Genomic DNA, 130,443 nt, shown 5'->3' with positions numbered 1-130,443 from the left:
AAATGAGGCTTAAGGTGACTAAGTTTCTAACCCAGGTTACACAAGTAATTATGAGCAAAGCCAGGATATAAGCCTAGATTTGCCTATCCTGAGAGTTCATACTCTTTTTTTCTGCTTGTGTAGAAGGTACGAGACAGAACAATGTCATCAAACTTTGAAGAGACATTCCCTCCAAAATTAGAAGACATTTTATAATATGTGTGAGTATCCTGGTATCCTAAATGGAGCCTTGGATGAAAGGTCAGACATTATCTGTGCTTTTAAAAAACTTGGTTGAGATCAGATAATTTAATTTCAATTGAGTCTTTCTCAGTATTGAATGCCATTGGGGGGTTACGTCATTTTATTCCAGCCTTGGTCTCCTGAATTAGCATGATAATCATTAGGATATGGTCTTCTTGTCAACAGGGTCCAAATGGGGGCCCATATGCCACTGCTTAATGATGAAATTCTTGGCCAGAACACAGACCCTCTCTCCCACCCCACATTCTTTCTCCAAAGCCTTATAGCCATCTCTCTTTATCATCCTCAGGAACTTGCCTTGGAGGAGACTGTGAGTCATCCATTCCTAAGGCTTTGTGAAAGGGAAGGGAAGCCAGGGATTCATAATTTCAAGTGAAAAGCCCCTGGCTGACTGAGCCAAGGCACCATTTCTGGTGGACCTCTTGTACCAGCCAGCCAGAGAGTGGGCAGTTGGTCAAGGGGATGTGAGTCAGTGGAAGGAACCAGGAAAGAGTGGTTTTATCAGGGCTACCCTTATTACTGCATCTCCTCTCCTCAATGCAGAGCCTTCCGGAAACATTGAGCTTATAAAAGTAAAAACCAAAGTCATTCCAGAATTCTGTCTCATCTAATAGCAGCCCTCTCAGTGGAGAGCAGTCTCTATTTATTTTCTAATTTTCTGGCATTTATTTGCTGTTTAAACCTTCCTTTGCAACTGATGGTTTCACTTGTGATAGCTTGTATAATGGGGAAAAAAAAGCATGGATTCTGATTCCGCCTTGAGTCCCTCACCAGCTGGGTGACTTCTGGAAAGTCACTTCCCCTCTGGGTCTCAAATTTCTCATAAAACATATGCCCTAGCCCCCCTCACAGATACCAAACTTTATTCACTTGACAAAGGTTTTTGTGCTACTGGAGCAGAGATAAATCAAATTTTTTTCTTTGGCCTTTGATGGCTTCCACGTTAGTAGCCAGGAAAAGATACAGTCACAAAAACTAGAAAGCCAGGCAAAAAGTGGTAAGTCCAGTGAGGTTAATTAAGACACAGTATTCTAAAATGTATAGGAATGGGCAACAAATGCAAAGTATTATTATTATTATTCTAGTATTCCAGGTGGGAAGTCATCTCTGATTTCTTTACCTTTTATGCTTAAATTTAGTCTCCAAATTCTCTTCCTTTGAAAAGACTTAAATCTAGTCTTTTCTCCCAGTTTCACTGCCACCTCTTAGAGCTTGTTCCCCATCACCTTACACTAGATAACTACCTTTATCTTCTAATTCTTTTCCTTTTACATCTGTATAGGTTAGTCTAGTTTTTAAATCACACATATACACAAAACAACTAACGGAAAGAAAAACTAAATAACACCCCCCTAAAATGTTCTATACGCTGAAAACTTTCCATATTCAACAGCTCTACTCGAAAACTTAAAGTGAGTCCCAGTTGCTCATCCATATATTGTCCACACCCATAACACAATGCCCAACTCAGAGTGGAATGAGTAAAAATGAGCCAAGCAGCACTTCCTTTTACAGCTGTTAGGTCCATATGTGATTTCTCCCTGCTCTGCAGCAGCAGCCCACTGTGCTTCTCTCCCACCACTTGCCATTAAAAGCCAAGGCCTAGTTCATGGACTGCCTTGTCTGTGAAGCCTAATCCAGCCCACCCTGGTCTAGGCCCACAGAACCTAATTCCCTGGGGCAACAGCCATAATCTCCAAGGACGGTTGCTCTCAGGCTCACAAACAAAAGAGAAGCATCCAAACTCGCTATCTCAGCATAAAACTATCACCAACAATAAACAGTACAAAGTAAAAAAACACCCTCTAATTGACAAAGACAAATGAGTCCATATAGACTGTATACTTGAGAGTATCTTAAGAGATAATGGAATGACACAATCTTATTAAGCATACCAGGAATGTAAGGAATAATTTTTATCAATATCATTATTACCCTAATCTGCATTCAAATAAATTTGTATTAAACACCCATTATGTGCCAGGCATTGTGCTAGGTGCTAGTAATGAAAAACAAACAAAAAAAGCCTTGTTATGACAGTCTCTGTGGGCCTGATCTTGGGGGTAAAGATAAAACTGGAAAAGACCCTGTTGCTGCGTTTTGTAGCTGCTTTTACCCTTCTGGTTACCCTGAGTGTTTGTCACTGCACCCAGCTTAGACAGGTGATTAATCTGGTTGGATTTTAGACCAGACTCCTGTGCCAGTGGGGAACTGGTGAGCTGCTTTAGGATCCTAAGTGGGTATCTTGAGAGTATAGCAAAGCATCATACTGACAGGGGTATCTGGAAAACCTAGCACTGATCACTACACACTGGCACGTTTTATCTTTCCCTTTTCCTCATCAGGTGCAGACTACACTGCAGCAGTTTTATTGTAGTTCTAACATTTAGGGTATAATAAAACTCTTTGGGAGTCTGATAAAATCTGTGGCCTTCCCTCTAGAAATCTGGACAGAATTTTGAATACATTTCCAAGAAGTTCACTTATTCCCTGAAGTAAAAACCGAAGGTTAAAATAAAGATCCCTGCTTTATTATGAGATTGTATTGGTGGATACAACAATATTAACTTGATGAAGTCACAGACTTGTCCCTATTGTACTGTTTCTGGCTAGTGATGTATTTATTTCAAAGTCATAAATAAGTCTCCAAGTGCCATTGCTGTCAATAGAACAATTCATTGTGGAGATTATATTTCTTTACATAATATCTTTTCTCCAAATAGTTCTATGGAAATTATCTCATAAATTGTTATAGATTCCCTATGAGCTAGATAAAAGAATATGTCATTGCCTTCATTTACAGACTCAAACACAAGGTCTAGAGAGTTTGAGCAAATGGCTGAAATCTTGGTTAATCACTGAATCTAATCAGAAATCAGAATTATTTCACTCAATAGAGATATATGACATGCCTACTATGCATCAGGCACTGTACTAGGCATTGGGTCTGCTAAATCTCAGCTGTTATCTTGTCCCCAAGTCTGTTCGCATAAGAAAAACCTATTCTCTGGAAATTGACTGGGATGACTATAGCATCCCTAACTCAGTGGTAATATCTTACATTTTAACAACATACATGAAAGCAATAGAGTATGGGTTGATACATTTTCTGGAAGCAGACAAAACTGGATTAAAATCCTGATTTCAATTACTTAAGTACTTGAGCGTTAGTTTCCTTATCTGTAAAATTGAAATTATCTCTAGAGCAAGGGTCATTAAACTATGGTAGGCCACATCCAGCTCTCAGCCTATTTCTGTGTAACCCTTGAGATAAGAATGGTTTTTACATTTGTAAAGGGGTTTAAAAAATCAACAACAATGAGAACTAAACCAGCCGCCCCCCAAAAAACAAGAAGAATATGCAACAGAAATGGCATGTGGGCCCCAAATCTAAAATTCTTACATCTAGCCTTTTATAGAAAAAGTTTGCCAGCTTCTGTTCTAGAACCAGAATGCCTGTGTTTGAATCCTTGTGGCCTCTTACCACCAGCTTGATCTTGAGCAGATTACCCAACTGCTGTATCCAATTTTTCTCATATGTCAGTTAGAGATGATAATAGTACCTATTTCACATGATGTAATGATTACTTATGTTAACATGCATAAAATGCTGATGCTGGAGGCTGGTATATAGTAAACACTTAAGAAATGTTAGCTATTGTTATTAATATCATTATTACCATCATCACCAATTTTTCAAAAGATGTTTGTGGGTATTAAATGAGATTGTGTCTATTAAACACCCACTAGGGTGCATTTCTCATGATAGGCACTCAGTAAATGTCAGTTAACCTTGTTACTATTATCATCATCACCATAATCATTATAGTTTTCAAAGCTCTTTCATATACATCATCTCATTAAAAAGCTCCCAATAGCCCAGTGATTGGTGTTATGATCTCCCACTAATAAATGAGAAGCAGAAGCTCAAAGAAGTGAAGGGGTAGACACTGAGGCAGGAAGAGGCAGAATATAGAATAGTGTTAGATGTTGCGTCTGGACCAGTGCTTCCTCTTTCCGCACCATGCTGCCGCTCCATCAGAACATCTGGGGATCTGTTGTTTGTTTTCTCCAAATGATATACTTTGAGTCCTGGGAGCCTGACAAGGCAGGCAAACACGCCTGTGTTCTTCCCTGGCAGGGCTCTACAGACAGGAAGCTGGGATAATTGGATTCCAGCCATTCGATCTTAGGACTGCGTTTGTAACCAGCCAACTGCTGATGACAAAGCCTAATGGAAAAAGCCCTGACCAAACAAACACAACGCCCCTGCAGGACCTCATTGTTAATGCTGCAGAGAGTGAAATTCATCAACAGCAGCCAGATCCCTTCTAATAGTTCCTATCCAGGGCAGACAGAGATGGCTTCAGAATGTGCTAGACCTTAGCCTGCCACTAGGGACAAGCAGAGGTCCCTGGAGTAGGGAAGTGTGAGGTAAGGAGCCAGGACATTTTTGACAGCAGAGCTGATGTGGTCAGATCAGAGCTGTATTTTATTTGGTTTTGGCCAAAGGCTAAAGCACATTTGAACAAAGTGTGCACTAAGAGTCATGTTAAAGCAAGTTGTTAAGATCATAGTGGTACAACCTTAGAGTGGGTTGATGACTATAAAAATAGGTGATATTTCAAAGTTAGCTCGTAGAAGGAGTCCCAGTCATTTCTAATCAGCTTCAGCTTAGAACAACTTTAGGTCAGATTTTTTTTTAAGGTAGTAGATTCAAATAGATGCTGTTGGGCAGTATGTAAAGTTGTGTTTCCCCATATTGTTGCTGCAAAAATAATGAAAATTACCCTTAAGAAGTTTCATCATTGCCCCTGATGTATAAGGCAGAATAAATGGAAGAACACTTTGTAGATAGGGATTTGCCATGCTAGGGGAAGCTGCCTTTGGTTATGACATTAAGCTTTGCTTAGAAACAGCTCTGAGACTTGGTCCTCAACTGTTGTCCAGGAGACATAGAGCCCTCAGTCTGAGGAAGAGGATGATATGACCTCCCTACCCAGGGAGGACTCTGCTGTGGGTCCCTACCTTGGGTCAGATGTATGCTTCTCTTCTGCGCCTATGGCAAATGATTTTAAGGTATTAACTCAGAATTTGTGGATAAGACCCTTTCTAGTAGCAAAGACTTCCTCCAAGAGTAACAGGGGTTGACCTAATCAGGAAAGCCAGGGTTCTTAGTCAAAGCAGATGGCAGGAGCTGTCCAGGTGTTTGAAGCACTCTGAGCCGTTAACTAGGATCCCAGCTCTCTGCCTGACCTCTTCCCTCTATCTGCCACCAAGCCTTGTTTCTCTGGCTTTGAGTTTTCCTAACACCTGCTGCGAGGCAGTTGGCTAACGACCAACCAATCCCCAGCCTGTCACATCCCCATCCAAACAACAGCCAAGTCAGCCTGCACGGTGCTGTTTCCTGGGTCTGTGACCTACCTCAGCTGTGTCCCAAGCTGCCAGGCCAAGACTCTGCCTGGACCGTGTTTGAATTTAAGAAAGATAAAACAGATCAGTTAGCGTGGTCTTCTACATTGTCTGGGCAGGGGAAAGGATGTGTGACTTCTTTCCATTCAAACTTTCACAATACCAACCTCCTGGGTTTGTGGTGAGTAAAAAATAAAATGATTGTCAAAGGCATTGTAAGATCGTGGTCTGCAGTACAAATGTAAGGAACAATCTCTGTATATAAAAACATAGATTCCAACTAGGCGAGGTCTTACATGATCACTCCAGCCAGTAAAAATTCAAACAGCCAGAGGTCACAGGAAAACTATTCAGCAGGGTTGACACAGACGGGACAGACAGTGAGGTCTTAAATACAAATTATAAAATTTATGAAAATCTAAATTTTTATTTTATAGTAATATTTTAAATTTCATCTTGTTTCTTCAATGTGTAACTTTAATCTCATCTCCCATGTTTAAGTGTATTGCAGTGCAAAAAAAAAAGTGTTTGTAAGACTTATATCTTCTGAGATTTTCATAAGGAAAGGCTTTTATCCCCCCCAGAATTACTCACTATTTCAGACATGTCTATAGCTTACCTACACGTTGCACTCCCAAAAGTTTGCTCATTAAACTCGTTAAGGGTTATATCCAAGAAAAACAATGTTGTTACTTGCATTTAAAAGGAAATATATAAATATGTAAGAGTAGTTAAATTTTTAATTAAGTTATTATGAAGGTCTAACACATATGTGCCAAGTATTAGTTATTTGTAATAGTTTGTATTATCCTACATGTAATCCCAGCCCCCGCACAGATTCTGGAAACCACTGAACTGTGGAAGACCCAGAGCCAAGGAGTGGTCTCAGCTCCTCTTGCACTAGAATGCATCACAGCTCCTAGTGTTTGAGTGGCCAGATACCAATTGTCTGATTTCCAGGAGAGCATATCATGCAAACAGACACCCAGATATTTAAATCTGTGATTATTTATAGCCCACTGAAAGTTTCTGAGTTTCTTTCTTAAATTTTCATGCCAGCATATGAGTTATTGAAATTGAAACTTTTCATAGAATAGACATAGTGTTTGGATGAGTGTTTAGAGAGTCTTATTCGTGAAGGATATTAAGGCATGTCAGGCTAGTGAAGGGCTACAGAGAACCAGTTGAAGGAAGAAAAAGTTGTGGGTCCATATCACTATGTAATCATGTAGTTAACTTAATGTTTGACTAGCACAGTACTGGCTAATATTTCATGAGCACCGTGCCAGGCATAATGAGCACATACGATCATGCCTCACCATAACTGGCTGAGGGAGGTACTGCTTTTATCTCTATGTCAGAGGAGGAAACTGAGGCATAGGGAGGTCCAAGATTGGGAGGCTTCTAAGTAATGGAGCTGAGATGAGAATTTTGGACATTTGACTCTCAACCACCATTGCTTGGCTAATGGCCAATAAAATAATAACTGTGCTAGATGAATAAGTTATGGTTCTTTCCCACAAGAGGCTTGTAATTTATCTGGAAACATGCTACTTAAATGCATATACAGTTGTATTTAACAAGCCACAGTAAGGGCTGTCACAGGCAGTTTATGTCATCAAATAAATTATAGAAACAGGAAGTGCTGTGTTTGTTTAAAAGAGGGAAAGGGAATAACATTGAGATGGCCAGAGGTGGCTGTAAGGAGGAAGTGGCCAAACCCAACTACATTCTCAAAGATCCCTCAGCACAGACATATCATCGGAGGTTAGCTAAAGAAGAGGGAAGAAGGGCAAAGAGGGTATGGTCTGTGCTTTTTAATCTTTATGGTGAATTATTTTAATCAGATTGCCCTTAAGAATTCTAACTCCAGGTTCCTGGTTTTCTGTCTGGTCTCTTGCCTCATCTGAAGTAGAATTTGATGTTTTGATGAGAGAAGAAGTGGGCAGAGTAGGGAGAGCCTCTTAGAACCTGGGGCCCTGAATGTATGGAGAGGATATTTGGATGGGGTTTCCTAATACAATATCTCTGGGAAATATGAGGAAGCCATGCGTGGCTTTTCCTTCTTGGAATGGGACCCAGAGCTCGAGAAGAGCTTCGTTGCTTGCCTGGTCCAGAATCTGGGGGTGGGGAGGATGGGGGTGGTGAATAAGTTGCTCTAGCCTTTAAGAAGGGAGGCTCTGAGGTCACGATGCTCAGTTTAAAGGTGTGTGCTTCTGAGTCAGAGGACCTTGAGGTCGAGTCACGGTTTTCCCTCTTACTAACTAGATTATTTTGGTCACACTGCATTTACTAAGCCTCAGGTTCCACATTAGGAAATGAGGGTTAATAGTACCTACCTCACAAGGTTGGTGGAATATTATATATGGGGATATTGTATATGGGAATATTATATGGGATGATTCATGCAAGGATGGGGCCTGGCTAATGATGAGGAAGAGGAAGGGGAAGGAAAGAGGGTGGCTTTCTGTACATATCTTGGCCATGATACCATGAAAGGTAATTCAGAACACTTGGCTTTTGTTCTGCCTTAGATGCTAACTATTGGGTGCCCTTGGACAAATAACTTTCCTCTCTGTGCCTGTTTTATGACTTGGTAAATTAAGGTAGTAACCTGCACTGTAAACCTCCCAAGAGTTTGTGTGACTCAAATGAGATTCTGGCTATAAAAGTTCTTTCCAGAGGTACAGTGTGGCATAACCATGTTATGCTCCCCTCCTTATCCTCCCCTAGAGGCACGTTGAGCCTAGTAGAATGCTTGCTTGGGCTAAGATCACCAATCCACTAACCTCTGTGTTTTCTTTCTTTTCTTCTTTCCCAACTTCTGCTTGGCTCTTCCTCATCTGTGGCTGTTTTCTGTTTCAACTAAAAGTGGCTGTTCCTCTGTCTCCAGCTTCCTCCTACTTTTCTGCAATAGACCAGTTCCTGTCTAGCTCTGAACGTGCTCTGTAAGTCTGTCACTGTCTGTGTTGTGAGTCTGCCTGCATCTGTCCATTCACTTCTTCCTACAAAATGCCCTTGGTTTCTGCTTATTCTTCTGTCCTCACTGGACCAGGTTGAGTCCAGTGGACACATCATATATCCTAGAAATATCATGGTTGTTGGCAGAGGCCTGCCATGCCAAGAGAGTTCCTTCTGGACCTTGATTGCTGTTGATCTGAAGGCCAAAGATTTGCATGGTTTGAGAGCTTTGTTTTATTTTCTATTCCCTAATTTTAAATTTTGATTGGGGCTTCTTCCCTGTTCTGGGAGCATAGCCTTCCCAAGCCCTCTGGGAGATGAGCACTTGACTGAACTGAATTCAGCCAGTGTTATCGTGGTCCTCAGAGGCTCATCTGGGTTATCCCAGACCCCAATTCATCCTGCATCTCCTTGGCTATAAGTGGTGAACTCCAACTTTCTCAAACAAATGATTGTGACTAAACTGATTTTTTTCCATTTTTTAAGAAATCTTTTCCTTTGAAACACTTTTATATCTATAGAAAAATAATACAGAGATAGTACATAGCGTGCCTATGTACCTTTCACACAGCTTCCCCCAATGCTAACGTTTTACATAGCTGTGGAACATTTATCAAAAGCTAGAAAATTAACATTTATCCAATACTATTAAGTGAACTACAGACTTTATTTGGATTCCCCTAGTATCAAATCAGATTTTGAGTAACTTTGTTCAAAGTCATTATTTTGAATTTCCATTATTAAGTTATTTTACACTACAGTAATGGCCTTGAGGGATGTTTGAAATATTTTCCTCTGCCCTATATGGCCCTGGTTGGTTTTGCTATGTTGATTTTGTTGACCTTCTTATGTTTCTTTTTTCTTTGCACATGTCAGCTATCATTTTTCCTGCAATCAGTTTATCTACCACTAGCATTACGTATTTCCCTTCCCATCCTAGTTTCCAGTCTCTCCTCTGCTGTGTGTGGAAGAACCAAGCTTTCTAGAGTTGTATGCAAACTAAGTTTAAATATTCTCCGAGTGAAAAACGAGGAAGACTACAAGGAAAGTCCACACCTTTGGGACAACTACTCTGATTACTCAGAGACTTTAAAAAGAACAAACAAGCAAACAAACAAAAAACACCTCAGTGCAGGTTTCTGGATAGTTAAGGTCACTGGATACCTGACCTTTAGATAAATGCAGTGTTGCTAGTAAAAGATTCACAGAAACACGTACATGCACGTGCCCCTCTGCTAGTTCATTTTCTCTTGATGCCTTAGGTTTTCCTGAGTTAATGACTAACGGCAAAAAAGTCCTATCTCCACAATCTGTACTGTTGTTTCCTGCTCTCTCCATCCATATTCTTTCTTTGACTCCTTGAGATCTCCTGTATTAGTCTGCTCAGTCTGCTATAACAAAATACCATAGACCAAGTAGATTAAACATCAGAGATTTATTTCTCACAGTTTGGGAGGCTGGGGAATCCAAGATCAAGGTGGAGGCAGATTTGGTTCCCAGTGAGAATCCTCTTCCTGTCTGGCAGACAGATGCCTTGTCACTATCCTCACATGGCAGACAGAGAGACAGAGAGACAGAGACAGAGAGAGCATGGCAGTGAGGGTGGAGAAAGAGGACTCAGTTCTTTTTTCCTCTTCTTATAAGGGCACTAATCCTATCATGGATGCCCCACCCTTATGACCTCATCTAAACCTAATTACCTCCCAAAGGCCCCATCTCCAAATACCATCATATTTGGGTTTAGGACTTTAACATATGAATTTGGGGAGAGATTAAAAAAATTCAGTTTATAACACCTTCCCATCCTATACCAGTTGAAAAATATTCCTTTTGTATCCACAGACTCCTAGCTTCTTTGCCAGGGGTTTTCCATGGCAATGACCCAACCCATGATGTAAGTTTTGTGCTAGGATAGCTTTCTCAGTCTCCCTCTCATGGAAAGATTGAGAACCAGAAATACCCACAACAACAAAGACCCAACACAGCCAAGAATAAATAAATAAATTTATTTATTTATTTTTAAATTTATTTAGTTATTTATGGCTGTGTTGGATCTTCGTTTCTGTGAGAGGGCTTTCTCTAGTTGCAGCAAGTGGGGGCCACTCTTCATCGCGGTGCGCGGGCCTCTCACTATCGTGGCCTCTCTTCTTGTGGAACACAGGCTCCAGACGCGCAGGCTCAGTAATTGTGGCTCACGGGCCTAGTTGCTCCGCGGCATGTGGGATCTTCCCAGACCAGGGCTCGAACCTGTGTCCCCTGCATTGGCAGGCAGATTCTCAACCACTGCACCACCAGGTAAGCCCAATAAATTTATTTTTATAAATAAATAAATAAAAGTACAGGGCTGAAAGATTGTTTCTTCTTATCATATAATAAGATATGGGCTCTGCCTTCCAGGAGTGTCAGGAGGCCAGATATATGTCCAATCAGACACCTCACATTAGCAGATAATTTGTGTTCCTGTCAACACTAAATGCTCATGGATGGTGTAGAAGTCTTCTGGAATGGGTCTTAAAGGGTGGGTAGGATTTGGATGTAGCAGAATTTGGGAAGTCATAGTAGATGTGGAAGACAGGGATCATGGGCGTTATGTCATTTAGAATACTTTGGCCTATAAGCACTAGAATGCCTAAGTAAAATTAACTTTAAAAAATAAGATTATCCATTTACAAGATAGAAAGCTTGGTTTGGTAGAGTTTGGTAGTTTTAGTATTGGTTAATTCAGTAATTCAATAACACTGTGAAGAACCCAGATGCTTTTCCTCTGCTCTTTTCAGCCTATTAGTTTTCGTTCTGGATGATACTCTCATGGTCACAAACTAGTTGCAACAGCTCCAAACATTGTATCCTTCTCACATAACCACAACCAAATGCTAGAAGATAAGGCAGACTCTTATCATACTTGTCTTTTATTCAGGAGGGAAACATTTTCCATCAGATTCCCCTAGCAGACCTTCAAGTCATTGATCAGAAGATCAGAGGCCAAACCCTTAGCTGTCAAGCAGTGTTTTTGCCTGTACTAGGAGACAGGCTGTATTAGAAAGACAGAAGAGTGTGTGAGCACATACTTTTTTTTTTTTTTTTTTGCGGTACGCAGGCCTGTCACTGTTGTGGCCTCTCCCGTTGCGGAGCACAGGCTCCGGACGCGCAGGCTCAGCGGCCATGGCTCACGGGCCCAGCCACTCCGCGGCATGTGGGATCTTCCCGGACCGGGGCACGAACTCATGTCCCCTGCATCAGCAGGCGGACTCTCAACCACTGCGCCACCAGGGAAGCCCTGGGCACATGCTTTAAAGTAAATAACTCACAGTGCCTACCACAGGCTCTAAGCCCATTCATGCTTCCTGAAGAAAAACAAAGGGAGATTTATTGGAAAGATACAGAGGTATCTCATGGATCCCCAGAGCAGGAAATTTACTGGCTTTCATGGTGACAAATAAGGAATATGGGTGCTTTTAGGGATTAGTGTTCCTCTTTCCACCTCTCTGAGACCATAATCTCTTGTCTAGTTTTCACTGTACATCAACTTCATTCTTTTCTCTTTCTGGATCAACTTTCTCTGATTCTATGAACACATGGGTCAAACCTGGCTCCCCCAGGCAGCCCTTCCCATTCTCAGTTCAAGCACTAAGACCCTGATAATATCTCCAAGTCCCCAGTCACATATTTCCTGGAGGTAGAAGCAGAGTAACTTTGGACTCTGCTATGGCCAGTAGGTAGAGCCTCCTGCAGGGGTGGGGACTTGTCCTTAGATTATGGAAGACAAGGGCTGGGGAGCACCGCCACAGCTGTGTCCTATGGTGAAGAAGCACATGTAAGAGATTGTGAGCTCGTGATGGCATGGGGTGGGGAGGCCAAGAGAGGAACACAGTTAAAGGAAGCATTCCCTGTTTTGGAATCACTATAAATGTCTGTGTAAATACAAACAGCTGAATCATAGGTGTGGATTTTGATCCTGGCTCCACTGATAATCAAAGAGAGGACCTGAGGCCAGAATCCCTTAACTGTTAACAAGAATATCTGTTTTCTAATGACAGAGATAAGCTAGTCCAGAGCAGAACAACCAGGGAGCCGAGGGAGAATAGGAACCCTGGTCTATGAGGAATCCTGAAGGACTGGAGGTGTTTCTCCTGGAGAAGAAAAGTCTCAGGGGGGTTGAGGGCTCCATAATGAATGACATGAGCATCCACTTAGGTCTTCAGGCTAAACTCAGACTGGACACCCTTCACGGTCAGTGGAATCAGTGAGCATGTCCTGCCCATCACTGTCTGGAAGGTCCTTCTCTTTCCTCCTGCCCACTGCTCCTACTTGTGCTTTAGACCTGTCTTTTCTCTTCTGGAGGAACGAGGCTCCACACTGGTCTCAGTGTCCCAATCGTCCCAGTTATTCCCCACAGTGCAGCCAGTGTTCATTTCACTCTCCATTACCTAAGACTCAGCCCAACCTTCTGAGCCTAGCTTTTAAGACCCTCAGTCATGGGGCCTCTACCTCCTTTAAGCCTCATCTCCCAGCACCCCCATCCTCACCATGTAGGATACACTCTTAGAACATTCACCATTCCTCAAACATCACTCCAAGCTCTTTCCTGCCTCTGCACCTTGCCTAGCCCATGCTGTACCTTGAAAGCCCTCATTGCCCCCGTGTCCAATGCATCAGTGGGTCCTGTCAGCTCTGTTTTCAAGATATATCCTGAATCTGACTGTTTCTCAACACCTCCACTGCTACCATCCCACATCTGTGAGTCACTAACATCTCTAGACACCTTGAAAATCACCTGTGATGTATATGTGTAACTGATTCACTTTACTGTACACCTGAAATTAACACAACATTGTAAATTAACAATAAAAATTTTTAAAAATAAAAATAGAGCCAGTCCACACTGCCAAAAAAAAAATTACTCTAAGCATAATAACAATGTTAAATTAAAATGAGCATATTCCATCTAAAAAAAAGAAAAGGAAATCACCTGTGTCAGCCAAAATAATGTCCAAAGAGATCCACATCCTAATCCCCCAAATCTATGAATGTATTACCTTAGGTGGCAAAAGGTACTTTGTAGATGTGATTAAGCTACAAGTATTGAGATGGGGAGATTATCCTGGGTTATCTGGGTGGGCCCACTGTAATCGCAAGCATCCTTGTAATGAAGAAGCAGGAGGGTCAGAGTCAGAGAAGGAGATGTGGTGGTGGAAGCAGAGGTTAGAGCAATGAGACCACGAACAAAGGTATGTGGGCAGCCTCTAGAAGCTGGAAAAGGCAAGGAATGGCATTCTCCCCTAGAACTTCCAGAAAGAATGCAGCTCTGCCCAACGCCTTGATTTTAGCCCATTGAGACCAATTTTGACCTTCCGACCTCCAGAACTGTAAGATAATAAGTTTGCACTCTTTTAAGCTAATAAGTTTGTGGTAATTTGTTATAGAAGCAATAGGAAGCTGAGATGGCTCCTGATTTTCCTCTGGGCTCCCACTCCAACCTCACCTCTGCCCATTCTACACACCACAGCTAGAATGTTCTTCCAAAACATGAAGTCCTCATGAATCCATTCTCATTACCTTAGCCAGCTTCCTGCTGCTCTTACGATGAGCATAACAGCCCTTAGCAGGGTGAGTCTCTGAGTCTTCACTCTCCTCTTAAAGTGATGCTCGCCGTGTTCTACTCTCGCAAGGCACACCTACCCTCAGGACCGTGGTCTTTTACTCTTGCTGGCCCTTTTGCCAACATCTTCCTCCTCTTTACCCGTTTAACCCCTACCCATCTTTCAGTTCTCATCTCCCTCACTTCCTCAGTCACGCTACCCTGACACACTAACCTCGGCCACATCCCCTATGACATGTTCTCACAGCACCGCCAAATACCTCTCATCCCTAACACTTCTCAGGCCTGCGATTTTCCATCTCACTGTGGGTCTCCCGTACTACACTGTGAGCTCCTCGAAGACAGGGACTGTAGATTTTCCTCACCGCTCTGTTACCTCCAGGGCGTGACACAGTGGTAGGCACTCAAAATATATTTTTAAACAAATAAGTGGCTGAATGAATAAATGCCTAAGGTTTGAAAGTCTCACTTCTCCCTGAACATCAAAAAACACCCAAGATGAGATCTTTGTTTCCAGGTAATGGGGCTCCGGCTTTCGTGAAACTGTCTTAGGGTTGAATCTCTTTAAACTCATGCACCTTGCGTTTTAATAATTAAAACATCTTGCAGTCGCCTCCATATGAGCAATGCCATGCGGGGTAGGGCTGGGATGATGTGTAATAAAGTCTAATCATTTCCTTATAATACTAGGCTGCGCAGGCAGAGGGGGCTATTATTATGCGACTAATTACATCCAGGCTGCTCTAAGTGTGATGCTAATTGCTCAGTGAATGAATTGTAGCCTCAGGTAATTACCAAACCTAATGTGGCTTCAGTCATGCTTGAGTAAATTAATGTAAAGAGGGAAAGCAACCCAGCTTGAAGGGAGCTGCCTCCTGCCTTGCTGTTGCTTGGGAAACAGCAGTTGGGTTTTTTCATCTGGACTTGGAACTGCCCAGGTACACCCACATATCTGGGGTCTGCTTTCCCCAGCACAGCTGCAAGATTGCAAGTAAGATATTACACCAAACAGAGCTGAGAGACTTTTGCCACTCAGAACAGATGACTGTCTCTCTTTGGGGCTGTTTCTTTGTCTGTAAAGCCATCTTCAAGGTTTCTTTCAGCCCTGTGATCAATGACTAAGTGAACAAACACTTGATCAATTATTAAAGAATGGATTTCTGCACTGAATCAGCTATCAAGCATTGTGTTCAAGTCTTACCTCTGTCATCAAATAGGAACAGTTCTCATAAACATTTATGGAGTGCTTACTAGCTGGCTGTCACTGTTCTAATAAGCATTTTATGTGCGTTATTTCACTGAATACCCACAACAACCCAGAACATTTTGAATAATTCACAGAGCTAGTCGGTGCCAGAGGTAGGATTTAACCCGGGCATTCTGACTCAAGAGCCTATACTCTTAACCATTCCATACATAACTCCTTCTCTGACCCTGGGAAATTCACATTTTTTGCACCTTGGTTTCCTTACCAGTGAAGATTTCTGCACCCACTACATGTCCAGACCTTTGCTAAGCTCTTTATAGCTGTTCATTTTATCGTCCCAACAAAGCTGTGAGGTAGGTAGAACTAATCTACTTGATTAGGTCACACAACTAGTAAATGGTAGAGTCAGGATTTGAATGCTGTTCTGCAGTATCATGTACTTTCATGTACCCTTATTAGAGAAACACTGCACCGTCATTCGTTGTCACCACAACATCATGTGGACCTGAGTGCAATTCAAGCTCTGAATTCCCAAGGCAGTATGAGTTCATAAGGTGGCTTCTAGATCATCCCAAATCTGCTCAGATTGTTTATTTACTATCAAAGTGAAAATACCAAATTAAAAATATATCTCATGAGATTTGGGAAAACCTCTGCAGGCCAGACTCCATGTGAGACACACTGCCCTCTGCTAGAGTCCTGCCAAGGAAATCTCAGACTAGCTCCTCCTTTCTGGGTGCATCACCCACCACGGTGAGAGGACCAACCAAAGGTTGTAACAGAACACATGCCTGTCTGCTCAGCCTCACATGGAACGAGAGCTGCTGCCTTTCCACTGAACTCTGGAGAAGGGGAGTCTCCACTTGTTATTCTGAACAATTCACTTACTAGCACATGAGAAATAGATACTCAGGAAAGACGTGTTCAAGGCTTCTGTAGACGTGTGCGTGATTCCATGCAGTATATCTTCTTATATGATCAGAAATGCCAAAAGGTACCTCAACCAGGACACCCTCTTCATGTGGACTTGATTGATTGCCAGTGAACGTGGCTTATTGGCCATGAACAGGGCAAAGGTTCAGGAGTGTGTTTTGAGGTTAAGAGTGTGGGCATCGTGGACACTGTGACCTTACATAAATTGCTGCTTGATTTCTCTGAGCCTCAGTTTTCTCATCTGTAAGGTAGGTCCCAGTATAGTTGCTACCACTTAGGGTTGTGAAAAGTAAATGATACAAATGAAGTCATGTATGTAATTACCAAAAATCATGCCTGGCGTATATCCTAATTCCTTCATAAAATGAGCTGTGTATGATTTTCAGATACTGCAGTACAGCCCCATTTCCCAGGGGTGTTTGGTTCTGAGCCCTTGTTTGAAGACCTGTATTTAAGTCATTAAGCAATGCCATTCAGGGGCAAGAGCAACAGGCAAGCATCTGACTGTGGTCCTGGCCAGGCTTTGCCACTCACTTACCATGATGCTCAGTACTCACTTAACTGAGCTGAGTCTCAGTTTTCTCCTCTGTATAATATTGGTCTTATTGCCTACCTTGCCTGGCCTGAAGAGCTACTTATAAATAAAGTCATGGGTGGGAAAATCAGTTAGTGCTGTTTTGGTACACATGCTTGCCAAAAGAGCTCTTGTGATTCTGATAAGGGAGAAAGACAAGATATGGGAACCTTCTACATCTTGAGTTCTTTTAGGTTTTACCTATAAAGGAAAAAAAGGAGGAAAATATTTTTAAACAGTAAACTGCTGTGCATATATAATTCTTGTCATTATTATATACTCATAACTAAATGAGGTATTGAGGAAAAGAAGTAAACAGAATAATTTCAGTTTCAATATTTTGAGATTCTACTTTGTGCCAGACCCTGTGCTAGTGTTTTTCATACATGATGCAATTTGGTCCACACACCAGTACTGTGAGGTCGGTATCATCACTCTCAGTTACACTGGAGGAAAATGAGGCATAGAGAGATTGAATAACTTGCTAAATATCACAGAGCTGGTTAAGTGGTAGAGCCTGGTTTGAGAATGAGGTCTGTCTGACTCAAGTCATAGTTTTCATCACTATGCTGCATAACACAGCCTCCAGTTGGTGAGCCAAGGCAAGGGAGACACTGACACATGTGACAGCGTCTGAGAACAGTTGTAAAGGCTAAACCTTCTGGTATGAAGTATAACAGCAAACTACTCTGTCACCTGGATTATTGCTGTAACCTCCTAACTGGTCTCCCTGTGCTCACCCCACCTCCATTCCATCTACTCTCAGTAGAGCAACCAGAGAGAGCCTGCTAAGAAGTCATTTCAGATCATGTCAGGGCGCTGCTCAAACCTTTCACATGTGGGAAAAGTCAAAGCCTTATCGGGACCTGCCAGCCGTGGCTCCTCCACGCCAACCCTCTGGCCCCGGCTACCTTACTGACCTCAGCTCTCAACTCCTTCCATTCCGCCCCTCACTCCTTCTGCCTTGGCGCCCAGCATCCTTGCTTTTCTTCAGACGTTCCAGACAGGATCTAGCCTGAAGCCCTTTGCAGTTGCTGTTCCCTCCACCTAGAATGTTCTTCTCCCAGATATGCACATGCCTCCATTCTTCATTATATCTCACAGGATCCAGACAGAAGACAGAAACCACACCAGCTATTTAAACAATATTTTAATAGTGTATATGGAGGTAGCAACTGGAGGAAGCAACTGCTCCCTCTAGGGCTGAGGGAACAAAGGGAATAACCAAAAAAATGTAGAGACTTAGAGGGATCCCACAGAGCAGAAACTTGACCTCTGAGGAGGAGGCACTATCTCTGAGGGGCTGCCGTGAAGCTGGTTATGCAAGAGTTGGAAAGACTGTAAACAAGACTTTCCGCTGCTACTGCAAGGCAACTGCCAGGCATCGGCGCTGCTGGGTGGACGAAGCATGGCTGGGGTGATGCTCACGAGAAGCAGGAATAGGTAGCAGGCTCACAGGAGCAGCAAGGTCCTTCTCCTCCTTCCAGGGTTCCAGGCTCTGCCAGTTGGAGGAGCCTGATAGGAGCTAGCCGACAAGCCAACATTTGGTTTGTAGAAGCACAAAGCCAAGCTTAGAAGGGTGGTGCTGAGGCTGAAAGATTATGACTCAATAGCTGGAATGCTGACCTCCCTAAAGCCTCTACTCACATATCTCACTGGGACCTGCCCTGGCTGCCCTCATGAAGACTGTGTGATCCAACCCTTTCTATAACCCTTCCCACTTCATTCTTCTCCTCAACACTCACCTAGCAGGTGCTTGTGGTTCTTCAGGTCATATTCCGTCTGCTTACCTCTATCTTAGCAGCACCGCAGTGACAGTTCTGTGAGAGCAGACTCATGCCCTTCACTTTGTGTTCCTCAGCTAACACCTGCTTCTATCCAGCTAGGAGGACTTTTTATTCTAGATCAGGGCACTATGGACATCTGTGGCCAGATAATACTTTGTTGTGGGAGTCTGTGCTGTGTATTGAACAATGTTTAGCAGCATCCTCAGTCTCTACCCACTAGATATCTGCCAGTAGCATTGCCCCTGCCGTGACAACCAAAAGTGCCTCCAGATTGTTCCGATTAAGACTCACTGTTTTAAATTTATAGCTACTCCATGCCTTGTGTGAGAACCAGTTAAGCATGTGGGTGTTGGTATCAGATAGACCAGGTTTGATTGGCTGTATCTTCACATATTACCTGTACTCCTTTGGGCAAGTCACTGAAGCTATGTGTCATTTTGCTTAAATGAAAAATAAACATAATAACCATCTCATGGGGCTGTCGTGCAGATTACATAAGGTAATGCGTGGAGAGAGTTTAGTACCTGGTACCTTGTATATACCAACCAGCCAACATGAGTGAGCAATAAATTATTATAATTCAAAGGAAAGCATCAATATAATTCTTGAGAAACCACCCCCAAGTTGGTTGTCAACATATGATGCCAAGTAAGTGGTATGTGTTCTTTTATTTGTTTTACTGAATGGGCTTTACACTGGCCTTGGGAATGAGAGGTAATAGCGCTCCTAAACTGTATAATGTCATAAGAATAACTGCCAGGTGCTGGAAACTGGGTTACTGATGACAGGACCCACTTGCAGTTGAGGTTGATTTAAATGCAGTTAACATATTGAGTGTAACCGTGTGATACTGCAGAAAAATAATAAACCCTTGTCAAGTAGTAAATGTCACTCTGATGCTTAGAGTCAACTTGCTGTTGGATTCATCTAATCGGTTTACTATCCCAGATGTCACCAAAAGGAATCCAACTAACAAATAGAGCTACATTGTCTTTCAGGCTCTGAGTGGTTTATTAACCTCAGTCAGAACTTGGCTATTGCTGAACCCAGAGCCATCCCTTGGGAACTTAGCATATTTAGGTACTGCTTGAAGTGGTACATAGGGTCCATTTTGATGAGTAACATGAGAGCCCCAGGCTTTGTTATGGGGAAATAAATCTGGGTACCAATCCCAGCTCTGCCTCTCACTCTCCATGTACCCCTTTCCTCCAGGACTTCAGTTCCTCACCTTTAAAATAAACAGTTCAGATGCTGTTATTTGGGCTTCCCTCTTGATGAAGTACCAGCCCCTGCCTGGCCCCACCTCGCCATGCTCTCGGAAGTGTACAGCAGAAAGGAAGTCAAGAGTGGTGGGAGTGCTGTCTTCAGTGCATCTGAAGGATGCCTGTCAAATTCTCAAGCTTTCTTTCCATCCTTCCTAGGTACAGAGTTCTGCACAGTGGACATCATCAGGAATTTGAGAAACTGCCCATACACCATGACCCAGAATCCCTGGAATCATGCTTCTGATTGAGGACGTGGCTCACAACTAAGCCATTCATTCCCATTCATGTCTGCATGAACAGGATACCCTGGCATCTCTCCTGACCCTCATCACCACCAGTGAGGCATGGGGCAGTGGGACCAAGGGCCCAGGAAAGGTACATGGATGACAGGGTTGGACAGGATCCAAGGCCAGAGCATGGAGGATCTCAGAGTTGAGAAGGGACTTCAGGCACCATCAGATGCAGGCTCGCGGCCAACACAGAAGCAGAATCCTCCATAGCATCCCTGGAAGTTGGTCAGTCTTTGCTTGTACACCTCCAGGGATAGGAGCTCACTACCTCCTAATGCAGTTCCTTCTATTGTGGAGAAGCTTTAGTTATAAGGAAGGTCTTTCCTTTGTTGGAACACAAATTTGTCTCTGCTCTAGTTGCATCTGGGAACAAGCAGTTGGCCCCTTCTTCCACTGAGAGCCCTTAAATATTGGAAGACAATGATCTGCCGCCTACCCACCCTTTTAAGTCTTTTCTTTGAACTCAACAGCTCCTATTTCCTCTCCGTTCTGGCCATCGTCCTCTGGACTTTCATTGGTGGGTGAATTAATCAAGGCTTTTATAATGAAATTAGGTTGATAGTAGTGCCAAGTGTCTGTCCAGAAGAACTGAATTATGACAAGTGAAGCATCAGTGTTTTTTGGTTCATAGACCTGAATATTTTTCTTTTTTTCTTGGGGATAGACTTTGGAAACTCTGCTTAGGTTTTGGTTTGGATCCATTACCAGAAGGCATCTTTACAGCTGGTCTGGGGTGTGTGTGTGTGTGTGTGTGTGTGTGTGTGTGTGTGTGTGTGTGTGTGTGTGTGTGTGTGTGTGTGTGTGTGTGTGTGTGTGTGTGTGTGTGTGTGTGTGTGTGTGTGTGTGTGTGTGTGTGTGTGTGTGTGTGTGTTTAAAGATGACATTTTCTCATTGGCATACTGGCTGTGAGGTCATTTGAAGTAAATCTTGATTCACTCCCCTTCCATGACAATGGGGAAAGGACCTACATCTTTACCGAGAATGTCGATTGAGAATTGTCCTACAATTCAGATTTTGGGAGGGAAACTCAGTTGCTCCTATAAGACACCTTTTAGGGCCTTACTTTCTTGGGAAACTTCACTGGCCTCCTGCCTGTGAAGTTCCTGGGCTACCATTTTTCTACACCTTTTCCAGTATCTCATTTCCTCCAATCTCCTAAGGAGATGCTTCCCTAATGTCAAAGCTACCAACAAATGACTTTATGTTGGGGTGAATTATCCCCTCAGGTTGAGACTCTGAGGTTTTTCAGTTGCCTTTCTTTTGGCTGCTGATAAAAACCCTACTGAAGGGGTTAATTGCTGATCCTTATAGGGAAGCCTAGGGAACAGGCAATGTGGGGGATGGTTGGGAGCATACGTAACATGAACTACAAGATAAAGATGTGCCGTAAGTTTCTAACCTCACCAGTTCTCCTTGCCCTTCTACTTGGGCTGTTGGCCCCTCCTTCCTTCCCAAGTGATCTCAGAAGCGACAGTTGCCTCTTTCTCACTCATTTCATCCATGAGGGAAGAACTCATTAGCCCTCCCTCTTCTCTCTGTCCCCAGAAATGGTGAGAAGGATGGTCAGACTCCACATAGGATTAGGGTGACCAACACCCTGGTTTTAGCACCAAAAGTCCCACATTCTAGAAAACTTCTCAATCTCAGACAAACTAGGCTGGTTGCTCACCCCCTAGATGGAACCCTCCCTGTGCTGAGGGTTAAATAAGACTCCTCAGTGTTGCATTTCCTTTTTTTTCCCCACTTTTTCATGGAAAAGGCAGAGATGAGTGAATTTGGGGGTCCAGAGTTTTCCACATGCTGTCTTAATGTGGTCTCTCCTCTCATCAAAGCACAGAGAACTTCTTAGGGAAAGACTAAGACAGTCATAGAGCCAGCTCACAGTGAGGAGGAAAACGTTTAGTGCGTTGAGGCAGCTGGTAAACTTTAATACCTCCAAAGTCAATAATTTCTACTATTTAATACATACATGCATACACACATACATAAATACAGTAGGATTTCTTCCCTATGAAAAGTTTTTCTTCCCAGGAGCTTAGCAAGCATATCTGCTTATGCAAAATATTATTTCTCAGTGGCAGTCTCCCATATTAAATGGCAACTTGAACTTGACAGGGATCTATAGATTACAACATAGATGGGAAAATGAGACCTTACCATGTTACGGGTCCGTATCTTCTGGACTCTTTGGTCACGCTTGTATGGGCCAGCCTATGAATGGTATCTGTAGAGGTAACATGCACCCTGGTTCAGGGAAAGGACAGCAATTGCAGGAATAGGAGCCCTTGCCATTGTCAAGAAGAAGGACCCCTTTGCGGAGAGGGCCTCACAAGCAAATTCTGCTGTCTCTTTGGAGCAGAGCTGGGATGGTGCGGGTGATGCACCAAATGCTCACATTGGAGCTTCACAGAACAGAAGCAGGCTTGCTCTATCTGGACAGCTACTAGCCTGGCATTACTTAAATCTCTGGCTCCCGGGAATCTAGGTAATATGGCATGTGTGTGAAAGCCTCAGAAGGAGGAGACTTGGAGCTTGTCAAGGAAGGAAGTACTTTGCTGTCTTCTCTGAGGCCATCCTCTTTCAGAAAGCCTGCAGTGTCATGAAGGGATGCTCCCAGAGAGAAGGGCCCATGGCCCCAGCCACATCTGCCAGATTGGCCTTGACAGTCACTGGGGTGATGGATGCTGCAATTAGACTGCCCCATGCCCGGGATAAAGGGGGTTCACCTGTGCTGCTTTGCACCTTGACTCTCCAGCCTACAGGGCTGTCCAGGTAGAAGCCCTGAAACTCCCTATCCAGCTCATGATCAGCAGCTAGGAAGCAAAAGGGATAAAAACCAACTTCAACTAACACTCAAGTATATGTTTGCAGAAAAACTCGTTCTTTCTGAGACTTCACCTTTTCATCTCACCAACATTTCCACTTCATGCTGCTAACTTGCTCTGTCCTGAAGCAAATTTCTGTCTAGCTGGGGGATGGGGATGTGGGCATGGGGGTGGATGAGGGAGGGAAATGGGGTGGATTGCTGGGGAGTGGCTATCATTAAATAGACTTTGTTATTTTCTTCAAGTAAGGACAAAAGTAATGTCTTCTTGGTGCTGTGCTGTCTACCCGTTTTTCTCTTTGGTGTTATATCTCTCTTTGGTGAGAGAGCAATATTGCCTTTCTCTTTTTCTGTATTACTTTGCTTTACTCTAGTCAAAGTCCTTACTGTAATAGCTGCTCTAGAGGGGGGAAAAAAAAAGACTAATGCACTTACCTCTTCTAGTCATAATTTGCAATCTCTTTTCCATCTAGCCTAGAAAACTGAGGCCAAATATTTGGTTTGAATTTAAACAAATCAGGGATGGATTTGAAGGCTTGAGTTTGGGACACCATGTCACTTTGGGCCTTAACCAGCACTTGCTTCACTTATGTCATCTGCAAAATGGAGAAAATCTCTGAGCTGGTAGGATTGTTGAGTGTTCCAACATGTGTCACCCAAGTATTTTTACCAAACGTGTGTCCTGCCTATACTGTTATTTACTTAATATTTTTATTTAAGTCAATTCAAGTTTTCACTTACATAAATTTATCTTAGAAAGAAACACTGTATCAGTACCCCAAGTAGAAATTCAGAATTGCCATTAATAGAAAGCAGCCATAGAGAGGAATCAATGAAAGCAAAGCAAGATTATTAAGTTCTAACGGGAAGCCAACGCACAGAGCCTCCTCTCTGCTTCCGAGTTTGAAAGGGAGAGTGTCAGAGAGCTGTTAAGGCACCTGCCTCCCACGAGGGGTTCTTTAAGCCGAGAAGAGGTGAAAGGGAATTTACCAGAGAGAACTCCCAAACTTTATGAGCTAATGTGATTTCATGACAAGCTGCATTCCACATATTGTGGCAGCATAGAGAGAAAGGAAGTGAAACTGCTTATATTTTTAACTACTGTTATACTCGGTTCAGATTAGGTTTCTCCTTTCCTTTTCCTTCCTTTTTCAGCTCTCCCCAGAACATGTCTTAGGTAATAATAAAATGATAATAATAATGTAATAATGTAGCAATAATAAGAGAAGTAACATTTAATGAGCTCCTTTCTGCCAGGTACTATGTTAAGTGCTTTGTTTACATGGATCATCTCATTTAATCCTCATAAAACCCTTACAAGATAAGTACCAGAATTTACCCTGCTTTCCAGATGAGCATGCCTCCACTGAGAGATCTGGTGACTAGTCCAAGGTAATAGACCTGGGAAGTGTGGTTTGGAATGGGAACGTCGGCAGTCTGACTCTAAAGCCCATGGTCCTAGACGTGTGCAACACGGTTCCTTATTTGGACTGACTTACTCCACATCCACGTGGCAGACCCTGTTCCAGGAGGGAGCAGTGAACAAGCCAAGGCTGGCCCCTTTCCTCATGCTGCCTAAGAACTTCCCTTCCATGTCATCCTGGGACCTGGAAAGGAACTTGGGACATGCCTACTCCAGAGTGAAACTCTGCCACACACCCTCTGTATCTTCTTCTGCTCCCTTTCACTCTCTGAGCCTCAATTTCCATCTTCATACATTGCAGGGATTCAGGTAGATGATTGATCAGGAGGAAAGGCCCTTGCACACTGATCTTTCATAGTCTTCCCAGTATTCAGCAGCCTGGAGTCACTGAGTAACCAGCAAAGAACCCTGGGAATCAGGTGTGTGAGCCAAAGAGAGGATTAGTCTTTTGTGTTTCAGACCATCGCTGGGGCTGCCCACAGCAGGAGGGACCCCAGTGGAAGGCAGTTTGACTTCCTCACATTTCTAGTTGGAACTTGGAACACTACATGGAAATGTTCCCATACGTCCCATCAACTCAGCACTGCAGGCTTCTCAGCACTTTACAGCTTCTATGCGCTTTCACAGCAAGATCTTTGAGCCTCTCCCAGCAGCTTGCGGGGAGGGATTACTGACTTCATTTTATAGAAAAGGAAACAGACTTTGTCAGGGAAAGTGATTTGCTCAAGGACACAGAGCTTATACGGGGCAGAAATCAAGGCTGAAAACACTTAGGGTCACTCCATCCTCATGGAGTGATTTCTTCCTCCTCTTCTAAATATTTTATTAGTAAATATGCAAATTATATATTTTTAGACTATATAAATGACAGGTTATACAAATAATGTATTTATGCACTCCACCCCCATTATAAAGAGTTCTAATAATAAAGATACCACAAAATACCCCTTGACACCAACTCAGTTCCACTCCCCTCCCAAGAATTGTCCTCATCACCTGGCTTATATAATTCAAGAACGTGTTCTATGTATTTATATATGTCAAAATGTACATATAAAAATACATGGTTTTGGTTTTTGTGTATAAATAAGATGATGCAGTATATAATAACTGCAACTTGCCTTTGCAAAGGTATACCTTCAACATCATATCACATCAATACGTGATTTTTATTCATTCTCTTTAGTTGCTGTGTATTTCACACGGTAGACGTTGTATAGTTTGCAGTGTTGTCTCTATTATGTTTTTACTGCATCCTGTGTCTGAGTGGGTCATTTGAGGCCTGCATCAGAAAATCAGCAGCCTCCATATTTTGGGACTGTACTAACCATGCGAAGGTCAGCTGGAGTTGTTTCAAGTTGAAGCGGCAGCAGCAACTCTGACTGGGCAGCTTCCCAACTAAGCCACTTTGCTCAATCGCTCGGGCTTTAGAGTCAGACGGCTTCCACTACTTTTTAGAATTGTTTTTGTAAGCAAGATATTTAACCTATTACACCCTAGTTTCCCCAACAGTGAAGTGGGGGACATAATGATCATACATATTTTAAAGTGTTGGTATGAGGATGTGTATGGAAAGCACTTGGTAAACGATTTAAAAAATGCTTTCACGGTATCCTTACTTCCTCACCAGTTCTATCTCTGTTTCCTACCATCCTGGGATCTGGTCTAAGGAACAGAAGGTTATAGGAAGATTAGTTTAAAAAAAGAAAATAAAAGATAACCCTTTCATAATAAAGGGAATTATGGTGGAAGCAATACTACCTCCACTTGCAACTCATTGTCCAGTTTACTGAAGGCTCTCATCGGACCTTCACAGCTGCCCTGTGGTGTGGGTGTGTTAGTCCGGGCCATTTTACAGATGAGGAAACTGAGGCTCCAGAATAGGGCTTATGACCATCCACGTCATCCAGCAGTCATCTGAGGGAGTCAGAATGTGAGCCCAGATTTTCTGATTCCAAATGTGAAGTTCCTGGAAGAATTGTGGTGCCAGTTATTATTTCGAGAGATTGTTAGGACTCACACACCTGGCAGCATTATAAGAGGGACACGATTCTCTCTCTAAATTTGACATTAATTCAGTAATCCATCCATGAAACATTTCTTAAGGTCTTTAAAAAATGTGCCAGACACAACTCAGTTCCCTGTGGCAAGTAGGTGTGGGCAAATGACAACCTAGGGGCCAAATCCTCCAGTCTGTAAACTAAGAATGGTTTTTACTTTTTTAAGTGGTTGGAAAACAGAAGATATTTTGTGACGTGAAAATTATGTGAAACTCAAATTTGTTTCCAAAAATAGTTTTATTGTAACACAGCCATGCCCATTCCTTGATGTTTCCTCTATGGCTGCTTTCATACTACAACAGCAGAGCTGAGTGGTTGTCATAGTTGAGCCTAAAATATTTACTATCTGGCTCTGCACAGAAAAAGTGTGCCGATAGCTGCTGTAGGGCAATCACTGTCCAGCCATTCATTCCATAGACATTTACCAAATGCATCTATCAAGTTTCATTTTTTTAGTTGTCGCAGTCTAGGCATCTTTAGAATGATTTTAGAGTGGATCAGGTTGAGACAGTGAGATAGACAAACCAACAAAAATTAGAGAGCAGTGGCCTCTAGTGGCCTTACATCTAAACATTATTTGGTTACGGTTACAGTGAAAAAACAGGTTTAGATCGAGTCTTAGCTGAGAGTTGGGGGTCTATATTACTTTGAAATATCTAGAATGTCCCGTAATTTGTTTCCCACCTTTTAGTGATCAGAGTTTTAACCTGGAGAGTGGAACACACTCTTTTAATTAGAAGAGAGGTGAGCTGAGTTAAAAACAAGGTAATAAAGAGATGACTGAATGCAGCACCAAACATTCTTCCTAATATAAGTAGATGAACTTAAAGTCTTGGAAAACAGAGAACTTTGAGGAAAGAAACTGATTATCATTCATACTATGAGTGTTTGTTAGGAAATACTTGCTGGCTTCTTGCATTTCTATGAATATTAATGATGAAGGTAGAGGCAGCCTGGTGGGAATCAGGCACTGAATTCTTATTCCGCCTGGCCTCAACCAGCCCCTGACTGTGGGTTAGCCATTTTCCCTCTGGGTTTCAATTAATCCCCTGTAAATGAAGGGGTTGGACCCTTACACCTCATATAGACCATAATTACATATTCTGTTTGGGAAGAGTTTCTAAAATATTTCCACAGAACTTCAGTTTGTGCAATTTATTGAGTTCACTCAGCTAGCAAGTGACAAAGCCAGCCCTCAGACACAGGTGTTGCTCTGAAGCTTTTTTTGCTTTAACCCCTGACACTATGATACTGCATATTATCACTGCCATATATCAGGTGAATTTCTCTCCTTGAGAAAGGAGAAAGGCCATCTCCTGAAGACCAGATATTTGGGGAAATTCTGCTGTTCCCAGTGTTCTGTCATAAAGAGTTCTGTGAGTTAAACATCTTGCAGCCACAGAACTTTAAAAAAAGAGATCAGAGATTAGACTACACTGAAATCTTACTTAGACACAACTACACATTCCTTTTCTGTGTAGTATTTGCTACTCTTCTTTAAAATGAGGGATTCAGTTCCAAGGCAAGAAAAAAGTTTTTAATAAATTTTTATTTTTATATTCAAGATAAAGCATATACACAATATGGAAATAAATAACTAGAAATGCTTTGGAAACTTTTCCATTTCCCCCTCAAACTCAGTTTTTTTTTAAACCTATGAGTCTTTTTTTTTACTTCATTTTAAGAAATATGGCAACTACAATACCAAGAGGAAAAAGAACCACAATTTTGTACAGAAACAAACATACAGCCACCTCTGACCATAGGGTTTAGTTGGAGTTTTAACAGTAACACAAAAAGAGCACGAGAGACAAAAAGACGCTTCAACAGGTTTACTCAAACAGCTCTGCTCGAGAAGAAAAAGGCACAGATTTAAGGGCGTGACAGTGATGATTAAGAATATAGTAAACAGGGGCTCAGCCAGAAAGTGACACCTTATGAACTGCCTGGAAAAATGAACAAAATGAACTCTTTCCAATTCTCTGCCTTCATTAAAATGAATTTTTAAATTAAATTGTATAAACATATGATATAAAGTTGGTACTTAGGAAATATCTTTGTGTATTTCCTCTATGTACAAATCTTCGTATACAACTTCAATGTTCCTTATACATTTCCTATATACCAAAATGCGCCGGAGCCTCCCAACTGCATGCCGCAAGCCTCTGTGAAGCTCTCTGGCAGCTGGATGGCCCCAGCAGCTTACTGCCAGAATAGCTGGAAAGAGGAGGGACCAGTTAAATGTAGTCATCTTCAACAGGCTCTCCATTGACGTCACAATAGTGGATAAAAATTGCCACTACTCGCTGAAACACGCCCTTCTTCATCTGACGCATCTCTGAAATTTCCTCTCCTATTGTTTCCATACAGATGTCTGCAGACAGCTGCCCTTTCCTTCGAGGAGCATAGATGGTGCCTTGGAAATTAGAAAGAAAAGGGGAAACAAGATTATCAGAATCATTTGGAAAGCCACTCTGATTTAGCTGGTCCATGAGATATGCCTGTATACTCTCATGCAGTGTAACTGATGTATGCATAGCTCATGGAATGGGTCCCCATCAGTTTGGTTATATACTCTGTTTGATGCCAAAAAGAGCACACATGATTAAAGGCCCAAGGTGAAAAATGTACCAGAGAGGTAAGTCATACATATATACATGTAGTTTATGAAATCGATTTCCTCCTAAAATATATATTTTTTAACTTCCTACAAATGGATATTCAAGGGTGCTAACACTTAGAAGAACTATATTCCAGAGTTCCTTCAAGTTCCCCCATCAAGTATCCACACCTAAATCATAAGTTCCCACATGCTACCCAACAAGAAGCAGCTCATAAGTAGCAGAATAATTAGTATAACGGGAACAGCTTTGAAACAATATAGTTGACCAAATTCTTCAATAAGGAGTAACAAGATTATAAACATTTAGGTAATAAAAAAATCTAGGTAGGACAATCTGTCTGAAGGAATCCTTTCCACCAACCTTCATATATCCCTAGTAAGTCAACTGGTTATCTATTGTATACATTTAGAGCTGTTTTTTTTTTAGCAAGGGGTGAACCAAACAATAACAAAAAGCAAAAACATTTATATGGGAAGTGATAAAAAGCTGCGCCGCTCGTAACTCAGACAAAATACTAAGTAACACCGTAGGATAACCTCAAACTAGAGAATAAAAATCAAGTCAGGACATAATTACTTTCTTCATCATCCTCAAAATCATATCTGGCAAAGCTGTTGGGTTCTGCTGCCCGTAGTGATCTCAACCAAGGGAAGTCAGAAATCATGGAATACGGCGCTCCATCCACAACACCTAAAAGAAGACAGATCAACAGTGCTACTGGGGTGGAAGTAACGATAGGGCCGAACGCTGTTAGTATTTTGAAAGCAGCATCAGATATAAATTCCAATTCTAGCTCTGCTACTATTTAGTCATGTGATTTTGGTCATCCTTTGCTTCCATTAAGCCTCAGTTTCCCTTTCTATATGTGTGTACATATATATACACACAAAATAAAGAGGCTGACACAGGTTTCCTCAAGTCACTGCAACTTTCAAACTGTATAGCAAGTTTCAATTTTCTTTCACTTTTTGTGTTTCAATACTGCTGATTATTTTAGGGATGGTAAAGACTCATACAGGGAGAGCACTATTTATCTGGTCCCTGCTACCTGCAGATATTCAATATTCCCATTATTTTGACAAATTGTTAGGCTCCTACTCCAATCTTCCCTAAGACATGTCTCTCCATCTAATTAGTTAACAGTTATTTAGCTTTCCAACCATTTACAAATAAATGCTCACCTTCTAAAGTATAGATTTCTCTACCCCATGGGTACTTGGGATACTTCTTTAAGTCATCTTCACTTCGTGTGGCTTCTGGGAAGAATTCATACTTAATGAGCTCTCTGGAGGCAACAAGAAAAATTAAATAAAAATTATAAAACTGAAAATAATGTTGGGATGTAGGTTAGAAAGGAACTATCAAAATGTGTTATGCCTAGATTCTAATGAAGGTCTCAAACAAAATATTAAAATAACAAATGCATAAAAAGTCAAATTTTCTGATGATGTAAAACATCACAGTTTTAAGATCTTTAATATCTCTTTTCCGTGCTGTAAGGCTAAAGGAATGAAACTAAATGTACATGTACGGTCTGTTCTTGTGATTCTTCTCTAAGTTTGAAAATAAAAAGTTACAAATATATATGTATGCATTTTAGTTTTAAGTCCTCATTTCCCTTTTTTTTTTCACATTACATTTCATGTTTCAGTGCCTGAAAAGCCCAGATGAAATCATTTAAAATAAAAAATAATTAGGATTTGTTGTTTCTGGGCATCCTTGCTCTGGGAACTGACTTAGAAGGTCGTCAGGGGCTGCAGATAACTTACTGGTTAATGTTTGCTATTGTGTCCATCCAGCTGCGAATGCGCACCTTGTTCCGGACATTGGGAGGGTTACTGAATTCATGGATAATACAGATGTGATAGGGGTAGGGACCACTAAATAGCTTCTGCTCCAACGTTAGTGTGTCCACCTGTGGAAAACACGAGAGAGAGGATTTTGGACCAAGGAAGAGAATGCCTTAGAAATCTATCTCCTAGGGCTTGAACAATCTTTCCTTGGGACCTCAGTTTTTAAATCTCTGGCTGATTTGAAAATCAAAGAGTCACATTCCACCCTGAACACAGCTTGCCATGCTAGGGATGAAGCTTAGCAAATTCAACTGTTTAGCAAGCTCAGCAGTTTACATCTCACTGTTATATAAATGTGAATTAAACCAGAGAATCCAGATTCAGGTAACTGATCCCAGCAATCCACTTCCGAATATATCCTTTACAGGTTTAAATTTTGACTGCACTATAGAACTGTGAATGTGTAGTGCCATATACCCCATTCTAACTGGACTAATGTCCATTCCTAAAGACAGAACACACTTCCTTGCCCCCTTGTAACCTTTGTTCACATTGCTTTCTTCTCATGGAATGCCCTCATCCCTATTTTACTTACGAAATCCCACTTTGTCATCCTAATGACATATATGTCTACCCCCTTCGTGGAAAGGCAAACTTCTCAAGAAGGATGATGTCCTGTGTTATTTTTCAGCCCCAGCAAATTATAAACACTCAACAAGCAATTTGTGTGTTGAAATGATTCTTTTGAGGCCAGGTTCAAACATTGACTGCAAAGGTTCATATTTCCTTTAAACCTTCTTTTGACATCAAGCACAGAGTCTTACACACAATGTTACTCTTTTTTCCCCTAGTTTTATTGAGAAATAATTGACAACACATCACTGTATACCTTTAAGGTATACAGCATGATGTTGTTGGGTTTTTTTTAACATCTTTATTAGAGTATAACTGCTTTACAATGGTGTGTTAGTTTCTGCTTTGTAACAAAGTAAATCAAGCTATACATATACATATATCCCCATATCTCCTCCCTCTTGCGTCTCCCTCCCACCCACCCTATCCCACCCCTCTAGGTGGTCACAAAGCACTGAGCTAATCTCCCTGTGCTATGTGGCTGCTTCCCACTAGCTATCTGTTTTACATTTGGTAGTGTATGTATGTCCATGCCACTCTCTCACTTCGTCCCAGCTTACCCTTCCCCCTCCCCGTGTCCTCAAGTCCATTCTCTGTGTCTTTATTCCTGACCTGCCCCTAGGTTTTTTAGAACTTTTTTTTTTTTGATTCCATATATATGTGTTAGCATACAGTATTTGTTTTTCTCTTTCTGACTTACTTCACTCTGTATGACAGTCTCTAGGTCCATCCACCTCACTACAAATAACTCAATTTTGTTTCTTTCTTTGGCTGAGTAATATTCCATTGTATATACGTGCCATATCTTCAGCATGATGGTTTGATTTACATATATTGTGAAATGTTTACCACAATAGGTTCAGCTAACAGCCATCATCTCATAGATACTATAAAACGTTTACTATTATAATAATGATGATAATAGTAACAGCAACTATCATATGATTGCTTACTACATTCCAGCAACTATTCTAGCACTTAACATGTATTAATTTAACCATCACAGTAACAGCAGGTTTTTATTCTTCTAATTTTAGAGATGAAGAAACTAAGACATACAAGTTAAGTAATCTGCTACAGGTCAGTGAACCAGAACTGGAACCAGGAAGTCTGAAACCAGAGTCTGTGCTCTTTACCACAGGCAACTTTTAATAAGTATAAAACTTGCTGTATAACAACTCCCCTCATCATATAACTTGCTAAAAGCCCACAAAAATCTATCAGAAAAGCACTGATGAAGAAGATTGGCAAGGTAGTCTAGGCTGGTTAAAAAAACTCTGTAGAATCTAAAGAATCATTACTGTGGGTTCAGCAAATGAATAAAAGCCAATTTCAAAAAGGTTGAACACTAAAAAATATCACTGCAATATGTGATCACCAAAAAGAAGCAGAGCTCATTACCTGCTGCATGGGGCGTAGGTATATGATACGGTTTCTCTCAGGAGGCATCCTTAGTATCTGGTCTAGTACCTGATCCATATTCAGTTTCTTGCACTGTGCATAGTCAAATCGGTTTACAATTGGTGCATTTTCTACTTTTAAATGTTTCAGTACCCTGCACCTGGTAGCTACAAAATGAAAACAATGGTAAGCTCTACAGATAATTTATACAAAATTATAGAGCAACATATAACCTATTTGGAATCCTCTTTGGAGGACTGGCATACCTTTTGTTAGCATAAAATATTGCAGATGTAAACATCTTTAACATAGGTCAAGTACTAGTGCAAAGGACAACTGACAGTCATCAAAATGACTTGAAAATATGATTCTGTCCTGTTCAAAAGAAGGCAGTCACCCTCATGCTAGAAGGGAGATACCTTTTCCTATCTAAGATGTTACTGGCAAGAAATTCAAGTTCCAGAGAATGAGTTGCCTAAATATAGGGATTGTTTAGGAAATACATATTGAAGAGAATGAATGACGGCAACTACTGAATTATACAATTTTATGGGTAATGGTTCCTGGGATAATTCACATACGTTATCTTACATTCACCCATAGGAAATGAGCAGTGTTGATTTTAATTCTTACCTCAGGTATAAAACCAGAACCTTAAAAAAAAAAAAAAAAAGACCCAGAAATATTTGGATACTTCAGTCTAAAGTTGTACAGTCCAATGTGGTAGCCACTAGCCACCTGTAGCTATTTAAATTTAAATTAACTGAAGTGTAATAAAATTAACAATTTAGTTCCTCACACACTAGTCACAGTTCAAATGTTCAACAGTCACAAACAGCCAGTGGTTACCATATCGAACAGTACAGATACGGAACATTTCCATCACTGCAAAAAGTTCTGTTGAAAGTGCTGGTCTGAAACATGATTAAATATTCTTCCCATTTAACATACAAAATATTGAGGTTATAGAGAAAAGTAATTGTGATATAACAGACACATTTAACTACAACAGTATACCAACTTCAGAAAATTATCCCCTTCCTTTTTTTTAATCTCACATTTCAATCTGATCCAGTTTTTACCATAGATTTCAACCTGGTCCAACTCAAGAGACAGAATCAGATCAAAGATATTCTATCCATAAGGCCAACATGCCTGACCTTTTAAACATTTCATAAAAGACATGTTCTGTAACATCCTTGATCCAAATGTCATCATCTTACTGAGCAATCTAGCCCTGTAATTTTGATGTTTGAACACTGACCAAGTCTTATGCCTTTCAGACTCATTTTCTCCTGTGACACGGCAGGAGGAAGAGGAAGCAGTGTTGGGGACGGGAAAAGAGGGAAGAGAGGACTAGATGGCGATAAGGGTTCAGTGGTTCCCTGCTGTAAAACCAGACTTGGCTAAGGTCAGTTCTAATCTCATTTAGTCATCTCATCCACCGTTAACAGACAACCCATCCATCAGTGGGTGTCCAGGAACTGAGCTTCTTATCTAAGATCTTCTGTCCCACAATAAGCTGAGCTAAAAAGTTTGGTTTAAGGAGAGAAGATTGGGCCTGAGGCCATGTGATCCACCACTAATGTTAAAGAAGATATAGAGAAAATCAGCAAAGTCAAGTGCAGAGGTAAAAACCAGTCAGATTCTCAGAGAGCTCAGAATAGAGACAGGAATGAGAAGTTAACCAGCAGAGTCCGAAGGTAGAGTCTCAGACCTCAGAGAGTAGAGTGCTGACACACTGAAAGCTCTTATGCTAGTCTGGGCTCTGCTGTTGGCTATGATCTCTGAGCTTTTGAAAGACCCCCATTCCGTTTTAGGGGGACACTTCAACATGAGATAAAGTACCACCTTGTAAGGGTAAACACGGGGTTTGGGGTCCCCATGTCTGGAGTCTTCTAGAATTCAAGAGAGAGGTAGTGCTTAAATTTGTTTTATCTCTCCTTTTTGGGATTTTCCTAGTTTATGACAAAATGTTTGGTAAGGATTTCCTTGTTTTGTTTACTACCAGTATTGGAGAAGTGCAAAAAATAGAAAGCCCCTAAATATTTTTTTGCCATACTAATACTAATGAACATTTACTAGGCTTTTACTAGAGGTCAGACCCTCTACTGTGTTTATGTGTAGGTACATACATCCACATATACACACATGTGTGCATGTATCAACCACTCCATTTAACCTTCACAAATGCTTTATAAGGTAAATAAAATTATGTATACTTCACACACTGAAAAAAATGAATGCAGAATATATATAAACTGCACAAGGCAAGGAACAAGTCAGTTCTTCATAATTTTATATGGATAGGTATCAAAAATATAAATTTGAGTAATAATGGAAAAATAAACAGATCATGTATGAGACATATTATGTATCTAAAAATTTAAAAACTCACACAAAATAATACCCTATCATTTGTTCAGAGGCAAATATGTCTATAAAAAAAGACATGAAAGATAGACTGAAAGGACATAACATTAAATACCTGACTACAGGTGATGGGAGCCGATGCGATTGGCAATGAGGGAGAAATGGGACTGAAAAGAAAAGTGGGGCTTGGACTAAGGATAATGTGCCATGAACTGAGGTTATGATTGATGATATCAATCAAATCCAGTGCAGTTAAGCACTTACAGCTCAGTCACTATTCCCCCCTCCTCCCAAAACATACATAAAACATGTCCAATATCACACAGCTAGAAAATAGCAAAGACAGGATTCGAGGTGAGGTCTACTTGACTCCAAAGCCCATATATGCTGTTAACTTAACTTCTGTCAGATCAGGTTGTAATTATCATTTGGAGGAAACTGGAGGAGAGGCTATATATTAAAAGATGAACCAAGGCTCTGCACATGGTCCCTTGTAAATACGATGGGATAATTAGTTGAGACCTACAGAATGAGGACAGAATTAGAAAAATCTAATAATGATTCTTTTGAAAAAGTAATATAGTAATGTTACTGTAGTATTTATGAGACTTTAATGCTTTAAACTCAATCATGATGCTCTTGTATGACATGGGCCTAAATACATACCATGGATAAACATCATCTTGGGACAGTCTTTCAGCACTAGATCTGTGATTCCACAGTTGGTCATAGTGACTCCAACAAGATTTTTGGATTTTAATACAAGGACCTACAAGAAGAAAAATTTAAAAGATGTATCTTCCTGTACTTTCTTTCTTTCTTTTTTTTTTAAAGCTTAAGTGTTTTCACTGGCACAAGTGAGAAGCAACTACTACCAGTCTCTTTAGGGCAAAGAAACTATGTAAAGATGGGAACTTTAGTTCCTTTACATTATTCAGGAACTTGGCTGGACCAAAAGGTAAGCAAGGATTTTCTCCTTCACCTGCACATGGTCATCCTCAATCACAGGATCACTGGTACTGGTGGACTTATCTGCTGTCCGCTTCCGCTTCATGGCATGACGTGGCTTTGTTTTGGCAACCTCTAAAAAAGGCGAGAGGAAAATCCAAATTTTAGCCTTGCTGTCTTTCCTTCAAAGAGAGCACATTCAACTGCATATGTATGAACTCCACCAAGGAAACTCTCAATTCTACTACTTGGTTCCCAAAGGAATACAGTCAGACTGCCATTTCCAATTGCCTCTTCCAAAACAAGATCACCTTCCGCTGTCTCAAACATATCAACATCAAACATAACACTGCGCTCTTCACACCTGGCCCATTCCAACAGTCTAATCAACATTCTCGTCTCTAGGCACTCAACCCATCCTAAATACTACTGGTAGATTAAACGTACCACTTTCCTGCTAAACAACTTTAAAGCATTGACTACTACTGCTTAGTGAATACATTTCAATGCCTGACATTTGGAGCTATGCTTTAGCCCCAAATGTTCTCAATTTTATTCCATACCATATCCTAGTCATCTCCCATTGCCAGTGCCTCTGAAGCCATTAATTGTTTTAGCTTTTTCTGCCCAGAATACCATTCTTGACTTCACTTTTTGAAATACTACCCATCCCTGAAAGGTCCAGCTTAAATGCCACCTATTCTAATAAGTCACTTGTATCCCCAAACATCATATATGGTTCTGTAATTCCCTGTATATCTGTTTTATTTCTCCATTTAAACTAAAAGCTCCCTGAAGACAACATCATTGTCATTTCATCTTCGTATCAATGTCAGCCACTAACAATGAGCTAAAATGAACATTTATTGAATGAACTGGCACTCAACATTCACTGAATGAATGAATGTATCATAGATACGTCAATGTAATAACAATAACAGCAAATATTTACTGAGTGCTTACTGTGTATCAGGCACTTTTCTCAGGGTTTTACTTGTATTAACTAATTTAATCCTTTTAACAGCCCTCTGAGATAGATTACTCTCTTTATTTTACAAATAAGTAAACTGAGACATGGGAAGGGAGAACAGTTTGCCAATGTATTTATCAGTATGCTAGAAAACCTGCAATCATTTACCTGCCAAACTCTGCCTAGTATGGCCCTAACTCATTTACTAGTACTGTTCTAAAACGTTATAGTTTAATTATAAAAACAAATATTATGTTGATATTATTTAAATACAAGTTCTAAATTCATCTCAAAAACTTAACAAGCACATACATATTGCAAGACAAGACACTAAAAGTCACTGTCTTCATTTTGAGAGTCACTCTGTAGCAGAGCATATATCGAATGAAAAAAGGTTGACCTTTACGAATTAAATCCCACCATACTGCACACTGCTACTACTACTAGATTACAGGGTTACCACTTGGTTAACTCTCTCACTTCAAACATGAAAGATTACAAAGAAAGATAGGGAAACGAGGTACAAATACTACAAATTCCCAAAGGCCTGGAGTTAGACAGGGACTCTACAGATCTAGTTCAAGTGTTTGTTTATTTTTTTCTTTTTTTCAATACACCAGAACCCTTTCCTCCACCATTCGAAATCTTTGTGAAATCTTATTATGCAAAACAATTGAAAGCAGCTAATTTGGTTGAAGCCTAAAAGGGAGCCCAAGAGTTTTATCCATCAAACTTTCTCCAAGGACCCTGAACCCAAGCAAAACACTGGGTTTCTGGAAGAGAAAACTACTGATCTAGGTGACCCACTGGAGGCCACCTTCCACAGTATTCCTGAAGGAGCTTCATGAACAATCTATTTTCACCGACAAGGAATCTTCTAACAGCAGCCACCATTTCATACAACAGCCAAAATTCATACTCCTGTTACAACCAATAATAGGTCCTGGTTCCCTCTCCCGGTACCACAAAATGAAGACAGACAAAAACAGGTCTGTTTCCATCCCTTCATCACAGTGTTCAAATAAGAATCTTCTATTAGCATGCTCCTTCTATCCTCCAGTTTTCAGCCTCTCACCTTCATGGGTTGCTTCCTTCCCCTACTCCTTAACTGATCAGAATATGGGATTCAAAGCTAAATTTCCTGCCCTCCTGAGTACCCAAACTGGCAGTTTGTTTTCTAAGAAAAGTTTATAAGACTAAGTCACACTTTATATGTAGATAATCTTGAAAAACAAATGCTTCCCAATGTAAAAAGAAAACAGAGTTCATTGTGTTTGTTATTTCCTTATGTCTCCCTCTGTTTATTAGGGACAGTAAATCTTTGTTTAGGGACAATCCTTAATGATTTCATACATCCACCAGCATCAACATACCTCATATGATGGCTCCTACCACTTATTAAGTTCACAATTATTCACTGAGCCCCATACCATGTAAGACATTGTGCTAGAAGCTGGGAATATAATGGTGACCAAGCAGACACTGTCCCTGACCTCATGGAGCTCATAGTCTACTGGAAAAATAGACATTAAAACACGGAATTACAACACACGGTGTAGTTGACATTAGCAAAGATGCTACAGAAACACAGAAAAGCAGACCAATCCAGTCATGGGGTGTCAAGGAAAGAGGTCAGTATTCATGAGAACCATATCATATTCATCTTAAGTGCTATTCTTTGACAATCCAATTAGTTATTTTTATGATATTTATTTTATAAAGTATTATACAATGAGGGTAAAAGGAACAACTTAGAGGCATTTATTCCCAAAACAGGAAATCACAAGACAAATAACTACTTCTAACATGGTTTTAACACTATGTAAGGCCGTATATCAAAAACCAAATTAAAAACTCAAATATTTTCTTTGAAGGGATTAAAAAAAATCCATAACAATCAAGTTCGTTCCTTTATTAGTTTGGATTTACCTCCTTAAAACTTTTAAAGCACAATGGCCAACAGATATCAAAAACATGCTAGATTAAAAATAACAGGTTGAAAGCCACCCAAATAACTTGTTCTTCTTTCCAAAAGAGACCTGGATAATTTAAAAATCAGCAGTTTGACATTTCTCCAGAAAAACTGTTATTGAAAGTAAATGGACATTTGTATTGTGTTTAAAAATACTGGCAAGTAATTTACCTACCATATACACATGAGCTACATACATTAGAAGTCTTCTCAAATTGGGAAAAAAAAAATCATTAAGACAACAGATATAATTAACCTTAAAAAGTAAAAAGCACTACATAAATGAATTTTTAAAAAAAATTCTAGAAAATTATTTAACCTAAGAAAAGGTTCTGGTCATGAAACAAGTCAGAAGAAAATGACAAAGGGAACAGCAGAACATAAGGCAAAGAAGATGTTAACCCCCCTCCCCCCAATATGGTTAATGTGAAGGACCCATGTTAAAAACAAAAACAAAACAAAACCCACCAAAACAGTAACAACTATAAAACTTTACCAAGACACATAAGACAAAATAGTCCCTAAATAGGAAGACTCAATGCTGTAAAAATGACACTTATCTTTTCAGTCAGTCAATGTAAAGGAATTGCAAACACAACACAAGAAGATTTGTTTCTGAAACTTGACAAAATTATTATAAAATAAAACTATAAAAATAAATGATAAATGCATGTCTAGCCAAGAAAATTTTGCGAAAGAGTAATGAAAGAAGACAGAACACTGGAACAGGACAGCATGCCCAGAGATAAACCACACTATGGTCAAAGTACATGATAAAAGAGCATTTCAAAATGACATACAGATGGATGTCAATAAATAGTATTGAGACAACTTGGTGACAATTTGTAATAAAAAATAAAATTAGTTCCCACAGATTAAGATAAAGAACTAAACTAAGATAAACAAATAAATGAATAAAAGAATGAGAAGATGTGAACAATTATCCGAGCCGGGGTAGGGAAGGCTTTCCACAGCATAAAAATAATGAAATCACAAAAGTAAACATGTAGATCTGACTTAACAAATATGAAAAACCACGCAACAAAGGGTGTCATAATGAGGTGTTTCTGTTTAATGGATACAGACTTTAAGTGTGGGAAGATGAAAAAGTTGAGACAGATAGTGGTGGTGGTCCCACAACAATGCGAATGTACCTAATGCCAATGAACTATATACTTCAAAACGGTTAAAATGGTAAATCCTATGTTACGTATAAAGAGATAAACCATTTAAAATTCAAGCTGGGAAAAGTATTTTCATCATGGCAGAACTGATGTTTGCAAAGCATAATAAAATCTGCAAATAAAACTCATATACTTTAATATGAGCTTAGGCTACTATGATAATTAGCACATAATTAATTAATATCTCCTATGTATTTTATGAAAGCTTGTTTTTGTTAGTTTAGCTCCACATGATTCAATCAGCTCTGTTTATTGCAATAGCAGATAAAAGGAACTCTATGTACTGGGTGCTGATTTTAAGATTTTTAAATTGAGTAAGGTTTAGAGAAAATAAAATATTATTATTCATTGACAGGTATTCATGACTTAGTAAAGGCAGGAGAGATTATTTAAAACTAAGATCAGAAATATAAACAGGATTATAATTAAGGAATGTGTTACCCCCGCCGAACCCCATGCCTCGGCATACACCTAAATGTTATTAATGAAATTATATACATATATGTGTCTTGAGGATATCTTCACCAAAATGATTCTCAGCTAAACTACCTGCTTTACTTACCTGCTTTTCTCCTGGCAAGCCTAACTGGCAGCAAAACTAGCCTTTGGGAAAAATTACTCAACGCTACAGAGGCAGGTGGAGGGGGGGCACCTGCACGCCGGGCTCCCCCAGGCCCAGCGACTTCCAGTCCTTACCTTTCAGCTAAGGTTTTAAAACTGCACTAGGAGTTAAGCCTCTGCAGTGTGGGACGGGAGCAGAGTTTACATACTGGGAGTGAGACGTGGGACTGGCACTGTATATAAGGTCAGTACACACACACAGTCGCACTCTTCTCAGAAGCTTAACTCTCTGTGCCTCTCCTGGCTGGTATTTTACAAGCTGTTTTACGTGCCACCCCCGCTCCCCACCCCCACCCCGTCACTGAAAGTGAGCTCAAAATCTGTATGAGCGCAGAACCCCAATGTAGAAATCAATTTGCCCAACTGGCTTAATGTAAGAAAACTTATGGAAGGAGCAAATGCCCTTCTCAAGTCCTAACCTGCAGTAGCTAATCCTGGCAGCGTTGTCATACCTGACTCAGATACCAGCGGTACATGGGAGAGTCTGCTCCTGGCCCTTGTTAGGGGCCTCCGAGGGTAGTCTTCATTAGACTGCACGTCACAGCTCTCAGGCTGGGAGCTCCCCCTCCTGTCCTCACCTGTAGCCCCAGAGCCACTCCCATTAGTCCTCTCATCATGTGCTGGGCCTGAAGACCCCCCTGGTGGCAGAGTCCTAAAGGAAAAGGCGGATCTCGTACCATCCGGGCCATTCACAACACAGGCTCGGCTGGTTGAAGGACGTTCCTCATCAGAACACCTGCTAGTTCTCCTTTGGGATTCCTGGGGCCTGTGACAGCAGCATCTGGGGCAGACAGAACTCTCTGCATCTCCCTCCTCCATGGCCTCAGAGTCCTCTGACCCACCGGGGGAGCAGACACACTGCCTGGACACATCCACTTCTGTAGGGCTAGGCTCGGAAGAGCCGCTGCTGTTCACCGTCCTTACAAAGTCGGGGCTTTGAGAAGCAGTGCTGTGCGAGCTGGAGTTCCCCACTGTGCTGGCGGTGGTGCTGCTGCAGCTGGGATAAACATCCTTGTTTTTTTTCTTTTCAGGAATATCCCTAGCTGCTTTCATATCGGCTTTGATCTGCTCACTGGTGACCTGACAGCCTTTCTCACAGCTGCTTTCCTCGAGGGGAAACTGCTTCGACTGGCCCATCTGATGGGAGTTGTACCTCTTTCGAAGTGGAGTCTTGCCTTTTCCACTTACTGCTTACAGAAAAAGAAGAATGGCCCGAGGAAAAGAAAAGATTTCAGTACAAATTCTGGACAAAAGGCAAGAGTAAATCTGGAACAGGAAACAATGTAAACTAATTTTCCTAAAGTATAAATGGTGACCACATCACTCAGCTGCTCACAAGTTCTCTATGGCTCCCTAGTGCCTACCTGGTTAATACTCCTTAGCTCAGCCTTCAAGGCTTACTGTGACCTAACTGAAAACTAACTTTCCATTCTTGTCTTCCCTATAAACATTCTACACCCCAGTCCAAACTTTTCTTTGAATATATCTCTGCCTTATTACCTTGGAGCCTTTACTCTCATCAATCCTTCTGCTTTGGACCTCTGTCCAATCTCTTTTGCACCCCACCCCAAAGCAAGTGCAGTATATGCCCTGTAATATTGTTACCTATGTTTCTGACCTGACTCTTCAGCCAGACTACAGAGAGAGAGAGAGACAGAGAGACAGTGAGAGAGAGGGACACAGAGAGAGAGAGAGAGAGAGAGAGATATCAAGACTTATTCATCTCACCCCTCACAGCACCTAACACAGTACCTGGGGCACAGTAAGCCTCAATGAATATACAAAGGAATACTTAAATAATGTTTTGTCTGGCTGACAGAAGATCTGGTTTCTAAATTCAGAAACTAAACTTTCTAGGAAACATCAGGTTAGTCAGCTGGTCACATTACTTTTCCTAAATTTCAGTGTCCATTAAAGCTCTTTCAATCACAGTGTAAAGATATCTGAATTTCTTAAAAGGAATAAAATGAGAATTGAGTAATCAGTCAGTGGTTAGTAAGTTATTCCAAGTCTAAAGAACTGAGCTTACCATACACTGAAGTGTGTATATATTTCAGGTTCAGTGTTACATGTATACAAATGTATATTAAACATTCAGATACATTAATGAGTAGGGTACCCAAGGAAAAATAAGTAGACAATTTTAAAAAACCTCATCCTTTGCAGAAAGTGGTAAGCATACGGTTCTGGGAAACAGAAGGGAAGACAAGGAAAGAAGTATAAATCTAAAAGTTAAGAGAATTACAGTTTCTTGGTGAGGCAAATGGCAGAAGGTTGTTGACTGGATTTAAAGGGAGACAAGGGATTGTAAGAACATACTTTAGGACTTCCTCAAGCACCAAACTAGCCACCAACATTTGCTAAACACAACTGGACAGATTACCAACTGGGGAATGGTTGTTTTTCACTGCTCTGGATGACTCAGTTGTCATCTTTTATGTAACGCACAGGCCCCTTGCTAATCCCTGATACTCTGATGCCACAACTTCCTAAAGCCTCCACTGTGGGACTGACAATCCTCACATCTTCTCTTCCCTGAGCCCCAATTCCACAATATTCTTATTGTGCTGCACCTGCCCTTGATAGCACCACCCAGATTTTCCTCTCTTGCTTGGGCTGCTGCCTTTCTTGCCTCCTGTCACATTTTGTAAGGATATGTTAACTGCACCACAAGCTGTGGCAGGGACACCATTATATAAAGGCCAGTGTGTCTGTTCTCATGGTGACTGTCACTAACAGGTCAGAGTAAGACACAGTCTCTCACCTGATAATTCCCTGGACTGTACAGACTCTCCGGTTTTTTCTTCACGCTCAGAGAAACGCCGGGCACCATTCTTAGGAATCCAGACTTCTTGGAGTTCTAGACTGTCTTCCTCATCGTCACTCTCTGAGTCATGGACAGTAATTGGGGTTGGTTTTACTACACGCTGAAGACCGCTGGGTCCTAAAAGAAAGAGCACAGGCGTAACAGTCACTTTTTGCCCAACAAAGGGTCTCACTCAAAGTACTGTTTCCAGGGATCTGGGCTCAGAGATGCTTTGGCTCTATGCAGCCTCCCTGATCACTCATTTTAATGAGCATATACTTGGATAAGACACTGAAAACACGTTAATTCTAAAGTAAACATTAAGTATGATTAATATACCACCCAACATTATATATCTCTAAAGGAAAATTAAAGTAGAAGAGCATATGGCATCTCCCTTCAGGATCTTCACTGTTTGAAACAGTCACATAATCATCCTAAAAATAATCAAAATAAGAGTCATAATAAAAAATTTAAAAAAATAGAGTCATAATAATCATTTAAAAAATAGGCTAGATATTTTCCTAATTTTGCAAATGTATGAATGAAAGCAAAGCAAATGAAGATGAGCCTCTGACACCTATGGGACTGGTGAGAACTCTGCATTCTTTAATTAAGTATAGGTCTAATGCACTGGATGTCACAGACATGTTCTTGAAAGGCTAGATGCATGTTACAGTTTGCTTATTTGATTATATTTATGTCAAAAATGTTTTATCTTCTTGGCATTACACATTGTAAACCTTCAGCTCTTACAACCCACTTTTGACTGATATCTGCTCCATCAATAAAATGTAAGCTCCAAGGAACCTTCCCTGTCTTTTCCCTGTCACACTGTACAATGCCTAGCACAGAGCAGGCACTCAATAAATATTTGTTGAATAAGTGACTGCATCTGTAAGACACTTAAAACAAGAGTAGTTAAAGAATATGTTCAATTCAAAGACAAGGCAGCATCTGAACAGACCAGGAGTGAGAAAACTTGAGTTCTCATCTCAATTCTGTCCTTTGATCAGTAGCTGAGTGGTCTTGAGTAAATCATTCCAACTTTTGAAAGAATATTAGTTTCCCCATCTGTAAAGATGAAAGGTTATATTAGGTAATCTTTTGTACTCTATGACTCTTAGCCTGCCGTAAGTGACCCAGTGGCAAACTAGACTAGATCTTGGTCTGTTTATTAAATCAATCTCTCCACTGCTCCTTCTCCCCACCAAAATGAAGGGAGAGGACAAGCAGGATATTTAATCAGGGTGTTTATTTTCCTAGCTATAATTTGAGTGCTTGCTTTCTCCACACACACGCACACACACGCACAAATATGCACGTGTGTACAACAATATAGAAAGAGGAGTTGCTGCCACAGTTACAAAAAAATCAAAACCAAACTTTAATAAGACATGTATACACATGCGCAGCAAGAACATCAAAATGTAATACAGGCCTCGTCAAGAATAAGCAGCATGTAACACATCATTAGCTGAAATGCTGAAAAAAATAATCGTTCTCGGTGTTTTACTTTCTTCATTAGAGTCGGGCCTAGTTTTCAGAACCATGAACGTGGGAAGTCACACACTTTACCTGCTTGTTCCTCGTCGACGTCCACAGGAATAACTGCCTGACTGTGAGCTGGAGCCTCATGCTCACTCTCAGCCGTCACCTCTCCATCTTCTGGAACCATGTCTTCCATCTCGTTCAGTGCTTAAACAAAAATAATCACAGTCAAAATAAAACCAGGAGATGTCTAAAACAACCACAATGGCAGGCAAAACTGTGGCACCCTTGAGAAATGAACAGCCTCATGATCATTAGGCCCATTCAGAAAGAATATCATGTAATTGTGCTTCATTATGTCAACAACAATAAGGAGTGTCCAATTCTATAGGAGGGGAGATCACACATGGGAAAGGATCACTTGGTAGAGAAAGTCCATCATTTTAAGGTGAAAGCAGGGAGAAAGGCACCGCTGAAAGAAGAAAGGACCTGTTCATTCCTGAAGATGTTACCAGGGATGGCTTATGAGGCAACTGTTTGTCTCCCTCTAAGCTATTTGCCTGATGGCAGTGAGAGCCAGCTACTGGAAGACCTTACAATCATCTTGTAAGCAATTAGTCTTATAGTATCTGCCAGTTGAATCAGGATGCATTCATTGAGCAGGCAAGCTCAAATTGTGTATTTCTTTTCCTGCTCTCTAGAGATTGCATCATTTTTGGCTAATGTGTGGCAAGGATTATTAAACACTGTAAGTATATATTTAATATTTTAATATCACTCAAATGTTTTATTTGCATCTAAGTCTTCACTAGAGTTATTAGTGCCTATCAGTGAATGGGAACGTTTATATTTTCCCCAGATGATAAGCACAGTGAACAATATCAGACTGATAAGCTTCAATCACTTTACTACATCTTCTTAAGATACAACGGTCACTTTTCTACGAGGATCCTAAATAAAATAATTCCTGGCTTTGCCAGCTTTGTACAAGATTAAATCCAAATCCCTCAAGTCAGTATTCAACCCAGTACCCTCTTACTACCTACACCTAGGCTTGGGTTCCTGGTCCCAGTTTCAGTCAGGACAATACCAATACTGTCCTTTACATTTAAAGCTCGGCCAGGACCCAGAGGGCGGCAGACTGTGTTTACCCTGTGCACCACTCAACGCCTTCGGGTGCTCAACACTACTGCTGTGAAATCAACCAACCATCTGAATGAAATGAATAAACCAACACAGAAGAAAACAAGATCCTGTTCCAGAAAGAACTAAAGAATCTACAGAATTTGTAAGTAGACAGGACAAATTCATACAGTCAACAAAGAAACAAGATAAAAATATGAGTAAGCCAGAAAGATACCACTCAGATAAATGCCACTGGAATATACAGCAGAGAAGTCTGAGATTTCAGGGGGACAGTGGGGTTTGCTTTGGTCTTAAATATACACAACAGTATATTCCCCCTCATGTTTAGCCTCCCATCCCAAATTTTTGCCCAGCCCTAGCCCTCAATAACTACACTTTATTTAGGGCCAAAAAGAGAACTCACCTTGTTCGGAAACATTACATGATAAAAGCCAATCAATTTGCTTCTTTCATTCAACAGTGATTATGAACAGCGGCTAGTAATTAATGTGTACATACTCTATGTCTGGCTCTATGCTAAATGATCTTATATACATTACCATATTTATTTCTTATAGCAATCTTACGAGGGTATTACTACTAGCCTCATTTTTGCAGGTGAGGAAACTGAGGCTTAGAAAGGTTAGTAATTTGCTAGGATTTGGAATGAGGTCTGTTTCCAGAGCCTGCTACAATACAGGGATGATGAATAGATGGGAAATTTATAGTCCCTGCTCTCAGAGAATGCACACCTTCGAGTAGAAATGTTAGACACACAGAATAAGGTCAGAATATACTCATTAAGTGCTAGAACAGTCCAAGTAAGGGGGACATGGACAAAAAAGCAGCAGTTAATTCTCCTGTTCGACAGGGAAGGTTTCACTGAGTTGGGGTGACATTTCATATATACTAGGAAGCACGTTACATTTTCCAGAAGAGTAAGTAGCCCAGTGATAAAAAGAACAAGAGTTTGTGTTGAGATGAGGGTATGAAAGAGAAAAGAAAGCTAAAAAGGTAGTCTGGGTCCCAGATTGTGAAAAGCTTAGAATTGCTTCTTATAGGCAGAGGGAACCACTGGAACAGTACTTTCTTATATCTACGTGATAAGGTTTTCCAAGGCTGTTGAGCAACTGCATTTTAGGTTGCCACAACAACCTGTGGAAATATTTAATATAATATCTCAAGGTTATTTTAAACTAACTTCTTTAATTGTATCCATTCATTTGAATATTTATTTAGCACCTACTACAATGTGTTACTGTTCCTAGGTGCTAAGAAACAGTGGTAATATTCAATATCTCTATTTTCATGGAGCTTATTCCAGTTGAGGAAGGAAAAAAAATTTTTAATCAACAATAATGAAAATATCAGAAAATAATATCTTATGTAACAAAATTAAAAGAGGATGATATAACAGAATGAATTGGTGACAAAGTGGTAAGGTGATCAAAAGGTACAAATTTATAGTTACAAAATAAATATAAGTCATGGGAATATAATGTACAGCATGGTGACTATAGTTATTAATATGTATTGCATATTTGAAAGTTGCTAAGAGCAGATCTTAAAATTTCTAATCACAAGAAAAAAACGTTGTAACTATGTATGGTGATGGATGTTTACGAGACATCCTTACTGTGATCCTTTTGCAATATATACAAACACTGTCAATTATACCTCAATTGAAAAAAGAAAAAGATTAAGGTGGTAAGGAAAGACAGCTCTGAGGTTAACATTTAAGCTAAGGCCTGAATATCAAGAAGAAGCCAGCCATGCAAAGATGGAGGGAGGGACATTCTAGGAAGAGGCAGCAGTTGGCGACAGCTTGGCACATTCATGCATGGTGTGTGAGGTGGGAAGTAGCACAAGGTGAGGACAAGCCAGATCATGTAGCACTTTATGGCCCAAATCAAGAAACTGAATTTTTTTCTAAGGCAGTGCATAGCTACTGGAAAGTTTTAAGAAAGGGAGTAACACTGTCTGGTACATGTTTTTTAAAAACTGCCCTGGCTGCTCTAAGAACTAATTTTACTTTGAAAGCTGTTAAAACATTTAGGTAAAAAAGGTCTGGTGCAGGGCTTCCCTGGTGGTGCAGTGGTTGAGAGTTGGCCTGCCGATGCAGGGGACACGGGTTCGTGCCCCGGTCCGGGAGGATCCCACATGCCGCGGAGCGGCTGGGCCCGTGAGCCATGGCCACTCGGCCTGCGCGTCCAGAGCCTGTGCTCTGCAACGGGAGAGGCCACAGCAGTGAGAGGCCCGTGTACCACAAAAAAAAAAAAAAAAAAAAAAAAAAAAAAGGTCTGGTACAATGAGGAAGGAGAACGTAGATGGATTGGGGAGATGTTTTAGAGACAGTCAACAAGACTCGCTAAAGGACTCGATGTTGGGGAGTGTAGGTAGGTGCAAAGAAAGGATGATGTCTCAATAGATGTCTCTGGTAATTAAATGAGATGATGCTACCCTTGGGCTAGGGAAAATGCAAGTGATTCTTGGTTTTGATTTTTTTTTCTTTGTTTCAAAATATTTTATCATTGGGCAGTACATCTTTTTCAGAACAATTTTAAATTACAGAAACGATGTAAGCTATCTTTTAATCAAGTATCAATGTTTACTAAATATTCTGTTCAGGAGAAATGTTATTTCAGTTGTAAAAAAATCCTGTTACCAAATATAATCATAAACCTTAATGGATCTGAGCTATTTTAACAAATATATTAACTGGTCTCTTTTATATAAAACCTGATTCTAAATTTATAGCCTTCATTAACCATTATAAAATAAAAAAGTCACTGACATTTAACAAAATAATTTGCATGCAACAATTTCTGGTATCAGGAATAACTATTTAGCGGTTGACAAGTATTTGCCCCCAAATAGAAAACAAAATGAATCTACCGGGATTATTTTTCACATTGTAGCTGGTCCTCAGACTTCAAAAACAAGGATTTTCCAAAAGTCAGTGGTTTTCAACATAGGATTCCCAAACAGCAGCATCAGCATTACGTTGGAACCTGTTACAAATGCAAATTACCTGGTCCCACACATACCTACTCAGAGCCTTGGAAGTGAAAGCCAGCAACCTGTTCTAACAAGTCCTCCAGGTGATTCTGATGCACTCAAATTTGAGAACCATTGCCCAAAATTAAGTGCTGCAGAGCAATTTCACTTAGTGGTTACTTTGTGGAGGTAGTGGTGAGGGAATGGAGTGGCACCCCACTATTAAAAAAAAGTATGTGGGATTTGTTTTAAATCCAGATAGAAAATTAGTTAAATGATGTATAGGCAAAACTATGCTTTGTTGTTATAATTACTTCAAAAGTAATTATATTAAAATAATGTGGCAAAATGCTTTAGCAATTACAGAATCATGATTTTGACACATGGTAATGTTATGTTAGGCAATGTGAATTGTTAGAATATATGAACATCTCTTCCTGTTGTTTTACAGTGCTGCAAAATGAAGGTAATGAACTTGTATTTTCAGTTAATATAACTAGCTCACAATAAAGCATTCTAAATCTTAACACTTTTGGAAGTGCAAATCTAAGAAAGATAATATCCTTAACCAAATTACAGAATTTTGGTAAATTAATACAGTACTCTGTAAAACAACAAAAGCATATTTTTGTTGGAGTCATCTATTACCTTAATGATAATGTTCACTATAAAACACCATATTTTATTTCAGTGGTTTATAAGGCAAAGACACAACTTATACAAATTAAATTGCTTTTAAAATTATACAGTGCCCTTCTTTGATAGGCAATTACTTCATGCAAGCTGATTAAGTTAAATACAACAGAGTAAAAGAGTGAGTGAATCCGCTTCATTCCAGCGTTGGTCCAAAAGCTCATGCATGGAAAGTTTTAAAATTCTACATTAAGGAAACTCAACATGTGAATACCCATTTCTAAACTAAACTAAAGTAATATTTAAAATATTGTTATGCTTGTACTTAAAGAGTGGAAGCATCAATGTTAGTCATTTCAACTAACGTTATTTCCCAATGATCCCTTTCATTTTTAATTCCTGTACCACTCTTTATGTTTTTTCTGTTAGTTGTTTCTCTTTCTTTTATTTGAATTCTTTCCACCACTCCTGGTTTTGATCAACAGTCACATGGCCTTTCTCCAGGTCCCATTTTTTTTTTTTTTTTTTGGGCCATGCCATGTGGCTTGTGGGTCCCGTGGTCAACCCAGGCCACAGCAATGAATGCACCAAGTCCTAACCACTGGACTGCCAGGAAATTCCCCTGGTCATTATTTTTTATTTAAAAGGATCAACCTGACATGTATGTAATAATAAATGCACATAAACATATTGCCAAGTTGGAAAGACCCATGGAACCTAACGTTTTATGCCAATCTTCATTTCTCTAAAATTCTGCCACCATCTTTGGTATTCTTAGGCTTCCTCTTGTTGAAGCTGTTGAATTCCTCAATCTTGGCATTTATGTCACTAATTCCTTTGCTTCTCAGCATTTGAAAATATCATATTTGACAAATACTGTACCTCAAGTATTTGGTTTGGAGTCATGTCTCTCATCTACTGAACCTTAGTTTCAAATGTTAGTAGATTTAAGTTTCCATTGTTCTCTCTTAAATCAAATACCGTGTTCTCGTATAAGTTTTAGCTCCTGCTGCACCAATATATGACTTCACAGTGGAAGGCATCCTCCATTCTATACTGAGAAGCCAATGGCCATGTAACTTTCTAGTGGAGTCTATAATCTGTCCAGTACATCAACTTCAACCACAACTGGGTTTGTAGGATTTGAGGAGTTCTGCACTGCAGCTGCTGTAACAGTTTTCTATGAACGGTTGGGTATTCTCTGAAGTCCAGATCCTTATGATGGCACTCAAGAACAAGGCAAAGAAACAATACCTGACCTCACTCCCCCCTCCTTCACCCCTAGCACCTGCTGGCTCTGCACTTTTGTTTTTGTATTTTAGGAGGAGAGATTCAGCCATAAGTTTGAAATGCCTAAGAGTACTCATGTGGAAATTAAAAGTATGAAATTGGATATAACTGCAATTACTTTAAAAAATAGAAATATCAAAGCCGAAAATACAGGTTTAGAATTCATTAGCATATAGTTGGTACTGAAGCCATGAGACTGAATGAGGTCATCTAGAGAAAATGTGTAGAGAAAAAGGGAGAACAAGGACAAGAGCGGAATAGAGGAGGTGGTGCAAGCAAAGGAAATTGAGGAGGCATGTCCAATGAGATAGGAGGAAAACCAGGAAAATGGTTTCAGAAAGGCCAAGAGGAGCAAATATCTCAGGAAGACAGAAGTGGACAACAGTGACAAATGCAGCTGAGATGAGATGTCAAACAAGATGCAACTGGAGAAATGACCACTAGCCTTTATAAGAGAGTCACTGGTGGCTTTGGCAAGAGCCAAAATGGACAGTTTTATAGAGAACCTGTGAGGTAAGGAAGTGAAGACAATGCCTACAGATGATTCTTAGGTCAGGACATGCATACTCAGAGTGATCCTAAAGGAAATTACGCTCTATACACAGAATACTTTCATTATGAAAGGAGTTAATAACACCAGGGCACCCCATTTCTCATTAATTACTCTGCCTAAAAGAATGAGTGAAAGGGCAACAACCAAATAGTGGCTAGAAGAGATTCCTTTTTCAGTTCTTAAGGGTCAACTGGGAACCTGGAAAATTTGTTAAGGAAACAATTTCACTCCATTCTCACTCATCAACACAGGAGCAGATGAAGCCTAATAACACATGGGCTGGCACACAGCAGGAGTTCAGTCAGTATCAAAGAACTGGAATGGATAGTTACATAAGTGAAATCCCATAGGTCCTTATTAGCTCATGTACTTAATTTTCTGGGTGGTTTTGAAGACTTAATGATGAAAGGTATATGAAAGGTTTCCAACACAGTGTCTAGCACATGACTACTATTCATTTTTCCAGTTCTTGGAACACCCAAAAATGATCTCCACGTTCAAGTCCAATGTAGCTATCTACTGGTCAGCAAGATATTGAAAGATGCTCCTTCACCCATATCCTGACAGTTAAATCTCCATTAAGCCAGGCCTCTAAGGCTCACTGTACCTTAATTCTCATGGCATCTAAGTCCTTCCCTTTCTGTAAATACCCCAATAGATTCCATGGACAAGAGGCATCACAGAGATAACTTTAAAATAAGCAAGCAGACAGGCAAACTCCATCCACCCCCTCATTTGTTTTTTGTTTGTTTGTTTGTTTTGCGGTATGCGGGCCTCTCACTGTTGTGGCTTCTCCCGTTGCGGAGCACAGGCTCTGGACGCGCAGGCTCAGAGGCCATGGCTCACGGGCACAGCCGCTCCGTGGCATGTGGGATCCTCCTGGACCGGGGCATGAACCCGTGTCCCCTGCATCGGCAGGTGGACTCTCAACCACTGCGCCACCAGGGAAGCCCCCCTCATTTGTTTTGTTAGCAAGGTCCCCCAACGTGTAAAGTGACAAACTGAAATAGGCGGTGAAGGAAAGAGAAGAGAGTAAGAGAAATATGACCCAAAGTAAAAATCATTTCTATCTGGAGCTCACAAAAGATCTGGGTTACCGTCGGCTGCAAACTGCTGCTCTCCTGGCTGCAGGTCTTGCCGGAAGTCATTCTCCTCGTCTGAGTCATCTGGGTGATGGTGATTGTTGTCGTGGATGTTGGCATTATTCTGCGCATTATTATCATTGTCATTGTTGGAGTTCTGATTGCTAACAAGGGCCGAGGAAACCCCAATTCCTGTGCCTGCACTCAGACCAACCCGAGCACAGCCCTAAAGCAAGAAGAAACCACGTGCTTATTAATTTGGGTTAGTGTAGAACCCTGCATTTTTAATATTCCTCCATTTCATCTTTACACAGAATATTTATATGGCACTTTATGAAATACTTTCACATATTCATAAAGGACCTCATTTAAGGCCCAGAACGCTTCAAGCAAGAAAAAGCGTTATCACTCTTGATTTACAGATGATGACATGCACAATGGGAAGGGATCTGCCCAACAGTGCACGACCAGTAAGTGGTACACCTGGGACTTGAAACCCAATAATCTGTCCTCAAACCCTGAGCTTTCCCCACTATATCACACTGCTTCAACAGTGGGAATATAACCGTTAAGAACTGACAAGAGAGAACATAATTTGTTGAAACATTAAGTTTTTATTACGATGCGAGTATAAAGCTTTATGTGTTAAGCAGTTTTAAAATAACATTTTGTACAACTGGGCAACCTCAGATTTCCCCAGATATGCAACTGAACAGAAAAGGTAGCAGCAAAGTAAAACATTCCCAAAACAAAATTCCTGATCCTTACTTATATTTTGGGTTGCTAATTAGAGATTTAATCTTCCAATTAATTACTCTTGAGTAATAACTTTTGCTTTAGCTTAAATTTCCACCTTTGCTCTTACCTTCACTTTATAAACCTGATGGAGACAGCTTTGCACTTACTTTTTCCTTTCCTTTCTCTGGAAATCCCTTAATAGTCATTTACCAGAACAAGTGGCTATACATTATTATAACCTTTATGCCTTCCTTCACTGAGGCTGGCAGTAAAAAGTCAAATTATAACATTGTAAAGGCATATTATTAGGAAAAAAAATTACTTAGGTTGTTTTATTTTCTTCCTTCAGTATCAAAATAAACAAAAATGCTCTCAAATGTGACTTACTTTGGGTGGTTCACGAAACATCTGGTCCAGTGAAATAAACTCCAGGCTGGGCAACAATTCAATAAACTGGCCAAAGGAGTCCAGCTTCAAAGCATGGCAACGCACTAAGTTGATATCAACCAATCGAGTCCATCTTGAGTGGTCTATTGAAGAAACGATATGGCCAGAGAGAATGTAACTAACACTTTCTCCATTACTCATGAATTTTGCTATAGGTCACAAAGACTTTCAAATCCTTTTTCCCTGAGTAAATTTTCTTTTATTTCATGATCTCTAACACTTGATGACTCTAAACTATGATGTTTCCTTACCTAATTTCATTGTGAGAAATAGATGGCTTGGAAATCATTAACTTGAAACTAAGTCAGCCTATACTTAAATGTGATTCACTTAAAAACCTACATGCCTATTTAACGATAGGATACTAGTTAAAAGAAATGTTGGCATATTCCTTTCATAAAACAGTATGCAGCTATTAAAAGAATGAAGAAGAACTGAATATGCTTACTAATATGGAAAGCTCTCCAAAATATTCTTAGTGCAAAACACAAGCCACAGGACAATGTATACACAGTAAGGTCCTTTCGTATATGTAAATCATTTTTAAATGCTATATATGTATAGGCTGCAATATGCACAAAATAACCTGTCCAGAAGAATATACAAGAAACCGTTGATGGTGGTTACCTTTGAGAAGAGGAGACTTTTCATTTTGTACCTTTCTGTATTGTTTGATACTGTTTATCAAGTGCATGTATTACTTTTAGTTTTTAAGTGTTAACAGGAGTTCTGAGTGATGGGATTATAGGCCATTTTTTATTTTCTTCTTTATACTCTTCTGTATTTAAGAAAACAAACAAACCAAAAACCCAATAAATGTTATTTTTTAAAAGCGATCTACGCCGCATACAGCCTAAAGTTTATTTCCCAATAACTTCTTGGTGCTGCTGGGCAAGGGGTAGAACTTCTCTTCTCATGGGTGAGACATGGCCATTCTAACAAATGATCTCAGCAGAGGCCTGGGAGCCCTACAACAGGTCTGGAGATGGGTTTTGTAAGGAGCTACAGTATCCCTGTGCGGTGGCTCAGACGGCAGAAGAGACTGGTCTGCAGGTGTCAGTAAGGGGGCTTGGTTTGCTAAGAGGATGTCAAAACGAAAATTCTCTAGCTCTGAATTTATTTAAAGGCTTGTGAATTTAGGTTTTTAAGAAGGGCTTTAAAAGAAATAAATAGCATTACTCTCTCAGGGAGGGAAATAAACTCCCCTCATAAGGAAAAATACCAAGTGCAAAAGTCACACTTCTATACACAAGAGATACTGTATGGAGGGGAGATTTGAAATAGCCTAGGATTTTAAGGCAATAGAAAATTTCACAAGTTAATGTTTAATATGTCACCTAACTCAAGTTTTTAAAATACATACCCACTTCGTTGGTTCAGATGATATGCCATTTGAAGTTAATACAGAGAAAACAACCATAACATCCCAGGCAACAATTCCTAACCTAAACTTTACATGCCTGGCCCAAAGAAAAACAAATAAGTAAGGATCAGTACAACTGAATTATAACTTGGACAGTGCTAATTTCTAGGCAGAGAATTTCAGGAGTTCAAAGAGGCACTGAAAATATTTCCAACTCAGTTATCAAAGGTTCCCAGAACTTCTATGAATGATCCATATAAAATATCTACATTTTATATCAGGAATGTTAATTCATGACACACACAGAAAACAAAGATACATATTATTTTGACATTAATAAAATAGAGCCGCACTTAAGCATACAGTACCTGAGATCCAATTGTATGGGTTATGTAGATGGGGGCAATTATAAATTGCCAGATATTTGATACAGGAAAAAACTTCATTGACTGCCTTCATCCCTATATCAGTGATGATACCAGGATTTTCTACCACATCAGCCAAACCATACTTCACCAGATCTGCATTAGCCATTCTGCCTAGAAAGAGAAATTGATTTAAAAAACAAAAAAAGGTTCTTAAAGTGTCATGGAGTGTTGCCAATTCTTTACTTTAACATCCAGTATGATCAGTCTCTATGATCATCCGGCGTCATCTCTCCATCATCAGGTTCAGGTTCAGGTACAATTTTAGGTTAGGTATTCTGTACGAATGGTAGCCTTTATTTTGCAAAATAAAAATTTATGTTAAAAGTTAAGGGACAGCTAGTAGGAAAAGATCATTTTCAATTGTTTAGAAAAGGAAAAAAGAAGGCAAAGTCTTAAAGCAAAACTGAGGGATAAATTGTATTGGTTTACATTTATGGTGAAGTTATAGTTTAAGCTTTTAAAAAGAAAAATAAAATCTTAAAAATGTAACTCTTTCACTCTATAAGGATAATGTTTTTGGAGTCGGGTGTGGCCATGTGTAGAGAAGAGTACACTTTGAAATTCAGATTCATTTTTAGAACCATGTATAGGTTAGTAAATATGTACCTAACCTCAGAAAGTGGACTTTTAACTCACATATACACCCAACTCTCTCTGCCCTTGGGCTTTAGTGCCTACTGTCTTGTCACAGACTAGGGAGTGGGTTTAGTAAAAGGATCCTCCATTCTAGATTATGCTACAGGAAATCACACCTTATCCCTTGCTTCCTATCATTATTCCTGCCACCTGCCTGACCTTTGCTCTACAGGATGGTCCACTTGACTATGAGCAATTTGAAGGAAAATGGGACTCTGCCTAGTTAGTTTATAGTTACATTTTCAATGTCCAGCATAATGCTGGGATATTATGATATAGGAACCCAATAAACGTCTCTCATGGTCCTTGCAATCAACTGACATAAAATACAAAGAAAACACTTGCTCTGGACAAGCTGCCCTGCCCTTCAGGGCAGGGATTCATACCTTTAGCCTGGACATGTTTAAAACAACCAGTCTACTCCCAACTCTTCCAGTTTCACTTTCCATACAGTTCATGGTCTCTCTTCTAGAGTCCCTGTTTTTTGTATTTACTGGCATTTCTTGGAGATTTCACCTTAACCAATTCTTCATAATTTTTCTGAGCAATTTTCTTTAGTCTCCTGGTAAAAACTTCTTTCTTGCCCTTTGGACTTAAAATTTGCCTTCTCCCTTATGATCAGGTAGATTTTGAACTGATCCCAGGTAAGGTGTTGTCAGAATAATTGCTACAGCCTAGCATGATAAATCTATGTCTTACATTCATTCCTTTGAGACCTGTTCCTGCTCTTAGGGTCTCCTGATCATCACACTCCCTCAAAGCTCTGATGACATCACCTAGGACTCAGATTGTTTCTTTCTGATTCAGCCCAGAGGTCAGCTAAAAGTAAAAGCTATCATTCACTGAATGCTTTCTAAGTGTAAGAGATTGTAATAATAAAATACCATGTTTTCTCATTTGTTAAATGGAGATAAGACCGTTTCCCACTTTTTTATTGGGTGGTTTGAACCCAAGAAATAACTTGCCCCAGGTCCCATGATTAATGAACTTCCATCTCACTCCCTCTTTCCAAAGCCCCAGCCCTAAAGACTACTCTATACTGCTTCTGGATCTGAATGAGTTTTGCACCCCTATCACCTTCACATGAATCTCTGAAATCATGAATCTATGTAAACAAAGAACCCCTAAGTATTCATCCTTGGATCACTTTTCTTATATTCCCAGTACACAGCATCTACTTTTCAGCACACCCATTTCCCCAATCTGGCACTGTCACTTTTACGATAAGTGTATGGGGACAAAGATGATGTTTCTATTTATATTTTGCCAGAAACTTTGTAACAAAGAATTGCTGCAAGTTTTACCAGGAGCCACCCTAACCTCCTGGAGAGATGCTTCAAAATCTAAGTGGCTGAGAAGCAAGAGATTAAGTGAAAGAGTATAAGCAGTGACCTCTCATTCCTCTCTACATAGTCTGTTAGACACACCTGGCACCTATTTTCATACAGAGAATCCCAGACTGTCTTTGGAGTAATAGAGGAGAGTACGTATACAGGAGAAATGGATGAACTGCAACAAATATGAAGAATGGCTTATAAAAAAAAATCAAAGCTAAGAGACTATTAAATATTAAGGAGACTATGAAACAAGTTACTTTGAAAAACGAGATAATGGTAGTCAAAAGGTAAAGTGTTGGGACTTCCCTGGTGGCAGAGTGGTTAAGAATCCACCTGCCAATGCAGGGGACATGGGTTCGAGTCCTGGCCCCGGAAGATCCCACGTGCCGCGGAGTGACCAAGCCTGTGCGCCACAACTACTGAGCTGCAACTACTGAAGCCTGCATGCCTAGAGCCCGTGCTCTGCAACAAGAGAAGCCACTGCAATGAGAAGCCCACGCACTGCAACGAAGAGTAGCCCCCACTCGCCGCAACTAGAGAAAGCCCGTGCGCAGCAACAAAGACTCAACGCAGCCCCCAAAAAAGGTAAAGTGTTTTTCTATTGAAAATATGTGTTGAGGGGAAAGAAGCACTATAGGGAAATAGCTCGTTCTAAAGATAATTCTCAAAGACATTCTTTCAGTGGACCTAAATGTGGCAATCATGAAAATACAAAATTTGTCAAGTTTTTAGCTTTCGAGAAAAACAAAAAACAAGATAGTAGAAAAAAACACCAATTACCAAGCTAATAATCTTAAGTTACTACATAGATACTATAGAAACAGAATGTTAGCAACTTCACTGAAAACCAGAAAAGCCTGATACCAAATACATTAATTTTATTTGAAATTACTATGCTAGTTTAGCATTTTAAAGCTACGTTGGTAAAAAGCTGATCTTTTCAAAGCTATATAGATTAAAAATGATTCCTGTGTTAAAAAGGCTAGAAAATAATGCTTTGATTTTTTTTAATGCTTCACCTGTATTGGTGAGAACTGCAACAAAGTAAAAACAAAACAAAAATCCCAACTATTATTGTGACATATATCAGAAATGAAAAGGGACAAACAAGTCATATTGTTTGATCTAGACTAAAAAGAATTAAGCCTTCTTATGTTCTTCTACAATGCAAATTAGATCCAAAGAAAAAATGTCATCTGGTATGACAATGAGAGTTTAAGAAGACTTGTTACAAATTACATGGGTAAGAAACTAATTCTTGCAAAAATAAAAACATGCTGAAGGTGTAAATGTTTTTGCATGTCTGACTAATGTCATGTGGAAAAAAAGTTTGAATAATGAATTGACATGCATTCAAACCCAAAGGAATGAGTTCCCAATTGTAAATACATTCCAGAAAATGCTGTGAACAAGCCTTCCAACAGCAATCATCATTAAACGAATACTGACCATTATGTGCTCACACTATCTGGAAAATCCAGAACCCCCAGTGGGCTTATTACAGAAATGAAGAGCATGGGCAGGGAATGGGACCTCATCAGAGAGGACCATCAAAAGCTTCAAGAAGTGTGGCAGATCAAATTCAACAAATGGAACCAGGGATGACATTCTGTGAAAAAAATGAAGCAGAATGGGAAGGAAACTTGGGGAGCAAAGGGGAGACAATATCAAATGTAAATAAGGATCTTTTTTTGGGTAGACAATCACTACACTTTCTATAATATGCTAAAATCAGAGGCAATATAGAAAGAAAAAAATCACTGACACTTCAAGTTTAAATTTTTTAAGAAGTGAGAGCACCTAAGATTTTAAGCTGTTTTATATTCAAGAAAATAACGGCACATCCCAATTCAGAGTTCACTTTGTCAACTAAGTTCCTGACAACAATTTTAGGGATTAAATGAGATGATTCTTACTCTGCAGCAAAAACTCATCTACATATCCCAGATGAAGGGTTTCAAACTGGGGGAACTCCAACTCTGCCATCTTCAGGGCAGAAAAGACGCCATCTTTGGTTAGGGAAGGCTGGATCCGAACTTCATGTAACCTATGAACAAAGAGATACATATAAAAGTAAAATGAAAGCCATCAGAATCAAAGGTACTTCCTAATGTAAGGCTCTGAAAGAAGTTTATCTTACTGAAGTGTCAAATGCAAACAACTTTCCCCCCTCCACTAAAAAATATCAGATGTTTCCTTTAAAAGGGTATTTTATAAAGTGTGGACACGCCTTACGTGTACACTGAAGTTACAGTAAATAATAATGAGTTACACTGTTATAATCTTATATCCTTTCTGGTACTTTCTTAAACCTGATTAAGTCAAGGCAAGAATCTGCATTTCTTTAATATCTTTTTTAGGCTAGTATTAAGTCCCATTTAAACAAAGAGTATAGTTCTATAGTAAGTAACAATATTTACTCACTTAAACTTAGAGTTTTGTTGTATTTATATTCTTAATATTCTACTGATGGAAAGTAAGAGTTTTGTTTTTTAATAAATTGAAAAATGGTTAATTCAATTTAAGTATTATAAAAGTAAAAGTAGAGGTAGACTTTTCATATGTAGGAAATAATAAACATGGCATAAAGTGATGTGAAAATAGGTTAAAAATATAAAGATGTTAAAGGTCAGGACTCTGAAAAAGCTGACTTACAACACTGATTTCTGAATAGCAAATATTATCACCAACTAACTAAAACAACTGGGAAAACCATCTGGAGGTTAAAACAATGGCTCCTGAGCCGGCTGCTGACACCAAAGCATCAATGCTGACTTCTGTTGGAGTCTCAGGCACTTCCAGATAATTGACTGCTTTTCTCTGATGAGACCACGCCCATTCAAAGCTTGCTAGGTCTGGAGTGCAGCTCAGTTGGTCATCAGTTGTAACAGAAGACTCCCACTAAGTGATAACCTACTGCTATTTAAACAACTCCTTTGTATTTTAAATCTGAAAAAGGCATGCTAAAACTTCAAACACATATTCCCACCAATTTTTATAAAACAGGAAAAAACATAATTCTAAGACAAAAGAAACAATGTGAAGAGGAAACATACCTACGGGCAGCAGTGATGATGAGGTAACCAAGATCTACTTCAAGTGCATTTTTGCAAGCTCCCAAAACAATAGTGTGCAAATTTCTAAAACCACCTAGTTAAAGGAACAAAAACAATAATTTTTCCATTTGACCACAGCACTGTCAGTAAAGCATTTCTACATACTTTAGATGATAATTGTTTAGGCGTAATCATTTTAGTGCTTGTATATCACATTGTGGTTTTAATTTGCATTTCCCTAATGATTAGTGAAATTTATCCTGTTTTCATGTTTACTGGCCATTTAGATATCCTCTTTTGTGAAATTTTTTCTATTCAAAATGTTTTCCCATTTTTCCTATTGTGTTTTCTGACTTTTTCTTACTAATTTTAGTTCTTTCTGGATACAAGTCCTTTGTCAGCTGTATTGCAAATAGCTTCTCCCACTCTATAGCTTGGCTTTTTACTCTCTTACTCATGCCTTTTGATGAACAAAAAAATCGTTAGCACAGTTTACCAATTTTTTTCTTTATGCTAAGTGTTCTTTGGTATACTATTTAAGAAATCTTTGACTACCAGAGGTCAAGAAGACGTTCTCCTGAGTTTTCTTTTAAAAACTGTATTTTTTACATTTGGATCTATGAATCATCTGGAATTAACTATTGTGTGAGGTATGCTGGCTCCTTAAGTAAAATATAAGGTGGAGTCATTCTTAAACACTTATTAGGGAAGAAAAGTCTCTGCTGCTCTTTTAGGCCCTTTATGCAAACTCTTAGCTTTTGGTACCTCTCTCCAGGTCTTCTAATGAATGACTGCACTGTGGTCTTCTTTTCCTTTCATTTTTTAAATTTATTTTTTACTTTTTATTTTTACAAGAGGTAAATAAACTGACACCAAGCATTCTTTTCCTTTCTGATTTTACCCTGTTAGCTAGAGCCATGGAAAAAAAATTACACTGTTGGGCTTCCCTGGCAGCGCAGTGGTTGAAAGTCCACCTGCCGATGCAGGGGACACGGGTTCGTGACCCGGTCTGGGAGGATCCCACATGCCGTGGAGCGGCTGGGCCCGTGGGCCATGGCCACTGAGCCTGTGCCTCCGGAGCCTGTGCTCCGCAACGGGAGAGGCCACAACAGTGAGAGGCCCACGTACCGCAAAAAAAAAAAAAAAAAAATTATGCTGTTGATCTTGAGGAAGTCTCCATCCCCTTCACACAATCTAATGAAGTGCACTTGTACCAGACTTGATTAACTGACAAAATGCTAAAAATGTACTTACTCATATTTTAACAGTATTAATGAGAATGTCTATTTGTTACCAATGGTACTAGATAATTTTTCATTTATATTTTGGATATTCACAGTTACATTTTCTGATCCCAACTATTAATTATCTATATAGCTAAACTTCTTGGTTTTTTTGTTGCAGTGAGGAGATAATTAACGTGGAGCACGTTATGCTACATATGATCATTTAAAATATAATTATGGGAGCTAGAAAGTAAAATCTTTTTTTCTTTTAAAAGCCAACATCTGATGGATGGACCTAATATCCAACTGTTAAACATGAAAACATTTTATATACTATAAGTATTAAGCAAATGTTAGATTAACATTACTAATGCCTAAGTTCTTTTGTAGAACTAAGTTGTCTAAGTCAAAAAACATCTCTTCCCAGCAAAAGGCACTAGGATATCTCTGTTAACATCTCTCAGAAAGAGTCCAAATATAACATGAGTTATTAACTAAGCAATAAGTATTAACAAGCCAGAAAACATGCCTTATCACTCTACTATTTTGAGAAGGTTTAACACTGCATAAAAAGGAAATGAATACTGGCCACACTCATGGTTACTTATTCTTCACTAAATACATCAGACAGAAAATACAATTACTAACAAGCATTTTCTTTTATAAAGACTCAGAAGAGAAGCTAAATAAAAGCTTACTAAATTTTAAACTGATTTTTTAAAATATTTAGTAACTAAAGGAAAATGAATACCTGATCTCCAACTGTCTTCAACTACATGTTGGATAAGACCTCCAAGGAAAGGAACTCGAACCATTTCCAAATGTTCCAAGTTGCGGGCAGAGGCTAAGCCTGTTACTAAAGGGACATATTTCAAGGAGTTTGTGGGTCCTGGAGAAAGACAATTTCAATGGAACAATGTAAATTGTAAAGATGATTTTTCAAATCAGCAACTGAAATGAATAACTTATAAATTCTATGTCTGAAAATGACAGCCAAGTGGCTGGCTCTCTGCGATTTATACCTCTCATTGGAAAGAGTATTAGTCTGTTAACCACATACTTATTCAGCATAAGGATTTTTCAGTAACGTTGGAGATTTAGTATTTTTTGTAAATTCCCTGAAGTTTCAATAGTTTTGAGCTCAAAATAAATAAGGGGAAAAGGCAAGTTGAAAATTTGATCCTTCACTCTAACAAACAGCTCAATGACTTAAACATCTCTCTATGTGACCAGTGTTATATTAGGTGTTATGGAAGATTACAAAAGATAGGATCCTATCCATCAAAGAGCTTGCAACTGACGCAAACATAAAACTAACATGAATAATTATAAAAAAGATAAAAAGGCAGAACATATCAGGTACAAAAATAAGATCCGACATACTACATAAAAAAGAAAAAAGAAAGTTTGAAGAACAAAACTTAAAAAATGTATACAAGTGAAGAGGAAGAAGGAAGTGTAAACCGCAGGACAAGGAAACAATAATACGGAAAAACACTCAGGCGAAAGCTGGTATGGCTGTTTGGGAACAGTGAGTAGGCAGGCCTGACAATAAAAGGAGTACCTTAGAAAGGAGTCTGAAATAAGGATATCAAGAGGGGCCCTGGGTATTATGAATTCTGAAGCAGAACAGTTCCCACTTGACACACTAGGGCAACAGAAGTACTGAAGGTTTCAGAACAGAAAAGTAGTATCATAAAAGCAGTGTTTTATGCTTTAAGGTAGATTAGGTCAGACAACTATTTACATGCAGAATGATCAGGAGGCCAGAGACAAAGAAAGTAAAAAAAATTTATTAAAACAATCCTATAAAAAGTGCCTATAAGAAATATGTAGAGACATTTTGACACCTTATTTTTTCTGCTAAGGGTCAAAGAAAAATCATATGTCTACTGTCTTTAAAACAAAAAGTACATTTACCTTCATAAGGTAAGTTACAGACATAAACAGTAATAGCATAATATAATTTCACTTACAAATGTAGCTATGGAGTTTGCTTTAGGACATTTTTAGAATAGTATGTGTATAATTCCACCACAACTATGTACCCTTACCTGCACAGTTCCTCATGACAAAAGTTCGTAAGCTGATGCAAAGAAAATCTTTGAATGGCTGTGGTTTAGTGAGTCTTACCCACTTCATGTAAAGGTGCCTTAGCATTGGGATACAAGGAATTTCAGGAACATTCACCCCTAAAGCATATATACAAAAAAATAAAAAACAAGAAAACCACTAAAAGACTGTATTCTGTGTATAAGTTCAATACTCTATTTTTCAAGTTAACAATATATCCTTCCTGTATATTTTCATCAGAACAAATTACCTAATTAACACGTAGGAAGATAAGCTTATTTAAAACAGGCTTGTAAAGAACAGTTTAAGAAAACAATAAACAGACTATTATTTCTTTAGAAAAGGCATATGGGAAGATGGGATTTAAAAAGTACTTCTACATTTTATACACACAAGTTTTTCTTGCAACTCTAACTCTTCCAGAGTTACTAGGAATCATACCTGCAGAGGACCATTTCTGGAAGAAAGGGGTTGTAGAGTGGGAGGATAAGTCAGGAGATATGGAAGGAGACAGAGCATGGGTAACTTGAAAATTCTTATGGTACGAAGCAGTTTGAGGAACCTGTCCAAGAGTCTAAACACTGTAGACTAGGGAACAGCCAAGAAGTGACACAATTCTCGGAGAGAAATACAAGGATCCAGGGTGATGGCATTTAAAAAGCAGTAGCTGGCAAAACCAGTTTAATATAACTTTTAACCTTGAGTCAGTAGAAGCCCTGCTAGCAATAGCAACTAGAGAAAGCAAAATTGGGAGTACTTAAATTGTTGGTTCTTTGAAAGCTAAATTCTGCAGAATGCTCCTACTGTAAGGATTACTCCTTAACCTGGTCCACGCAAAAAAACATAGTTGGCTTTAGTACTGAACTATGCATAAACACTGTACTAACTGAGGATTAGTCCAAAGGAAGAAAAGCAGAAGAAGTGAGGTACAGATTAGGACTCAAGATGCAAAACTCACAAAGGTACATTTAGCATCTACCATGATGGTGGTCGCTCCGACTAGGAAACCCAAGGGTAGCAAGGGTGAGACAGATCCAGACAAGACAGTTATATTCTATGCCCAATCCACATTTTACCCCAAATCCATTCTATAAACAAAAAAGAAACAAAAAACAAAAACACAAAAACCCCAACAACTTTCAAAACTACCCAAACTGCCTATCAAAACGGGATCAGATTGGTTGTGAAATAGTAGTTCTCTCACCTACCTGTCTGCCGCCAACCCCCCACTCCCTGGGGCCCTTTAATGGGAAATCTAAAATTGTATACAAGTCTCACAAGCATTTCTTTTACCATCATCAATCAGCAAAGCCGTTTCTAAAATCCTCATTGTTCCCTTTCAGTGAATATTCAGTTGTATGGCATTTCAAGGAGTCACAAGCAACCCAAGAAACATGTACTTACCAACTAAATGTAAAGTTTGGATTTTGGCTCCTACAGGAATTTTCAGTTTATTTTCAGGAGGAATTGGAAATGCTCCATTACGATTACGAAACTTCCCCAAAATATGAACATGTGGCATGTATGTCCAAATAGATTCTACCAATTCCAAATGAGAAGTTTCCACACCCTACAGAATAATGCCAAAGCAAACACAAGAAAGGCTTTTAATTTAGCATCTAAAGCTTCTATTTCTGTATCATAAGATGCTAAGCATGCAGTGGAACTTAAAAGTTCGTTGTGGATGAAATTTTCATGTGACTGAACATGTTCTATCATTCTTTTAATTTAATATTTCATCAATTAGTTGATGTCAAATGTTCAACCAGGTGCACTCACCACTAAGTTCGGGCATGCCTGCAAAGCTTCCAGAACTCCTGGAATGCTAAAAGCCTCATGGCCCCGTACCCTTCGCCTCTCAAGGTATCTAGGGTGAAGGCCATATAGCTGTTCAACATCTGGCATCTTCTTCAATAGTGTCAGAAAACTGGAATCTGTGAAGCCTAAGAAGTTCACAAGTATTTAGAGCCAAGTTCATCTTTCTGTTGGTCAAAATTTATAGGCACTTGTAATTTTTATCAAAAGTTAAAACAACAACAAAAAAGATTTCCTTTTTAAATTTTCATAAGGCTAACACTACAGCTGAACAAATGGTTAAACAGAAAATATTTCCCTTAGTAACAGAGGAAATGTGTCAGGAACACCATTTATTCTCAGTTGATACTTTACAGCTGAAACTTTTAATTTACTATTTTCTTTTTTGTTGTTGCTCCTGCTTTTAAGGCACATAAATCTTCAACTAAGAACAACACACTTTTAAACCAGATGACTTGGACCTACTTGACTGATGTGAGAGGACGGACAACCTTTCTGGCCACCACCTTCCTCCCCCAAAGGTACTCTCTGGTCCATAAAACCTCTAGGCTCTATAGAGGTCACAACTAAAAAAATAAGTAAGATAGGATCCCCATCTTCAGGAAGCTCACAGTTCTAACCCAAATCCCATCTCAAACTGCGTTCTCTTAGTTACCCATTTCCCAATAATTACTTTATCCTGTGTTTAACTATCATTCCCAGGACATTTTCGACAACTCATTCTTTTGAAAAAGACGGATGCAAGTTAGCTAAGAGAGCATAAGCAATCCAAACTACGAGGATGCTGAACTGACAGAAAACTATTTATCTGAGAGGCCAGCTGTGCTCCACAGTGGGAAACAACCAGATGGGAGGAGAAAGATACAGGTTACTTCCACAGTACAAGTTGCTGGTGTGGTAAGTAAGGAGATAAGTCTCATACTGATGATACTTTCTTATCTTACTTTTTGTTTTTAATAGAGGCCACCAGAAAGCTAACTGTCTACTCACTAATGATAAATAAAAATATTAATTTTCAAGAATAAAAATGAAGTCCCAAACCATTAAGTGTTACTACAGTTTTCAAAAGTTGTTCTGCTTGTACAGGGCTAGTCTAGATGCTATGTTAGCTTCAGATTCACAAAAAAATGAAGAGTAAGAAGGGACCTCAAGAGACTACCTGGTCTCTCTAATTATAATAACAGTTCTTATTATTGTCTTATACAGTAACTCTACTAAACGATTCAATGTGTTAATCATTTTACATATCTACTCTCACAACCCAATGAAAAGGTTTATCACCCTATTTAAAAATGTAAAAAATGAATGTGACCTTTGCCAATGTCCATCCTCTCTTGTTGTACATTACACGTTGCCTCTCTCCACCTTCTTTACAGAGATGGTGTGAGAGTCTAAGGAGATCATATATGTAAACCAAAAAGTGCTATATAAAAACCTTATTTAGCATTATTATATAGAGAATCAGGGTATAAACTCCAGAGACCAGACCAAGGTGGCATTAGCAAAGCAGGGTTAGTAAGACCTTATTCTAGGCCATAGAGACTTTGCTTTGACTCTCTTTTATATTTGTTGCAGCGATGGGAAGTCTTGGGCTCACAGGTATTTATCACAGTCTAAAAGAAGCCAGCAATATGCAGACAAATTCTTCTCTAATTTGATACGGGGCAGAGATTTTAATTGTAAGATTGCACCACATGGGAGCTCTGCTATCCTATCTCTTTATGTAGTGCATTAACCCCATGTCCATATTTCCTACTGGCCTAACCTCCGTTAAAGAAAATCTAATAAAAGAAATGACAGTCCTTTTCACATTGCCCTGATTTTTTCTTTCCTGCTGTCTCTGCAATATGATGAATGCTTTTCCCTTACGATAGTTTCTTTAAAGTATTTGAAGACAAATGTGCTTTGCTTCCCATCAAGCTGTGTTCTAGCCTCAAGTCTCTGCAATGTTCTTCACAAAAAGATATAGTGATAACTCCGGCCAACTGATAAGAGTTATCAGTTGACTGATGACCCTCTTGAAAGCTTATGCAGCACCCCAAACTGTACAATATCTCAGTATTTCAGAGGCAGTCTGTTCTGTTCCACACAATAGAACAGAAGAAGACAATTATCTCCTCAGCCCTTCACTTCTATTAAGGACCCCTCCCCTTTGCCCAGCACCACAGCTTAATCACATTTTCAGAATATCAGGATCTGAATATTGTTGATGAAAGGTAGTTTAAAAAGATATTCAAAATTGCTAAACAACATTAACTAAAGCAGAATAATTAACAGATTGGTGTTAACTGAAAAGAAGCCTGATTAGCCCTTAATATTATTTCTCCCCTTTGAGGTGTGCTCTGCTTAACTAAAGTTATGAACTTTCTTTTCTGGTGGTCTCCTTACCTGAGGTCCATTTGTTGTGGTTAGGGTACTAACTTTGAGTTCTTCACACGCAAGGCCAATGCATTATTTGAGAAATCTCCAAGACCTAGCACAGGCCTTTTAAAAGTGCTAAAGAAATGAAAGTTCCAGAAGTGCAATTTCTGTGACCTACAACTAGAGCAGCTTTACAAAAATTGATAAATATCTGTTTAACCAGAGGGTGCATGAAAATCTGCATCATGGAAGAAAGGACACTTTGTCAAATGTGATAGACATATACTTAGCTAATCAAAGTCTCAATATGTATTTTCCAATCATATATTTGTGGAATAGACTGATGTAGTTTCTTAAGGAGTAGGAAATGAAAACAGACCACTAAAACAGTAAAGCCTCAGGCAAAACTCATTTCATCAACCTAAACTAACCTAAAAAATTTAGATAAAATCCTGCCTCCCTACCTACAAGGTGCCTAGATTGCCTATCCCAAAGTAACAAGTAGCTTTTCATGGGAACGTTATTAGTAGTTTCCAGTGGGGCTCCACTGTACATTACAGGCTAAATTTACTTACCACTCGGCATGTATTCCCACCATCGCCCTGCACAAAGATCCACTACCCTCACAACTCTCAGATATAGGGTGACTGCTTCCTTTAGCTTCCGGGAAAGACATTCCATACACATGATATCCTGCAGAGGGAGGTACCTTTGTAAGAGAAAGAAACTCATATTTATCAAGTGGGTAAGTACTTCATCTCACTGACAGGTTACTTTTTCCTTCCTCCATTCTCCTGCCCCTCAAATAAAATAAGACTGTAGTAATATTCACCAAGTTTTAAGATTAACATGCATACATACCTTTTTACTAAAAAAAAAAAAAAAATCAGCAAATACTCAAGCATCCAAATAAAGTGTGGAGCTCCCTCCACAGAGCATGTGATAAATCCTGCCTTTTTCCTTTTGATTTTAAGGACAAAGAAAATCTCAAAAACAAAAAAAAAAAAAAGGAAGGATAAAAAAATCTCAGTACATTTCAAGGTATAGTGATAAGGGAATGTACAAAAGATCAGAGAACTGATCAATTTGAACAAATATGTATACTAAGTTTATAGTGTACATTTTCCCCTAGATCTTTTACCTTTTAATCACATACTCTAATAAAAGTATTGCATAAGCATTAAGTGAAAAACACTCATCTGAATTACAATTTCCTTTTTTCCGAACTCCCCTGTTATCTCTTCCTTCATGAAGCTTTTCAGCTAACCTCTACTTTTGTTGTTTCCAGTAATACCAATATATATATCTCTCTCTCAACAGACCTAGGTTAATTAAAAAAAAAAAAAGGCAAAAGCTACCCTTTATTGAGCTGGTATTGTGTCACAGACACTGTACTACAGTCACTGTTTCACAACTTTTACAAGCTAGGTTATTTTCCTGTTTGCAACACAGCCCTCCCCCAATCCTTTTTCTTCTCTTCTCTGTTCTGCTGTGTTCCCCACCCCTCTGACTATGAGGTGACTTTGGCCAACGGAAGGCAGGGCAAAGGCTTTCTGCTATTGCTAGTCCCCTAGCTGAATGAATCTTCAGCATCTCTTCCTGTTCCCTTAACCCTACCTACACCTCTCTGAATGATCCCTTCATTAAGTTATCTTCAAATTCCAGCCGAGGGTATCTTGTTTCCTGATACAACTCTCATTGATATAGTAGGTGCTATTGTTACTCCACTTTACAAGTGGTGAAATTGGCTCAGAAAAGTTAACCAGAAAAAAGTCAACAGCTAAATAATTTGAGAGAGGAGGAGCAAGGATGTCAACAGTTGGGTCTATTTCCTAAAAATTAAGCTAATTCTAAAGGAAAGTCCAGGTATACCTGCTGAATATTTCTCTGCTCTATTTTTTTCCTACCTCTGGCCCCTCTGCATTCTCTTTTATAACTATTTAAATAAAGAGAATAAAATAAAGTCAAATTCTCTACCAAAAAAGCATTATTGCCAACTTAATTTACAGTTTCCATAACTTAGATATGAGGATACTTTTCAGAAACTATATAACTATACACTTTATAAACAATGAAAAACTGAATTTGTTTTCTAAATCAAGTTTTGCCACTAAAACTTTTTTCCACAAATCACTGATTTTTATCCAAAGTATTTGCCTGAGTTAATATTACACTCCCTTGAAATACAAACATCAGTAATCTTATGGAGATTATCTTATATTTGCCCTCAGAAAAAGAATGTATTTTTACTCCACAGATACATAGTCAAAAAGCTGGAGTTCAAAAGGCAGATCAAACATATTTTCGAAAAGATGTGTTTAACATGGCAGGTACAGCAAAGATTAAGTTTCTTTTAAGGAAGCCATGGTTTTTCTTGTTTCATGAAAACATGCTAAATGGTTATTACAGGACTACAAAATGAGTCCTCAGATAAAAACTTTAGAAGCCTAAAAATAAATGTTTATTTTTAGAATACCATATTCAAGTACTCAGCTTAGTTCACAGTTCTCCTTACATTCTGCCAATTTGCTGCATGTTTTTTTCATTATAACCAGGGTAACGTCCTTCTATTTGATTCCACTCCTTCTACTGTTATATTCTGTTTGAACCGCAAAATCGAATCCACTCTCAATTTAAAATATGATCAAATTTGTTCATAATATGCCCTACCATTAGTCAACAAACATCTAACACACATCCCTAGAAACAATTTTACCTATGCTTTCCTCTAGTATTTTAATAGCTTCATTGTTTAACTCACTGATACATTTAGAATATAGTTGTCAGATATGAGAGAGAGAACATGCTTTTATTATTTTCTTCAAATGTTTTTCGGTTGTGACATCATCACTGAATAATCCACTCAGCTTTTCCTCACTGATGTGAATACCAAGTTTATCATAAACTAGATCCCCACGTATATTTGCATCTACATATGGAGCCTATATATGGAGTTTGTTTTACCCAACTGTCTGGCTATCTTCTCCCGTACCAAATCTTTAATTATTGTGTATTTTAGAATACATTTGAACATCTAGTAGGGTTAGACTCTTTTTCTGAAAAATTTTGGCTACAGAATTTTTCCTGTCAGATGAACTATAGTATTATCCTGTTATGTTAAAAAAAAAAGTCTATTAGTTTAATTGGGCCTTCTATTCCCAGATAGAACTGAACAAAAACTATACTGTGTCACATAATAACAAACTGCAGAAGATAAAGACTAATACAAATTTATACTGGAAAAGAAAAATAAAGTGCCCATAGTTCCCTAAAATAACTCTGCTACCACGATTTTAAAACTTCTTAATCTGCAAATATTCAATAATTTTTTAAAAATTCAAAACTTTTCTAGGAACTTCAAATATGGAAATCTCCCCTAGGTAAATAATCTAAAATAATGGAAAATTCAGATGCTTAGATAAATTAGTTGCATTATATAAGAGAAAAATTAGAAACAACAGAGACAAAAGAATACAAGAAAAGGTAATTATCATTCATAGTCAGTGGAATAGAAAGCAGTAACTAAAATGATAATTATGAAGACCATGCAGCAATATGAAAAAAGGCAAACACAATATAACCAGTAACACTTACCAAGTGTTTATGCCATGCAGCGTATTGAGTGCTTTAAAAGCATTATCTCATTGAATCCTTATAATAACATCTTTATATCTATCACTGGTCCAGAGATAGTAAATGAGAGACTCAGGATCAAACTCTGGTCTCTCATTCCAGAGACAAAGTATATTAGGATGTGTTTATTTGAGTGGATAATGAAAGAAGAGAGCAGGAGAAACTATAATGAAAGGGTTTCATTGGTTGTTTTTTTGGTTTTGTTTCTGGTTTCTTTAACAATTGTTATAATACAGTTTAGATAAAAATATAATTTTAGGGCTTCCCTGGTGGCGCAGTGGTTGAGTCCGCCTGCCGATGCAGGGGACACGGGTTCGTGCCCCGGTCCGGGAAGATCCCACATGCCGCAGAGCGGCTGGGCCCGTGAGCCATGGCCGCTGAGCCTGTGCGTCCGGAACCTGTGCTCCGCAGCGGGAGAGGCCACAACAGTGAGAGACCCGCATATCGCAAAAAAAAAAAATATATATATATATATATATATATAGTTTTAAAAAAGGATTTTGAAAAAAATTTACCTCAAAACAACTTTAATGTGTACACTGCATATACCAATGATGGGTATTATTTCACAAAACTTTTTTCATTTCCTTTCGTTTATGTGCACACAGAGCAAAAGTGTTTCTCACTGTGGACTGTAATCCAAAAGTCAGAAACACTGCTTTATATCATACACACAAGGTACTGTAATAATAAAAGTCAACAAATCTATCAGTCAGTAAGAATTCCAAGAAGCCTGGAATGTTAACACAGTCTAGATAATGGCTGCCCAATAAAACTTTCTCCAATAAAGGAAATATTCTCTATCTTCACTGTCTGTACTGTCCTATACTGTAGCCACTAGCCATACTGGATCTTTAATTTAATTTAATTTAAATGCCACATGTGGCTAGTGACTACCATATTGGACAGCATAGCTCTAGCATTTGCTCCTACTTATACTATACATTCCATGTAGGTGAAAATCAACCAAACAAAATCTTACCTAAAAATATGGCAAAGCACTTCATGTGAAAGTTGATTCATATAGTCCTTTGTTTCATCTGATATTGTTTCTTCAGGAATATCATTGTTCATGAGACACGTTTTAACACTTTTCTTTCGTGGACCCATTGCTGCGTTATCTCCAGTATCAAAGAGCAAATCTCTCCTTTTGGTTACTTGAGTTCAAAGACCTGAAAGCAAGCAGTGATTAGAATAGACTAAAACACACGAAACCCAGATGCAGAAATTATCTTGGTAAAACAATGTTTATTTTAGAATACAGACAAAGGTAGTGCTATTACAATGGTACAGACTACATTCAAATTAATAAAAATACTACACGAAAAGGCACAGAACATCTTTTTCCTGAACAGCAGTAGAGATAAAAATGCATTACTTAGAATGAGCAAAAATCCAAGGAATCAGGAGTCCTGGATTCTATTCGTAGTCTGTTGCTTCCTAGCTAATTCACTCAATTTCTCCAAGCATCAAATTCCTCATATGTAAGATAAGATTAAACTAAACAAACAAAACCCTTTCCAACTCCAGGCACTTGTGATTCTAGGACTGCCCCAACACAGCAGAAAGGAGAAGACTCTTGGATTCTAGTCCTGGATCTGCCACAAACTACTTCTATAAACTTGAATCACCTTTTAAATTCTTCCTTCTCCCACCTATAAAGTGAGGGGATCAGATTTCACTGGTGGGTCACATATCCCTTTATGAATTTGATTAAAAAAAAAAACTATTAACCTTCTCCACAAAAAGCAATAACCAAAAAAACTACTTACTTTTACATGCAATTTCAGAGGAAGAATAAAACAACCCTTCTCCCTCACCCTCTCCCATAAGTATTAAGGAGCAGAGGTTAATTCACTTATGTATCAGATGTATGTTTTGTTTGTTTTTAAAATAAGCTTTAGTGAGGGAGGAAGAAGAGAAAGGAAGAGGAACGGAGTGGGGGAAATAACATAAAAGTCAGATGAGCGAACTTCTGCCCAGAGGTTTGTTTTATTTTGCAGATCAGGTTAAGAGGGAACTATGTGAAAACAGTGTCCTTTAAACAGCATTATCAATTATCTCTGGTAAAATTCGGAAACCTTATCTGGATTCAAAGTGAGAGAACTGTAGAGTTCAGAGCTTAATCATGCTATAGTGATGCAAAGAATTGCTGTCGCAAATGTGTCAATCTCTGGATTAAACAGTGTTTGCTCCCTTTTATGCACCAATGCTTTTTCTTTATTATAATCTGTTACTATCAAAAGTTTCTAAAGTGGACCCCATGCTTCCATTTTCTTACAGAGTTGCAATAAAAGTGTAATCTTTTCTTGATGACCTGAGGTTATCATTTGAATATACATTATATTCTGCAATATAGTCTCAAGGACTCCTGAACTATATGGAGTTTCTGGGGTTCCTTTGCTTCAGCAGCATATGGGAGCAAACTACAAGGCTAAGTGAATTCTTTTATTTCTTGTGTGTGTGTGTGTGTGTGTGCGTGTGTGTGTGTTTTCTGGTCTCTTCTCCCCTCACTGAAAGGTTATACACTGTGACTTCTGATTGGTGTCAGCATGCTTGCTTCTCCCTGCACTCCACCCAAACACACACACGCACCTCTAATTTGCTGCTTCTAATCAGCTATGGCCTGGGAAACCAAAGAAATAAGTTTTTAGAATTGTGTGTGGATTAATATCAACAGGCAGTTAGTAGTATGGACTTAAGGAATTCTGCAAAGAGTAGGTACATGAGCTACAGTTCACTGAATTTGTTTTTATAGAAATTTAATACACATGATCAAACGGAAACCAAATCAGCCTACAAGAAATCCTAGTTTGCAGAGGATAAAATCTTTCCAACCTGACCAAGCCACCTTTCCAATCTCATCTTTTACTTCTTATCACTTGCTCACTCCAGCCACACCAGTATCCCAGTTCATCCATTTGTTTAACATTCATCTTTTATTCCTAGTAAGCTATTAAATCTAATGTTCTTCCCTTCCTTTTTTTTTTGGCCTGGAAAACCACTATTCTGCCTTCAAAATCTAGTTAAACGTTAAGTCCTCTGAAAAAACGTCTCCTACTAAACTCCTCTTCTGAGCTCCCTGTGAGACTTAACTAACATTAGCTTCTCCCATAGCAACTTGGATAGTATTATATTGATCATGTCTCTGCCAGGAAAAGGAAGAGAATCTCAATCTCCTGCCACTGGGTGATAACAAATCACACGTCTGATGTGTGAATATCCATCAGTCTTTCCATTATTCCATATGTGCCCAGTAGCTGCAAGACTGCTAAGAACCATTTCACGCTCCTATTTTTGCCACCACAGCACTCAGTGATCTCAGAAACAAGCCTGTAACCCTGGCAAAAATGCAATCATACTTTACTCCAATAGGAACACTTAACAATTAGCTACACTGAGGCATTCAAATACGTTGACAAGGCTATAAGCCAGTACAGACCAATCCAACCATGGATTAATTCTCCAGCTATGTTATTTAGCACATGGTTCACCTTTTACACCCTCACCTTTGACAACTCTAACCGTTCATGGATACCACGTTCTTGATTTCATCCTCTAAGTGAAAATCTTTCTTGGCCCTTCCCCCTTCTTTTCCTTCAGCAAATCCACACCACTTAATAATTTCCACCCTCATCTTATGACTCCACCTTTTATTGCTCCTTATTTTGCAATACTGTGGTTTTGTGTGAATCAGATTTAGTAGCTCCAGTGCACAACATACACTTGAAATTTTAAACCAATAGATTGCACCTTAAATATCACTGAGTTTATATAAAGTTCCCTTGTTTAGAACTTACAAAAATATTTACTCACAGATATGACATTATACAACATTATAGAGAGGTTAGGTTAAGTCTCCAGCAAGCCCACAAAGATCCATTTAACCTACTATGCATTAACACTACTACCAAAGGGCCTAAATTAAGAGGACTACAACAAAAATTTAGGTGAAATTGTAACATAGTTCCCATATCACATCTAGAAATGAAAACTTGGTCATAGAGCTATTTATTTGGCAGCAGGTGGAGTAGTGACTCCCCTGCTACAAGGCTTCGGTGGGAAAGGGACTTGTGGAGATGAACGTTGGGGTAAAGGATAAGACCGCCATCTTCCATCTAGGGGCTTTAACAGTTCAGGACCCATAGCTGGAGGAAATTCCTCAGTCCTCTCCAGTCCAAGTAGGTGCCCTTGGCAATATTAAGGAGATAAAAGGCTCATTCAAGGACTCAATTATTTGCCCTCACCACCATTCAAACTCTACTTAAAAAAACAAACAACAACAAAAAAACCCCACACAACTGTTTCAACTAAAGCTGGCTTCATCATCACTTAAGTGAAATACATGACTGGACTAGGCTGAGAGCATTTCATCCCAGGCACTGAGTACAGAGGCCTGGTATCCCTGTTTGAAAAGAAAACACCATGAAAGACGGAGACCTAGTGATGACGGAGTCTCTCTTATACGTGCATGTTCTCTCTCAATTGCTTGTCTTTTAGTGGGATGAGGGATAAAAGCAGGTGAGAATAGAAAACTGCCATGACTGGTCTTCTGTGTCTTGGTTTCTTCCTACCCCTATCTCCAAAATATCACCACTCACCACTTGAGAAACTCAATAAGGTAGAGAAGGTCCAAAGCAGCAGCAAGTAGAAAGAGGAAAAGAGGGAATTCCAGTTATCAACAGTAGATAAAGATGACACATAGGAACGGGCCTAGCAGAGGAGTTATGGAGGGTAAGGGAGAGGTGAGTATAAATAACAAGTGGGTATAAACATGCAGAGACTACATTTTGCAGCACTAGGTGTCATTTTTTAGGGTCAGCAAGTCCTGGAGGCTGAGATTCTAAACCTCAAAGAAATATCATTTTGAATCCCAGAAAGTTAAAAGGTGAAGAGTCCTTCACAGACTTAAAGGGTCACACAGTTCTTAATTTTTTGTGGGTCACAAACCCATCTGAGACTATGATGAAAGCTGTACATCCCCCCAAGACAAAAACAAAACACACCCAGACTCATATATAATTTCAGGGGCTTCACAGAGACATGGAAGCTCATCCAGAGGACCCTATCCAAGGCTGGTCCCTCAATTTTTAGATGGACAAACAGAACCACAGGGTATAAGTCACTTGCCAAGGGCTTATATTGTCAGAGTTCAGGCTGGGATTCAGATTTCTCAGCCTACACTATACAACCTGTCATCAAGTCAATCCTTTGCACCTCGGCTGGCTGCCTACATTCCAGAGCTATGCCCCAGTGCTTGGAGATGCACTTCTCGATGCTCTGATAGAACTGCTGCTGACCACACCCTCCTTCACAAATTAGAGCTTGTGGTCCATCTAATTTGGCTCACACACAGTAGCCTACAGCAGCCCTGGGTCTCCTACAGTCATCCTGTGGCTGGCTGTTTAGCAGACCTTAGCCACAGGAAGCATCACTTTTGTCCTAGTGGCCCAATATGTTCTAAGTAGTAAGCCTGAATTGTTTCTGAGCATTCTTTAAACTTGAGAAACCCAACAAGGTAAGGAAGGTCCTTCTCATTAACACATAGGTGTGCTCCTCTCCTTGCAACCTGCCGGTTCAAATCTCCTCCTATCCCAAACTAGACTACACTATCCTCTACTAAGTTAATTCATTCTGGTTGCTCCCAGATTTATCCCTATCTTTTAAACCTTAACCCTCCAGGCTACTTCAACCTCTTGTTGAGGAGCACCAACATTTCCTTGCTTGCAAAAATCATTTTCCTTTTTATTCTCTACTTTCATTATAGAGGTTTTAACATGTATTGTACACAATTCTGACAATCGTTGATACCTATAAAAGTCCTATATAAACCTACTCTTTTAGTCCCTACGCACAACTTAGAAATCTTCTTACACCTGTTCCATCTTGTCAACATCCTCTTTCATCCCTGTCTTATTCTTCTAATTACTCTCTTACTCAGATCACACTGGACCCTCCAAGGTACGTGTTTGTCTCTTACTAACATACTTTATAGGGCAGCGATAAACCGACTTACCTTACAACTAATGAGAAAACTTAGGGACCTCTTCTTTTATGAAACTTTCACAATGCTGAATCAATTTCCCCATTCTGTATCTAATTAATAGCAATTTTTTAAAAAGGAGTTTCTCCAGAGAATTGTTATTTTCTATCTATTCATCAGTCCATCCAACCAACCGCTCACTCGACTACTTTTTTATTGCCTATTAGGTGCTAGGTGGTGACAAAGTCTTTCCTCCCATGAAGCTTACAGTCTCACAGTGGAGACAGATTCTACCAACAGTTTCTGACAACTCAGCCACTTCAATTACTATAACTTAAATTCCCCTTCATTAACCTCACCAAAAATATCTCTCTCCCATTTAAAACTTCCCAATGTCTTCAATCATCCTATCTGGTCAAAGGCTCCCCTGCCCTTCAGGTTTCTAACACCCTTCTTCAGTTTCTATTGGCTTCAGCTTGCTCATATCAATGTAATATTGCATGTCAATTTGACACCATTCCTCATCATAGATCTTCTATGTCTACTTCCTAGAACAGCCTCTCTTGCCTAAAGAAATGCCGCACCACATCCACCAAGCTGGTCAGATAAAAAACAAATAAGAAAACAATTATATTACTGAAAATGTCCAGGAGTCATCCAGTCCAATCTTTCATTTTCCAAGATAAGAAAAGTAAGAACCAGAGAGGTAAGCTGCCTTGCTCAAAGTCACAAACCCAGAAAGTATCAATACCAGTGCTGAAACAAGGATCCATGTCTTTAACTCTAGTTCAAGTTCAATTTTATTTCACTATGTCACTCTTCCTTACTGTAATCTAGCTTTTCCTTCTTCTCCCATTGTGTATCTTTTTTTAACTAAAGTGTGTACTTCCAGGCACACAGTCATTTAAACAAACACACAAGTCTATATTCTTTACCCAAAGAGGACATAAGAATCACAGCATCACAAATTTTAAAGAGAAAGAACCTTAGTGATAACCTAGACCAGTAATTGTCAAAAAAAGTTAAAAATTACAAGCACAGGTTTTTCAATCTATATGGCTACATAATATGTACTCTCCACACCTCACCTCTTCCCTCCCCCAGAAAATCATCGCTTTATGGAGCCATTATTTTATTCTTCATTCGTGCAGACTATGGGAAAGGGGATTAAGAACCTGTGACCTAATCTAACTTATTCGTTTGTCAGATGAGAAATCTCCAGTCCAGAAATAGGAAGGTAATCCAGCAATTTAATAGCAGTTTTAAGATAAAAAACAAAGGTTTCCTATGTTTCACATTTGCGTGTTTTACACTGCTGGTATAGGTTTCTAAAACAAAGTCTTCAGGACAGAGCTTTCCACTACACAGGAAACATAGGAACCTTACGAAGTGCCAGTTGCCCTTGGCCGATTTGGCGTCTGTAAAGAAACATGGTAGACACCTCTGATAAGTCATCTCCTGGCTACACAAAATGCAGGGAAGAGATGCTTTTCTGGCCTGTCTCTAAGGTAAGATTCCTTGAAAGGGAGTTGAGAACCTGATTTTAGAGCTAGGAGGGGGATCAGAAGCATCCAACACCTTCGTTTTACAGATACGTAAACCGTGGCACAGAGAGGGTAACGGACCTGGGCAAGGTCAGAGAGTGAGTCGGTGGACGAGGTAAGTCTAGAACTCCGGGCTCCCGATCCCTTAGCTGGCCGCCTCTCAAAGATGTATTCACTGCGTCCTGCTCAGAACATCTCCTCAGTAAGCTGACTACAGTCCTTAACACACGAGCTTAAACACTGACTTAACGTTAAAATCGTGGAACTTCTGACGCCCAGAGTGGGATGGGGGTCCCAGAAGTTGGCCAGGCCAAAAGTCCCCATTTTGTTGAGAAAATCAAGACTCAGGGAGGGTTCTGTATCCTGGGATCTTGGACCAGATTCAGGCAAGGTGGCAAACCCTGTCACCAGGGCCTAGAAGGCCAAGAACCACAAACCCAATTCCGGCTCTTCGTGGAGCTCTAGGCCCGAAAGGGGCCGAAGAACCAAGAGCCCGAGCGGTCGGGGGCCGCAGAGCCCCATCCAGCCGCCTCCACCCGCCGCACGCACCCCGGGCTCTGCAGTCCGCCGCCCGCCCCCGGCCCACCCGGCCGCCGCCTCACCTACGCCAGCCCTCCGTTTGTTGTAGTGGTGGAGGGAGGGAGAAACGCAACATACACTTCCCGCGGCCCCCACCGCCGGGGCGCTTCCGCTTCCGCCGCCCCTCGGGCACTTCCGGAGTGTTGGTATCCCGGGCTGGGCCCGCTCCCCATGCCCATGCTGGGTGTGGGGCGCGGGTGTCCAGGCCCGGCAGCCATGTTAAGCGTGGCGTTTCGGAGCGCGCTGGGGGCGCGTCCTTCATTCACGTGACAGCGGCGCCACGCCCAAAGCGTCTAGCGTCGGACGCCGGATAAATGCTCGTGATTCTGCGGTTTGTTTTTTGTTGGCTTTGGGTGAGCTTTCGGTTTTCGCGTTTCTCTTTTGTAAAGTAGCGAGCTAGGTTCCAGTAGCGATATTTCCAGAATTCGTTCACCTGAAAACAGAAAATCTTTTTTTGGGGGGGGGGGCAGTTAAAGATGTCAATGTTAAATAAGCCCTTCCCTACTTTTGTGGCATTGTCTCTACACGTAATTTACAATATTTTATAGTTTCCAAAGGGTTTTCACGTCATTGTCTCATTGAAAACTCCCTGACACCGTGACGTATGGGCAGGAGTCAGTTTAACCCGTTTTTTGTTTTTTCCTTATAAAACTTATCTTCAGAGAGGATATGGACTGAAAAAAAATGCACAACCTGGAAGTTGAGAATTATGTTTTATTCAGCGCACTTGCTGAGGACTTGAGCCCGGGAGACAGCCTCTCAGATATCTCCGACGGACTGTTCTGAAGAGGTAAGGGAGGAACCAAGATATGTAGGAGATTTTGCAAAAGAAAACAAAAACAAAACGCAAAACAAAAACGGGTAGTTGAACATGAAAATATTACTGCTGATTAAAGAAAAAACAGACATGTCAAATTAGTGACTTTAGCTCTTTTTTATGTATGAGAAGTTGTGAGAATCTGGGCTTATTGAAATCATTCCTTTGATATGTACCGTAAGCGTCTAGGGTCTGTAATCCTGTTTTTCTCCATCCTGACTCCCCGTAGGGTGCACCTTCAGGGACAGCTGCAGTGATTGATGGCTTGACGGCCACACCATTCTTTGCTAACTGAAATGGCAGGCAGCATTCGATGTCTACATAGGTAATTTCTCAGTGTCACACAGCTAGACAGAAACCCAGATTTTTACCCTCCAAATCCCGAGTTCTTGCCCCTAAGTACAGGTAACCCTTGAATACCTCTGGGATTAGGGGCCAAAAATTCATTTATAACTTTACAGTAGGTCCTCCGTATTGCAGTCCACATCTGCAGGTTCAACCAACCATAGAGTACTCGCTCTGTGACCTTGAGATGTCAGCTCTAAGCCTTGGGTTTGTTAGGTAAAAATGGACATCATTGTGGTACCTGCATAGCAAACCACTGCAGAATTTAGTGGCTAACACATAATTTGTTAGGATTCTGTGAGTTGACTGGGCTCAGCTGGGCAGTTCTAGATTGGGGTTTCATGCATTTGAAGTTCGATGTCAGCTGAGACTTTAGTTAACTTTGGGCTCCAATGGAGATTATATTGTAGGCACTTTAAGGTGTAAGCCCTCTAGGGGCTCATCTAGAGCTATCCACCAGAGTGCCTACACATGGTCTTCTCCCTCTGGTTTGGATCTCTCAGGGCAAATCGCTGGGTTCTGATAGGGAACACTCGGAAATAGAGCAGAAAGTGAGCTGTTCCAAGCCATACAGCAGGAAGCTCAAGGACAGGACTTCATATGATCTAGCCTTGGGAGTAGAAGTTACTTCTGTCACATTTTGTTAATCAAGGAATCTCCCCAGATTCAAGGGGAGATAGGGAAGATTCCTCCTCTTAATTGAACGAGTAGCAAAGAATTTATGGCCATCTTTAATTTACCACGCTTTACCACGCTTTAATTTACCTCATTTGTTTGTTTTTAACTGTTTGTTCTTGGAGGGATGTATGTAGATTTTATTAGCACATGCATCAAAAAGGAAGGCTGGTAGCCCCACCAGTACAGTCTTGAATCTGTACATGAATGATTCTTCACATGATTTCTTTTTAATTGTGGTAAAATACACATAACACAGTTTACCATTTTAACCAATTTTATGTGCACAGTGGCATTAAGTACCTCATTGGCATTAAGAATATTTACATTGTTGTGCAACTGCCCTGCCATCCACCTCCAGAATTTTTTCATCCCCCCTAATTGAAACTCTATGCCCACTAAGTAACAACCCCCACCTGCCCACCACAGCCCCTGGCAACCACCGTCCTACTCCCTGTACCTCATATAAGTGGACAATATTTGTCCCTGTTTGTTTGGCTTTTTTCACTTAGCATAATGTTTTTAAGGTTCATCCATGCTGTAGCATGTGTCAGGCTTTTCTTTTTAAGGCTGAATAATATTGCATTGTATGCATGTATTATATTTTGTTCTTTCATCCATCAGTGGACATTTGGGTTGCTTCCCAAACGTCTGTTGTGAATAGACATTTGTGAATAATGCTTCAGGTAATATTAGTGTGCAGATATCTCTTCTAGATCCAGCTTTCCATTCTTTTGGATATATACCCCAAAGTGGGATTGCTAGATCACATGGTAATTTTTAATTTTTCCATAGCAGTTGCACCATTTTACAATCTCACCAACAGTGCAAGGGTTCCAATTTCTCCACCACCTTTCTCTCATTTGTGTTTTGTGAGGTAATATTTGTAATCCACTTAAAGAGTGCCTGGCACATAGCAAATATTCCGCAAAGGTTAGCAGTTACTGTTTGATTCTTCAGAAGCCTCTTTTTCTTCCTTCTTCTCAGCAGTGTTTGAAGTTGCAAGGGCTGAATTCTTAGGTTGTGATATTCTTAGCATGAAGTTCACTTTCAGAAGCATCATAAATTTTCCCAAGTTACATAAGGAAATGCTGTGAAAGGATGTTGTACGTAGGTATGTGCGTAGGGAATCGAAGTTTCAAAACCAAACACAAGGTGGTAGATTAGGCATGCACACACACGCACACACACAAAAGGAAAAAAGAAAAGAAAAGGCTGCATAGGAGGCTTTTATAAACATGAGGTCGGAGTGAGCATAAAGGAACAAGGCCCTTGTTCATCATTTTTAATTTGGACCATACTGTTCAAGATCAAGGTTATGTCCCAAGAAAGTGAAAAGATTTAGAATGAAACTTCAGAAACTCAAAAAGCTTTCTTTTAAATAATTAGCCTTGGTACTTCCCTGGAGGTCGAATGGTTAAGACTCTGTGCTTCCACTGCAGGGGGCACGGGTTCCATCCCTGGTCGGAGAACCAAGATCCCGCGTGCTGCGTGGTGCAGCAGAAAAAAATAACAAATAAATAAATAGCCTTACTGTGTTTTCCCTGTCACTGCTTCTAGTGCTGATCTTTTAGCCTGATCTCTAGAGGTGTGAGAGTAAATAAGTTATTTTTTTAGAAAAAATGTTGTTTGAAATGCCAAGAGCTATTTACCATCAGCCAACGTTTACTAAGAGACTACATGGGACCTGGGAATATGTTAGACAGGGCTGCAAAGATGACTAGGAAACAGTCTCTGCTCCTAGGTAATCTGGGAGACATCATCTACAAGAACACTTGAGTGAAATTTGGGAAATCCTGGCACAGTGGAATGTCAGGATGCCCAGGCAGCACAGAAGACACTGAGTGAGTCCAGGCTCTATGCAGCTACACTTGAAATAGTAATTACAGACACCCTCTTCAGCTCACTTCTCCTTCCCCCATGAGCTTCTCTGTCACTACTTCTTAGTTGTGTCTCTGTATCATCATCCTGGCTCTAGTGTCTCTCTTGCAAATTCTTATTGTTTTGTTTTGTATTTTTTTAATCACAATGTCTCTCTACCAACCCTTTTAAATACATGATTATATTTAATCCCTATGAACTCTGTAAGTATTGCTTGCCCCATCTTACAGGTAATGTATCTCAGGTTCAGAGAGGTTAAGTATTTTGCTAAAGCTCACACAGCCAGTAAATAAAGATAATCATTGTGAAATTTTCCCTGTCTTACTTCAAAACCCATATTCCTCTTGTGCAATCTTATAATTTTTCCTCCAAATAACAATCTGATTAATCTTCCTAAAGCACACTGGGTAATGTGTCAATGGCTCATTTTTTCTTCAACTTTAAACCTTGAAGTATACATTTGTAACTTGTTAATCAGACTTCCAAGGCCCAGTATTCATTGGTTGCAGCCTACCATTTCAATCTCATTTTGCTTCACAAACGTCACGTCCTATGTGCACACAGGACTCACTGTTTCCCCTTACATACCCTATGACTCTCCTGACCTTGACTAAATGAGCAAGTTGCCCCCCCATAAGTAGAAGGTGAATCAACCTCATCCAGCTGTTACAAGGAAAGAAATGGAAAGTTCTGGTGAACTGGGCCCAGCTAGGTGAGCCCAATACTGAGATGGAAACTGATCTCCCTTAGCAGGTAGAAAGCAGTTGTAGTTTTCAAAAGCTGGTTGCACTTTGAGCCTGACATGGTTCATTAATTCATTCAACAAATATTTTGGGGGCGAGGCATTGGACTAGGTGCAAGGGAACAATGATGATAAGTGGATATGTTTCTACCTGCAGTTTGGTAAATGGAGACAATCAAATAAACATCCAGGTGAATCAGTTTCTCAAACATAAACGGGGGGCTGGGCACACAGTTAAGTTTAGTTGAAGAAGGGATTAAGGAAAGGATAAATACACTCAATTTTTGCTTTTAAGCACTTCAATTGTTTAACAAAAAACCTTCACAAGTAAATGTTACAAGTCTATTCAATTAAACATAAATATGGCAAATGACAACTTTTCAAAATGCCAATAACATTTACAGTCTTAATAAAATTTTTATTCTCTTAAAATTCTAAATTTAATTCAATAATTAAAAATTTCAAGTTGGAAACATAAGATTCATCCATCATATTCTTTACTATGCTATATTTTCTTAAAATATAAATATTTTAAATTACAATTATTTGTAGACTGTTTCTTAACCCAAACTACAATATAGATGTGATTTATTCCTCATTTCTGTGCTTACGTTTAATCTTTTGGAGGTTATAAGACACTTACTTAAAAAATTCAATTCCCTGTACTGGGGGATTGCAGTTGCATATTGATGGGGGGGTGGCTAAGCCCCATGATTTCCCTTCTTCCCACCCCCAACCCTTTTCCTTTTGGCTCTTGAACTATGAGAACACCTGCCTGGGGGTGGTAGCAGCCATTATGTCATCATGTAGATGGAGTCTGTATGGGAGATGATGAAACCAGCATGTAATGAAATTCATAGACTAGCAAAGGGCAGAGGTGGAGAGTAAAACTCCTGGCATTGCTTAAGTCTGGGGATACTGCGGTGCTTGAATTAAGACCCACCCTGGATCCTCCTAATCACATGAACCCACACAATTCTTGTTTGACCTAAGTTTCAGTTAGATTTCATCACTCTTAACCAGAATAGTCCTAATATATTTCCTATGCTACGTTAGCCATTAATCTCCTCTATTATCCCAGACGTTCAGAAAACGTTTGTTACCCCCAAATAGCCTTGAAAGTGCTTGAGGAATGAAGGAAGATGGGGAGAGTCTAACCTGCACCAAAGTGGTGGAGAATGAGGTGTCAGTATTAAAAGGTGAAATGAGGGGCTGCTGGAGAGCTCTGCAAAATTAGGGATACAGAGCAAGAAGGAACCATGAGAACGTAAATGCCCTGCGGTCCTCTGAATTTGGGAGGACACCAGACTGCCCATGGTTTGTGGGCCAGGATGTCAAATGATTTTGTATGGGTACGAAAGTGTATTTTCCAGAAGCTTTAGCTCTGGGTGACATTTCCTTGCCTTCTGCCAAGATAGTAAAGTGTTTCAGCTCCTGGGAGTACCATAACTTATTATGATACGAATAGGCTAAATAGTTAAGTGTTGTAGAGGCAGAAAAATAGCAGGGGATTGAGCTCTGGGCAGGCCTGAGGACAACCTCAGATTCAGAGGAGGGAAAAATGGCATCCAGAAAGGGTAGTGTCAATGCATGTTGTTTTTGCTTGACTTCTTTCATTTCTCGTGGCAGTAGTGCCTCAATATTCCTTTGGGGAACAGTTCTTTATCCTCTTCTAGTCCACGTAGCAGGGCTGTCTCACCCCTGGCTCCTGCAATGCCTTGTAAATCAGTCCATTTCAATTTCAGTAATAGTTAAGCATGCTTGTAGCACTAAAGACTGATTCAGCAGTCTTATCCCAACTAGTCTAATAAGCATCAAATCTTTTGTTTTGAGAAAGGAAAGTTCTCTTCTACTGAAGTTGTATCTCTAGAACTGCCAGTGTCTACCACTGCAATGGGAACGGGATGGGGTGGTCAAAGCCTGAGAATGAAGACAACCTCGAGGAGAGCATGGATGGATCCAAAACATGGAGAGAGAAAGAGTCTGGCAACATTTTTTGAGACTCCGTATCTAGCCATGCCTGAATTCAGAGATTCCTCTGGACTTTTCAAGTACAGGTGCCATGGAAATCCTCCCTGCCTCCCCCACTTCGCTTCACATCCCCCCACCCCCCTATTTAAAAATTCGGTCACTGAGTTGGATTTTCTTTTGGGTGTTATTCTTCCAAAGAAGTTCAATATGCTACATGTAGTTTCCCCACTAGAGGGTGTAGCTCACTCACTGTACCAGGAGCAAGCCTTCAGAGAGGTAATGCTGGCAGGCAGGCATTTGTTGTTAGACCTGTTGGGACGGTGCAGGGTCCCAGCCACAGAGGTCACATTGCTGATAGGGCCCTTGTCTTAGAAGACCTGGGAGAGCAGTCATGTTACCAAGTCCAAGCTCATACTGCTCACTGCATGACAGGCCAAAAAATCAAGAGACGAGGTATTGGGGCAAGGAATAGCAACTTTATTTGGGAAGCCAGGAGACCTAGAAGATGGTGGACTAGTGTCCCAAAGAACCATCTTACCCGAGTTAGAATTCAGGCTGCTTTTATACAAAAAGGGGAGGGAGTGTGACTGGTTGTTGCAAACTTCTTGGTGCCAGAATCCTTTGTGCTTCCAGCTGTCCACATAGGTCAGGTCACAATGTTCCTGTAAACTTCTAACAAGCCAATGTTATTCTCTGTTCTGCAACTTTTTATTTCTATACAAATGAAAAGTCTTATACCTTTAAAGGTCAAGTTTGGAAGGCAGAGCCTTGAGAATGGGCTATCATGTACATTTCAGGTTTTTTCTTCTCTGTTACAGTCAGATGACCAAGGCAAGGAAATGGAATAGGACCAGGGTGCCAGGTGAAGACTTCATCTCAAGAACAATGAAGCTTCCTTAGTCTTAAACAAAAAAAGGTAAGGGCAAGAATGGCAGATAGATTTTGTCATCCATGCCAAATCTGATAGACACAGCATACTTGGATTGCTATGTTGAGAAAGATTTTTGAAACCATATTCAGCTCAGTGGCGTATACTGACATTGATTTTTGATATCTTGTGTGGGCATGGAGAGAAGCCGGAGGATTGGATGTGATAGATACTTTCCATCTATGGGTAAGATGTGTCTCAGTAGGAGTACTATTGGCATTTTGGATGGGTCCCTTCTTTACTGTGTGGGACTGTCCAGTGCATTGCAGGGCCTTCATCCACTGAATGCTAGTACTACCACTCCAGTCACTGTGACAAGCAAAAATCACATCCCAACATATTTTTAAATGCCTCTTAAGAGAACAGTACTGCTCTACTTGAAAATCATTAGATTTGACTAAGAGTGACTTGACTTGGACTCACCTGAGAATTGATCTAGAGCTTCTTAAGTTCTTCAAGACTAACAGGAAAAAGTGAGGATTTTTCTTTTAGAACCTGAGAACAGACTTGTTACCAGTAGTGGATAGGAATTGAAAATGGAGATGGGAATGAAGAGTCTCTAGTAAAGGGAAGAAGATGCTTATAAGGATGGGAAGTCAGGTATAACCTGACAGCAGGTGATTAATATGTCATCCCTCGTTGGGGAAAGGGTAGAGGGAGCCTCAGCTGTTAGGGAAGGGGTATCCCATTAAACATCAGTGTTATTTGGAGTACCCCCATTCCACCTTAGCGTTCCATTGTCTTTAGGTGTTTCCTTAGGTCAGGAGTGTTGTCTTTATATGACAGTTCTCAGGGAGCTGCCACCTACTTTGTACCTCTGAATCCACTGAATAATATCAGCCACATTAAATTATTTTTGGAACAAGTTAGCATATAAGCCAATGAATGAATAAATAAATGAATAAACTGTTCCCTACCCCTTAATTTAAGAGTTCAAGTATCACCTATTTTCATATTCTTTATACCCCTGTCAACGCCCCTGCAGAGAGAAGTGAGAAAAGAGGGTTTGAACAACAGGCATGGTATTGTTGCCACTTTCAAGTTTTGCATTTGTCAAAGACCACGAGGAGCACTTTAGTTGGACAAATTGGGTTTATTATTCATCACCGCGAGGGAGAACACGCATGGAAGCCATAGGGTATCTCAGTAAAAGGATACTAGGAAGGATTTACTGTAGGATTTGGGATTATTAGGTTGATTTAGGGAAATTTTAAGGAAGACTGGCTTTGCCCTGGATTGGATGCTTTTAGGAAGTGAGAGTAATTCTATGATTGGTATCTTAAAAAGTCTTATTTAGAAGGAGGGAAGAATAGCCACAGGCTAAAGTTGTAATTGGTAAAGAAGCAACAGTCACTCATATTAGCCTAGATAGGGGATGTTTGGTAGTTTGGGTAATGTTTATGTTTTGCCTGTGTTCAGGCGTAATTATGGAGTAGTATTGTCTTTGTCTTGATACATCATGGTTGCAGAGCAGCTTTGTTGGATGTTCATGTTTTGTGAAATTGTTTATGATAAACAGGAGAACATCAAGGCCTAGCTGTGAGTAGAAGGCCAAACTATAGCAATGCCATGGTCAGCTCCTGGATGTCATGGGTTGCTTTTGTCTTTCTCACATTTTATTATATTTTTTTAATCATGTTTTCTTGCTCCCTCACTGGATTGTAAACTGCACAAGGGTACAGACTTATTTTGATTACCATTGAGGACCCAGAATCTAGCCAAGTCTCTCAGTTTCATAAGCCCTTAAAGAATATTTACTGAATAAATGAATGAATTGTCCAGTTAGCCTACCAGACTGTGAGTTGCTTAAACTCAGGGGTCACTCAGTTGCTTAAACTCAGGGGTCCTACTCAGCTCTGTATTTCTAAAAACAAACACAATTCTGGTGCATCTCATTAAATATATCTTGAGTTAAAGAGGAGCTTTCCATAGGATAAGATTTATTGATTTTTTAAAAATAAGAAAATACAATGAATTCCGCTTTTTGAAGGAAAGATGATGCTTGATTCGAATCGGTTCACTCATGACGAACAAAGGAAAATCACTTCACATTCAAGATTTTTTGACCTTCTGACATTTTCCACTGTGTTGAATTGTAAGAGTGAGGTGCAAAGCTCTAAGAGAAATTGATATAAATATTTAGTGACAATTTGTATGAAATACAACCTTTCTTCCTTCTACTCTGGCTGTACTATTATAGGGATTTTAAGCAAGGACAGGTCTTGATCTGTAAACTCTTAACTTAAAAATAACCCGGAACTACAAAGATTTGCCTCTCCCTTCAATACCCCCTTCACTCTGGAGACCCTTCTAATTTGTAATCATGGTGAAATATTATTAGCGCTTTTAGCAAATGTATAAACTTGTATGTGAAGTAGGGGGAAGGGAAAACAATGACTCTCCTGAAGAACCATGGGAAAATCTTTTCACTTTTCTGAACCGGAATTTTCTTATTTGTAAAATCACCATAATTATGGTCATTTTGGGTACCTACTGAGATGGGCTCTTGGAGGCTCATAGTGAAAGTGCTCTATGAACTACAAACAAGGAGGATTCATATTGTGTGGCCGCAAAGAGCATAATGGTCAAGAAAAAGATAGATACCGCAGTGTGGAAAACATAAGTGAAAATATTTGTCTTCGGCAGAAATGTAATAACAACAGCAAGCCAATTACTACATTCTGTGATAAATTATAGTCAGTGGACTTCTGTTATTGCATTTTTCTTGAAAAAGTGGTCCATTAAATAGAAAAAGTAACAGTAGCCACATAGGAAATAAAAAACATTGTTCATCTTCTGTAAATACTTCCTATTTGACTTGGGCAAAGCAATTAACTTTGGAGTCTTTTCTTTTTATGTGTAAAAAGGGAATAATCTCATCCCTGCCTACCATGCAGTATTGGTATGGGTTTCATAGGTGCCCTGTTTAGGAAAGTACTTTCTAAACTCTAGCAGGCTGTTAATTATATACTTGTATTATTTATAGTAATAGCCTGAGAGTAATAGTATCTTCTTCTTTTTTTTTTTTTCACTTTACCTGCACCTAGCACAGTGTCTGGAACTTACTAGGTGTTTATTAAAGATTCATGAAACAAATGGACAAATAATGAGAGATTGTTTTAAAAAATTCTAAGGCTCTGGCCAAATATAAGATTCTAATCAAGATAATGTGAAGTTAAGCTTGAGGGCTCTGAATTTTAGATTTCTGGAATTGTTTCTTGGTTTCTCCCCTCATGAGCTATGAGATCTTGAATAAGTCCCTAAATTCTCCAAATCTCAATTATAAAATGGGAGTTAATACCAATACCTACTTCATAGGATTGTTTTGAATATTGAATGAGATAATTCCTATGTAGCATCAAGCACAGTGCCTGACATATAATAAACATTAAATTAAAGTCAGGTGTATTTATAAGTTTTCAAAAGCTCCCCATCATGTAGTGTCTTTAATATTTTATATTTTGGTATGTATGTAATAAATATATTTTCAAAAGTCTGATCATACTGTATACATCATTTTATATCCTTACATTTTCTCGTTTTTAACTTAACATTGTATCATGATGGTTTTTAGAAAACTTAATGTGTAAGGTCTAGTGGGACTTTTTAAAAATCATACATGGCTTAAAAAGGATGAGCCTTTAAGCAAAATGTTTAGCCAGAGAGTTTTGGTGTTCTCAAGCAGATCAACCTTCTGACTGCCCCAGGGTGCAGAAAGAAAGTATCAGACAGAACTTGAACTGGAACCTGAAGGATGGAGGCGCATGTGTTGTCAGTGTAAAAGTGTGCTTGAGCCCCTCATCTTATTATGTACATGCTCTGGCCTCACATTTGGAATGCCTTCATAATCTGAAAAGAAAGCAACTATAGGCTAAAGAAGATACTGTGAAAGTTGGGAACTCAAATAATTCTTATGTGTGAAATCTCTGAAACTGCTGGGCATGAGAAGCAGAATGGATTTCTCTACTGGCCTGGGACAAGAAGAAGATTCTCACGAAATAGGTGTACTAAACATCAGGGAGAGGCATGGACAAGGATGTTTAAGTGGCAGTACCACCCTGGGAAAAAGAGAAGATTTAATTTGAGAAAACTGTACTTCCCTTCAGTCCTGTTACTATCTTTGGAGATGCTAAGAACTATTTGGGAAATAAAAACCTTGGAAAATACTAAATTTCCTGCCAGTAAATTCAGAGGTCACTGGGGCATCTACATTTTTAGCATTACCATAAGCAGTGACACATTTCCTTCTCTGTTAGGAACTGTTAATTGCAGATATACTATAAATTATTGAAACCAATCATCTATTGTTAGAATACTTACTTTTCCCTTGTATGTTACTCTTAGAACTATTATGCTAAACAGATCTGTACATTATTGTTTGACACCACCTTTAATACTTTCTGTAGCACTCACAATAGCCAAAACAATCTGAGAAAGAACAAAGTTGAAGAATCCACCTTCCTAATTTCAAAACTTACTGCAAAGCTACAGAAATCAAGACAGTGTGGCACTGGCATAAGGATAGACATATAGACCAATGGAATAGAATTTAGAGTCCAGACATAAACCCTTATATTTATGGTCAATTGATTTTCAACAATGATGTTAAGATGCTTCAGTGGGAAAGAGTAGTCTTCAACAAATGGTGTGGAGACAACTGGATATCCACATACCAAAAGTGAAGTTGAATCCTCTACCTCATACCATATACAAAAATTAACTCAAAATGGGTCAAAGAGTTAAGTGTAAGAGTTAAAATTATGAAACTCTTGGAAGAAAACACAGGAGTAAATCTCTATGACCTTAGGTTAAGCAGCGGTTTCTTAGATATGACAAAGCACAAGCAACAGATAGATAAATTGGACTTCATCAAAATTAAAATCTTTTGTGCTTCATAGGACACCATCAATAAATGAAAAGACAATGCACAGAATGGGAGAAAATATTTGCAAATCTATATCTGATTAGATACAAGTTCCTTGTATCCAAAATATATAAAGAACTCTTACAACTCAACAATAAAAAGGCAAATAATCTGATTAAAAAGTCAGCAAAGAGTTTGGATAGAAATTTATCCAGAGAAGATATACAAATGGCTAGTCGGTCCATGAAAAGATATTAAATATCATTTCTCACTAGAGAAATTCAAATTATAACCATGAGATGCCACTTCACATCCACTAAGATGGTTGTCATAAAAAAGATGGACAATAACAGATGTTGACGAGGTTGGGGAGAAATTGGAACTCTCACACATTGCTGGTGAGATTGTAAAATGTTGCAGCTGCTTTGGATAACAGTTTGACAATCCTGTGAAATGTTAGACATAGAGTTACTATATGACTCAGAAATTCCACTCCTAGATATATACCCAAGAGAATGAAAAGATATGTCCACACAAAACCTTGTAGATGAATATTCACAGAAATATTATTTATAATAGCCAAAAAGTATATACAACCCAATGTCCATTAATGGACAAACGGATAAAAACAATGTGGTATAGCCATACAATGGAATATTACTCAGCCATAAAAAGCTTAAATAACTGATACATTGTACAACATGGATGAACCTTGATAACCTTATTCTGAAGGAAAGAAGTCGGAAACAAAAAGCCACATATTGTATGATTCCATTTATATTGATTGTCTAGAATAGGCAAATCCATAAAGGCAGAAAGTAAACTGGTGATTCCCAGGTACTGAGGGGATGGTAGAATAGATACAGGTTTATTTTTGATGAAAATTATTCTGAAGTTAGATAGTGTTGATCGTTTCACAACTCTGTGAATATATTAAAACCTGGATTATATACTTCAACAGAGTAATATTCATCCTGCTTTTAAACTAAAACCCTAAGGATAAATTCTTAGCACTGAGAAGTTACTTTTCATTTCCCTGAAACCTTGGGATCCTAGGAAAATGGGTAGACAGTAAGTTTGAAGAAAGGATGGAAGTGAAGAGCTAGTAATAAATTTGGGAGAAGGGGTAGCAGTCATCTGTACAGTTTCTCTTCCCTCTAAGGAATGTCAGTGTGTTCCATGGAATTATCATGAGCACTCCCTTGGAAGCCTATAAGGTGAAGTTTTGAGATTGTCTGGAAGATAGTGTAGTACTGGCTGAAGATGACTATGATATAGGTTTTATGGTCTGAGTGAAGGAAAGACTTGGTAAATATGGAAGGAGAACTAGGGGCTAGGTATGAAAGCATGTTGATGGTAAGATGACAACTATTCCAGTCTGTCCGACACTGTCCTGTTTTAGCACTCAAATTTTTGCATCCCAGGAAAACCCTCAGTCTCAGGCAAACTGGGACAGTTGGTCCTCTAGTTAGAAGCAACATAACAAGGACACTGATGGTCTCCTATGTGACAGGTATTATGCTAGGCTCCCTTTATGCATTATCTTTTTCAGTTCTCACGGCCAACCTCTCAGGTAATTACTGAGGTTAATTATCTGTCCTAGATCATAGTTTGAATAGAAGAGCTGAAATTCCAATTCAGGTCAATAAGGATCAGTGTTCACTCTTAACCACACTGTCAATTCTGAGAGATTGAGTCCATACAACAAGTGATAAAACTTCAAAAAAAGATAACTTATAAAGGATTAAGTTTAAAAGTGCTTTTTATACCCATTATTACTTTCATTCTCCCCAAGAACTCATTCATTCATTCAATAAGTACTTACAGTGCTTATGAAGTACTAGACATAGTGCTAAGTACTATGAATAAATCAAAAACCTGCCTTCTGACTTCATGGAGCTTAAAATTAGGAAATAAAGAAATAGAAAAAAGGGGACTTCCCTGGTGGTGCAGTGGTTAAGAATCCTCCTGCCAATGCAGGGGACACGGGTTTGAGCCCTGGTCTGGGAAGATCCCACATGCTGCAGAGCAACTAAGCCCGTGCGCCCCAACTACTGAGCCTGCGCTCTAGAGTCCGTGAGCCACAACTACTGAAGCCCACACACCACAGCTACTGAAGCCTGCATGCCTAGAGCCCATGCTCCGCAACAAAAGAAGCCACTGCAACGAGAAGCCTGCGCACCACAACAGAGAGTAGCCCCCGCTCTCTGCAACTAGAGAAAGCCTGTGTGCAGCAACGAAGACCCAAAAAGCAGCCAAAAATTAATTAATTTAAAAAAGAAATAGAAAATAAAGTGTGAGTTATAAGAATTATGAAGGAAACAGAAGCATATTAACGTGGAAAATGTCAGAGATAAATCTGTGCTAGGTAGAATGGTCAGGGAAGGCATCTGTGAGGAAGAGATATATAGGCTGAAACTTAAATGAAGAGGAAGAACTAGCCCTATGAAAATCATAGGGAAAACATTCTTATGTTTGTCCAAAGGTCCTGGAGCAGGAAAGAGCTTTGTACATTTGAAAATATTAGGAAAGAAGAGTCAGTGTGGTCAGAGCATATTTAGCAAGTGAAGCAGTAAATATAATCTCATATTTGTAAATAAGAACTCAAGGTTTGGAGGAGTTATGAGATTTCCCAGTTATCACTTAACCACAAGGGCAGGACTCAACCCAAGATCTTCTGACTAAGTACTGAGACTTGTTGCTTTAATTGTTATCTTGAAAAGGGCGATTTGTCTGACAGCTATGATTTTCAAACATTTTAGGAACAAAACCTTTTTCACATAAAACCTCATATTGAAACTTAATGTTCAACACTGATAGAGGGAGGCTTCTCTGCTAGAGTTGTAGGTGAGACTCAAAATCTCACTTTAGTCCCTGTTACCCCACGCCCCTTGGATTCACCCAGCAGAACTGAAACTCCAATGACGCTGTTTTCAGTTTAGAGGATCACATCTTAAGGAGTTCACACACATTTTCCAAAATATGTAGAAGTGTTATCAGTCAGCTACACATTAGATTCTCAAAAGAGGGTTCTGTTTGGGGATTTTGGTTTTCACTTACATGTTCGCAAAGCAGTACACGCAGGAGTTAGAATATGTAACATTGTTAGAAGCACATAATGGGTTGACTCTTATGGAGCATATATGTTTCCGTTGTATAGCCTTCTTTTGATAATGATGGCACGAAATGTCCTAAAACAAAACTCATAGGTCAGACTCTCTACCCAGCATGATCTCTTAATGACTTCTAATATAAGTTCTCGGGTGTTTTGTGCAGAGAGGAGATAATGATCAAATATGTCTTCTTTTAGACTTCAAACATGAAAACTCTTAAATTCAGCAGTCAGAGTCTTTGGAATTTTCTCTATGAAAGGCAGCTGAGGCTATTCAGCCCTAATCCTTGACTATTTTGTATCTGTAACTTCTTAGAAGGGAAGTAGATTATTCTGGGAAGTGGCAATAATGACTATAAACATTGTCCAGGTGCCTCTGGAGTCATTTTAGTTCATCAAAATCCACCCTCCTTTAACTCTTGTGCCTGGATTGGGCTACCCTGTGTGGTCCCACTCTGGCACTGGCTATAGTTCAGTCTTTTGAGGATTAGGAAGCTGGAATAGTGAGGGAAGAAGCTACCAGGTTCAGATTTTACCAGTTATCTCCCCCATTTTATCCTGATTTCTTCAATATTACCAGAGTTGGAGTAAGCTGGTCTTAGAGGAACTTGAGTGACAGAACAATTTGTCTGTAGGCAACAGGGAGACTTGGAAAGTTCATGAGAACTGTGTAATGAGCAGATTAGGAATGAGCTGCCACAATTCCCTACTCCATAGGTTCAGATCACAGTCTATCCATATATCCAGTTTTTTAGCCTACTGCCCTGTGTACAAAACTTCAGTGGCTCCCATTACGTACAGTAATATTTCTCAGATTTCAGTTACTTGGTTCACGATTCCTTCTGAATTCATATGCCATTTTTCTTTAATTGGCTGCCTTTTTAAACTTGACTAGTCACCTTAGATTGGTCCTAAGCATGAATATTCATGATATCTTGAATTTGAAGTTGTACTTATATTTTTTCTAACACACATTTTAAAAAGCTATAATTATTGCAGTAAAAGATATTCATTGGCATATTAACTACAATCATCACTAATACTATAAGAAGGTACTCAAATCACTCTTTGGGAAATACTGTTTTTGTCTCTTACCTCGTCTTTTAATGATTAAGCCCATATGGTTTGTTTGGGAAGGATTTACCGAAGAATTGATTCTTTAGTGTGTTCCTAAAGAATGAAAATGACTTCTAAAATTGGATATAAGTATAGAAAGAAGGATAATTTAATTAGAGGGAATTACAGTACAAAGACAAATGGGAATAGCAAGGACCCCAAAATGGTTTAAGTTAGCTAGAACCTAAAGTGAGAAAAGGGGAGTTCTCGTTTTAGGGACAAAGAGGCTGGGTCAAGGAGGATATGCAAAAAGTTTACGCTAAGGGTAGTAGGAGTCCTGCTTTAAGGAGGGTGGTGTCTCAATCAGATTTGCATTTTAGTAGGCCCATTCTTATGGTTGTGGAGAAGATTACTGTAGGGATTGACAGACTTTTCCTATTAAGATCCAGGTAGTAGATATTTTCCAATTAAAAGCCGTACTACACTCTCTGTTGCTCAGCTTTGTTGTTGAAAGCAGCCAGAGACAGTATGTAAACAAATGAGTGTGCCTGTGTTCCAATAAAATTCTATTTTCAAAAAGTGGTGGCCGTGGTTTGCCAACCCCTGGATCAAACTAAGTACAAGGAAATCGTTAGATGGTTCTTGAAATAATATGGGCAAAAAATCAGAAGGGCTTCAATGAAAGCATCAGCAATGAACTTAGAGGGAAGAAAGTTATTAAAAATCAAAAATTAGGAACTTTAATTGCTAGCGGTAGATAAGGAGGTGAAGGAGGAGTAAGAGACAGGGATGAGTCCTGGTTTTCCTCACTATTTATTTTGACAGAGATGTCTAGCTTGAACCATATAAATTGCCACTGTGTAGCTCAAAAATGGTCAAATATTAGCAGTTTTATATGGTTTAATATGGTTCAACCTAATAGAAATACTACAAGCTTAGGATTGTAAAATCATTCTTATGCAGGAAGTAGCAAACTTACCTTATATGCAATGTTACCAAAAATATCTGGAAAAAAAAATTTAGTAAAAGGATCAAAAAAATGTAGTGTTGAGATGTGAACAGCTACTTTGCCCATTAAGTAACCTCATGCAAATCAATAACCATGAAAATCATAGAAAAATATGCGGCTTCTTCACACAAGGTTTGTCTGACCAGGCCTGATTCCCAAACACTGTTTCCTTCCCCTCCTCATGCCTGACACACAATGTGCCGCCTGAGAATTCAGCCTTAGCCCATTCTAGCTTTAATGCTGACCTTAAGCAGGAGAGATTTAAACCCGGGGACTCAACATATCATCCACTGCTGGGCAGCTCACACATTGTCTAGACCCATTTTAGAGACAAGTCTAGTTCTTGATAGTCATCCTGGCTACCTGCTGACAGAACTCTTAGATACCTGCCTTCATATATATATATATATTTTTTTTTAATTTCCTGTCTTGAATATACTCTTTCCAAATTCTCTATGTTTCTAAGGAAGCGTCTTCCTTTGTTTGACCTCTGTGTCAACAACTGCTTACCCAAACTATTAACTGTTCCTGTTACCTTCATCCTTTATGTCTACCTCACAGCCTTGACTTCTTTCAGCTCTGAGGCTGAAGCTTCTCTTTGCCTCCCCCTCTATCTGTGTCATCGTGCCAGCAGATTGTTTCACATCACGGACTTCCCTTGTTGGTGTCATTTTGCTGGACTTAGGAAGAGCTGAGCCCTCTCTTGAGATTTGATAACATCGGGTTGTGCTGTAATAGTAAGCCAGGTCAGAAACTGACCCTGCTTTGTGTAGAAGGCCTTTGTGTGTGTGCACACGCACAACACAAGTGTGTGGGGGTGTCTGGCTGGTGGGCAAGTATCAGGAAGAAGAGGGAGGAGAGAGGAAGTTGATTATCAAGTCAGAGACCGATTATTTATCAAATGTTCGTTGTACATTTTAGGGATCATCCCTTAAAATACCTTGCGTCTGAACCTCTCTGTGGCAGAATTCTTGGGATATTAAAAAATGGACTCAACCACCAATAATCATTTTGGTTGAAGTAGTGAATTCGTTAACTCCAAGAGAAATGTCAAAATTTCAAAAATCCCAACATCCAGAAGTCAGTTATCATTGGCTGGTTACTTCCCTTAGAAGATCAAATGTTTACTCCCTCCCTGAGGTTCTGTGATAAATCCTTACATGAGAAATAGCCAATAGCCAAGACAGCCACAGAGAAAGGTTTCATCTTTTCCATAAAGAACAATGTGATTCATCCACGGGAGTTCCTTCAGTTGAAAGTTCATAGCAAATCCTCAAAGGCTCAGTTCTGTTGATGATCTGAGAGCTGTGGCCCCATTATGAGAACCTTAGAACCCATTATGAAGTCACTTTGCTAATAACTGTTTACATGTGACACTGAGGGCAAAGTCATCCTGTCACTAAAGAATAAGACTTGTAGGTAAAATGTTTCCTTCTTAACAGGCTTTGGAGCTGAGGCTTTGACAGCATAATATAACATTGTTTTGTTTGATTGTTAAATTATTATTCAGTTCCATAGAAGTATATATATATATATATGTGTATATATATATATATATGTATACAGATTACTTTCCATTATGGGTTAATACAAGATATTGGATATAGTTCCCTGTGTTACCCAGTAAATCCTCTTTGCTTATCTATTTTATGTATAGTAGTTTGTATCTGTTAATCCCATACTCTTAATTTATTCCTCTTCACCTCACTTTTCCCTTTGGTAACCATAAGTTTGTTTTCTATATCTGTGAGTCTGTTTCTGTTTTGTAGATAAATTCATTTATATTATTTTTTATATTCCACATTATAAGTGATATCATATAATATTTGTTTTTGTCTGACTTTAATTAGTGTTATATTCTCTAGGTCCATCCTTGTTGCTGCAAATGGCAATATTTCATTCTTTTTTATGGCTGAAGAATATTCCATTGTATATATATACCTTCTTAAACCAATCATGTCATGATGGGCATTTGGGTTCCATGTCTTGGCTATTGTAAATAGTGCTGCTGTTAATATTGGGGTACACGTATCTTTTCAAATTAGAGGTTTCATCTTTTCTGGTATATGCCCAAGAGTGGGATTGCTGGATCATATCATTGCTCTATTTTTAGTTTTTTAAGGAAGCTCAATAATGTTTTACATAGTGGCTGCACCAGTTTACATTCTCACCAATAGTGTAGGAGGGTTGCCTTTTCTCCACACCCTTTCCAGCATTTATTTTTTGTAGACTTTTTGATGATGGCCATTCTGATCAGTGTGAAGTGATGCCTCATTGCGGTTTTGATTTGCATTTCTCTAATAATTAGCAATGTTGAGCATTTTTTCATGTGCTATGTTGGCCATCTGTATGTCTTCTTTGGAGAAATGTCTGTTTAGGTCTTCTCAGTTTTTTGATTGGGTTGCTTGTTTTTTTGATACTGAGTTGTATGAGCTGTTTGTGTATTTTGGAGCATTTACCCCTTGTCAGTCGCATTGCTTGCAAATGTTTTCTCCCATTCTGTAGGTTGTTTTTTCATTTTGTTGGTTTCCTCTGCTGTGCAAAAGCTTTTAAGTTTGATTAGGTCCAATTTGTTTATTTTTACTTTTATTTCTTTTGTCTTGGGAGATCTAAGAAAATATTGCTACGATTTATGTCAGAGAATGTTTTGCTTTTGTCTTTTCTAGGAGTTTTAGGCTGTTGTGTCTTATATTTAGGTCTTTAAACCATATTGAGGTTTTTTGTGTGTACAGTTTGGAAGTGCTCTAATTTCATTGATTTACATGAGGCTGTCCAGCTTTACCAACACCACTTGCTGAAGAGACTGTCTTTTCACCATTGTATATTCTTGTCTCCTTTGTTGTAGGTTAATTAACTGTAGTCATGTGGGTTTATTTCTGGGCACTCTATTTTGTTCCATTGATCTATATGTCTGTTTTTGTGCCAATACAATGTTGCTTTGATTACTGTAGCTTTGTAGTACTGTCTGAAGTATGGGAGGGTTATGCCTCCAGCTTTGTTCTTTTTCCCCAGGATTGCTTTGGCAATTCTGGGTCTTTTGTGGTTCCATATAAATTTTAGGATTATTTGTTCTAGTTCTATGAAAAATGTAATGGATTTTTTTGATAGGGATTACATTAAATCTGTAGATTGCTTTTAGTTATATGGCCATTTTAACAATATTAATTTTTCTAATCCAAGAGCATAGGTTAGCTTTCCATTTCTTTGAGTCATCTTTAGTTTCCTTTATCAGTGTGTTATAGTTTTCAACGTACAGGTCCTTCAACTCTTTGGTTAAGTTTATTCCTAGATTTTTTTTTTTTTTTGACATGCTTTTAAATGGGACATTTTTTTTAAACTTTCTGATATTTCATTGTTGGTGTAAAGAAATACAACAGATTTCTTTATATTAATCTTCTACTACCTTATTGAATTCATTTATTAGTTCTAAGAGTATTTGTGTGGAGTCTTTAGGGTTCTCTATATAGAATATGTCATCTGAAAATAGTGTCATTTTTACCTCTTCCTTTCCAATTTGAATACCTCTAATTTCCTTTTTTTTTGTCTGATAGTTTTGGCTAGGACTTCCAATATTATGTTGAATAGAGTGATGAAAGTGGGCATTCTTGTCTTGTTCCAGAATTTAGTGGGAAAGCTTTCAGCTTTTCACCATTGAGTATTATGTTGGCTGTGGATTTGTCATAACTGGCTTTTATTGTGTTGACATATGTTCCCTCTAGACCTACTTTGGTGAGAGTTTTTAGCATAAATGGATGTTGAATTTTATCAAATGCTTTTTCTGCATCTGTTGAGGTGATCATGTGCTTTTTATCTTTTCTTTTGTTAATGTGGTGCGTCACACTGATTGATTTGCATATGTTAAAACATCCTTGTGACCCTGGAATGAACCTAAATTTATCGTAGTGTGTGATCCTTTTTATGTATTGTTGGATTGGTTTGCTAATATTTTGCTGAGGATTTTTTCATCTGTATTCATCAAAGATATTGGCCTATAATTTTCTTTTTCTGTAGTATCTTTGTCTGGTTTTGGTATCAGGGTAATGGTGGCTTCATAGAGTAAATTTGGAAATGATTCCTCTTCGTTAATCTTTTGCAAGAGTTTGAGAAGGATCAGTATGACGACTTCTTTTTGTTTGGTAGAATTCCCCAGTGAAGCCATCCGATCTTGGACTTCTGTTTGTGGAGATTTTTTCTTAAATTACAGATTCTATTTCATGTCTAGTGATTGGTCTGTTCAAATTATCTCTTTATTCTTGACTCAGTTTTAGCAGGCTGTAAGTTTCTAGAATCTTGTGCATTTCTTCTGGGTTGTCCAATTTGTTGAAATACAACTGTTCATAGTATTCTCTCATGATTTTCTATGGTATCATTTGTTATTTCTCCTCTTTCATTTCTTATTTTGTTTATTTGGGTCCCCTGTTTTTTTCTTGGTGAGGCTGGCTGGAGGTTTTTTATCTTGTTTGTCCTTTCAAAAAAACAGCTTTAGGCTCTACTGATCTTTTCTATTGTTTTTTTAATCTGTATTTATCTCCTCTCTGATCTTTATTATTTCCTTCATTCTGTTGACTTTGAGTTTTGTGTGTTCTTATTCTAATTCTTTTAGGTGGTAGGTTAGGTTGTTTACTTGAGATATTTCTTAAGGAAGGCCTGTATCACTATGAATTTCATCCTTAAAACTGCTGTTGCTGCATCCCATAGATTTTGTAAGGTTGTGTTTTATTGTCATTTGTCTTGAGGTGTTTTCTGATTTCCTCTTTGATTTCATTGTTCAGTCACTGTTTTTTTTTTTTTTTTTTTTTGCGGTACGTGGGCCTCTCACTGTTGTGGCCTCTCCCATTGCGGAGCACAGGCTCCGGACGCACAGACTCAGCGGCCATGGCTCACGGGCCCAGCCGCTCCGCGGTATGTGGGATCTTCCCAGACTGGGGCACGAACCCGTGTCCCCTGCATCGGCAGGCAGACTCTCAACCACTGCGCCACCAGGGAAGCCCTAGTCACTGGTTTTTTTAGTAGCATGTTGTTTAGTCTCCATGTGATTGTTTTTTTCCCATTTTTCTTCCTGTGGTTGATTTCTAATTTCGTACTGTTATGGTCAGAAAAGATGCTTGAAATAACTTCTATTCCCTTAAATTTGTTGAAGCTTGTTTTGTGTCTTAGTATGTGGTCTATCCTAGAAAATGTTCCATGCACTGTTGAAAAGAATGTGTATTCTGCTTTTCTTGGATGTAATGTCCTGTTGATATCAATTAAGTCTAGCTCTCCTATTATATCATTTAGTATCTGTTGCCTTATTAATTTTCTGTCTGAAAGATCTTTCTGTTGATGTCAGTGAGGTGTTAAAGTCTTTTACTTTTATTGTACTCCTGTCAGTTTCTCCCTTTAAGTCTGTTAGTACTTGTTTGCTGTGTTTTCGGTGCTCCTATATTGGGTTCATATATGTTAACAAGTGTAATACCCTCTTCTTTTATTGATTCCTTTATCATTATATAATGTCCTTCTTTGTCTTTCTTTATGGACTTTGGCTTAAAGTCTATTTTGTCTGATATGAGTATTGCTTCTCACGTTTTTTATCATTCCCATTTGCATGAAATATCTTTTTTCCATCCCCTCACTTTCAATCTATGTGAGTCTTTTGCCTTCAGCTGAGTCTCTTGTAGGCAGAATATTGTAGGTTCTTGTTTATTTTAATCCAGTCTGACGCTCTGTCTTTTGATCAGAGCATTTAGTCCATTGACATTTAAAGTAATTATTGATAAGTAAGTACTTATGCCATTTTAAATCTCGTTTTCCAGTTGATTTTGTAGTTCTTATTTGTTCATTTTTTCTTTTGTTTTTCCTTTTGTGGTTTGATGTTTTTCTTTTGTATTATGCTTGAATTCCTTTCTTTTTGATTTTTGTGAATCTATGTTTTTAGTTTGTGGTTACTCTGGTTTTCAAGTGTGTTAACCCATAACTATATCTACTTGCTTTAGACTTATATAAGTTCAAACACATTTTAAAAGTTGTACAATTTTTTACTCCCTACCCCACATCTCGTGATTTTGATGTCCTGTTTTATTTTTTATCTTCACATTTATCCTTTTTCTCTTCACTTTTACAAAAAAAAGTTTTTTGATTGTTTTTTAATCTATGTAATGGCTTATTTAAGTGATCTTCAGTTCCTTTATATATTTGCCTTTCCTATTGTGTTTTTCCCTTTCCTGTAGAACTTTACTTCTTTTCTATTTAGAGAAGGTCTTTCATTATTGCTTCCAGGTGAGGTTTAGTATTACTAAAATAGTATTTAGTATTAGTGTTTAGTATTTAATATTTTAGTTTTAGCTTCTTTGAGAAATCTGTTATCTCTCCTTTTATTGTAAATGATAATCTTGCTGGGTAGGGTATCCTAGTTTGCAGGGTTTTCCCTTTCAGGACTTTGGATATATCATGCCACTCCCTTCTGGCCTACAAAGTTTCTGTATAGAAATAAGCTGATAGCCTTATGGGGGTTCCCTCGTTATTGACTGTTTTTCTCTTGCTGCATTTAGAATCCTCTCTTTATCTTGAACTTTTGCCATTTTTAATTATATGTCCTTGTGTGGGTCTGTTAGGGGTTATCTGGTTCGGGAACCTCTGTGCTTCCCATACATGGATATCTATTTCTTTTTAGGCTTGGGAAGTTTTCAGCCATAATTTCTTCAAATATATTTTCAATTCCCTTTTTCGGGAACCCCTATTATGCATAGGGGTTTATATTACCCCATATATCTCATATTTTGCTTTCTTTTTTTTTTTTTCATTTGTCTGTCTGCTGTTCTGATTGGTTGATTTCCATCATTCTCTTTCCCAGATCACTTGTTCATTCTTCTGCATTATTTAGTCTGCTATTCATTGCTTTTAGTTTGGTTTTTAATCTCGGCAATTTAATTGTCTAATTTTGATTGGTTCCTCTTCATAGTTTCTAGTTCTTTGTTACAGTGATCTGCATTTCACTGTAAGACTGTAAGACTGTTACAGTCTTAATTCCTTTAGCTTTTTTATTACCTCCTTTTTGAACTCAATGTCTAGTAAACTGGTGAGGTCTGTTTCATTATTTGTTCTTTCAGGGGATAACTCTTGTTCTTTTAATTGGGAATAGTTCCTCTGCTTTTTTATTTTACTTAGCTTTCTCTGTTTCTATGAATTTATGAGAAACAGTTATCTACTGTGGCCCTGAAGGGGTGTTTTTATGTGTCCCTGCGTAGACTGTGTGAGTCCTATATTTTTGGCGCCAGGGCTGTTTTTGGTGTAGATGCCAGCCACGTCTTTCCTCAGAGTGTGCTGTCTGTTATCCCCTTAACAGGGGGTGTGATGGTGTTGTGGTGTCCAGAGCCTGGATGTTCAGTGGGGCCTCCTCTTTGCTCTGTGCCTGTCACAGCCCTGTTGGGGGCCCTCTTGGCAGTCTTTGCACAGCTAGACTGAGTCGTCTCCCAGGGCCCATCTTCCCAAGATTCAGTGCCTAGGTGCAGTTTGTACCAGCAGCTCTGCCCAGTGTGCACTTTGGACTGGGAAGTGTAGCAAGGAGGCAGCTGTCAGTGCTGTTCTCTCTCCACCCTGATTGCTAGCAAGCCAGCAATGCGCACTCCTAGTCCAGAACCCTCCTGCCCCTCTTTCTGTCTTGGTGGACCTCCCAGCAGGCAAGGAGGCCTCCCAGGGTGAGGGGCCACTTGTGTGAACCTTCCATCCTTTACAGATCCCTCCTAGGGACACTAGTCCCATCCCGATGCCCCCCCCTTTTTTTGCCATTATACTCTGTTACATGGGGATCTTTCTTCCAGCTTTGGTTATATAAGAGATCTTCTGCCTCCCGGTTTTTGTGAGAATTATTCCACATGTATATATATTTTTGATGTGTTTGTTGGGGGAAGGTGAAGTCCACATCCTCCTACTCTGCCATCTTTATCCTTTCCTAGAGTGATCTCTTTACCCTTTATTATTACCGTACCCATTCCTACTTCCCTGTTCATAGCATCTGCTATCTCATATTTAACATAAAACATATTAAATAAATAACCAGGGTGCATGCATGGAGACTCAAGTCCATTATATGTGATTTCTATTATAATATGTGGCTTGTATAACAAGGTAGCGTCCTGCAGATCATGAATAAGCAGTAATTCTGTGCTGAAGGTTGTGTTATGACCAGGTGCAACAGGGCTTAATTCATATTGTTACCAAAACAAACACATGAGAAAATCAGGCCTAACTCCTAAGGAAAGAAGTCTTATTTTAAAAATACCATCAGTTCTCAGATTTCCCCAGGATGCCCCACTGGGAAATTTGACTCCAGAGCTCAACAACTTAACCACTCTATTATTTAACATTTTGGCTCAACATAAAGAGTTCATTGAGGACAAGGATGATCTTACTATTGCATCTTGGGCCCCTAGCCCAGTGCCTGGCATATGAGTGGTTAAAAGATAGTGAGCAAACAATTTTCTGAATCTTCAGGATACCTAACAGTGACACAGGCTGCCTTAGGGAGGCCTGAATTCCCCATCTTCAGGGCTATCCAGACAGGAGTAAAAGTTGAATAACGATCTCTCAGAGATATGGAATCAGATTCCTCTTTGAATGGAAAAATTAAAGGTGTTTGGTCTTTTTCAAGCACTGAGATTCTGTGATTTCTTGATAGTCATAAAAACGCATTTTCACAGTGTCTGCCAGGCAACTGTGAGGTGACAATATCTGAGAATTCTTTGGGCAGAAGACAGTCATGGGGCTGCCGTTGTCTGGGGCATGGCTAGGGCAGTGCTGAAAGGGAGATACACACTGAAGACAGATGGAAAGCAAAGGCAAAGGGACAGGAGGCAAGTGCTATTCTCATTTGCTTGAGGTGACCAGGGGCAGTGAGGTAAAGTCAAGACAGGTAACCTAGCAGCGTCAGCCAAGCCTCCTGTACTTGCATTATTTTCGTAATTCATCTTGATTAGTAAATCATCTCTTAGTGATTTGAGATGGTAAAAGCATGCTAGAAGTTTTTGCCAAGCTGGGAGAAGGCTTCATTTAGGAATACAAAGCTTACAGCCGAAAGTAGAAATAGGAATACAAGACTCAAACTTCTCAGGGATACCGCGTGTACTGCTGGTCTGTACTTTAAAGTACTTAAGACCAGAAGAGCTTCTTCAAACTAACAGCCATGATAAATGTAGATTCTCCCTGATATTATAATGAATGACAAGGTCTTTTAGAGTCCGAAGGAGTCAGCTTTACCAGTATGCTACCTGTGTTCCGGTAGTACCTAATGGTGTTCCAAGCATATTCTAATAACAGCAACAGGAACAATAGCAACAACAACGTTTATATGTTTTAATATTGCTAACATTTTTATATGTTCTAAGTACTTCCCTTCCATGCTAATTCTTACAGTAGTTTTGAAAATTAAGTATCACTGCTACCATCTTTAAACCTTTGCAAAAGGGACTTCTTTGCCCTTGACCCCCAAGTTTCTCCAGCCATGCCTCTCCCTATAGGGCTAGGAGCTTGTAGGTCAAAGACATGTGCTGCACACACTTGTAATCTCCTTCTGGACTATACCCTGGAACCCTGAACTCCTGAATTCCCATCCCAGGCAAACTTGATTTTGCTTACAGGGCCTATGTAAATGTCTTCCTCGGCTCCATTCTCCAAGGCAGCCTGTGTTGCTGGGATACACACCCTTCACCCCAAGATGTGACCTAGGCATGACCATTTGCTGGGGTTTGAGTGAAGTTTGGACATGCAGGCTTTGGTGTGTAGGTCCATGTGCATGAGGCTCTTCATGAGGCATGACAGGATTGGGAGTGGAGAGAAGAGAGATACTCCATGCAGTCCAGGAGAGAGACTGATGACCCGGGGCCAATTTCTCCCATGCCACCATATTCCAGGAAAGAATTCTAAGAAGGCTGAGAATTTTACCTTTCAACCTGGGTTATCATATTGCAATAAAGCTATTATTTGCCAAGGTAGGAGGATATAATTTTATTTAAATGTGTCTTAGCTATAAATTTTCAGTACATGGGCTTCCATCTTAATTTTTGCCCTGAGCTCCCAAATATAATGCATGGGCCTAGATATTACTCTCATTTTAAAAATGTGTTAACAACTCTAAGATGACAAGTGACTGGCTTATAATTATAAAGTGAGACTAGATTTGAGACCAGCACTCTTTGGCACATGCCTATGCCCTTTCTACCACATGTTTCCTCTCACATATATGATGACATGGTCCTCATTTTATGAAGTGGGGTTACTTCTGTTTCCATTTTTGCCACTTTTCGAGGACTCTGACTTAGAGACCTGAAATGACTGGTCCAAGGTCCCATGGCACAGCCAGTCCTTAACCCATCTTTTGACTCAAATTGGTAAGTATTGTCATATGTCATGCTTAGATGAAGAGAATATTTTCCAAGAATGTTTAACCTGGAAAAGAGAAGACTGAGTATGAACCATGAAAGTCATTTAAAAATCTATGATAGTCTGTCACTAAGAAGAAGAAACAGACTTGTTCTATATGGGCACTGCGAGACAACTAGAACCCATGGGTAGAAACTAAAGGGAGAAATAGAGATTCAACATACGGAAGAAATTTCCAACCATTCAAAGCTTTCAGTTGTCAAGTTGGTGAGCTCTCCATTGCTAGAGGTGTCCGAGTAGAAGCTGTCACCGATGTTGTGAAGAGGGTTTCTGCATTTGGTATCTGGATGCCTTTGGCTTTTCTCTGAAGTCCTTTCTAGAAATTCAAAATTCCAGTACTCTAATTCTATAACCAAATGGCCTTTAGTTGAAAACCACTTCCAGGGTGAGTGGAAAAATCCAAGCAGCCTCAGGGGATGTACCTGATATCTTCAGTTCACTTCTCCCTTCTTCACCCTGCTCTGTGCCCTGGGACGCTAACTGCTGTGGACTTTATCACAGGACTGTTTGCCCTGTAGCTCCTGGTTAATTCATCCAATGGAGAGTGCAGGCAGGAGATCGAGGAGGGAGGTGCCCTCCCTATAGGGTCTCCATTGACTACTTTTCCTTCAGTGTGTCAGGTTCTGTCAGATCGTTTTCTCCACGGAGGGCTTCCTCTTTCTGGGTTTCCTCCTGTTTCCCCTTCAGGCCTAGGGATGGTAAGGATGTACTTCTTTTTTTTTTTTTTTTTTTTTTTTTTTTGCGGTACGCGGGCCTCTCACCATTGTGGCCTCTCCAGCTGCAGAGCACAGGCTCCGAACGCGCAGGCCCAGAGGCCATGGCTCACAGGCCCAGCCGCTCCACGGCATGTGGGATCTTCCTGGACCAGGGCTTGAACCTGTGTCCCCTGCTTTGGCAGGCAGATTCTGAACTGCTGAGCCACCAGGGAAGCTTGCAAGTTCCTTGTTTTATGTTTGGTAGAATTCCCCAATAAAGCCATTCAGTTCTGGACTTTTGTTTGCAGGGAGTTTTGTTTTTTGTGTTTTTTTGTTGTTTTGTTTTGTCTACAGATTCTATTTCACTTCTAGTGATTGGTCTGTTCAGATTATCTGTTTTTTCTTCTTAACTCAATTTTGGTAGGCTGCATGTTTCTAGAAAATTGTCCATTTCTTCTGGGTTGTCCAATTTGTTGGAATATAACTGTTCATAGTATTCTCTCATGGCTTTTGTTGTAGTTCTGTGGTATCAGTGTTATTTCCCCTCTCTCATTTTTTATTCTGTTTATTTGGGTCCTCTCTCTTTTTTTCTTGCTGAGCTTGGCTAGAGGTTTTTGTTTTGTTTATCCTCTCAAAAAACCAGTCTTGGTTTTATTGATCTTTTCAGGTTTTTTTAAGTTTCTATTTTATTTATTTCCTCTCTAATCTGTATCGTTTCCTTCCTTCTGCTGACTTTGGGTTTTGTTTGTTCTTTTTCTAATTCTTTTAGGTGGTAGATTAGGTTGTCTATTTGTGGTAGTTCTTGTTTCTTGAGGAAGGCCTGTTATTGCTATGAACTCCCTCTTAGAACTGCTTTTGCTGCATCCCATAAGATTTTGTAAGGATGTGTTTTCATTGTTGTTTGTCTCAAGGTATTTTCTGATTTCCTCTTTGATTTCACCATTGACCCACTGGTTTTTCAGTAACATGTTGTTTAGTCTCTGTGTAATCGTTTTTGGGTTTTTTTTCTCATTTCTCTTTCTGTGGTTGATTTCTAGTTTCATACCATTGTGGTCAGAAAAGATGCTTGAAATGGTTTATGTCATCTTGAATTCGTTGAGGCTTGTTTTGTGACCTAGCATGTGATGTATCCTAGAGAATGTTCCATGTGCACTTGAAAAAAATGGGCATTCTGATTTTTCTTTTGGATGTAGTGTCCTGTGTATGCCAATTAAGTCCAACTGGTGTTGTGTCATTTAGGATCTGTGTTGCCTTATTGATTTTCTATCTGTAAGACCTGTCAATTGATGTCAGTGGGGTGTTAAAGTCTCCTACTATTATTGTATTTCTGTCTATTTCTCCCTTTATGTCTGTTAGTATTTGTCTTATATATTTCAGTGCTCCTGTATCAGGGCATATTTGTCAACGGATGTAATATTCTCTTCTGGTATTGATTCCTTTATCATTATATAATGTCCTTCTTTGTCTTTCTTTATGAACTTTCTTTTAAAGTCTCTTTTGTCCAAGTATTGCTACCCCTGCTTTTTGTCATTCCCATTTGCCTGAAATATCTTTTTTACATCCCCTCACTTTCAACTTATATGTCTTTCACCCTGAAGTGAGTCTCTTGTATGAAGCGTATTGTAGTTCTTGGCTTATCTAATCTTTGACTCTATGTCTTTTGATCCAAGCATTTAGTCCTCTGACATTTAAAGTAATTATTGATGAGTATGTGTTTATTGCCATTTTTACCTTGTTTTCCAATCGATTTTGTAGTTCTTCTTTGTTCATGTCATCTTTTTGTTTTTCCTTTTGTGGTTTGATGGTTTTCTTTTGTATTACGCTTAAGTTCCTTTCTTTTTGCATTTTTGTTTGTTTTGTCAGTCTATTATATGTTTTTGATTTGTGATTACCCTGCTTTTCAAGTATGTTAACCCATAGCTGTATCAACTTGCTTTAGACTGATACTTGTATAGGTTGAAACACATTCTAAAAGGTCTACACATTTTTCCTCCCTTCTTTACATTTTGCGATTTTGAGGTCCTATTTTACATCTTTTTGCTGTTGATTATAGTTATAATTGCTTTAAAAATTTTTTTTGATTGTTTCTTAGTCTGTGTACTGGTTTCTTCAAGTGATCTTCAATCCTTTTATGTATTTGCCTTTCCTATTGTGTTTTTCCCTTTCCTATAGGTTTTTGCTTCTTTTCTATTTAGAGAAGAACTTAACTATTGCTATTATGTTTAGTATTGTTGTATTCTTTTAGTTATTGCTTCTCTGAGAAATTCTTTATCTCTCCTTCTATTGTAAATCATAATTTTGGTGGGTAGAGTATCCTAGGTTGCAGGTTTTTCTCTTTCAGCACTTTGATATATCATGCCACTCCCTCTGGCCTACAAATTTTCTGCAAATAAATCAGCTGATAACCTTATGAGGGTTCCCTTGTAACTTTTTGTTTTCCTCTTGCTGCCTTTAGAATAATCTCTTTAACTTTTGCCACTTTAATTATGATGTCTTGTTGTGGGTCTTTTTGGGTTCATCTTGTGTTGGACCCTCTCTGATTCTCATATGTGGATATCTTTTCCTTCAGGTTTGGTAAGCTTTCAGCCGTAATTTCTCAAAATACATATATATATATTTAACTAATTAATTTTATTTTTGGCTACATTGGGTCTTCAATGCTGCGTGTGGGCTTTTTTCTCTTGTTGCAGAGAGTGGGGGCTACTCCTTGTTGTGGTGTGCGGGCTTCTCATTGTGGTGGCTTCTCTTGTTGTGAAGCATGGGCTCTAGGCATGCATGCTTCAGTAGCTGTGGTACACAGGCTCAGTAGTTGTGGCTCGTGGTCTCTAGAGCGCAGGCTCAGTAGTTGTGGCGCACAGGCTTAGTTGCTCTGTGGCATGTGGAATCTTCCTGGACCAGGGCTCGAACCCATGTCCCCTGTGTTGGCAGGCAGATTCTTAACCACTGCACCACCAGGGAAGTCCTCCAAATATATTTTTGATCCCCGCTTCTCTTTCTTCCCCTTCTGGAATCCCTATTATGCATAGGTTTGCACACTTTATATTATCCCATACATCTCGTATGTTGCTTTCATCTTCTTTTCATTTGTCTTTCTGTCTGCTGATACGATTGAATGATTTCTGTTATTCTGTCTTCCAGATCACTTATTTATTCTTCTGTGAAACTTAGTCTGCTATTCATTACTTTCAGCTTGGTTTGGCAATTGAGTTGTCTAATTTTGATTGGTTCCTCTTTATAGTTTTTAGTTCCTTGTTACACTGATTTGCATTTCTATTGATAATCTTTCTTATTTCCTTCAGCATTTTTATTGCCTCCTTTTTGAACTTGGGGTCTGGTAGACTTGAGAGGTCTGTTTCGTTGTTTGTTCTTTCAGGGGATTTCTCTTGTTCTTTTAATTGGGAATAGTTCCTCTGCTTTTTCATGTTACTTAACTGTTTCCCATAAACTCATAGAGACAGAAAAAGTTATCTACTGTGGCCTTGAAGGGGTGTTTTTATGTGGGAACATCTGTGTGTAGACTGTGTAAGTCTGGTATTTTTGGTGCCAGGGCTATTTTTGGTATGGATGCCAGCCAGTTCTTTCCTCAGCATGTGCTGGCCATTATCCCCTTGATAAGGGGTGTGATGGTGTTGTGGTGACCAGAGCCTGCACTGGATGATGGGAGGGGCCTCCTCTTTGGTCCGTGGCTGTCCTGTTGAGGGTGGGGTCTCCTCCCCAGATTTTAGAGTAGAAGCCCTGACGGTTGGTTTCATTAAGGGTCCATTGCCTTTACATGTGTGCTCTGTCCCCAAGGCGGTGAGTGCTGAAGCAAGTGAGACCCATGTGGTCAAAGTGAACCTATGGGCTGCACGTGCAGGTGTTTGTGGTTCTGCCCAGAGGCAGCCCAATTTTGCGTCCCTTTCTCCATTGTGTTTGTCCCAGACCTAGTGCTAGGCTCTGGAGGCTGGGATGTTGTGGCTCCAGGAATCGAAGTGATTTTGCTGCTGCCTGGGACCTGGTCTGCCTCTGTGGTAGGGCTCCCCCAGGATCTGTTCACCCTAGATCTGCCTCCAAGCTGTGGTGTTACGTGGGCAGAACCAGAGTGCTCCTGCCTTGAAAGGGACCTCTGGGTACTCCTTCCCAGGTGCTGGTCATTGGGATCCTGTGATGCCACCCACTACCTGGTGAGTGTACCAACAAAGTCCACAGCTGCTAGATACACCCCTGGACCCACCCCTGACGTGTGCATACATGATGTTGATTTGCCCCATCACTAATGATGCTAACTTTAATCACTCGAGTAAGTTAGTAGCTGCCAGGTTCTCCATGTAAAGTTACTCTTTTTTCCTTTCAAAATTAATAAATACGTTGTAATAATATTCCTTGAGATTATGTAAATATCATTTTTATTACAATTTTACTCATGCTATTAAGTGAGGCCATGTTCAAATGGGGCAAACTGTATAAGTAAATGTGTATAATCTTATATGTTTAAACTACATATTCTCCTTTTCACTTTCTAGTATCAATTTCTAATGAACAGAAATGTTCCCATTTCTCAAACCAAGGAAGAATACCTGAGAATTTACTGGTCATGAGACTTTAACATGCCAAGCATATTGCAAAAAAAATGTGGTATATGTTTTTATGCTTTTGTAAATGTTGGAGAAGAAAGGGCATACACATCATAATCATCCCTTTCATTTCTATCAGACTTTATAATTTACAAAGCATGTACACATGCATATCTCATCTGATTCTCACAATATACAGGTTAAACTAGGGATTATTATTCTCTTTATTTTATCAGTAAGGAAAAGGATATTGCACATATAGAGTGACCTACCCATAGCTACACACCTGGTAAATGTTCAGGTTGGGGTAAGCACACAGTCTTCTATTTAAAGGTTCGATGTGTTCTCATGAGTTGCTTGGTGGAGTTTTATAATGAAGACAATGATGATGAGGTTGATAAAGACCTCAGTGATGCAAATGTTTATGAGTACAGAGAAGCAAGTAAAACTAAATAAAATCATGTGTTCTCCAAGGCCTAAACCTGGAAATGTAAAATTTTAAAAACAAATTTACTTCACATTTACATTTGTGATTAGATATCTGGCTTTCCAGATCCAGGCTTATAATCCAGAGCTCCAAGTATGTGGGCAAGACTGATCCCTTCCCCAAAGTTCCCAAAGAACACAGAGGTCCCAGGTCATTGGCTTGAGGAAGCCACAAGTGCATCATGTCTTCACTGGTGCGGCAGAATGACTGTGGAAGGTGAGGAACTTATTTGCTTGTCCCACCTCTCAGGCAACTCCATGAGATTGCTTATAGACACGGTGGGAAATAAACAAGACTATTAGAAATAGACACTTCCTGGCAGCTTTTTAGGCACAAACTGATAACCAGGAGACCCAAGCTGAGAGAGACATGCAGTAAGGCAGACTCAGTTAGGTCTCGATAGAAGCAGCTTGTCACAGAGGCACAGAATTGGCTTGAAATCATTTAACTTTAAAGCAACTGGAGTCAAAGAAACAGTTCAGGTTGAAAAATGATTTTGTTATAAATGAAAATTCCTTAGCCGTGTTTTATTTTTTCTGTTATCTTGTGTTTTAAATTTTTGTTTTATTTCAACTTCAGCCTTTCAGTACTTGGGGAAACCAACAACAGGGACTTATTTGTACCAGTGTAAATAGTCAACAGTAAGATATTAAATGGAACAACCTGCATACTTATAAACTGAAAATGAGTAACTCACTATTTTCTCATGCATAATGACTTTCAAATACAGTTCTTATGGCCAGATCACTGGGGCCACCAGCAATGATCTGGTCGTCTATAAAGAGTCACGTGTGACCATATACCTAAGTACTTATTGACGCACAAAGTGAGATTATAGCTTCCAGTGACACAGTCACACACAAGCAGAGTACCGTATTCATATAAACAGGCATTTTGATTCAATCAGTGAACAGAAATAAGACCCAGAGACAACAAAAAATTTGGTTGACAGTTTTAAAAGTTCAGGACTGACTTCAGTGTTGGTTCTCAGATTTATTTATATGAAATGAATCGTATGCAGAATAATGTTAAAGATTTCTATTTCGAGGTTTGAGTTAAAAGAGAGAATTAAGAGTTGGCTTTTGAGGAGAATGGTTAAGAATTACGCTATAGAAGTAACTGTAAAAGGTAAAAATTGGGATTTAGATATAAGGTGAACATTGTTTGGATTTATGTGAAATTAGAATTTATTTCTAAATGTTGAGATATAAGCTATAAATTAGGCCTCAAACCTAGGTAAGGATTTGACTACAGAATAATATATGTGATAAAAGTTTTGGAGGTGGGTCCCAAGGTCTCTTCATTTGAGACAAATGTCTAAAAATATAAATTTTCCCAAAGGGTGTATGTGGGTATATGTGCTCATCTGACCATCGCTGCAAAGGGATTTACAGTCAGACCTTGAGGTATGGATGTTGGAAGGCTTGAATAAATAAAAGATACTTATGGGGGCTAGAGAGAATGAGAAAAAGGTATTGAATTTAAGGAAAAGTTAAAAGAGCAATAAAAAATCACAGAGAAGGAATATATAGAAAGAGAAAAAAATAACATAGAGAAAAGGAAAACTATTTGATAGGAAAAAGAGGAAATGAAACAGAAGGAGAAAGAGTGGTCTTTTGTTTTTATTCACTACTCAGCATTTCTGGACCAATATCTCTTCTCTTTTGTGCACTTACGTACTGGTTCTTCATGTCTATGATTGGGTTGAGAAGGTGTGTCAGAAACATCAAAGGCTGAGAATTATTAGATTACTGAGCGTCTTACGGTGATTAACAGATTGGAGTCAAATATTGTGAGCTTAGTGTTAAGCATAGATTTGAGTTAAACACTATGAACTGGCTAGGTTTATGGATAAATTATGCATTTAACATTAGGATTAGAGGGTTGGGAGTCTAAAATCATGGGTCGGTATTTATTAACATGGAATAGCTGACGTTGGTGGCACAATTAGATTGATAATTAAAATAATAAAGGTGGTTCAGAGCTGTGTTAAATTTAGAGTAGCATTTACAAGTGTGCCCTACTCCCTGAGTAGAGTCACACAGCATCATTGTTAAAACAGACTGGTATGTCAAGTAAAGAAGACTTGACCAGGAATTAGAGTTTCATTAGAACAATTAGAAAATAAATTACCCAAATAGTGTCTCTTTCATTGCAGATGAAAATTTTTTTGCCAATTCTAAAAATATACTTTTTAAACCTTAGGATTAAGTTAGATTTTTTAAGCTGTGTCAGAAAGTTCACTGGTTTATTTTGATAATTTTTGCTATAAAATTATTACTATGAAAGGTATTTATGGAATAAATTTGTAGTTATGAAGGCATGTCATTCCTAAAAAAATTTATGACCATTGCTCTTGGTGTTATACATATTTTGCTCTTTATGTTCCATTTAAAATGGGTTTTTATCTTTTGATCTATTAAGGTTACTAGGTAGATGATAGTTCTACAAAGTTTTTAATAAGCGTAATTATTTTATTTGATACTTAGACCTCAACAATGAATTGTTAGAATTTCATTGTACTTTTTAGTTTATTTTGACATGTTTGTATTTGTCAGTCAGTGAGGTGGGGAGTCTGAAGGAGAGCGCAGTTTTCTCCACCCAGCAAAGATGACTCTGAATCTGTGTCTGCCCCCTCCCTACCAACCCCACCCCCTGGGAACCTGTGCCAACATGAGGGAAAAGGCCCAGGGATGATGAAGATGACAATGACAATATCCTTGCTCTGTAATCATGTCTATGGAGAAGTTAACATCTTCCTTCACGAAGAAACTGAACTTTTTCAGTACTCTTCCTATGGGAACAACACAGTTAACAGGATTCATTAACACAAGAGGAAATTTTATACAATATTAGAGCTGAAAGGAACTATAGAGATTATAGGCAGAACCTCATCTTACAGATGAGGAAAATGAGTCCCTAAAAAGGAATGTCCTGGCCGCAGGCAGTTTCTGACAGAGGCAGAAGCAGAATGTCCCTAGACCAGTGACACTTCCATCCCACCTGCTGCCTCCACTTATCCCAGAGCCCAGACTGATCACCCAGTGTCTTAAAACAACAAAGAAGGGGGACGTCTGACAAGGGAAGCTGAGGTGGGCTTCCCCTCAGCCTTTTCTGGTCAGCAGGGCCTGTGATGAGGCTGGATCCTGCACTAGTGAGGAGAACTTCCACCACATGTCCCCTTCAGTGTCCTTGGACACAGGCTGGTTTCTAGGCTGAGGACCCAGTGTCTGTGCACATTAGAGAATCTTCCCTTTTGTGAAATAAAAGTTCCTGAGTAGGAATCAGTATGTAGACATATCCTTCTGGGCTCAGGCCCTAACTCCGTATTTTAACTTGATAAGATAGTCACAAAGATGAAAAACCACAAGATCTGAGATAAGTGGCCAAAATCCAGTGGTCTAAAAGAGAGTTAACAGTGAGCAAAGGGGACTTGGTGTTAAGATAGCAAATGCTGAGTTGCCTGTTTTGTACCAAAGAAGTGACATCTGCCTGGTGGTTATTGCCTTCCAAAACCCTGTGCAGGCTAAACAAAATACTTAAAACATGTTCATGGGATTCTGGTCCAAGTACTGACAGCTTGTATTCCCCTATTTTAGATCAAAGAAAATATAATCTTTGTGGTAGCCTTATCCTCCCTATGTCCCTAAGGCTGCAGATATTTAGAGCCACTAGGAAATTGAGGAGGGTAAAGACCCTCTGGCTACAGTTTATCTAAGAATCATCTGTTGGCTGTTAAGTCTCTTAGAAGTCATGTAAGAGTGGTTTTCAATTATTTTTTAGTGTGGGATTCAGAACCCTTTCTTCCAATAAGAAATTATTTGGAACTCTACTCCTTAAAATAGTCCAAAGCTGGTTGGGATTGGAGACCACCCCAAACGATCCCCATAACCTCTTTGGTGACTCCTGACTTGCCTCTACAGAACCTCTGGGCTCTGGGGACAGCAGTTTGGAAGCTCATGGTCTTGTTAGACTCTCTCAATTGACAGACAGGAATTAGAGGTTCTGTCATGGAGGGACCAGTCCAAGCTGGCAGAGCAGGTGGCTCAACCCTAATCTGACTGTGAGGCAGCAAGTTTTCTATCTCTCCCAGCTTCTCTGGGTGGGCAGAGTATAGCTTCTGGAGAGTTAAGCAGGCTTGTGGAAAGAGGAGAAGATTGCAGTGGAGGACGCTGCCCTAAGTGCTTTTTCTTCCCGTGCAGTACTCACAAGCTCTCAATACGCAAGTGGCATTCATTCCCATAGGTGATGTAGTCAGACCACAAACAGGCAGGTATGTGATGGGGCAGGGGATGGCCATCACTGGGTGCTTCTCGTAAATGCTGCAGTCTACCTGCGACAGTCACAGGAGGATGTCCTGCTTTTCTCCTGGTCCTCAAGCTGGGCTACCCTGGCCTCTACTGAACAGGAAGCACAGTACCATCTTGGATGTCCCAGCTCCAATATTCTGATGCTGCCGTGGCTACTTCTATTGATAATAATATGACCACTCTGACAAATACTAGTACTACCAGCACCACTTCTATTATGTGTGTGTGTGTGTGTGTGTGTGTGTGTGTGTGTGTGTGTGTGTGTGTGTGTACACATATGTGCATTTCTTTGCCAGGCATTAAACTTAAATCTTACATGAAATTTCTTTGTTTAACCTTCAGAACAACTGAATAGGGTAGGTTCTACTATTACCCCTATTTTACAGATGAGGGAAATTTGGGCTTAAAAAGAGAACTTGTCTAACATAAAAGCTGGTAAGTGGTAGGGCTGGGATCTGAATCCAGAGTCTGTGCAATTAACCAAGGTAAATGTCTCTTGCCTCTCACATGTTATCCCTTCCATGAAGACATCACCATCTTCTCAGCTAGAAGTCCTCTCCTGCTCTTTCTTAATTCTGGAAAATTTTCTTTAGGCTGTGGTTATTTACATATATGTATGTCATATTTCTTCAGCTGCCTTCTGAAAAGCAAAGACAATTTATCTGTGGCTGCCTTCTCTTTCACCCCCCCCAAGCATACTGAATTAATCTTACATATATATTTCATAAGTATTTGTTGGCTAAATATAGTAAATAGGAAATTAAAGTAAAACTAAACAGGAAATTAAACTGAAATTAAAATGTGGTTCAATATACTCACTGTTTTTAAAGGCAGACTGGCAACTTCTGAAAGAGATATACAGTTGGAAATGTTAAAAATAAAGCAAAGTTGTGATATCTCATTAATTAACAGAAAGTCTGTCGATTGAGACTCTGTAGTTCTCTGGTGATGAGTTTCAGCACCTACCCCGTCCTTTCACAAAACCCAGCTGTTTGCTGAGGAAGCCAAATGGCCAATAGGTTAGGTAAGCCTTGGTTCAAGTAAGAGAATCATCCAAAGTTCCTCCGTTTATTGACCATGGGACGTTTTCTGGAGTTCATCGTGTTTCTGATAATGTTTTACATCAGATAGCAATAAAAATATTGCAGTCACCACTTCTAAGAGCCTGAAGCACCATCTTTGATATTCTCCCCCTCCTAGTCGATATAAAGGAATGTAATGGAATATCTCCAAGGCATCAGAATCTTATTTAAGTAATTTTTCACTGTTTAAAAGTTTAATTGTTGACTCCTGGGTTTTGGAGAATCATGCTTTATATCAATCCTCCTGTATTGATTTGGAGAGAGATCCAAGTTTCTCTGAGTCTTTGCACTGAGTAGTATCTAATAGCACCAGCAATTTCTAGTGTCCTAATAAAATGGGAGACTTACGAAAAAATAAGGCTTTTCTGTTTTTTTGGGTTTTTTTGGTTCCATGAATGGAAATAGAAATCCTTAAAAGGAATGCACTAGATCCAAATCCCTCAACTCCAGGTGGGACATAAGTGTCTCCTTTTCCAGGCCAGGGCTGTTTCTGTTACAAACCAGTATACTTTAAATCCACATGACAAGACATTCTCTGAGATGTTCACATCCTATGAGGGGCTATTTCAGAGAACAAGCTTAATGGCTATACAGGGCACTATCTACCCTTAACTTACCTGAGCAGGTGCAGAGATGGGCCACTGTACAGAACAGAAGGAGATCCCCAATGATCTTCATGATGGAGATGGCTGTGATTCAGAGGCTGCTCAGGACCGTCACAACAACTGCATCAGCCATACCCTAGGAAAGGGGCATGTTTATAAGGCAATGCTTGGTTTCTCCACCTTTCCTGTGAGGTCATCCAGAGTCAGTGTTGGCTCTGAGAGGCTCTCAGAGCACAGTGTCACACCCTGGGTGGTGATACAGTCCTTGTCACTCAATTGCTACTTCCTATCTGACCAACAGATTGATTATGCAAGGTGAGAAGTATTTTTCTGTCTGCTCTAGAGATGGGGAATGTTGTTACTTAGATTTCCAAACCTCATATAGTAGAAGAGATTAAGTATAGGCTGCTTGGCCTATTTACGAAATAAATGAAAATATCAAAATTTCTTTATTTCACCAAAATAGAGGATATTAAACTCAGATCAGACAGGTTACACTTAGGTTTATATTTTGGCTCCTGGGAAAATGTTGTTTTATATTCGAGGCAATAAACCCATGAAGCAAGCTGGGATATAGTGGAAGGACTAGTGACCTTAGCACTTATGAGGCTTGGAGAAAGGCATTGACATTTTCTAGCTGTGTGATCTTGGGGAAGTCAGTTGTGCCATGAGCCTATATCAGTTAGGAAGAGCTGGTTATGTTGTGGTAACATATAATCCCAAGACTTCTGTGACTTAAAACAGTACAAGTTGATTTTTACTCAAGCTATACATATATGGTGGTCAGCTGATGGTGCCGCATGCCTTCAATGGATTCCAAGTAGACAGGGTAGTCACCATTTGGAATATTGTTCATTGTCAAGGTGAAGTGAAGATGCATTCCTGAGGATTTCCATTTACAGCAATTGAATATTCCATCTCAGAAGTGGCACCAGTGTCACTCTCCTTCACTGTCATGTGGATGTGGCCTGGCCTAACCATAGAGGTTACTGGGTACAGTGTTACCTTGTCTCTCTCTCTTTTTTAAAAAAATTATTTATTTATTTTTGGCTGTGTTGGGTCTTCGTTTGCTGTGCACAGGCTTTCTCTAGTTGCATTGAGCAGGGGCTACTCTTCGTTGCGGTGTGCAGGCTTCTTATTGCAGTGGTTTCTCTTGTTGCGGAGCACAGGCTCTAGGCACATGGGCTTCAGTAGTTGTGGCATGCGGGCTCAGTAGTTGTGGCTCCCGGGCTCTAGAGTGCAGGCTCAGTAGTTGTGGCACATGGGCTTAGTTGCTCCGCGGCATGTGGGATCTTCCTGGACCAGGGCTTGAACCTGTGTCCCCTGTGTTGGCAGGCAGATTCTTAACCACTGACCACCAATCTTGAAAACCGGAATGGGAAGAACTGGAAATAGTTGGCAAATGACACAGAGACCACCCCAGAGCCTTAGTTTCATGCCATGTCAAGTGGGACCTATTGCTAGCCCCAATAGAGTTCACATAATTGGAGTCTTTTACATGAAAGTCTGTTTTCAAGTGCAGTGCATGTAATTGTTGCTGTGATTGTTATTATTATTATTGACAGGCCAAGAGTCTCCGCTGTGAGTTGCTGACATTAGATTTTAAACTGTATTTTCCAAGCACAGTTATCCAAATGTCTGTTATTTATCTTTTGATCTTGAGGACATATGTATGAAAACCTGGGGGAAGGCAGTAGAGTCTGCTTCACCAGTGCTTTGCTTGGCAGGCTTATTGTAGTACATTGTGAAGCATAACACATACAAAAGATAATAAATGACATTGCATGCCTCCCTAAAATTTAGACTCTTACATCTGTTTGGGGAGCAGTATAATCTCTTAGTTAAGAATATGTGCATTGGGACTTCCCTGACGGTTTAGGTGGTTTAGTCTTAGTGGTTAAGACTCCATGCTCCCAATGTAGGGGGCATGGGTTCGATCCCCAGTCAGGGAACTAAGATCCCGTACGCCACATGGTACAGCCTTAAAAAAAAAGTGTGCATTGAGTCCCATGGATCTTATTTGCAATCTTGTTTCTAATAAATGTTGGCTGTGTGACTTTGAGTGCATAGGTTAAGTTCTGATATTTTAGTTTCCTCATCTGTAACATAGAAATAATACCTCACAGAGTGGTTTTGAGTGTGAAATACAATTTTATATATATATATATATATATATATATATATATATATATATATAATGTGTCTATAAATAGGTAAAATCTCTGATGTGTGTGTGTTTGTATATCAGATGCTAAGATCATAATTAGAGCTTGTTATAGGGTAACTAATGATATGGAATGTTATATTCATGACAACTGATTGAGGGAGTAATTTTTATTATCCAGTTTTATCAGTGAGTAAGTTGAGGCTCAGAGGATTTAAGTAATCTTCCCAAGATCATGATACCAATTAATGTAGGAAACTATTAGGTTCAGTCACGGAAAAAATGGGAAGTGAATGTTCTAATAAAGAGAGTGAATTATAAGCTTTATTGTTTACTGTGAAAGTTTGAAGAGAATGAATACTGAGAAAAAGCCATTATATTTCAAGAAGAGGTGTTTTGTTGCAGTTTAAAATGCAATTTTAGCTAAAAGGATTGGGAATGGAATCAAAGGGTGACCAGGATGAAGTGGAAAGATAGGGTTATTCTTTTTTAGATGTTTGATAGTCAGAGGAGAAGAATGGAAAAAACAAAGGCTTCAGCAAGATCTAGGATGGACTGAGCATGTCTTAAAGACAAAGGGAAGAAGAAGAAATTTAAGGTAACATGATGGAGGGTGTCTAATTAGAGGAGTATAGAAAAGTAAGAAATAAGATTAAGAGCACAAGTGTAACACCATTCCCTATGACATGGAAGACAGAGAAGAGCGGATGAGTATAGAGACATATTGTGAAAGGAAGAGAAAGAAAGGTGAAGGGGTACCCATTGTAAGCTTGGCTCTGACTGTTAAGTTCTGGGGTTGCCTTTTGCAGTGGAAGAATCAGGTTGGTCTGGAAGCTGGAGTAGAATGAAGAAGGCTTGGCACAGACGTGGATGGGAGCAAGTCAGATAGTCAACAAAGGATATAAAATTAGTGGCCGCTAGACAAAATTAGTACTAGTTTTTAGCAGACCCAGTCAATACCATGCTTAACATTCCTTCCAAAATATGTTATGACACTGAATCACTGTGGGTTTTGCCCTGTTACTTAGCTGAGGCAACAGGGACTTAGAGAAATGGCTAGTTTATGGTTAAGGTTAAGAGCCCATACTTTTTACTCACTCTGGTGTATTGCCTTTAAATCGAAATCTTAGAGGTAGACCTGAAGACATATTGGAAATTGGAGTAATAGGAGTAAAACCAGCCATATCAGAGCAGTCAGGAAGGAGAGCTGATGTTTCAAGTGAGCAAGCAGACAGGGCTGAGCACCAGGTCAGGGTGCATGGCTTTTTCATGTGTGAGAATCATCTGGAAAGAAGGAGGATCCCAGTGGGAGAGGGGATGATTGAGAATCAGGAGACAAGGCCTCATCCCCTGTCCTCCACCTTCATCTAAGGTGCAGTGCTGTGACAGCCCTTTTGCCATCTGGTGCTTTCTGCTTCCCCCACAACTAGAGAGATTAACTAGACTGGTGCTTCAAGTTTTCAAGTTAAAAACCCCTCCTAGGAACCCTAATATGTACAAGTAATAAATAAGGCTGAGGATGGGGGCTGGCTGGGGAGAAGTTGGAACTCTACTACTTAATTCTGTTTTTCTCTCCTAATTTCTGTACCAGCTCACCCCCAACCCCAGGCTCCTTCCTTCTTGGCATCCAACACCTTCAAGGCCTTCTTGTGGCAGTTTAAAATCAGTGGCCTAGATTTGACTGAACTAGCTCTAGCCTTTTGTCTGTCCTCTTCTCCCTTCCCTATGTGGCCCCTTCACTCTCCAGCTCGTTTTTTTTTTTTTGCCACACTGCACAGCATGTGGGATCCTTATTCCCTGACCAGGGATCGAACCCACGCCCCCTGTGTTGGAATCGCAGAGTCCTAACCACTGGACCCCCAGGGCAGTCTACTCCAACTCTTTTCCTCTCCCCTCCTCTTCCCTTCCTCCCCTTGCCCTCCCCTCCCCCCTTCCCCCTCCCCTCCCCTCCACTGTGATCACGCCTCTGTGCACTGAGTCACAGTGACCCAGAGATCTGAATATTTGCATTTTGATCTTTGCATTTTGATTTGTGTCTGACAGGACCTTGTTCCCTGCCTCTTGTGGGAACAGGGAGTTAGCACATCTAGGGATCCTATGCTTTGGTTCTATTCAATTTTCTTTGAATCACTGAGGCTTAGTAGTTTCAATCATGGGACAAGATGTTGTGAATTAACAGTAAAGACTATTTCCTGTTGGTTCATGTTGCTTCTAGGTGACCTGACACTATCTGGATCTAGATTACATACACACACACACACACACACCTCCCAGCTCCTGTTAGTAAAATCCTGTCTACTGTGCTCAGTGCTGAAGGGAACACCTGTAACCCGAGTTAGCCAACATTAGAGGATGTATTAGCCTGCAAGGGCTGCCATAACAAAATACCAAAGACTGGGTGATTTAAACAACAGAATTTATTTTCTCACAGTTCTGGAGACTAGAACTTCAAGATCAAGGAGCCAGGATGGCTGGTTTTACCTGAGGCCTCTCTCTTTGGCTTGAAGACAGCTGCCTTTGCACTGTGTCCTCACAGGGCCTTTGCTCTGAGTGTATGAGGCCTGGTACTTCCTCTTCTAATAAAGACATAAACCCTATTAGATTAGGGCCCCATCTTTATGACATCAGTCAACCTTAATTACTTCTTTGAAACCACTTTTCCAAATACAGTTACATTAGGGGTTAGGACTTCATCACGTGGATTTTGGAAAGGACACAAATCAGTCCATAACATTCTTCCCTCTGCACTCCCACCCTCTACCAATTCATGTCCTTCTTCCATGCAGAGAACCCTAGACCTTTGATCTTCCAGACACTGGTGTCCCTTGAAATGTTAACTAGTATTTCTTGAAAAAGGGACTCTTTGGTGAATTAGACTTGGGAAACCCTAGACACTCTATTTCTTTTTGGGAGATTCATAATGCACTTTATTTTATTAAAGGTTCTATTAAATTTTCTACAATACAGAAATTTTTTTTCACTTTAAACTTAATTTTCAGCAAACTTAATTTGCCACAGTTTACCCATTACATAACATCTAAAGAGATGTTGGTGTTTTCCTTGGACATTAACAAATAAGGAGTTACTCCAGTTTCCCATAAAGTCATGATGTTCTATATAAAGACTAGTTACCAAGGAAGATCATTGAATTTTTGGTCTGTTTGGACTGCTCAGAAGTTCTTTATCATATTGAACAGAACTGCATCTCTATCTGGTTTCCATATATTATGGTTCTCTACAGTGGAGCCCAGTAGAATGTGTCTGCTCTCTCCAAGTATGCAAAGGCAGCTGTAGAGTGCCTAGTCAAGGTCTCTTTTTTCTCCAGATGATATAGATCAGCTTCTTTACTATTTTTTTATAGTATATAATCCTGTATGTCCTCCCTACCCTGACATATCAATGCAAAGTTACTTAATAATAGTACAACACAGGTAATAACCTCACCATTTCCCTTCTCTGTTCCAGGCAGTGTTATCCACACTGGAGATACAGAGATAAATAAGACATGTGAGGACTTTATTTCTTGGACCTTACTTTCTTGTAGAGAAAATGTTTTAAAAAATAATATGATTTTGGATTTTGTTGTTGTTGTTGTTGCATTACGTGGGCCTCTCACTGTTGTGGCCTCTCCCGTTGCGGAGCACAGGCTCCGGACGCGCAGGCTCAGTGGCCATGGCTCACGGGCCCAGCCACTCCGTGGCATGTGGGATCTTCCCGGACCGGGGCATGAACCCGTGTCCCCTGCATCTGCAGGTGGACTCTCAACCACTGCACCACCAGGGAAGCCCTGTTTTGTTTTTTAACATCTTTATTGGAGTATAATTGCTTTACAATGGTGTGTTCGTTTCTGCTTTATAACGAAGTAAATCAGCTACACATATATCCCCATATCTCCTCCCTCTTGTGTCTCCTCCCACCCTCCCTATCCCACCCCTCTAGGTGGTCACAAAGCACCGGGCTGATCTCCCTGTCCAAGAACAGTTTTTATCACATAAGAAAGTTAAGGTATAGAGGAGAGAGGCTAACTAACTTGCTGAAGTTCACTTAAGTAACATGAGATCAAGCTGAGGTTTGAATTCAGGTAGTTTGGTTTCAGAGCTTGTATTCTTAGCCATTTACCACTAACGACTAATGATGCTGAGGTGAGCCTTGTTCAGACTCATTAACACTTAGCCAGGCAATGTCTTGGGAGCATATGTGTCTCCCAGGAAAAACACAAAACCATTGGGAAAAAAAAAACAAAAAAAAAACCACTTCTCTTTCCCAAAGTCTCCTCTAAGGAGTATACATCAATGCCTCTCAACCTGAGATGCATTAAAATTCCACTGGGGATCTTGATAAATTGTAGAATTTGACCCAGCACGTCTGCAGTGAAATCTGCAATTCTGCATTTTTAACAAGCTCCCAGTGCTGTTCCTGACCATGCTCTGAGGAGAAAGGGTCTGGAAAGTCAGGAGGCAGATGAAGAAGTGAGAAATCCGCCATAGTGTTTACAGATAAATTACGTTCAGGAGTTGCGTCTAGAGGAGCAGGCTGTAGCTCAAAATATTAAAGGAATACCCTTTTAACGGCTTCTCATCTCATTCAGAATAAGACCTAGACTTCTATCCATGGCTTTAAGGCCTACCTACATGACGTCGTTGTATTTCCCAGGTCTCTCTGATCTCAACATCTGGTCTTGACTTCTCCTAGCCCCTCTAGCAATCTCTCTGCTTATAGCAGGCAGTATCCACTCCTGACCTTGCTACTCGTGGGTTTTGTTTATTTGTTTGTTATCGTTTTTCCCCCAGCACTATGCTCTTACCAAGGTCATCTGAATGTGAACTCCTTGAGAATACAGGCCTTATCTGCCCAGTGCCTAGAACAGTGTCTGACACAGCATAGGCACCCAATAAATGTTCATTAAACAAACCAATAGGTTTTATTTGCCTGTGCTCTGTAAAAAATTTCTTACTGTTTTGTAGAGAATAAATAGATCTGGAGATCAGAAAACAGAAATGGCCATCAAGCCTAAAAAGTTGATGCTAAGTGAGTATTAACTAATTTACTTTAAATACCTGAAAAGTAAGCAGGAAACTTGGCTCCCATTTGAGGAATGATTTTATAATTTTGAAAACAAAATTTTATTTTGTTACATTATTTGTCCATTAGTGCATCTAGGCTCTCTTTTTCTAGTCCCTTTTGGGTTTGTAGACAACATAAGGTTGTGGTTAGGAGCAAGATAATTGAGTTTAAATTTCAGTCCTTTATAAACTACAAGATTGCATAGTTTACCTTGTCTAAGTTTAGTTTCCTCATCTGTAAAATGGGGGTGACAATGGTAGCAGGCTTATAGGACTGTGGAGAGGATTAATTGACATAAAGCAAATAAAACACAGCACTTGGCATGGTGCATGTGCTCAGTGAACATGGGCTAATTATTGTCAGAACTCTACCTCTTCTTTTAAGGCTGGGCCAAGATGTCAAACTGCCCTTCCTTTACTGGAATGCCTGTGTTCTCTTCTAAAACTTCAGATGGTTATTTCCATTCTCAGCTTACACTTCATGTGAGCTTAGTTACCGTGTGTGTGTTCCTATCTGTCTCCCAGTCAGCCCAGCATTTTCACACAACAGAGAAGATGCTTGTTAAGTCAGGGATTTCTAACTATGCCTGTTTATTTTCCTACTAAAGTAGAATAATTGTGGGCTCTCTTTTTTTTTGAGGAGGGGAAAATAAAAGATAGAATTTTCCTGGTTCTCTCTTTTTTATTCTGTGGTAGGACAAGTTATACCTCCCACCCCTTTTTGAGGAGAAGATTCTGCTTTTGTTATTTTTGGTGAGGCAGAGATGGAAAGGTGAAATAATGAAATAGTGTTCAACTATACAAGATGATAATTAACAAGAGAAGGTCTGTATTTTAAGAGACTCTTCATTTTAAGGGACCTGAGAGACCTGAAACTTTATCACCCCAGCTCCAAAAAGAGCCACCCAGCTGGATCCTACTGGCCTGGAGTGCTGGGGGCAGGAGGGAGGAAGACATAAGAGGACGAGGGTCTCCCCTGCTAGCAGAGGTGGACTGTGTATATATGCTGGAAAGGTGATGGAGAAAGTAGACTTGTGCATACCTTTCTGGACCTGTCTGGTTCAACTCGTCAGATTAAGTTAGAAGATTGAGGCTGGCATCTAGTGGCAACAACAGGTACTAACACAGAGCACACATGGCAAAGGAGAGAGCTCTTTTCATTTCCCCAGCCTCAAGTAAAATAATGACTTCATCTCCCTGTATTAGTCAAGATCTTTCAGCTACAAGTGACAGATTATAGACCAGATCAAGCAAAAAAAGAAAAGGGAATTTACTGAACGATGTAATGTGAACAATGGGATGGAGTGAGCATTAGGTATACTGCAATTGGGGGTCAGACGATGAGCACTCTCTCCTTTTCTCTCAAAAACTTGCTTGTTCCCCAAAGCTCTTGGCTCTTCTCTCCTTCTGTTAGCATGTGGACCTTTTTCTCTTCTACTGAAAGTGGGCTTCATTTATGAATATGAGGTAGAAATTCTCAAACAACTGTGTGCATGTGTGGAGGGGATATTTTCTCTTTTGTTCATGTCTTTAAGTGAGATTAGTGGGGCAGCGTCTGACCTTGCAGATAAGCCTGCAATCTGGAATAAACTGAATTCAGGGGAGTGTTCATAAGCACGTTTGATAACAGGCCTCAGCCCCAAGCAAACTGGAAGCTGACTTGAAACAATCAGTACCCAGAGATGAATATCTACCACCTTTTTCAGTATGGTGTTTATTTCTAATAAATGTGATACTCAGTTCTCCATTAGTTTTCTTTTGTTTCCAATGTTGTTCCAAATTTGGGTGCAGCATGGAGTTGTGTTATTTATTATACACCCTCAAATTCCAAAAGAAATAATTTTCAGAATTTAGTGAAAAGAATAAGCAAGTATATAGTACTCTGTTATCCATTAATCACATTTTCTGTATTTATCAAACTTAATATGAGGACCGAATTTCCCAAAGAAAAGAGAAGAAAAAAGAGATTAGTATCATAAGGAAAGGGGGCCTTGCTTCACATCCGTTCTCTTCCAAATGAAGTCCTGAGAAAGGGAGCTGCTTCTACAATTCCCTTTACCTCCATCTCTTTTCATGGCCACCACAGTTGGCACATTCCCCCCCATGTCCTGATTATTCAAAAATTGCTCTGTGAAGTTTTTCAGTAGAGAGTCTTTCATTCCCCAACCCATTCCCATGTTAATACCTTTTCATTCAGTGTAGCAATGTCAAATTTTTCAACCAAGAAGTAAAAGATAACCATGGCAATAATGCTATGCATAATAATTCACATAATTCACACTCTACTCAAATTTTCACTAGGTTTACACTGCCCATAGACTACAGTCTGTTCCCCTTACTTTAGGATTTATGTTTCCCAGAAGACTAGCCTCTGCCTAACTTTCCACCCTTATTTATTACTGTCCTTTAAATACCTGACATTCCTTTCAACACAATTTTTATCTTCCTTATTTCCCTAAAGACATTGCAGTTTCTCAGTTCCATGCGTTTTCCCAAGCAATGAGCCCTGTGTAAATTGCCCATTCTATTTTCTTTTGCACTTTTTCTTTTTTTAAACCTCTCAACATAATATTAGCTTTTTATTTATTTATCTGGTTGCTCCGGGTCTTCATTGCAGCAGGCGGGCTCCTTAATTGTAGCTCGTTGTCTCCCTAGTTGTGGCTTGTGGGCTCCTTAGTTGTGGCACACGGGCTCCTTAGTTGCGACATGCGAACTCTTATTAGTTGCAACATGCATGTAAGATCTAGTTCCTTGACCAGGGATCTAACCTGCGCCCTGTGCATTGAGAGCACAGAGTCTTAACCACTGCGCCACCAGTCCCTGCACTTTTTCTTTAAGAATACTTTAACTGCCAAAGGAGGCAAGAATATACAACAGCGAAAAGACATTCTCTTCAATAAGTGGTGCTGGGAAAACTGGACAGCTACATGTAAAAGAATGAAATTAGAACATTCTCTAACACCATATATAAAAATAAACTCAGAATGGATCAAAGACCTAATTATAAGGCCAGACACTATAAAACTCTTAGAGGAAAACATAGGCAGAACACTCTTTGACATACATGGCACCAATATCTTTTTTGATCCACCTCCTAGAGTAATGAAAATATAAACCAAAATAAACAAATGGGTCCTAGTTGAACTTAAAAGCTTCTGCACAGCAAAGGAAAGCTTAAACAAAATGAAAAGACAACCTAAGGACTGGGAGAAAATATTTGCAAACGATGAGACCAACAAGGATTAATTTCCAAAATATGCAAACAGCTCATCAGCTTAATATCAAAAAAAAAAAAAAAAGACAACCCAATCAGGAAATGGGCAGAAGACCTAAATAGACATTTCTCCAAAGAAGACATACAGATGGCCAACAGGCACA

The 130,443-nt window shown here is 39.5% G+C and overlaps 2 protein-coding genes across 6 annotated transcripts; both read right to left on the bottom strand.

Moving 5' to 3' along the window:
- Positions 1-28,160: 28,160 nt before the first annotated feature.
- On the bottom strand, positions 28,161-80,394 carry FBXO38 (F-box protein 38). Of its 5 annotated transcripts, none has more exons than XM_082652133.1 (22): positions 80,317-80,394; positions 73,170-73,359; positions 69,130-69,263; positions 66,158-66,321; positions 65,783-65,948; positions 64,360-64,497; positions 63,057-63,194; positions 61,080-61,173; positions 59,940-60,070; positions 55,991-56,161; positions 54,200-54,342; positions 53,090-53,300; positions 45,482-45,601; positions 43,862-44,041; positions 41,550-42,287; positions 36,385-36,485; positions 36,069-36,171; positions 33,030-33,196; positions 30,972-31,117; positions 30,384-30,487; positions 29,779-29,892; positions 28,161-28,994 (listed from the first exon to the last, which is right to left on the bottom strand). In XM_082652133.1, the coding sequence occupies exons 2-22, from the start codon at positions 73,295-73,297 to the stop codon at positions 28,816-28,818; spliced, it is 3,570 nt and encodes a 1,189-aa protein (XP_082508259.1). In that variant the 5' UTR covers positions 73,298-73,359; positions 80,317-80,394; the 3' UTR covers positions 28,161-28,815. The 5 variants fall into 5 exon arrangements, with proteins under 5 accessions (XP_082508259.1, XP_082508261.1, XP_082508260.1 ...); XM_082652135.1 differs by having other exon boundaries at positions 41,775-42,287; XM_082652134.1 differs by having other exon boundaries at positions 41,550-42,284.
- A 36,195-nt stretch (positions 80,395-116,589) lies between these two features.
- Positions 116,590-119,911, bottom strand: LOC309820953 (serine protease inhibitor Kazal-type 7-like; the record flags this gene model as incomplete). The annotated part of the gene is given in 5 exon segments (XM_082652011.1): positions 116,590-116,635; positions 118,051-118,099; positions 118,102-118,174; positions 118,971-118,996; positions 119,851-119,911. Coding segments are annotated over 5 exon segments (255 nt in total).
- Between the last annotated feature and the right edge of the window lie 10,532 nt (positions 119,912-130,443).

The sequence above is a fragment of the Grampus griseus genome (assembly GCF_964374135.1).
Source record: "Grampus griseus genome assembly, chromosome: 3".
NCBI classification, from domain to species: domain Eukaryota; kingdom Metazoa; phylum Chordata; class Mammalia; order Artiodactyla; family Delphinidae; genus Grampus; species Grampus griseus.
The sequence above is the reverse complement of the archived record's forward strand: the minus strand, read 5'-3'. Positions and strand labels throughout refer to the sequence as shown.

What these genes read in the sequence shown, in the direction of transcription:
- FBXO38 (XM_082652133.1), bottom strand. Translation starts at nt 73,297, where the DNA reads ATGGGTCCACGAAAGAAAAGTGTTAAAACGTGTCTCATGAACAATGAT. An exon ending in TGAAGACAGTTGGAGATCAG is followed by an intron (nt 61,174 to 63,056) that starts GTATTCATTTTC and finishes TCCTTTAACTAG; the next exon opens with GTGGTTTTAGAAATTTGCAC. An exon ending in AGATGAGTTTTTGCTGCAGA is followed by an intron (nt 56,162 to 59,939) that starts GTAAGAATCATC and finishes TTCTCTTTCTAG; the next exon opens with GCAGAATGGCTAATGCAGAT.